Genomic DNA, 144,179 nt, shown 5'->3' on the forward strand with positions numbered 1-144,179 from the left:
AACTCTAAGACATTGGAACCATGATGATTCGGGCATACAATAGAGCTGTAATGCAAAATCCTGGAGTTTTAGCCAATATTTCTCTCTGATATGAGGTAATTTTGATTCTTACCTTATTTTTTCGTTTCTTAATGATTTTTTGCTATGAAAGTCGGTTTCACTATATTCTTATGGTTGCTGGTTGTTAGCCACATCATATGATATCGCATAGAGAACCTGCCGACCGGAACATTTGCAATATGGTGATGATTTGCGAGCTTCAGTTTTCAGGCGGTATATGGGTGTTCATAGAAAGTGGACTATCGAATGTGTGGCACTCGAAATACCAACGTCGGCACTCTCATCATAAGTGTTCCTTTAATGTATATGCTACAGGACGTAGGCCTCTTCGCTGTTTTTTAATCCTTCTTGTGCTGCATTTATTGTGAACATCCAGTAATTGAATGGCAATGCATGGGGCAACAACTTTATTTCCATCTCGAGAAACTGGGGCCCAAGGACAAAAGCCCCTTGTTTGATCCAACAAGCTTCCTAAGTTCATCACACCCACATGGTCCTCTGTGGTCTTCGAATTCACTTTCCTCTTTTTGACACCCGCTTTATAACTGGTAGTGACCGTCGGTTATTTGCCCTACACCTTATTAGCCGGCCCATGTAGTTTTTTTCTGCCTCTTAGTGCCAGCTAGAGTATTTTTTCTGATTGTGGTGTGATTATTAAGGTAACTATTCAATACTTTTGATATTCGCTAAGATGTTCACATATTTTTATTTATTTATTTTTTATTTGTACATACTGCAGGCCCTAATCGGGCCCATGCAGGAGTCGATACATAGAGGTAACATGAGACATAATAACGCTCCACAAAAAGAAAAGAAAGAAAGTATTGATACACATAGGATACTTCATGATTCACATGTATACATATTTAGAAAAATCAATCTCTTCTAGACAGTTGACAAAAGATTCCAGCGTAGAACAATTCACAGCATTGACTGTCAGCCTATTCCAAAAACTATATAATGGTCATTGGGAATAAAGAATACTTATGTGTATTGACACGGCTAGCAGGTTGAAAAATGACCTTATTATGGTTTGTCCTGAGTGAGTGTTTAAATGGGTCCTGTAAGTACAGATTGCGCGGTATCTTAAAATGACCGTGATAGAGTAAGTATAGGAACTTTAACCTAGAAATTATTCTTCGTTTGGAAAGTGGCTGAAGATTCGCTCTATTAATTAGGTCAGTGACGCTTGAATGCCGCGAATAATTAGAGTAGATGAACCGTGCAGCTAATTTCTGAATGCCTTCAATTTTGTCTCTTAGGTGATGTTGGTGGGGACTCCATATTATGTCGGCATATTCTAAGGCAGGGCGAATAAGACTCTTGTATGCATTTAATTTGACTTGGGCCAAAGCATTTTGCAACCTTCTTCTAAGAAAGGATAGCTTCCCTACCGCTTTTTCCCTACATATCCCCTAATGTTCAAGGAATTTTCCAGTTAATTTTCTGCCACTTTTCTATCTATTCAAATCTCCATACTCAGTTGCCAAACGTAGGATCAGTGATACCCTCCGCCGACTGGGTAGTCGGCGTACCACCCGAAGGCGCCGTAGCCGCTTGAGTATGCACCCATGTCGAGATAGCCTTCGGCCTGGTGGCCGTAGCCCGTGGCAGATCCTTGTAAATCTCCGTGCTGTTCCGATCCAGCCGGTTCGTACGATGCCTGCGCCGAGGCCGGCGGCTGCTGGTAGACCGTCGATTGTGGAACCACCGGGTCCTGGTACGCGTGCCTCTTCGCGGGCTGCCCTTCGGGCAATCCACTGTACTGCGGTCTGTGTCGTACGGCGGGCGCCCGCAGCTCTTGGCCTTCGTCAGAACTCCCCTGCTGTCCTTCGTTCCCTTGCTGCGTCGCTGGTGCTGTCACTACAAAAGGCTGCGCATAGAAGAGGGTACCAGCTTGGTTCGCTTTTGGCGATTTTATGCACGTAAAGTTAGCACATAGGGTACCACGCTCAGCCGGTATCAGGTACGCACACTCAAACCTAAGTAATCAGGATTAATTATGAAGGCTTAGGCATGAGTATAAAAAAAAAACGTTGCTGCTCCCCTCCCCCTTTCTAGGAATCAGTACAAGACGAAAGTGATACCTGTCTTCACAGAGGTAGTTGAGCGTTTATTGTGCAATAATTCACCACAAGGGAGAAGGAAATAATGCTAAAGCAACAAATTGCGAAGTCAGGAGAGACCAGGCTTCGTAAAGGCGGCACTTATCGAAACGGGGAGGGGGGGGGGGGCAATGATGACCTTGAGAGCGCGTGCAGCGCGAGACCTTTGAGCAAACTATAGCTACTGGGGACGAAAACGCGCCGCAGTTACGGAGCTCCGAGGATCTTTCAACGGTGTATGGCGTATATAAGGTCCGTTCGATTCGCTTGCACCACGTGAACCAGTCCACGAGGTGCTGCACCATACCATTCGTTTCAGTGGTGCAGCATTGACGACCGCCGAACCCTGCCATTCGTTTCGAAAGGTGCAGAAGAGGTGCAGCACCGGTTCACGATTTTCCTGCACCTCCTTCGCTGACGGTGCCGGCTTGGTGCAGGCGCGCGTGCAGCTGAGCAGATGACGCAGCACTTAGACGTTGGTGGCTTAGGTGCCGTACCCGCCTCTACAAATGCGGTGTGTTTTGCCAAGATGATTTGATATGTGGGGTTTAACGTCCCAAAACCACTATATGATTATGAGAGACGCCGTAGTGGAGGGCTCCGGAAATTTAGACCACCTGGGGTTCTTTAACGTGCACCCAAATCTGAGCACACGGGCCTACAACATTTCCGCCTTCATCGGAAATGCAGCCGCCGCAGCCGGGATTTGAACCCGCGCCCTGCGGGTCAGCTTTTCCAAGATGTTTGCGCCTCATAAATTGTCCGCATGTGCGTTTCGCCATAGGTCAGTGTTTGCTGAATGGTGTAAATTAACCGAAAAGAAATAAGGCCAACACCTTGTCGGCACATCGTCATTTGTTTCGGGTGTCGTGCTGTGCCTGCACCGCTGAACTCACGCTGCACAATTTCTGAACTTCGCGTGCACAGCCGTGAACCGGTTCCTACCGGTGCAGGTGAATCGAACGGACCTATAAATGGCTTGCCATCAACAGTTCGACAGCGTACGCTCCGTGGTGTGGTGGTTAGCGCTGCGCATTGAAAGGTCGCTGACTCATGCCCCGCGAAAGATCCCATCCTTCTCGTTTTTTTTTTCTTAGTAATGTGTTCGTATATGATTTACAGCGTCATATCCGTGACGGAATTACGTCAGCGGAACCGGGGTGGACTCCGGCGTCATACACTTTCGTGTTAAAAAGCAATTATGCTGGTAATTATCGGGTATGAAAGCTTGCTGCTTTAGTTGGTAACCGCATGCTTGTCACTGATAAAAAGTGCCAACATTACTTCTTTTAAATGCCTTAGTTACTTTTTTTATGAGTGCGGCGAGTTGGGCGGATTGGCAAAGATGCATAACTTCGAAACCTTGGCGCCAAAAAACGGAGACAAAAGGAAGAGACGTTGTCTTGCGACTCTTAATTTTGTTTCCGTTTTTCGGCGCCCCGCCGCGGTGGTCTAGTGGCTAAGGTACTCGGCTGCTGACCCGCAGGTCGCGGGTTCGAATCCCGGCTGCGGCGGCTGCATTTCCGATGGAGGTGGAAATGTTGTAGGCCCGTGTGCTCAGATTTGGGTGCACGTTAAAGAACCCCAGGTGGTCTAAATTTCCGGAGCCCTCCACTACGGCGTCTCTCATAATCATATAGTGGTTTTGGGACGTTAAACCCCACATATCAATCAATCAATCCGTTTTTCGGCGCTAAGGTTTCGAAGCTATGTACTTTTTTTTTGTGCCGATATCAATGCGCCCCCTTTCCTCTGAAGTGACACCACCTTTATTTGTTTTTTTCGGGTCCCCCAGTGCCATGCCAGTGATCAAAAACATAGCTTACCGCGATCGACGATTGCTGCCGTTGTTCCTGCGGCTGGCTTTCCTCTGCAATCAGCGGGTCGTAATGGAACATCATAGGCAGTGCCCTCCCACAATTCAGTGACACCACGGAGAGCAGAGTGGCTACCATGACAAGCTGTTTCTGCGTGTGCACAGGTACAAGATCACCATTATAGCGCACCTATCACTGCTGACGTCGTAACTCTTAACATAATTGTTGGTTTCACGTGCAGTAGCTGTTATTGGGGCATAAGAAAGACTAAAAGCCGAAATGTTAAATATTGCTTCTAGCGAAGTCTCCGAATGGCGTATATCCTGGTTCAGGCGTCCGAAGGCATATGTTTTGGGCGTTCTTGAATTGTGGTACATTGTGAAGTTTTCTAACAGTGGCGATTGAAGCAAGCAAGGAGGCGTTAGTAAATCCTCTGGCCACTCGGAGTTGACAAGGTAGTAAATTCGGCAACATTTAGCAGCTCCCGGTTGATGGAAGAGATAGATGCCCAAGCGGTATGGTTTATCTCGATAGGCTGTTCGCAAGCTGTTATAACTGTAAATGATATCGCGACATCATTGCTGTTTGAGACGAAACCAACGATCACCAAGAAAGCGAAGTCAGTCGAAGTAAAGTCTCTGAGAGCATCAACTCAAAGACAGGAAACTGCCAATCAATAAGGAACAAGAGAAGGTCCAATCTGAAATCAATACAAAGTAACACCGACTTGGAATGAAATGTGCCGAAACATCGTTGACGACTGATTGAAAAACACAAGAGCAAGGGCAAGAGAGAGATATGTATAATGAAAGGAAAGGTCAGAATGAGAAGCTTGCGCCTACAGCTTGCTACTCCACTATTTGGGTAGTAAAAGACTGGTCGGGAAATTCAACGTACAAATAATGGGCCTAAGACTGGGCTTTGTCGTCGACTCTTTATGTCACTTTATGTCACCTAATTTACTTATGTGGCACAACTCTCGGGTAACATGTACGAGACACAAAAGGAAAGGGTTGAACAGTGCGTTAGAATGAATCATAATTGTGACTGAGCGATGTAAAACTCTTACAAGCACGAACCCTTTACACTGTTTGGCGACTTCAACGTAGGCATTATACACCTTACGACCCATAGATTTTCCTAAAATTAACTACACGGGACTCTGGCGCTGAGATCGTTCAGCCATCGTGCGAATAATGGGTAGTACGTGGATTTGCTGAGTCTTCGGGCTTGCGGACGGCAAGCGCACTTGCGGCTTCGTTTAATGCCGTGCTTTCGTTTTGTTTCAAATGAAAGAACGAACCACAATTTGAACTTCGTGACCCCGGTCAAATTGGTGATCCTAAATGGGGGAAGTGAGGAAATGTATCTGCCGAACATTTGCTGATTGCTGTTGCGTGGCAAAACAGCGTCAAGCCACGCGAAGACTGAAGGAGCGTAAAGTACGAAAATTGGGCAAAACCATGTACTACCCATCGTTTCACGTGCTCGTTGAAGCGCCATGTGCTGCAGCTTCCATAAACACGATCGCCAGAGTTCCCTCCAGTGTATATATAGGAAACTATAGGCTATAGGACCTAGTTTCGCCGACTCTTCATCGTTCACTTCGTGGCGAGACGCCGGTGAATGTTTTTTTTTTTTTTTAATATCGAGCGTGACTCTTACATTGGGCTTGTTCAAGTTGATGTGTTTAGAAAAAGTGGTTAAAACGATTTAGAGTTCTTGGTACACTACCAAGGGGGAATCGAATGCCGTCCCGTGTGCCTCACACTTGACGAGGCTGCAACTACTGTTACTCACAGAAAAACTGTGAGATGGCGAATTTTGTTTCGATTGTGAAACACTTTGATATTGCTTCGGCATAAAAATTATCCCGCAACTTATAATCAGTATAAATACCTTTTCTGAATTGGAGACCTCTGTTTAATTCAAGTTGCAAACGTATACATGATTTCACAGAAAGGCGAAACATCGCTACCGCCATCCATCCTTTACACAACGTTTCGCCTATGGAACTGAAAACAGCAGGTTTTATTATAAAACAAAATCTTAGGTTGGAGTCCTTGCTTTAGTATATTATGCTAGAAGAACCAGCACGAACTTAAACAAAGGTTTATGAACTGGAAAATGCCAGACCAATAGTTTATTCCTGGATCATTTCCCGCTTTCTCATATTCATGACATTAATATATTTACTAATGTTTACTTTTAACGTACGTGCCCGCATTATCTAGCGCATCGTTCCAGCCTGCCTATCTACATCTGCGATTGTAGTAGTCATGACATCCACCCGTTTGCGATATGATGGCGATGTGCTTGTTTGTTTGTGTTGTGCCCAGAGTTACGTTAGCGACACACACACACACACGCACACACACACACACACACACACACGCACACACACACACACGCACACACACACACACGCACACACGCACGCGCACACACACACACACACACACACAGAGAGAGAGAGAGAGAGAACACCACGAAGTGACAAAAGACCGGAACACAATCGTATATATACACGTGTGCCCGAGGTGATGAATGAATGAAGGGCGGCTACGAAACCTCGGTACATCTCAACCCATGACGTCCCTTTTGAAATCAACGTCGAACGAGAAAGGCAGTGGTTGCGTAAGATCTTCCGAAACGGCCACCACGCCCGCTATTTAGCGCAAAAGGCTCTAGATTTAAAGAAAAAATAAACAAAAGCGAGTGGGAAAATGAAATGCAATACTGCCCGTGACGCAAACATTGAAAGGACAACACTGGGCACTACAACAATGCGACGCAACCTTTCGTCACTCTTCCAGAACATGCCGCAGATAGAGAACAGTTTCTGTGCAGAGGACTCCGGCTTGTCGAAATACCTGTATCCCCATGCTACCTGCAGTATTTTTCGACGGTCTCTCCTGGTAAGAGCCTTAGAGGCCTCATCGAACATGAAAGGTGACAGGCAGCGTCAACGCGATTGCTGCAAAAAAAAAAAAATGTCAAGTGAGGACGTCGCAGATCGCCAAGATATTAGACGTCATAGCCAACTCGCTGTGACGTAACGTGATTACGTGATCACATGACATCATCGCTTGTTCAGAGCCGATTCTCTGTGATCGGCCTGCCTTTGAATGCCCCTAGTTTTGGAGGCAGTGCCATACCACCTTAGGTGCAGAACGATCTTGAGGGCGGTGCGATCAATGAAACCGCCTGAAGAAAAAAAAAAAAAAAGGTACAGGCCTTCGAAATCGGAGGTGGTTTATCACAGAGGACCACCTTTGAATGCTTCTAGTTTCGAAGGCAGAGCAATCACCGCTAAACGAAGAAGGGCATTGAGGGCAGTGTGATCAATGCAGCCGACTTAAAAGAAAAAAAAGAAAGGAGGATGACTTCCTTCTTTGTGTTAACTTATATCGAAGCCAGTGTAGTTCCGTGTGTGTGTGTGTGTGTGTGTGTGTGTGTGTGTGTGTGTGTGTGTGTGTGTGTGTGTGTGTGTGTGTGTGTGTGTGTGTGTGTGTGTGTGTGTGTGTGTGTGTGTGTGTGTGTGTGTGTGTGTGTGTGTGTGTGTGTGTGTGTGTGTGTGTGTGTGTGTGTGTGTGTGTGTGTGTGTGTGTGTGTGTGTGTGTGTGTGTGTGTGTGTGTGTGTGTGTGTGTGTGTGTGTGTGTGTGTGTGTGTGTGTGTGTGTGTGTGTGTGTGTGTGTGTGTGTGTGTGTGTGTGTGTGTGTGTGTGTGTGTGTGTGTGTGTGTGTGTGTGTGTGTGTGTGTGTGTGTGTGTGTGTGTGTGTGTGTGTGTGTGTGTGTGTGTGTGTGTGTGTGTGTGTGTGTGTGTGTGTGTGTGTGTGTGTGTGTGTGTGTGTGTGTGTGTGTGTGTGTGTGTGTGTGTGTGTGTGATGCGGTTCATTGTAAGCACCGAGATACTTATTTCTTTGCGAGTCCGCCCAATGCGCTTCGTCTTTGTGACTGCTTTACCTTTAAGACACTGACGTGTTACTTGTAGTTACGACACATATATGTCAGGCTAAAATAGTTTTATCCTGTGGCCCCACAATCTTCAAAACGTCAAACAAAAATAATTTAAAATAGCCTCGCTCTGCGTTGCTGCTAAAGGTACAAAACCATACGAATAGATAATTGTTTATTGTGTCGAAGCAATTACGTCAGTGAAATTTGTTCCAATTGGATCTTCGAAGCACAATTGAAAAATTGTGAAACCGTTCTATTTTAAAAAAAGATACGCCTGGATGGTTTCCAAAAAACTCATTCGCTTAAACATTATTCTAACTCCCAAAGCTTCGAACGTAAGATTCCGCTTTCGTATCACCAAGTGCTGTCCTTGTTTATAGCTTACCTGCAAGAACGAGAACCTCCGCCTAGGTTGTCTATAATCGAATCATACTACCAAACCAAAACGGCGTTTTGTTTTTTCTAAGGCTCACATATTTCTTTTAGGAACGCGTGTTGTGGTTTTCCTCATAGCACTATAATTTACGATCTGGGGCTTGACAACTCTCCGTTGCCTAATCTGCACATTAACAGCACTAACCCACAATCTATAGCGAGATTACCATGAGAGATAAGTTGCTGCATAGCATGCAGAAGGAAACCTTAATATAAGTCCTTAGCGCATTCAAGGTAACCGCGAATGTCTAAGAGAAATGCTTGTTGCCACTTCAGAGCCGCTACTTGGCTGCAGACACTGATGGGTGGCGTATATTCCTGTTGTTGGGAGCGTATTCCGTGCGATTGTCACGTTTTATTTGTCACCACAGTATCAGGTCAGCTGTTCAAAACAGATCTAACTTGAAGATGATCACTGACACATCCGTTCATATGGCTTCATCCAAGCCGCTATACTACGACGGGTGTTGGAAGTGGAGCCAAGTATACAAACTTCGCGCTGATGTCTACGTGGAAGTATAATATTCGGTTGACTATTCGGTTCTGCCAAATTCGCTTCTTCTTTCTAATCACCGACCGGTTAACAGGACCTCTACAACCACAGTGATTATCATTAAGCACCAACATGGCGGAATTCGACAGTGTCGTAGAACATTATACCCGAGCTTCGCTGCAAGCACAGTGGACGCATCCTGTCACGGCGAGGTCGTGGGGGTTCCACAAAAATGTTTTGCGCGCGCCTTTCGAAAAAAATAAGAATGAAGATGAGAAGAGGACGTCGGTCACGCGAGGTTGTTTAACTTTCAAAGGGGTTTCTTCGGTGTTCTTTCCGTGCAGCGTCCCTCGGCGCATCGCGTCTTTTGTTTGAGTCAGCGCGAGCGCAGCAGTGCTTTCCGCCGTGTCTGTGAAGAGGACATTGCTCAAAAGTCGTGAACTTCGCCCATCCTCCACCCAATGTCCGTTGGGCCGAACCCCCATTCACCCCAGTCGCCATGCCGAACGGTTCGTGTCCCTCGAAGCGCCATTTTCTTTTTTTCCTGTCATGCTTCGTGTTCGAAGTATTCTACAGGCAACATCTGTGTCCTCGCGTACACGTCACCTTTCGTCAGTGACTTCTTGTGGGCCGCGCACACGCAGTCTTCTCGCTCTGTCTCTTTTCCCAAGTTTTCGATGTCGAAACCACCGTTTTTACCCACCCGTTGGCCTTTGAACTCTTTCTGTCCCCCTTTACGTGCGGTTTTAGTTGTTCGACAGCGTCCTCAATGAGCTGGATGCAAAAAAGGCGTGTCTTCACTTTTCGTCTAGTGCCATGACTCATGACTGGCAACTTTACGTGACCATTGCAAGACAGTGGCCGTATTTTATGTATAAGCACCTCAGCAGTTAGGCTATATGTACATCATTTCACTTTCTTCTGCTTTAGTGGTAAATAGTCCGGGATAATTGCATAAGTTGTTCAAGAGAGGACACAATCGGAACGTGCCTGTCTGTTACTGCAAGAATCGCAACTGTTACACAATCAGCTGTGGACACTGGACATCTGATGACAAATTCTACAAGACACTGCTTCACTTCGTAAAGAATACCGGTCTTGCAGCATGCATTCAATGTAGATTTCCCCAGAAAGTGTTGTGCTTTAAGGGGAAGTCTACAAGTCTATATTGCAATGAAGAGGAAGTATAACGCCTCCTGTGAAATTCACTGCGTTCTTCAGAGCTGCCCTGAGGAAGAGTCTTGTTTTCTAAGGTCCAGTGTACACGTGTATGTTGCAATGAAAAACAAGTGACGCTATCTCAGAAAGTGATCACCTTCTTTAGAATCGGCCATGGTGTGTTGTGCCAGGACTTTAAAGAACAACCAACCAACATTCTTCAGCGCTTCCATGATGAATACAAGTACACTTGCCGAAACGTTGGTTTTAGAGCCATTCTCTTCTCGGCGATTTTTTCATTACTTCAAGCATCTGCTCCTTGAGAAAGGCGCCTAACAACCTCGACAACTGCATCGCTAATGCCTAATGTACTGGCTTGGTAATAATTTGTATACACCGTCATCAAAACTTTTCTTGCCAGTGACACCGACCACGAATAGTGTATGTTAACAAGGTCGACGATAAGGGCAACGATAATAAGGACGACGAAACGACGATAAAAGAGGCAACGAGGATGGTAGCGACAGTGTCCAGTAACTACGATGACATGACTGCACCCACGTCGCGGAGTAGCCATAGGTCAGAGGATAATGGCAAAAAAAAGCTATTCTGGCAACTTGGCGCACGAAAAATAAGAGTGGCAAGCACAGCTATGATGCCTGCGCCGTACGCCTTGAAACTATTGCGACGTATACCATTAGCTTGCTATCACTGCATGAAGCATAGAAACAATACGTCTATAGGTATTGGATCCGTTTAAATGTTTGATTAGTAGGGTTCAATGTTTCTTGTGTCATTATACACTTAAACCTGGCGAACGAGAATACATATACAGCTGTGCAGCCAAGGCGCAAAATATGTTATATTGAACTCGTTTTATGCTTACGCACCCTGACCTGAATGTTTCTTTTTAGTTACTTCTGTTCAAGGCTGTCGTTCAACTCTCAGCTGAATGCGTTTTGATGCCGTGACCTTGTCATAATAATCGCTGGGGTTTAACGTGCTAACACCACCATGTACTAACCATGCATGGCGTTGTTAGCGACTATGAATAGAATTTTTCACCGCCTGCAGTTCTTTAACGCGCACCTATATATTATATATCTAAGTACACGGGTGCTCATTTCATATCGCCCTCCCCCGAAATGCGACCACCGAGGCCGTGAATCAGAGCCGCGCACCCGATCTTAACGGGACGTCTTACGCCTACGTGCTAGGCTACCATGAGCGTCAGGTGACCCACGTACGGTCTTCCTTTCATTCGCTAATCATCATTACTTGGCTCGAACAGAACAGACAAAGGAACAAAGATTCTCGTTTGAGCAACGTAACAAGGAGAGTAACAATTACTATTTTCGCCTTCGGCTGACAACGTATGAGTGGTGCTGCCCTGTGACCATTGTTAGCCAAGCGTTATCATTCTTATCAACACCATTGTTATCCATCGTTATCAACACGCACCACGAGTACAGGAAGTGCCGGTAAGTGCGTAGGTGAGGCAATGGTCAGTTTCTCACCACACTATCGCAAGTGTTTAAAGTCCGAGGGCAGTGACTCGTCGACTACCAGATGGCAGTGATATGGATAACCTGAAAGGCATATGAAAATGTTGGGTCCACTACCGAACTCCAAAGTAGCAGACGTGCTGCTGCGTTAAAGAAACAAAAGCCTGCTGCGTCGCGAAGAAGCAGTTTCCTTTTCTTGATGTAGGAATATTGTCTACTTTCTAAGGACTAACCGTGACAAGGAGAACGCACAGTTAAGGCCGACGGTCCGGTCCCCCGCTCAGCGCCTGACCATCTGGTGCACGCGTAGTGGCGCAATCACCGGCTGGCTGAGCGGAGTCGGAGGCGAAATACGGTCAGCTAAAAGAGCCTGTCATCACGCTGCATATTCTGAGACCGAAATATACTGACTGATGTGTGGGGTTTAACGTCCCAAAAGCACCATATGATTATGAGAGATGCCATAGTGTAGGGCTACGGAAATTCTGACCACCTGGGGTTCTTTAACGTGCACCCAAACCTGGGCGCATGGGCCTACAACAATTCCGCCTCCATCGGAAATGCAGCCGCCACAGCCGGGATTCGATCCCGCGACCTGTGGGTCAGCAGCCGAGTACCTCAGCCACTAGACCTCCGTGGCGGGGCTGATATAGTGGCTAGGGCACTCGGCTGCTGACCCGCAGGTCATGGGATCGAATTACAGCCGTGGCAGCTGCATTTTCGGTGGAGGCGGAAACGCTTGACCCGTGTGCCTAGATTTAGGCGCTCGTCAAAGAACACCAGGTGGTCGACATTTCCGGAGCCCTCTACTTTGGCGTCTCTCATAATTATATGGTGGTTTTGGGAAGTTAACCCCCAACGATGATATCATCAATGACACTCTAACGATGACCTTATCTTGTACTAACCAGGTGGTTCTTGGGTTTGTTGTCGCATCAGTTACAAAGCACAACCCATCATGCTTACAGGTTGCTGGTAGTTGCCCGTATACTATCGCAAGTCATGTCGTTGTATACGTACCCCACCACAGGCTGTCCTTGTTCGAACCATCTCTGTAATCCCGCAGCCGCCAACTCTCGTCAGCCGTCATCTGTTCGAGCTGCCCGCTGTACGGTACTCCCGCCTTATATACGAACCATGTCAGTGGTGACGTGGAAGAGGGGACACGCGTCTCGCTTATTTAAGTGTCTTGCTTCTATTGGAGCGCATGAGCCCGGGAAGTATTTGTGACTGGACACTTGCGTTCTGCTCTTTCTATGTTACGACGTTGCAGACAAGTATTTCTTTAAACTGGTCACTTTCCAGTAGTCACCAGTGTCTGATTTTTTTTCTCGCTTTCTTTTTCCTTACGAGAGCAACGTGTATGGACAGATGCTGAGGCATGCCGACGCCCTCAAAGATGAAGGCTCCCTCCAAGGAGCTTTTGGCGATGGTGCTGGTCTGTACCAGCGTTTTTCGCGTCGCTCCAGCGCATCGCTTTCACGCAAGGCGCTCGCGTTACGCGCCGTATGAACGCCCACTCACATTCGTACGCACCACCGCAGGCGCGAACCGTTGCGCTCGGCAAATCACCCCGTCTTCGAACGAGCTCTCCGTAGCTGTGCCCATATTTAGAAAGCGCGCCAGCTGGTACGAGAGGGACCCCTTTCCCTTCTTTTTTATCTTTGTTTCTTTTTGTTACTTAATTCGGAGCAGGACGACGAAAAACGAAGGAGAGCTTCTAGAAGAGGAAATGGGCATACGCGTCAGGGCGTGCAGCTTCAAGAGCTGCAAAGTCTTGTTGAACACCTGTTTATTGCGACGCGTATATCGATACAGGGGATAATGCTTACGCGTACAATGAACTTGGAGAACAGTAGAACCTCTAAGAGCCTCTTGGGAAAGTCAACCGTTTCTCTTTTAGTAAACTTCCTTTTCGAAAGAGTGTTGGAGTGCACTTGCAATGAGCACACATGCTAGCTTAAGATGAACGTGCTCCGAATTCGCATACCACAGATCTTGCTGACGGACGTATAAGAATGACATAGTTGTAGTTAATCCGGCAAAATATTGTAAGGAGAAGAAAAGACGCCGTAGAATATCAATATACATGCATATAGCAATATGTTTATTTATCTACATTATTTGAACAATGTGGCAGTATTCGGCTGACGGATAAGCAAGTACTTTGTCTAATTGGCCTTCCGCCCGTTTTATACCTTTCCTTGCTATTAGGACGAGGTAAAGGCTGTGGATGTGGCCGCCCGGGCGGCAAAGGGTCGTCCTGATGGCATGTAATTGCAGGCCCCACGCTCATTGTCCTATGTCGTTATGATATTACGCAAAACAAAAGTAAACTTTATTTATTTATTTATTTATTTATTTATTTATTTATTTATTTATTTATTTTACAAGATCTCCGCTTACCGTAACGAAACAGCTTTAGTCAAAAGTCTACTAGTTAGCCTAATAATGGCAACAGGTGTGGTCCGACTACAAAAAAGTTTATTCAACTGGGACAGGCGGGCACTTTGGTAAAGCTTATGCATAGGCTGGAATCTTAATTATGATACGGTATGGAGACGGAAATGTTGTAGGCCCGTATGCTCAGATTTGAGGGCACGTTAAAGAACCCCAGGTGGTCGAAATTTCCGGAGCCCTCCACCACGGCGTCTCTAATAATCATATGGAGGTTTTGGGACGTTAAACCCATATCAATTATGATACGAACTGTGCATTCAGTTGTACAAAAGTGAACACTAAAATGAATGCGCAGAAGTAAAACTGTATTTTGCAGAACGAAGGGCGAACACTTAACTCATGTGCCACCAAACCAGACTGTATATTTGAATTTCGGGAAGAAAGAAACACAATATGTTCATTAGAATTTTATAAGCGACTAGGACGCGACCTACACTAAGCCATGTCATATCGCTCCGCGACACTGTTGTCGAAAAGCGGAGTTAACTGTTAGTGTTAATGCTGGCTCATGACCAACACTCCTATACACATAAATGTGGAACCATGGGTTTCCACGCCACCGACCCAGCATCGAGCGAGTCGCCGCAGGGCATTCACTTCTCCCTTCTGGGCCCCACCCCATTTCACATGCCCGCTGTAGCTTAAAGGGCCCGTAAACTACCCCGAGTTCGAAAATGAGACCATAGTTTAGTTTATCGCCTTCACAACCCTTCGTACAAGCCCTCTCTTCTCCTCGCCACTTATTTTTCATAAAACATGTGGAATGTCAGTAGTAAGTAAGCGCTGAGCCTGTTAGGATTTCGGGATTTCGGACAACACCGTATAACTCCGCTCGCGCAGTCGCAAACGCGAAAGACGAAGTGAAATTATTTTTATCGATTTGAGAATGGCAGGCTGGGCTTGTTGGTTTAACATATTTGAGGTTTAAGGCGCGACACGGGCAAAGATAAGGCACACACACACACACAGACACGGAGCGTCAGTGTGTAGCGTACCTTATCTTCGTCCGTGTCTTATTTGGCCTTAAACATCAAAGATGTTGAGCGCTCATGATAGTTATGCACAATATTCATGCTGTAGTCAAACAAGGCAGAACGGGCATGCACTTCATGGTAAAGCAGGGTAGGAAACTATTCACAACAGATGTATTTCGTATATGGACCGATCGAGAACCTATTTCATCTTGGCGTCACGTGAAGGGACAGCTGACGTCATTATGCTGCGAGAACGGGAAATGTCTGGAGTATATTGTGCTCGTTTCTTTCCTTTTTTTAATTTTCACGGGCTGTTTAGGGGCTCTTAACTGTTTGAAGCACTTCCAGATTTACTTAGTAATTCATGACATCGTGGTAGCTTCACAGTCCAGGTCTAAGCTAACCCCCGTATTCACAAACGCTCCTCGACTCGACTTTCAACCTTCACTTGACAGAGTTGAGCATTGCGCCACCGCTCGGCTAAAAATGACGCTGCGCTACTCAAGAAATGCAGCAGACTATTGCTAATATGCAGTGACTTGCCATACCTAGAGATGGCGCTCCCATCGGCTTTCTCAAGTGAAGGCGAAGCGTTGAGTGAAGGGAGGTTCTACAATACGGGGGTAAGAATCCGAGTCACAGTCACTTGCCGCCGCGCAGGCTCATTCAAAACGAAATCGTATTCGTTCCGAACGGCGTACGCTCACCGGTATTCTTCACTTTCACTCATTCGGACGTCGCCCTTCCCGTTGAAGAGGAAGCACTCAGCAAGTGGAGGGCGCCGGGTCAGTCGCTTTTAAGGCTTTTTTCTTTGCGCTGCCACCTCGAAGAGGGCCGATTAGGCGCGAACTTTGACCCCAGGGCCAGTGGCGGGTCCCGACATCGAAAGCAGGAAGCAGCGCGCGCTTGGCGCAGAAAGCGCTTTCCTCTAAACCGCGTCATTGATCTCCGCAGAATTAATGACCACTCCACGGTGAATGCCACACGAGCGGCCACAGCACCGAGGCGCTTCCCTCGTTTAGGATAATCGTCCGGAAGAAGCGGCCTTCCGCTTCCGGCGAGCATTGGCTTGCAACTTAACCTTAAGTATAACGTTCGTATCACGCTCGCAAATAGCAGAATAGGAAGTATCATTAAATCTGGGACGCAACGATTTCTGTCGATACCAGCTGCGAGACATTGCACGAAATGACATGGGCTCTTAAAAAGCAATGATGCAAATATAGAACGACTCATGCTGGCTGTTTTTTTCATTAAAACTCGAGGCTGAACTCGCAAAGAAATTTTCGCCATAGGCTGGATGACGTGGCTTGTATCTCTATCACTGGAATCGGCTGAATTCTCTTTTTTCCCAATACAATCTCCTGTCGCAGAGGAAATAGGCAATCAGCCGTCTGTATCACAGCATGAAGTCACACGTAAATCCACGCGGACTTCTCAGAAAGAGAGCTTCCTGCAGTTGCCTCATGCTTTGTTTTGATCCGAGAATAGAAACCGGGACCAATGCCTTTCAGAGATTGCCGTACGAGTTTTTTTGGCTTCATGCTACAAACGACTGGTTGTCATTTCCTATTTCGCACTCTTCCGCCCCCTTGCGAGGTTCCGTAGAACTTATTGGCGATAAACTCGTCTGGCGTAAGGCTCCCAATTTTTGTGATGTCCTTGAGGAACAATCTCGGGAACGGCTTACTACGCAACATGCCGAAAACTGCATAAGGCCTTGATTAATTTTTGCTGCTGTCATGTCATATAATCAGTTTAACCCCAGAATTTCTAAGTGTAGTAACCGTTCAAGACAACGTGAAAGGTAAACGGTGTACAGGGCGGGTCAAACGTTCCCAGGCCATGATGCCATATGAATACAGGATAGTTGCCTTGGAACCTCTGACCTCCCCTGTACATTGTATTACAACTGAAAAAAGAATCTGATTTTATCATCATCGCACGAAAATTCCTGCTCTCCAAGTGTACGCGTGACTCATTCACTCACTCACTCACTCACTTTATAACTCTGATTTCTTAGCTAGAGCACGAAGGTATATGCTGTGGTGTTAATTAAAAGTCTGTGGAAATATAAAATAGAGGGAGATAGAATCTAGAGGCAACCTCAATCCCTGATTTAAGTGTTTGGAAGTATCATTCGCGTGGCGGCAGTCACGTGTCCAGGCGGGTCAACATTTCGCTTCGCACGCTTCAAAAGCGGGCTGTGCTCGGAGGCTACAGAGAAAGCAGCGCGTGGTTGAGACCTGCTCCACCAGGTGCCGCATTTATCCAAATTCTGCGCAAGATATTTTAGTGAACTCAATTTCCATTAATATTGTGACCTTTGATTGGGCCATATGCTCATATATCATACGCATTCAATGTAACCTTTTACTTCAACCAGAACGATCAGTTTTTATTTTTACAAGACTGTTTGTTAATTATTCGAAAACTGGAATTAAATGCCTGAACAGAGTTTCCTGCAAGAAAATAAAAAAAAAACGAGATAGTCATGCGGAGGGTGCTTGTGCCACTAAAGAAAAAAATTAAAAGAAACTGAATATAGATAAATAAATACAGGTTAGCAAGGCATAAGGAAGGCTTTAAACCAGACCAACAATGTCTATGGAAAAGCTGCAGGCTGAGGGATTGCTCAATAGGGCAGCACGAGACGTGTATTATGCAAGGATCATCATCATCATTTCATCATCATTTATTTTTCCCTTAAAGGCCCCTCTCGGGGTATTACATAAGGGGGGGGGGAGGTTACATAAAGAGTTACAAAACATATCAGATCACAATACTGAAACATAACACACAAAAAAAATGTTACAATTTGAATCAGGCATATAAAGGCGAAAAGAAAGAACAGTGTAAAAGAATTTTACAGCGTAAGATGATCAGTGAGCAACTGCTTAAACGCAATAGGGTTTCGCTCAACGACAACACAGTCTGGCAAAGTGTTCCATTCTGCAATGGCTGTTGGCAAAAAAAGATTGATTAAAAGAAGACGTAGAACCGTGCAAACGCTGGACGCTGCACGAGTTAAAAAGGCGACGAGATGTACGGCTTGGCGGGATAAAGAGTTTACCGTGAAGATGTGGGAAGTTATAGTAAAGCCTATGGAACAAGCACAACCCTGCAATCTTCCGACGGAACGACAATGACTCGAGTCCCAATGATGACTTTATGGCACTGATGCTTTCATCACGGCCGTACCTAGAAGAGATGAATCTGGCCGCACGGTGCTGTATAGATTCTAAAGTGTTAATGAGGTATGCTTGATGAGGGCTCCAAATAGCTGAGGCATATTCAAGCTTACTTCGTATAAATGTTTCGTAAGCCAGTTTTCGCGTGGATGAGGGACACAAGGAAAGGGAACGTCTGATGTAACCAAGTGATTTAGTGGTGTCGGCTGCTAATTTGGTGTTATGATCGGACCATGTCAATTTTTTGTTTATTGTGACACCAAGATAACGATAAGATTCGACGAGGGACAAAGCTATCGAGTTTAAGGAATACGTGTAATTACTGTTGGAGCGCTTACGGGATATCTGCATAACTTTACATATCGAAATATCGAGTTTCATTAATGAATTGGAACACCAGGATTCGATTTGATGTAAGTCGCTTTAAATGATTTCATGGTCAGTTCGGTGTGCGATGCGACGATAAAGAACGCAGTCATCTGCAAAAAGTCGAATAGAAGATGAAATGCCATTAGGAAGGTCGTTTATTTCAAGATGAGAAAGAGCAGAGGACCAAGAACGGATCCCTGTGGTACTCCAGAAATCACGTTAGTAGTGGCTGAACAGTGATTACCGACAACCGTGTATTGGAGACGATTGGTCAGGAAGCATCGGATCCATGACAACGCTAGGGGGTCCAGCTGTAGGCGTGAGAGCTTGGCCAGAAGTCGCTGGTGGGGGACACAGTCAAAAGCTTTCGCAAAATCGAGATAAATGACGTCAGTTTGAAAGGATGAGTCTAAGTTTAAGTGAAGCTCAGTAACAAATTCAAAGAGCTGAGTATCACATGATAGGTTAGGCCGAAAACCATGTTGATTGGGGAAAAAGAAGGAATGATTACATAGATGACATGCTATTTGTGAGTATATTATATGTTCTAGGAGTTTGCAGGCAATGCTTGTAAGCGAAATGGGACGATAGTTGGAGGGATCCGAGCGGCTGCCAGACTTGTATACAGGTACTACTTTGTTAATTTTCCAGTCCGTCGGAAGTGAACTGTCAGTGATTGACTGCGTGAAAATTATTTCTAATATAGAACTAGAGAACACTTTCGTGCCTTTTAGTATTTTGGCTGTAATACCATCATGTCCTGGGGCACTAGAAATCTTCATTTTTTCAATGAGCTTCAAGATTCCTTGAGAAGTAATGATTATAGGAGGCATATCGGAAAGAGAAAGGTTGGGCAGATCAAAGTCGTTTAGCGTGGGTTCATTAGTGAAAACAGATGAAAAGTACGAGTTGATTACATCTGATCGCTCATCAATTGGCACATTGGAACCATCAGGGTAACTCAAAGAAATTTTATTGGAGCTTTTACTAAATGTGAGGATTTTCCAGAATTTTTTAGGGTTGACACGCATAATGGTCTGCAAGTCGTGGTGGAAGAACTTCTTTTTGGATTGCCTCAAAGCAGAAGTATATTGACGCAGACTCGTAAAATACTTTTCCCACTTTGAGGAAATTACCGATTGCTTCGCATCGCGGAAAAGACGCTTTTTTTTTCTAACAGCCTCTTTAGTGTGTTCGAAAACCAGGGTTTTCCCAGGTCACCGCGAGTGCGTACAAGGGGTACATGTAACTCTACAAGCGATGTTAACTTATTCTTAAATAACAGCCAATTATCGTCTACTGAACGAAGTGAAGCAGACCGACGGAAGTAATCAAGGAACTCACTTAATTCTGAGTTTATTTTTGTGAAATTGGCTTTGTTGTAATCCCTGATGTGTTTTATTGAGCGCTGTCATACAGGACGTGGGATGCTTAGGTTAAATAGCACTAAATTGTGGTCACTTAGAGCTTCAACGGATGATACCGATTTAAATGTATCAGGGTTGGAAACAAGTACGAGGTCTAAGATATTTGCCCCACGGGTTGGTGTATTAACCATCTGAGTAAGGTGAAACGTCAGGGTCATTTCAAGAAAATCTTTGGACTGGTGGTTATCTGACTCAAAATTTGTCCAGTTAATATCTAGAAAATTAAAATCACCACAGAGCATGAAATAAGCAAAAGGAAAACAAGAGTAAAGATGTACTAGGACTGTATTTAGTTCATAAATGAAGGAGGCATCACAATTAGGAGCGCGGTAACAAGCAATAATCACAATCATTTTCGAAGCAAGTGAGATGTTCACACAGAAAATTTCGTGTTGACAGTTCATTTTGATTACATAAGAAGGAACACTTTCTTTAACAAAAATCAATATTCCGCCCCCCCCTCCGCCCCACCTGGTCAAGCCGGTGAACAGCGTACACTTGGCCGTCTTGTAATAGCTCGTGGTCAGCAATGTGCGGCTGAAGCCAAGATTCCGTAAATATTGCAACGTCAGTGTTGTTGTCATTCAGAAGGGATTCAACAGCGTCTTTTTTAGGCAGGTAACTGCGCACATTAGCGAATAAGACTGCCATACATTGACAAACGGGATCATTCATAGGGGCGAGGCAAGGTTGGGGGGGAAGTGGGCGACGCGCATGCCTGAGATATAGAAATGACTGCTACGACTGCAATTCAACAACGCTATCAGATTCTGCATGGTACGAAAATTGCTTGTTTTCAAGTAGTAACTTGATTGATTGATTGATTGATATGTGGGGTTTAACGTCCCAAAACCACTATACGATTATGAGAGACGCCGTAGTGGAGGGCTCCGGAAATTTAGACCACCCGGGGTTCTTTAACGTGCACCCAAATCTGAGCACACAGGCCTACAACATTTCCGCCTCCATCGGAAATGCAGCCGCCGCAGCCGGGATTCGAACCCGCGCCTTGCGGGTCAGCAGCCGAGTACCTTAGCCACTAGACCACCGCGGCGGGGCAAGTAGTAACTTGTCAAAGCGTAGCTTGAAGGGTTTGCCGCTCAGCATGCCATGGTCATATAGTTTCCTTCATGCCTGTCGAACTCTACCTGAGTAGTCTTCGCGAATTGAAAAAGTCGTGCCCTTGAGCTTGGACGCAACTGCAAGAATTTTTTATTTATCTTTAAATCTTGCATATTTTACTATGATAGGTCTACTTTTGTTTTGCTGGTATCGACCAAGCCGATGTGCACGCTCCAAGTCGTCTTCTGGTATGGAGATACCGAGATTTTCAGAGCAAAATTTTATCACTTTTGCCTGGGACTGAATCCAAGACTCGCCTTTTGTGTCTGGGATACCACAAAGAAGCAGGTTAGAACGACGTAGGCGATTTTCAGCATCATCACACTTATCTGTAAGAACCCTGATTTCCGCAGATAGTTTGGCAAAACTGTCCTTCACGTCTGCCTTTAGACCTGTTTCGTTAGACTGAGTCGACTGCACAATTTTTTCTAGGGTGTCAACACGAGTCGAGAGGGTGGTCACGAGCGCCTCAATGCTAGACTGGGATGTTCGGATTAGTGAAAGTTCTGTCAGGTTTGAGATGCTTCTATGCGGGATACTGCAAGTTTATACAGCACCACGTAAATATTAATATAATCGAAAAAATAGCAAAAATGAATACAAAAAGCAGCACTAGACTTGTATAAGCACAAGATTGTTAGTACAGTGCTACGTAAGCAGTGATAAAATCGAAAACTCGGCAACAATAAATACACGAAATAACAAGCGAACATGGTCGCAAGAAACTATAGAAAACGAACGCCCTGCCCTGTTCGCCTGTTCGCATAAGTCTCAGGGGAAGGGCGCCGACGCACAAGGATGATCCAAGGAGTGGCAGTATTGGGTGAGGTTGTTGGGCGGTTCGCCGTCCGAGCCGCAAACCTGGCTGCGGTAGTCGCAGTTTGTCTCGATGAGGCCGCCGATGTACGTGAGGCCCGTGACGAAGGAGTACTGGTCAAACATGCCCAGCTGCCCACTCTCCTTATGCAGGGTGTGGTTCTTCTGGCCTAGCTTCTGCATCAATTTCTGGAAAATGGGACAGATTTGAAGCTTTTAAGTCTACTGTAGAAGTGCGTTCAGGTAATGCAGCGCATATTAAAGGGTTGAAACCGTGTAGAGCTAAATGACTACAGAGCGCTTTCTTTTTCGCATGCATCGTGCTTTCCTACAGTCACTATATATCCACTCCTCGCCGCTTATAGTACTTCATAAATACGTAGAACACTCCAGTACTAAGCAGCGAGCCTATTCGTATATCGCGCTTTTCCACTGCGCGCTGTTACCTCCGCTTGCGCAGTCGAAAGTGCGCAAAATGGACTGAAACCAGTTGATCGCGCGTGATACCGAAGCGCGAAAAGGTAGAACAGGCATGCGATTGCTTGGCAAAGCAGCGTATGAGATAACAAATATCCCTTGCATGTGGTTCACTCGAAAACTTATTTCCTCATGACGTCACGCGAACACTTTCGTGTCCTTTTTGTCTCTCTGTCGTGGTTTTGTTCTCGCGCTATAACTATCGTCATGCCATACCAACTAGCCCAAGCTGCCACACTTCTGAGCGCTGACGTCGCGAACTGTGCCGGAAAGACGAGAAAGGCCAGGAGAAATGACACACTTGTTCACTCTATCTACAGAGGATGCGGAGCCCTTTGCAGGACAGTTTCGTGCACGCGCAGCAACTTTTCTTCTTTTTTTTTAGGGCCTAAGCTCCTTAGGAGGTAGGCTATTCCCGCGTCGTCCTAATAGCCACCGCTAGTACTCAGAGCGCTCACTAGGCGGCGCCGTTGCGCTCCTTCTAAGCTGTAGAAGGGATGCATCCCTTCTGATCAATGAAAAGATTAGAAGAAAGGGAGCTCAGTGGCTGGCAGAAGTACATAAAAAAGATAGAAAGGCAGCTGCGAAATTTCGGAGCCATCTAAACTCCCTAAGAAATGAGAAGAGCCTAGAGCAGAGTTTTATAACTACAGCACAAGGTGCTAGGCTAGAAGGGGGCGAAGCTATTGAATATATAAGAACAAGGGTAACAGAAAAATTTCAAAGAAGTACTTTATGCACCACAATAGACAAGGACGAATCCAGTGGTGCAATGGCTCCATTTTCACAACAAGAGTGGGAAAGGGCTGAGAAAAGGGTTCCTAGTAGTACATCAACAGGCCCAGATGGCATTCCAATTAGGCTGATAAAGACATTAGGTCCGAAGTCTAAGCAGGCTTTGAGAGAGGCAGTGAGCACAATAATAATCGATGGTGAAGTTCCCGATGGATGGAAACTTAGCAGGATGAGCATGATATATAAAGGAAAGGGGGACAAAGCTGACATAAACAACTACCGTCCTATAACAGTGACATCAGTGGTCTACAGGCTGGCGATGCAGATTATAAAGGAAAGACTGCAGGCGTGGATAGAGGATGAGGGGGTGCTGGGGGAACTGCAGAATGGGTTTCGGAAACACAGGAGGTTGAAAACAATCTGTTCGCACTGACGCAGTGCATCGAAATAGCAGAAAAGGAACACAGGCCCCTGTGGCTAGCATTTTTGGATATCAAGGGAGCGTACGATAGCGTGGTTCAAGAGGAATTGTGGGGAATACTGGACACACTAGGCGTGGAACATGTAGTCACTAATCTTTTAAAGGGTATCTATAAAGGTAACAAGGTAGTTATAAAGTGGGAAAAACAGGTATCCAAGCCTGCAGAGGTAAAACGGGGGCTTAGGCAGGGGTGCCCCCTGTCACCCTTATTATTCATGATGTACCTACAAGGATTAGAGGCAAAATTAGAGGGAAGTGGACTGGGCTTCAACCTCTCTTTAGTCAAACAAGGAAAACTTATTGATCAGGCACTACCAGCATTAATGTACGCAGATGATATAGTGCTAATGGCCAACAACAAGGAAGATTTGCAGAGATTGATGGACATCTGCGGTAATTAGGGAGATAGGTTAGATTTTAGATTGAGTAAGGAAAAATCAGCAGTCATGATTTTCAATGACAACGAAGGTAGTGAGCTTAGAATACAGGAGGTCACGCTAGAGATAACAGATAAATACAAATATCTGGGCGTATGGATAAGCAATGGGACCGAGTATCTGAGGGAACACGAAATATACGTGACGACTAAAGCTAACAGGAATGCAGCAGTCATGAAAAGTAGGGCACTGTGGAATTACAGTAGGTATGATGTTGTGAGAGGAATATGGAAAGGGGTCATGGTTCCTGGGCTTACGTTCGGCAATGCGGTGTCGTGCATGAGATCAGAAGTTCAAGCAAGATTAGAAATTAAGCAACGTGGAATAGGTAGGCTTGATTTAGGAGCTCACGGGAATACACCAAATCAGGGAGTACAAGGTGATATGGGATGGACATCATTTGAGGGCAGGGAAGCTAGCAGCAAGATAAAATTTGAGAAGCGATTGAGAGAAATGGGGAAGAGCGTTGGGCTAGGAAGGTTTTCAGCTACTTGTACATGAAGAATGTCGATACAAAATGGAGGAAGCGAACCAGGAAGTTGACTGGTAAGTACTTAGAAAACAGCAAGTGGCCAAACCAAAAAGAACTATCGGTTAAGAAGAAAGTGAAGGAAACGGAGACTGACATGTGGAGAATGGGCATGATTAAGAAGTCCGCACTAGAGATCTATCAAACTTTTAAGCAGGAAATTGCCAAGGAAAGGATGTATGATAATACTCGGGGTAGTTCTCTACTGTTTGAGGCCAGGACGGGAGTACTGCGAACCAAGACATATCGGGCCAAATACGAAGGGGTAGACACAGTATTCAATGCGTGTGGAGAGGAAGAAGAAACTGCCGAACACTTGATAATGTCCTGTAAAGGGCTTCACCCTATAGTTCAGGATGATGGCGCAGAGTTTTTCAAAGCACTGGGGTATAAGGACCGGGAGGGCAAAATAAACTTTAAGCGGGTAGACTTAACTTGAAGGAGGTTATATGATTGGTGGCTAAAGTCAAGGCACGAGTGAAAAGTAAACTCTTCACTGCAAAGTACGGATCCTCAAACTCACTTTTTAAGGGGAAAAAATAAATATAGTTTTTGGTTCATTAGGTATTACGGCTTAGTGGCGCTAGCCACCGCCTGATCTAAAGGGTACAGCCATATCCATCCATCCATCCATCCGCTCCGATGTGTGCTCTCGTGTAATAGCAGGCGGCGTTCGCTCTTACGCGAAAATGCGTTCGCTCTTGGTGCGCCTCCGATTTCGCCGGCTGTCTGTGTGCTTCGGCTATTAGCGCCGATGACATGGCGGTGGAACGGAGGGCTCGGCAAACGGCAGCAGCACGTGCTCGCCATTTTTACATGATGATCGATGTGGCAAGATTTACGGAGGATTCATGGTTTACCGATGTACCTCCGGAGCTTCAGCCACTCATCATCGTTGACTCCGTGAATATGCTGGGAAAAGTTTTTCACTGCATTGTGCAACAGAGATTGCGTGCTAAAAAAAAAAATCGGTGACCCTTACTTCCGGCATGCTTGGCTCGTAGAAGATGGTCCCGCTGAGCAAGTCCGTGTGTATGCGAGGGTAGTCAATAGCCTTCTTGATGCTCTTTTTTTCCCACAGGACTCGGATCGCCACCTGGTCAAGGTGTTTGATAAGATTGAGTATTTAGTGAATCGTGAGACAATAACAGTAACCTTTCAAAACAGGGGCTCTTATACGAAGAAATTGCCCGAGTTTGAACTTTTGTTAATTTTGTTTCGCTTATGAAATAAAAGTTTCGCTTGGTTTAGCCAAGAAATATGCGCTCAGTATTGGTAAGCTAAACTTCGCCCGTTTCTTCAACTACATATTGTGTTCCGTCACACACGCAGCTTTATTTCAGTTTCATTGCCGTGCCCGCGAACGCATATGCTTAAGGGGGCCATGACATGGTCACCCAACAATTTTTGATTTTCAGCGAAAACTAGAAGTGGGGGGTCTATTTTGTCTATGTAGATATGAAAAGTGGGCCGTCAAAGCAAGTTTCAGGGCAAAACAGGCCCTAGAAGTCACTGGCTGTGAATCCCACCCACCACCGGCGATCGCCATTTCGTCATGGCGCTGGTGACGTTAAGCGCAGCAAAGAGCGGCGCCGTCACCTTCTACCGCAGTTTCAGCCAGCACGAATCGTTTAAGTTTCAATCAGACGAACGCTCAAATATATTGATTTCAGGCGCACTTTACCACGGAGCTATATCGTTAACCGGAATGCAGATGCTCGCACAGTCATGCAGCTGTGCGAGCATTCTTGCCTGCTATGCCAGGGCTCGAGAATACGCCAGTGCTGCCGCGACACTCAGGTTAATCTCATGTCTGTACAAATATTCAATTGTAAATTAAGTGCTCGAACGAAGACGTTATACTTTTCCAGCTTATTTGTGAAAGCTCAAGAATTAACCCACATAACTCAGAATATGATCGAAAATTTGGTGCCATGGTTCCTTTAAGTTTAACAAGCTTCTTTGTAATTTGCGCATCTCGCTTCCCTTTGTTGCGGTGTTTTAGTAGGCAATTTCGCCTTTGCTCGACATTTTGCAGCCTGCCACCAAGCTATATCTGCTGAATGATTCAATTGATTTCGTCGCTTGCTCTGAAGTGCCCACACAGACTGCCCGGTCGATGCGCCATCCATGACGAGGCAGCGACCAAGCGCCGTTACAACTTCACCTTGTCACGCAAAACAGCAGCGGCGAGGCTCCGAGCGAATGCAGCTGCGATGATTCTCCACAGCGAATCACGTGGCGTGACGTCACACACACCACATTCGCGCTACTGAGGCTCAAACTCATTTCGATGCGATGATTTACCTTTTAAGACATCGTGCCGCATAGATTTCACTTGAAAAGTCATTTTGTTATTAGAACAATGGACGAATGAGAATAATATATTATGTCAAAAATGCAAATAAAAAGATCTTGCAAGTTTTTAAACTTTTTAGGGTGTTTAGGTACCCCTAGCTTTCTGTATAGCCGCTGTACTAGCAAGAGAGAGAAGTTCGCGCGGCGCACAAATTGCAGGCCGCATTCTTGCAGTATTCTCTTTTGGGCACGTCGACCGTAGCGTGCGTGTTCATTGCGTGTCTGGCAATCGAGGCATGTGTGGGAAAGGCGATGTGCCACTGTAATGAGTTTACTTGACATGACGATGCCTCAGTTGTCTCATGCCATGGAACAGAAAGGTTGCGAGAGGCCCGCTTTTCAGCCGGCCGCCTATAACCGTTTTTATATATGCTCACTGGCTAAAAACAAAACGAAGTTACAAGAACAGACCGTACCACTGATTTTCATGAGAAGTAATCGCGAGCATAATCGCGGAAGCAGCTTCCATGCATCGTTTTTTTTTCTGGTAGACTAAGTACACTGGTTGAGCGAAATGGCATCAGTAAGGTCATCAGAAAAAGAGAAAAAAAAAACTCGAGCGTTCAGAGCAGAAGGTATACTTCATGTCCATTTTCTTAGTCTATTTCGATGGCTTCCTATTCGCCTACGATACCACCGACACCGGAAAATGTCGCGAAGCAGTCATCACTCCTCGTGGGTGGCATTTATCTCAAAGCGCAACGGGGCACACGAGCTCGGAGTTCAAACAGTTGCTTTCTACCCGGAAAGAGAGTCGTCTACGTGAAGGTGGCCCTAAAGACCACTTCGCGAAGTCCCGGGTAGCGTACTTCTCTGTAGAAATTGAGACGCAGCAATCTGTATCTTTAGGAGAGTTTGTAGACACAAGTGAAGCTGTCCAACAAGGACGCGTACGCCCGCCCGAACAGAGGCGCGTACTTCCTTAACATTTGCAGCTCCCGCTGAGCCGCGAACTCGTATTTCCGCGCTCGGTAGATAGATTCATAAGAATATTCGCGGTGAAAATCCTTCTGCTGACGTCTGTTGTTCTCTTTCACTCGTTGGCGCAAACCGCAACTTTACAGGATGACTGATGACTGGTTTCCTTTGCTCGGTAGGGAATGTACCGACCCCCACGGCCTTCCCCTACGTGAAGTGGTGCCGTGTCGTGACATACATTTCACGGAATAGACCACCCCAGCGAGTGACCCATTGACGTTCAAATAGAAGCCGTGTCCGCAACTGGTGACCGCTTGAGTAAGCCACCCTGCCGTTTTTCTTTTTTTTTTGTCTGTCCGATGTTCGGCAGACGTCTATACTGTGCAGCGGCCTGGTTCTGCCGTTCGCTTAATTATACTTGTTGAGATTCTATGTTAACTAGATATTACCGCTTCTATAAATGCGTCAATTCAAACCGACTCTTATAGTTAAGTCCCTTAAGTCTTAGATAGAATACACGTGGCAATTAAATACCAAGTCCTACGAACTGAAACCCCGATGTGTTCTTGAGGCATGCCGCAAGCCCCGAAGTTCTTGTTCAATCGCCAGCGGCTCTCAATAATAGTATTAATAATATATGCGGTTCTATGGCCCAAACACCGCGATATGATCATGAGTGACGCCTTATTGGAGGGCTCAGGAAGTTTTGACCATGTGGTCTTCCTTAACGCACACTGACTTCGCACATTGCATGGTCCTCTACCATTTCGTCTCCAAGCAGTGGTAGGTTCTTTATCTTGCACCTATATAAAAGAATACTTCAGTGTTCTTGCATTTCAGCCCCAAGAATATGCGGTCGCCGTGGCCGAAAATCGAACATGCGCCCTTGAAGCCAGGAATGTAAAGCATCAATTACAAAAAGCTACAATTGCGTAGTATGCATGTGTGTCCTCCCCTCACTAATGCAATAATGTACTACATCACGACTCCTGGAAGAATAGGGCTGCTGGCGTTCGCAAAAATTACATGAACGTTAAAGAGTGATAACTTAAATGCAACAAAGGGGGCGGGTTCAAGCCATGGCGCCGAACATTAACAATGCATTCAGGCGTTTTACGTACCAGACTCCACCATATGATGAGGCACCTCGTTTTGCAGGGCTCCTGAAGTTTTAGTGTTCTTTGAAGTGCGCTGACATCGCACAGTACGTGAGCCTTTACGGTTTCGCCTCCAGCGAAGTGCAACCGCCGCGGCCGGCGTCGAATACACGACTTTCGGGGTCAGTAGCCGAGCAACGTAGTCACTGGTTCACCGCGGCAGACTGGCTTGGACAAGTTACTCGCACTTTGCAGGACGAAACCACATCCGTTTCATTAGATGCAAAGCGTGTAATGGTCGAGCTCAGTCCGGTGTGCGACGTAACCACCCTTACTTCGCATGCGCGCCACCTACCCTTTCTCTCCTATGCTCGCCACCTCTCTCGCCTCGCAACGCCGACGCTTGCAGCGTCTGCTAGCCTCCTCTCGCTCTTCCCTCTCTCTCCTCTAGGTATGCCTCCCCATGGTATTTAAACCCCCATTGCGCATGCGCGCCACCTCCCCTTTCTCCCCTACGCCCCCTCCCCTCTCTCGCTTCACAACGCCGGCACTGACAGCATCTGCTAGCGAGTTTCTTGGTTAACAAAGACGACTGCTCGCGCTGCACAACCTTTGACTGGCCACCCCGTATACACAGGCACTGAGTCTTGACCTCCAAGGTCGTTCCGGTGAGAATTTATCTTGTGCGTTGTTGAACAATATAATTTCGCAGTGTGCGCGTTAACTAAAGGCGGACTGCGTGTCTTGTCTCTCTGTCACTGTTCATTAACAGCGATTGGAATGTTCCAGTAGGGAGCACCGGTTTGGCACCGCGTGCTTTGCGCCTCCTCATGTTTCTCTCCTGCGCAACGCCGCGATTAGCCGGAGCGTCAACGCCGCCGCCAGTGTAAACCTAAGTGCCCGATGCTTCGCATCTACTCATGGTTACCTTTAGCGGGAGAGGGTGTAATTTTCACAGGTACTGTACCTACGAAAGGTGCATATGTCAGAAACGGTCATCCAAAATTACAAGAGCAGACTCAGGATTTGGTTAGGGCGAGGGGACAGGGAGGGAGGGAGATAGGGCAGCAGAGGTGGTGGCCACGCCTAATCATATAGGGAACAAGGCATGTCTGCCGCAAACCATTATGCCATCGGACATGCACCCTCGTAAGGGTTATGACCATATAAATGCCCCGGACAATTATCACGGCCTAAATCATATGACGTAGCAATACAAAGACTGCTTACTTCTCAGTTATACCCCCGAAAAGTCAGGGACCAAAGGCAGCTCGTAATGAGAAGTGCGTCATCGCTTGTACTTCCGCGCTTGAATCCATCGAGAAGCTTGTTTTTTTTTTTCGGCATTGATGAACTAGAGCAAAGAGGGAGGCACTGCCTTGAAACATTGCCTCCCCTAATGTAGAATCCTGTGCACGCCAATGTCAGTGTATGCGTTATAATAATAATAAACGCTCATAATAATAAGCTGCGTGCGTGGATTCACGAGAAAGGCATCAATGCGATTGAACGATAACCTGGGACAGGCTTGTGGGGATGCGCAGATCCCCGGCTGCGGCGAGTGCCAGGAGCGAGTCCTTCGGTCCCAGCACCAGTATGGGCGACAAGGAAGTCAGGGGCCGCTTGAAGGGCGCCATGCTGTTGGCGTGCCGCGCGTCGCTCTCGGACACTTCGCTCTTGTCGCTACCGCTGAGATCCACCACCCGGGTAGCCACGTCCAGGTCGCTGAAGTCGCTCAGCGCGTTGTTAAGCAGCACGCCCGTCTGGCGGGACATCCGCATGCAGCCGAACCTGCGAAGTGTGTCCCGGTCAAGTATACATCTCAGTCACTTATGCATTCGTCTAAGACGACTTGAAGCATCAATAGATTCTTTTTACAGCGAGAGCTGTTATGAAATCATAAGCGGAGCCGTAGTTGTGCGCCACATCCAGTCTCCATAACCCTGATCACCCCCTCCTAAAAAAAAAACGAAATAAAAAACGTCCTGGAGTGAACGGTGTTCGAACCTTATCACCCTTCGTGACAGCCCAATAATCCAGTGCCAGTGCTCAAAACTGATATACACGAAAATGCTTAAGGAGTTGGCTATAGTTTTCAATTTAGGACACACGGCAATTATCGACCGAATGAGTCCTGCTTTAAATATCACCTCCACTTGATGGAGGCACAGATTGTCAAAAGTTGTGACGCCACCATGAAGTCACATCACCTTACGTCACACGATGAGGTCACAACACGACATCGTTTCTCGGTCGAAAAGTGGCCGACCACAGAGGACGTGCAAAACAATGAAAAGCAAACAATGCCTCCGATCTTGGAAGTAGTGCGAAACCCCGTTAAGTGCATGAAGCTTTCGGAGTGGTTCGAAGGAGGATTAGTACACATAACATTAAAAAGAAAAAGAAGACGGCTTGCGCCTTCCGAGTCGAATCAGGGGAAATGCATGAGTGAACATGGGAGTTCTTCATTTTGAAAGCTCACAAAAGAGGTGTAGTATGCACATGTCGGCCGCAACGTACGTGTTGTGCAGCGTGCTAGAGATGACCAGTGTGTCTCCGGAGGGCGAATAGAGGATGATGTTGCTGGTGCCCTTGTCAGACTGCGGCACGACGCCGCGCATGTAGTCCACGGGCTTTTTCGCTCGTTCCGGGTCGATGTTGCTGAAGGTGTCCGAGGCGAAGTGCAAGGACAACATGTCCTGCACTTGCTGCATCGTCAGTGCCACAAGAACCAAATGTCGAGGTTTAGCTATACGCACAAAATATATCCGATCGCGATCATGAAGCATGCCACGTAGTTTGCGACTGCGTTATGATTTTCCATCACCCGGGATTCATTAACGTGCCTCTAAGGTGTACGAATGTACTTTCGCATAATGTTTTCCGCATAGTCGATGACGCGTAGCAGTGGACGGTCCCGTGACTTAGTGATTGCAGTGCCACACCTCGGCTGCTAAGCTAGCACTGCTCGCGCGCGGCAGTATACCAGCATCTGTAAACGTCTATGCCTCACACACTTACAAAAAAGGTCGGCATACTCACTAAATACTAACCATATGCACTTATCGCAAAATGCACTAGCCTCTCAGTAAGCGAAGGCAGTAAAATGCAGGTTAGCGAAATTTGTTACGTAATTAGTAAGTGAATAGTGACGACCCCACCAATAGAGGTTTACGCCTATTTTGTCACATGTGCGTTTGCGTTGCCATGTCAATATGATTCTACTATTAGAAAACTATAGAACAAAAAGAACGAAGCGACATTGTCCTCGTACGTTAATTAGTCGCGCTGCTAACTACTTATTTTAACTATACCTTGGTAAGCGTGCATCACAGCAACGTACACATAGAAAACTGGACACATTCATGATCACATCATACGCATTATACCATACATATGACGATGCTCATATGACGATATGAGTATGAGTACTCATATGAGAACTCATATGAACGTATCACAGGGGTAACAAACACGCAAACGCAAACACAAATCTTCAGGACTTCAACAAAGCAGATTTCTCCTGTAGCAGCCGCTTGAAGGCTATTTCTATCCCTTCATTAGGATTGCGCGCCATGTACTGGTTATCAGCCATAGAATTTAGAAGATAAATAACGTTTTCATCTTGTGCCATTCTATTTCCTTATATGTGTGCCATCACGCACAGCAGGAAACTTCTATTCCAAGGTAGTCAATAAAATTAAAGCTTGCCTAAATTTTGCTTATGAGTGTCACCATTCCGACAAAATATACTGCGGCATCTATAAAAGATCTGGCAATGTAGGTGGCTTAGCAGTATACTTAGTTACAAAATTCAAGAAAGCTTCCCTGGTTAGTAACAGCAGAAGTTACGAGCTGTTCTAGCTGCTGGCTAGTAAAGGTATCCGCGAAGGTAGTAAAATAATTTGGAAACAAGTAATTAACCTATTTACTAATTGCTAACTTTTTTTAATAGTGCATGTTCATTAACGTAACAGGAGTAAACGCTTTATTTACAATCAGGAGTGACCCTACAGGAGCTCTAATTGCAATGGTGATACGTAAATTGATTCATTTAACGCGCTGAAGCAACGCTGCTTTCGTCGCTGACATACTAAACTTCAGGAAGATTTCCAAATAAATTCGGCCACACGGGTATCCTAAAAGGCTCAAGAACAATTACCGTATCATTTGCCCAAGTGACAACCCTGCCAACACAATAAGGTGAGGCAGACGTCTATTTATTTATTTATTTTTTCATTTTGTCTTCCTCCGCCTTTAGCTCTTATCTCCACTTCTCCACTCACTTATTTGAAGAAGATGCGGGTCACGGGACAGTACTAGTCACGGTTACCGGGACGTCGCGTTTTCCGATACACACTCCCCTCCGCATCATATCGCAACAGTAGGCAAATGAAATTGCGTTGTTGCGTACGACAACGACGCGGACGATTAAGATAGAGCGAGCGTGCTACTGCGTGGCAAAGCGCCCTATAACAGACGAATCCCAACTGATATGCCTTGCATGTGGACCAATGGACAACTTGTGGCCTAGTGACGTAGCATGTCATGTGAATCGCGCTGTTCGCGACACGAAGTGCCGCCGCGGCGATAAGACAAAGAGCCAGGAGTGAAGAGACATTTCTTTCAACTCTCAGACGTATATAGTTCAAAAGCATTCTTTAAGGACCCCTAAAACACTCCCGAAAATAAGAAGAACAAGCGGGTTATTCTATCCCGGCCTTTCCCGTCTTTGTGGCACACTTCTTGGCGCCACTTGTTTGTTCACGTGACCTCAGGATGAAATAAGCTCTCGATTGGTCGATATACGACAGGTATGTGTTTTGAATTGTCGCCTACCCTTCGTTCTCACGAAGTCGCATGACCGGGCTGACTTGTCTCGCACGATTAACTGAATTCAATTGGTTTTCGCGTTCGCGACTGCGCAAGCGGAGACCGCAGCGCGTATAGTCGAAAAGCGTGCAATCCTCACTGGTTCAGCGCTTAAGTAGTTCCGACGTTCGACGTGTTCTGTGAGCAAGTGGCGAGGACGAGATAGAGCTTGAAGAAAGGGTAGGGAAGGCGAGAAATAAACTACTGTCTCCTTTTCAAAGTCGCCGTGGTTTGGGCTGTATTCACACGATGGAAAAGATCGCACACGAACCAGTCACGTGGCCTGCAACGCGATTCGGATCCATCCGCAACCAGCATTCACACGACAGGAGAAAATTCGCTCTACTAGTGAGAATGTAGGCATTGCTCCCAGAGGATTCCAACCATCATTCGGGCTTCCGTCGTCTTAAGGCCGTTTCACATGACACAAAAAGTATAGCGATTTTCAGGCTGCGAATTCGCTCGCTACGAAGAAAAGGGCAGATCGCTCCCGCCGCAGTGGTCCGCGGCGGGCTTTCAACATGAGGGAAATTTTCGCTCTGATCGCAGCGGCGGGAGCGATTTTTGGCCGGGACCCGTCGAAACAGGGCTGGTCCAGCCAAGCCGTCGAAATAGAGTCGACGTGCTTCTTTTGGTAATGGCACAGAAGTAATGGCCGATGCTGTGCATATTAAAACGAATTTAGACTGAAAAGTGTTCTTAAATGACGAAACAAGCGGGTCATTCGTTACTGTTCACGGAAACTTCATGATATCGTAATGCACATATCATTATATTACATTCGTGTCTTTCACTAAGAGCGGTGGCAAGAACTCACCACTCTAGTCGCAGAGCGAGAATCGCAGACCGTTCGTGGTCCATGCGATACGAAACCGCGACGGTTGCGAACAGAGCGATTGGAGCGAACGAAATGATTTTTTTCGCTGCAATCGCGGCATGTGAAACAGCCTTTCGAATCGTTCCGCGCGTGCCGGAGCGGAGACGCGAGAACGGCAGACGTATGGTGACGTATAGTACGCAATCCGCAGACTTGCACCGCGACTCCGTCCGTCGCAGAAATACAACTTTAGGGGCCCTTTATAGAGTTCACCTAAAGAAAGTGTTGTGGCTAAACTGTAGCAATGAGCCAAAATCAAGAATCTTCAGGTTCTAGACGTTTTTAGAACGCACCGATACACAAACGGATGATGCTCGTATACCTTCCGTATGTCGACATAGTCGTCGTCCCCGAGGTGGGTGCGCTTCTGGAGGGCGTACTTGAACGTCTCGGCCAGGTAGTGCATGTTGGCGAGAGTGAGCGCGTACTGCTGCTCGCGCGACGGGTCTTCCCGGCCGCGCCTGACGCTCATGACGTTCATGATGTAGGAGACCACGGCGCCGGCCGTCGGTGGCGGCGCGGTGAACAGCGTCAAGTCGCCCAGAGGTCCTCCGCGTATCGTTGTTCGCAGCGCGTCTTTCCAAACGGGCTGGTAGGTACGCAGGTCCTCACCCGTCACAAGGGAGCTGGTGCCGTGCGAAGTGTCTGCAGCGATGGCCAAGAAAGCAAATGTATACCATAGGCGTAACTATAGATATGGGAGGGAAGTTCTCTAGGCCGGCACCGGGTCACGGAGCGGGCAGATGCAGCCGCCATGGACCAATGTCTCCCGGCTGCCAGGCCAGCAGTGGACTCTCGCACGCTGACCATCAGCTTCATGTATACGGCGCCAAATACGTGTTCCCACTCCTCCTCCGCCATCCAAGCTCCCTGCCGCGTCACCACTCCCCATAGATGCTTGCTCTCCGGGGTAGACGTGACGGCCGACTCAAGAAGTAGTGGCGCTGCAGTTCAATTTTGCATCATGCCTCACAAGTTTACGAATCACGCACGGAGTACGAAGGGAGTGAGCAAGAAGAAACGCGCAACACGTCGTAAGCGGCTATACTCCTCGCGCGTCTTGGGTCACTGCGGTTGCTTCCGCGTTCACGCGTCAGCCGCGTGTGCCGGCCATGGCGAGCGGAGCTGCGAAACTGTGCTGGTTGTGAAGACGTTGCCCCACCCTACCGCTTTCATGAAATCCAACAGCGAGATCAGGCACATAGTTGTTTGCGTCCCATTTCCAAGGAGCTTCTACCTCTTACGGGAAGAGGGAAGTTTTCATCCCTTTGAGTGTCTTCTTGTCTGTGTTACTATGTGTGCGAAATACTTAGGGAGCTGCAGGGGAGGGAAGGGTTAACAGCCCCAAACTACTATCTGGTTACACCAATCCAGTGCGTCTGATAGTCAACTTAGGAACGAATTGTATGCCACCCAACCAAAACCTCTGCTCCTCCTCCTGTAAGGTGCATTAGAGACACGTTTTAGGGGCGAAGCTGCTTATAGCCGTCGTTCATCGATCGGCGTCGCTCAATCCGGCGTGCCACCCCAGTAGCGTCTCCCTAATCATTCAATAGATGGTGCTGTCCCATACAAATGGACTTCGTTCGGGCTGTCAAGGTGGATGGACGTGTTTTTTGAGCGCTCCGGATCGACTGCGCAGATAAGTGTTTTTGCATGTTTTGAGCTTGTCTTTATAATTATAAGGCAGCGGTTGAAATCTTCGTAACACTTATTTTATGGTACGGCTTTTTCTGGGGCCAGTCACCAGGTATTTATTAGTTAGTGCGGGTGTGTGTGTTTGAATTTTTTGTTGTTTTTTTTTCTTTTGCCACCCCGTGGGGGAAGTGCGCGTACATTGAACACGCAAATTTTTGTAGTAGAGCTTAGATTTTTTTTGCTCGTAGCACAGGGCTCGAGTTTAGTAATTATCGAGTATAGGGACAATTGGTGTCAGAAAGGCATGGTTAAAAAGACTGTAAAGTGTTCAGGATGTGGAGTTGGTTTGAAAGTGGACCCAAGCGTAGAAGCGGATGGAAAAGAGGCTGACGCGAAGTGTAGGCAATGTGAGGTCGAGGAAAAAATGGAGAAAATGATGGTTTCCCAGAGTGAACTGCTGATGAGAATCGCCAAGCTCGAGACTGAGTGGGCGACAGAGCAAGAGAATACGAGGGCAATGGGAGAAAGACTGAATTCCGCCGAGGAAGCGCTAGCGAAGCTGAACAAAGAAGCGACCTACCGAGAGAACAGTAGGGAACCGGCAACCAGAACGGTGGAAAAGGAAAAGCAAGCAAGTTTGGAAAAAACAGGTTTAGCCGGTTCAACTGTCGCAAGGCCCAGCTTCAGCGAGGTAGTGGTGGGGCAGGGAGGAAACAAAGCAGCCGGCGTCACAGGTGCAAGTAGCCCCCAGGTGCAGAACGCTCCAGCTGAAAAGTCGCAGCATGTGATAATCGCCGGGGACTCAAATTTAAATCGATGCACAGAAGCCATCAAAGAGAGGGTAAGAGGTGACAAGAGGGTGGCAGTAGGGGCGTTCCCAGGACGCAAGCTGGATGCAGTCATGAGGCAAGCGAGTGCAAAGCTCAAAACGACAGCTGATAGACGAAACCTAGTGATAATTTCAGGCGGTTTAAACGATGTCCTAAATGGAGATGCAGCAGGACTAGCAGCCACACTGGCGAAAGGCGTCGATGACATGCGCGCCAGTTCTCCTAAGGTACAGGTAGTGATATGCACGATACCGGAGGTACCGGTGCGTGATTGCAACCTGCAAAGAGCGGTGGTCAACGCAAACCAAGAGATATGGCGGATGAGTCGAGAGAAAGGCTTTGAGGTGGTGGAAATAAACAGAGAGGTGCATAGGTGGGGGGCTTTTCAACGAGACAGAATTCACTTCGATGGGCGGCTAGGTCATGAGGTGGGTTGGCGACTTGCAGGACGCGCAGTAGCTTTTTTGGGGGGCAAGCGAGCCCTTCGGGGTGCAGGATAGCTAGTAACGAGGAAAACAACCGGGGAGACTCTTCGACAGGTGGTATGGACAGATACGATTTCAAAGTGGCACCAATATCTAAGATAGGTAGAGTCCGGGGCATAAATAGACGTAGCCACGAGCGCCGAGCCAATTCAGACATAGGGTATATTAACATGCAGGGTGGTAGGAACAGGCTGAAGTGGGAAGAGATAGAAGAACAGCTAAGGGAAGAGAGGCCGATGGTATACGGTTTTGTAGAAACACATCTCAGGGACATGGAACAACCTCCGAACAATCCGGACTACGCGTGGGAATATTGTAATAGAACAGAAGGCAGCAGAAAGGGGGGTGGTATTGGGGCATTCATTCATAAAAGTACAGACTGGCAAAGGGTCAAGCAAGAGTGCAAGGAACATTTATGGCTAAAAGGGAAAGTGGCAGGCCAAATGACACTCCTTGGTTTCGTGTACTTGTGGACGGGAGCAAAGGCCAGAGAGGAAAACCAGACAATGGTAGAGTGTATATCAAAGGACATTCATGAGTTAGGAAGAGAGTGCGAGATAATTATACTAGGAGACATGAATGCGCACATAGAAGATATAGATGGGTATACCGACCCGACAGGCAAAGTGATCATGGATATGTGTGAAAGGCTTGATTTGATCATTTGCAACAGTACCGAGAAGTGTGAAGGGCAAATAACATGGGAGGTAGGAAGGCTTCAGTCGACGATAGATTATGCACTGATGTCACATAGGATGTATGATAAGCTCAGGGGAATGCACATAGATGAAGGTGGCTCCAGAAGTCTGGGTAGCGATCACAAACGTATCAAGCTAAGTTTTGGAAGAGGAGTGAAAGTGGGAAGGAGACAAGATGAGCAACTACAGGAAAATTTTTATCCAGAAAGGCAAATTAAAATAGCCACTAAGCAAATTGAGAAAGTAATCACGGAGGATAATAAGACAGTGTGGGCATACACGAATCTAATTAGACTCTTTGAGCTAGAGCTTGCTAAGACGCGTGACAAGTCACCCCGGAAAAGAAGACACAAACCCAAAAGTTGGTGGGATGAGGAAGTTAAGAGAGCCATAGCAAAACGTCAGGAAGCCTCTAGGGAACACAGACATGCTAAGCAGCGGGGTGAACCGACAGATGATGTTGAAAGAAAATGGGTAACCTTTCTAAGCTGTAGAAGGGATGCATCCCTTCTGATCAATGAAAAGATTAGAAGGAAGGGAGCTCAGTGGCTGGCAGAAGTACATAAAAAAGATAGAAAGGCAGCTGTGAAATTTTGGAACCATCTAAACTCCCTAAGAAATGAAACGAGCCTAGAGCAGAGATTTATAACTACAGCCCAAGGTGCTAGGCTAGAAGGGGACGAAGCTATTGAATATATAAGAACAAAAGTGACAGAAAAATTTCAACAAAGAAGTTCTTTATGCACCACAATAGACGAGGACGAATCAAGTGGTGCAATGGCTCCATTTTCACAACAAGAGTGGGAAAGGGCTGAGAAAAGGGTTCCTAGTAGTACATCAACAGGCCCAGATGGCATTCCAATTAGGCTGATAAAGACATTAGGTCCGAAGTCTAAGCAGGCTTTGAGAGAGGCAGTGAGCACAATAATAATCGATGGTGAAGTTCCCGATGGCTGGAAACTTAGCAGAATGAGCATGATCTATAAAGGAAAGGGGGCATAGCTGACATAAACAACTACCGTCCTATAACAGTGACATCAGTGGTCTACAGGCTGGCGATGCAGATTATAAAGGAAAGACTGCAGGCGTGGATAGAGGATGAGGGGGTGCTGGGGGAACTGCAGAATGGGTTTCGGAAACACAGGAGGTTGGAAGACAATCTGTTCTCACTGACGCAGTGCATCGAAGTAGCAGAAAAGGAACACAGGCCCCTGTGGCTAGCATTTTTGGATATCAAGGGAGCATACGATAGCGTGGTTCAAGAGGAATTGTGGGGAATACTGGACACACTAGGCGTGGAACATGTAGTCACTAATCTTTTAAAGGGTATCTATAAAGGTAACAAGGTAGTTATAAAGTGGGAAAAACAGGTATCCAAGCCTGCAGAGGTAAAACGGGGGCTTAGGCAGGGGTGCCTCCTGTCACCCTTATTATTCATGATGTACCTACAAGGATTAGAGGCAAAATTAGAGCGAAGTGGACTGGGCTTCAACCTCTCTTTAGTCAAACAAGGAAAACTTATTGATCAGGCACTACCAGCATTAATGTACGCAGATGATATAGTGCTTATGGCCAACAACAAGGAAGATTTGCAGAGATTGATGGACATCTGCGGTAATGAGGGAGATAGGTTAGATTTTAGATTCAGTAAGGAAAAATCAGCAGTCATGATTTTCAATGACAACGAAGGTAGTGAGCTTAAAATACAGGAGGTCACGCTAGAGATAACAGATAAATACAAATATCTGGGCGTATGGATAAGCAATGGGACCGAGTATCTGAGGGAACACGAAATATACGTGACGACTAAAGGAAACAGGAATGCAGCAGTCATGAAAAATAGGGCACTGTGGAATTACAATAGGTATGATGTTGTGAGAGGAATATGGAAAGGGGTCATGGTTCCTGGGCTGACGTTCGGCAATGCGGTTTTGTGCATGAGATCAGAAGTTCAAGCAAGACTAGAAATTAAGCAACGTGGAATAGGTAGGCTTGCTTTAGGAGCTCACGGGAATACACCAAATCAGGGAGTATAAGGTGATATGGGATGGACATCATTTGAGGGCAGGGAAGCTAGCAGCAAGATAAAATTTGAGAAGCGATTGAGAGAAAGGGGGGAAGAGCGTTGGGCTAGGAAGGTTTTCAGCTACTTGTACATGAAGAATGTCGATACGAAATGGAGGAAGCGAACCAGGAAGTTGACTGGTAAATACTTAGAAAACAGCAGGTGGCCAAACCAAAAAGAACTATCGGTCAAGAAGAAAGTGAAGGAAACGGAGACTGACATGTGGAGAATGGGCATGATTAAGAAGTCCGCACTAGAGATCTATAGAACGTTTAAGCAGGAAATTGCCAAGGAAAGGATCTATGATAATACTCGGGGTAGTTCTCTACTGTTTGAGGCCAGAACGGGAGTACTGCGAACCAAGACATATCGGGCCAAATACGAAGGGGTAGACACAGTATGCAGTGCGTGTGGAGAGGAAGAAGAAACTGCCGAACACTTGATAATGTTCTGTAAAGGGCTTCACCCTATAGTTCAGGATGATGGCGCAGAGTTTTTCAAGCACTTGGGTTTAGGGACCGGGAGGGCAAAATAAACTTTAAGTGGGTAGACTTAACCAGAAGGAGGTTATCTGATTGGTGGCTAAAGTCAAGGCACGAGTGAAAATTAAACTCTTCACTGCAAAGTACGAATCCTCAAACTCTTTCCTTTTTTTTCTTTTTTTCCCTTTTTTTCTTTTTCTTTTTTTCTTTTTTTAAGGAAAAAAATATAGTTTTTGGTTCATTGGGTATTACGGCTTGGTGGCGCTAGCCACCGCCCGATCTAAAGGGTACAGCCATATCCATCCATCCATCGGATGCAAAGTGCAGTTGCGTGACAATATACTAGATTAAGGTGCACGCACTCTATGTCGTCATCGCCTTTTCTCGTATAGTCTCCTAGATAGCGCTGTTCTATAGTGATACATGCAATATGACGGTTGGTTGAATGTACACTAGATGGCGTTGGAGGTGCAGTTGCTCTTCGATTGGCTGCTGCGAGGGGTGCGAGCGTCATAAAACGGCGCTCGCTCACGTTATCTCTGATCCTCCAGGATCGTTCCCGTACGTGGAGGACTGCGCTTGCCGGATCGTGATTGGTTGAATAGACGGATGGACGCTTCGCCTCACTCATCATAATTCACTTCGTGGATACGCCGTGATTTTTTTTTTTTTTTTTTGCATTTGCAAGAGTTCACGTGCTGTCATGAGATACTTTCACTGGGAACGCGCAGGGATTCTATCTATTGTTCTATAGAGATAAAGGTTCATTGACGGACTAGTTGGCTCCTTTAAAATTCGCTTTGCATGGTGTAATCCGATTCCGCCTCTCAGAATCTACATTGCAAAACTAAAGTTAACACTGTTGTTATGCGAGAAATAACTATTTATACGTTTCAGAGATTTCCTTTATTTCTTAAACATAGAGTAATCTGCTTGTTTATGTTGATTTTCCATATAAACATGCACTATTTTCTGGTCATCAATAACGACACAGATGCTATGCAGTAGCCACCAAATTGACGATGCTTACCTCCTGAGGCATCCCTGGCGTCACCAGTGACCAGGTCCTGTACGAGGGCGTCCGCTAGCGTGGTGCTCTTATTTTTGCTCACGCGGTAGAAATCGTGAAAGCCGTTCAACGACAACTGTCTCAGCGTCCGAGACAGGGGCGGATTTCGCAGTACCTGGCCTTCGGCGTACAGGTCCTTCGTATATTGATTCCAGTATATAGGCCTGCATGTTCGCGTGCGGGTGTCACGAGACGATGCTTTGTCATCAACGTGATTCCAAGTATTCGTTGTTTTTTTTTTTGTAATCAGCGGTAGGTGCCGTCGGCATACTGATACGCTTGTAGCGACGTTGGCCACCTAGCCCAAAGCTCGCTACCGCCCTCTATGACCACGTGAAAACTAGCACACGTGTCGGAAAGCCTCCTGTGTCAACAAGGAGCTTTCCGCGTGAACGCGGGAGGCTCTCGAACATGCTGTGCTAGGAGGCCGCTTTGCAGCTGCTGTGTCAGTGCCACGTCATCATAGGGGGCGCTGGGCTCAGTATGTTAACGGCGCCTACCGTTCTTTACAAACATTGATTGATATGTGGGATTTAACGTCCCAAAACGACCATATGATTATGAGAGACGCCGTAGTGGAGGGCTCAGGAAATTTCGACCACCTGGGGTTTTTTAACGTGCACCCAAATCTGAGCACACGGGCCTACAACATTTCCGCCTCCATCGGAAATGCAGCCGCCGCAGCCGGGATTCTAACCCGCGACCTGCGGGTCAGCAGCCGAGTACCTTAGCCACTAGACGACCGCGGCGGGGCGTTCCTTACAAACAGGCAAGCCGTGGGAAACGTACAGTGCTGAGAAAACCGACACCAGAAAAAACGATAGCGGCGAAGTTCCCTGGAAAAACAAAGGGGCCGCGAATGCGAAGCATTCACGGCAGTACACCTTAGGGAAAATGGTGGCTAATTATCCACAACGAATGTTTCGAAAAAAACAAATAAACTGGCGGGAATGTTTAATGTACCACATACAGTATTACGGGAAGGCTTTATCCAACTTTTACACAATAATTGGGAGTGTAAACGTGTGAACAGGTGCATCAATACGCTGTTTGAGCTTGTGTGCTCTTTGACACTAGTCAGAATAACCTTAGCGGTAGAGTCTTACAGATATTGTTAACTTTTTCTTCTTGCTCTCTTCTTTTTCGCTTCAACGTCTCGTCATATCCATAACGGCACAGCTTTCATCCAGCCTCGGCTGCTAATAAATGCACTGACATGTGACTCACTGCTTTACTTTATATTTCCAAAACTTTCTTCCAAAGTACCGGCCAAGGCCATTAAAAAGCAGCCTCGAAAGTCCTGTGGCACAATTTGGACACGATTATTGCGAATCTCACAAATGCAGTTTGAGTTGAAAGGTGTGTTGCCCCCGAAATTTATTCTAGCGACACGTGGACGTTGCTCAATCTCGGAGGTTACGCCGGAAAGTTCGCCGGAATCTCGGAGGTTACGCCGAATTAAGCGAAAACCCAGCAAACGATTAATGGCAATGGTTACTTTTTTTTTCATATTTCAGTTTCGTTAACGAGTATGTATATATAATTTACGAGCATATCGTGACGCACACACATGCAACTTAAGTGCGATGTATTGTTGCTGGGAGGCACTATTTGTCTTTATAAGATCTGAAAGGGGAGTTATTTACGTTACCAAAGGTCTAGTAATATCAGTTGGGGTTTCACGTCCGAAAACCGAGAAATTCTTACCCGGCTCCGTATATTTTGACATTCAGCGTTTCTTTGACGAGCATCTCAAGCTAAGCACATGGGCTTGTCGCATTCCGCCTCAATTGAATGCGATCGCCACCGCTCCCGGCATTCATTTGTGCTACCTTCGGATCAGCAGTCGAGAACCACAGTCACTAGACCACCACACGGTGATCTGGCGACTGACGAAAACTTATGTCTAGTGACGAAAACCTAGAACAGTGGCTCTCAAGCGTCGATGTGTAGGGACTCCTTTTGAACTAGCCCAGTGGCGTAGCCAAGAAGTGGCACACCGACCACGTGCCCCCCCCCCCCCCCCACGAAGTTTTTTCACATTGACATACAGAGTAAAAAATGGCCATATTAAGGAGATGCCCCGCCCGAAATCGAAAATATGACCCCCCTCCCCTCCGAACCTTAAAAAAAAATTCTGCCTACGCTTCTCGACTGGCCAAAGCTATAGACAACAAGGAGGACGAAAGAAATCGCTACTGCATCAAAAAAAAAAAAAACAGAACCATGGCGAAGCAAATGCAGCTCTATTGTGGCTAATGAATCAGGCTTAGTTTTTTATTCAGCGTTAGGGGCAATCAGGAAATGAAAGTCAAAGTTGCTCAGAACTCACCCCCCCCCCCCCCCGATAAAAAGAAAAGACAGATTTTCGCAGATAATGCGTCACAACGATGAGTTCGTTGGGCAATTGCCAACCTTTTTTCACTGATCAGCTGTGTATTCTTTCCGGATGTTCTGTTCATTCATTGCGTACATCGTGTTTTTTATTCTATTTTATCCTTTGTTTGTATTCACTCCTGCAATATATTGCTGTGCGAGATGGCATTATTTGTAAATAAATAAATAAATAAATAAATAAATAAATAAATAAATAAATAAATAAAAACATCTTAGACAGCTTCACGCAGAACCCCATTTGAGAATCGCTGACGTGGAGACGTGTGCCAAGACTGGTTGACTTACTTCATCGTGTCTTCGCGCTTGATCTGTTCGCCCATGTACTTGATAGCGTTCGCCAGACCCTTGTCAACCTCGACTCCCTCGGAAGACTTGAAGTGGGCTTCGTAGAAGAGCCTCTCCCACGGGTACGTCGAGCCGAGCTCGGACAGCAGAGCGTAGTAACCGTAGAGAGCCGCGGGCACACCTACAGACTTCCAACCTGGCAGTCGACAGAAGAATATACAAGTCGATTACAGGTGCTTTAAGGGACACTGAAGTTAAACAATAAATCAATAAGTAGGAATAAATTATTCTCTCACAGCTCTATTGCCAACAATTTCGCCATCATAAAGCCTGACTCTCGCAAGAGGAAATAAAGGTTAATATCGTTGGAATGTATGTACATGTCACGTTATTTGTGTTTTTTTTTTTGCATGGCCTCATAGGATTGTCTGATTTGTGATGGAATTCCCTGTGTAAAGATTGCACTCGCTAATTGAACACCAACATGCCTTGTCTATGACGGATCACTAAGTAGCCATATCGCCTTCGGATGCGGATGTTTTCGCGGAAATGTTTTGTAAATATTTTAATTGAAAAATAAAGCGTTTCTCATTCTTCTTCTTCAAAAAAAAAAAAGATCAATGTTTCACTCTTGAATTTCACGTCGATGCTTCGAGGCGTTATCATCAGTCTGACGCCATGAATTTTAATATTGCCTTTTCCGGTCGCGTTGGTTCAACGAGATTTGGTGAAATTTAATTGCTATATCATTACTCTCGGTCCACCCGAACGCATGTAGTGTAAGCAATTTTTACCGAACAACGACCAAGTAGTTCCTAGCAAACGCAGTCGAAATTTCTAACGTCACGGTGAGTTGGAGCGGGAACTTCGATGTGGCGTCGCCATGTGTACTTTTTTTATTGAGCCATTCCGCGCTCACCAATGCCTTCCCGCTCTAAGCATGTAACTTACTAAAACGGGGAACTTTTTTTTAACTTAGTGTTCTTTCAAGGCAATGCAGAGTTTAAGGAGCCATGTCTGCATAATCTAAATAAGGCAGAAGCTCAAGAAAATATGGCAGCTTCAAGAGATGGAATATCCTTTAATAATATGCTTTAAGCACGGGCGGATGGACTGACGCTTGGTTTCACTCATCATCATTCCCTCCGTGGATATGTTGGATATTTTTTTTTCCTTTCCGAGCGTGCCTAAAAGCAATCTCACTCACCGCTGCGCAATGCCTTGCTGTCGGTGAAGTTCTCACGGCGTGCTGACTTAGGAGCGCTCTCGGTGGCGATCAGCACGCGGGCTCGTTTAGTGATCCTGTATATTTATTTATTTATTTTATTTACAAGTACCGTACAGGCCTCGCAGAGGCATTGTGTAAGGTGGTCGATACAAGGTATACTAACAAATTGGGTTAACAGTCAGTAAGAACTATGTAGTTCGTCAACAACAGCAAAAATATGTGCAAGTACAGAAATAGTTGTATGTATTCCACGTGAATAGGTAAGTTTAAAACATGTAAAAGAAACGCCATAGCGTTCCATGAAAGCGTGCAATGAAGGGAATGCCAGTCTCGCTTGACTTTCCCCGCTGGTTGTGACCGCATTTGCACGTTTCTCTATACGTAATCGTTAATCACATTGCAAATGTACAATGAGTAAGGACGGTATACCGTCCATTCTCGCACGGCGCCCGTTAATGCGTACAAGGTTATGTGCAGTGCATGGAACTGAGCAATGCACCGGAACACAAAACCACACAAAAAAGGTTATGAATGAACCAAGAACAGCAGTCACGCTTCAGACTTGATATGTGGGCCGGTTTTCTATTGCTATTGAGAAAAGAATTTCAGTATCTACGAGTTGGGGGTTAGTTCGCCATCGCTACGCGATTCGGCGGTCTTCCTGGGTGAGCTCACAAGGTATACAGAGAGCTTGTTACTGGGTTCGATCATCTGCGTCAACGTTTTTCGGAGACAACACAGTGCGATGACACTGAATGGAAAGGAAACAAATCAAGGTCTCGCTCTTGAATTTCACGTTCATACTCCAACATGTTAACGTCAGTGTGACGTCATGAATTTCAGTATCATTGCCGTTTCCCCCAGCTACAGAATAACCTCCATTTAAGTGAATCTCTCATTGGAAGGAGAGAAAAATAGGAGCTTCATTGCTATCGCAAGATGCGTAGCGATCATTTCTTCCTGAACTTGACTCTAATGCTAATTAGTGGGGCGAAATCATTTACCAGGAAATGTCTCTGCTCATATGGTAGTTTTGGGAAGTTAAACCCCACATATCAGGAAATGTCTCCGTAGCGGTATTCACTGTTTAAGCTTTCAAACATGCGTGGCCTGAGTGTATGTCTTTTTTGCAATGCTAATAAGGGGCGACAAATACACGACCGTCGGTGTATAAGGCTTTCTTAAGAAAGCGAAATTCCTGACGTGAATGACTTGATATCGATGCCAAGGCATGGCACAAAAAATTGCGTGGTTGAAGTTTCAAGTAAAAAGGATAAGGAGCTAAACAACATTCCTGACCCACCTCTCCTTATCTTGAAGTGAAGGGCTGTAGAAGGCATAATAGCATATTATCTAGTTAGACGGCGTGTGTGGTCTTTTGGATTAGCATTCGAAAGGAGGACGCCGTCAAACGATTCTTGCAGTTTTCCATATCGAATTCGCCCTTGGAAAGTGTTGAAAAGGAACCATGCATTTCGCCGTTGAACTGCACGATAAGAAATAAATAAAAATAAGACTGGGTATAGACTGTTGATTCTATTCAAATCTGTTGGGTAGCCTGCAGTAACTGGTCAAGGCGTGCATTTTCTTTTTTCATGCCGAAAAATGCCGTTCTTAGCTTTCCAGGTACTCGATTATGGGCGCTAACTACCTCACAAATCATCGAGCCAAACAATGAATCGATTTCATCCTCCAAAAAACTAAGCCGGCATAGCACCAGATCGAAACGATTACGCGCGCCAACTGTAGCTATAACATACACGCTCGCCGCCAGTACAAGAAAAGCAACAGCACCGTGAAAATTCGAGAAAGCGTGGCCTCTCAGCGAAAATCGATCAACGAGAAAAAATTGCGCCCATACATTAAACGCGTGCAACCACTTTCACGGCTGTGTACCGTGCACCTGCTACGAAAAGAAAATGAAGGTAATGGATGACCCCCCACGAAGAAATACGGAGGTTCTTGTGGAATGCGATCGGTACAGAAGCATTAATTCTGTGGGTGGCGCCGCATTTCGACAGCGATGTTGTTCTAGCTCGAGGCTTGCATGTCCGGAGACTGTCGTAGACCTATAGTGGGATTAGCCCAGAGAAAGTGGGTAAATCCCACTGCACAGCGGATATGCGCCACTCGGGCTCCCACCACCCATTACTCACTATTCCCACAGCTTATGCAGTCTACGTACACTACTGTTCCCGCCACTCCTCCAACTTCAGGTTTCCTCATCGTGCCACTTCATTCCCACTACATCCCAGTTCATTCAACGCACTTCGTTCAACTGTACTTCATGCCGCAATCGGGGTGGAGTGCCACTGAATCAACACATATAGAGGAGGTGCTGTCTGAGGCAAAGCAAAACATGAATGAATCATCTTTTTTATTTTATGTTTTTATGTATATATGTACACATATCATTATGTGGGTACATATACATATAGCATTCTCCAATCAAGAATGATAGGTTGCCACTATCCCTCAAGAGGAAGGTATACAACAGCTGGATCCTACCGGTACTTACCTACGGAGCAGAAACCTGAAGGCTTAAGAGGGTTCAACTTACGTCGACAACGAAGCAGCGACTAATGGAAAGGAAAATGGTAGGTGTAACCCTAAGGAACAAGAAGGGAGCAAAAGTGTATCAGGGAACAAACGGGTGCACGTTAAGGACATCATAGTCGACAGCAAGAAGAAGAAATGGTTAGGGGCAGGGCACATAGCGCAAAGGCATGCAGGATAACCGCTGGTCATTGAGGATCACTGACTGGATTCCGAGAGAAGGAAAGCGAGTGAAAGGGACACAGAAAGTTAGGGGGGCAGGTGAGATTAGGAAGTTTGCGGATATAAAGTAGCAGCAGCAGCAAGCACAGGACCGAGTTGACTGGTGGAACATGGGACAGGCCTTTGTCCTGCAGTGGGCGTAGTCAGGTTGATGAGGATGACGAGGATGTTGATGACATATACGGGTCATGACGTTGACGGCAATAATATGCTGATAGGGTAGACATAATTGCCCAGCAATAAATGGAGTGTTCAAAGTTATGATGCACGCGTTACGTATTTTCATTCCCACGCGCCAACCCTCCCAGATTATCCTAGCTTGGATATAAGCGCACGCCGGGACAAGAGAGACGAAAAGAGTTTCAGCGTGCGACAAAGTTCTGGCACTCCACTCGAAACTGATTGACATAAAAATAATTTCAATTTTTTACGGTAGTCGATTTGTGAAGCGATAAACTTCCTTAATGAAGCAATTCTACGTTTACACGGGAAAATGTTCTAGAGGTACCCCCAACATACAAACTTCTGGTGGTTCTTGTTAGGCTTACGCCGTCCAGGACAGGTGAGCCACCATACTGCACGAAGTTGAAAAGCAGCGCACATTACCTGTGATAATGTAGTGCCACGAAACCACCGCCGAGGCCAGACGAGTGTGGGTGCACAACGCCGAGGCACAGCATGGTAGCCACGGCGGCGTCGGCCATCGTGCCGTTCTTCGTGTACACCTCCCTGCCAACGTGGCAGATTACGGAGTTATTTTCTGGCGTTTTACGTCCCGAAACTATACAATATGATTATGAGAGACAACTCGGTGCAGAGCAGAAGAAATTTTGACCACCTGGTGTTCTTTAACAGACATAACACAGCGCACGGGCCTGTAGCATTTTGCCTCCACGAAAATGCCACCATGACGGCGGGCTCGAACCCTAGACCTTTGGGTCAGCAGCCGAGCCCCATAACCACTATACACCACTGCGGTGGTCTAGTACTACGGTGAGCAGCAAGTCTCGTTGTAACGAGCGCAGATGATAGCTAATGCATTTACTTAATAACAACGATTTATTGAGAGACTTTTTGAGAGATTCATTGAGTTGAAGGACACAAAAGTCCAAAGTTGTTCGATGAAAGCCTGTGGGGCCATTATATTCACTATGCCATCTTTTATTTCTTGTTTATTTCCTTCTTTACCCAGCGATCACCTGATTGATGAAATAACTTTACACTCTATGTAAAATAGGAATAAAAATACGATTGTGACACACTACTGCTCTTCGGGTACTCACTTGACCCTTTGTGGAAGGTAGACTCAGAAAATCTAAGAGAGTTGCCATTTAAAAAACGGAGTCATAGAACTCTCACGAAGTGCGTTTTCATTTCCTTCCATGTTGGAGGTGCAAATCGCGCGTTTGCTTTTGGGCGCCGTCTTGGCGTGTTCCCCGCTCACCCCGGCTAGGGTTGCCCCGGCAACTGCCGGGGTAGCCGGGGGGGGGGGGGGGGGGCTGTCGTGCGTCGCGACCAATGCGGCGGTGCGTCTGCCGTGCCACCGCCAGTGCCTCTCTCGTCTCTCTCATCTGTCTTTTGAATTTGGGGCTTAGGTTGGGCTGGTGACTGTGCGCATGTCGTAGCAGCTCACGTGTTCGTGCGAACATGCACGTCTTCGGTGGTGGTCACACATACTCCGTGCTCAAACTGACGCTTGGATTAACGAACATTCATGGAGCTGCGGTCACGGATAACGTGCGGCTGTTACCAGTGAGTGTACTGTTTTCGTAATTACTCAGCGCTAGCTGGGCGTCACTGTACCAGTAACTTCGCGACCATTTTGATTGCGTAAGCGTCTCGCATTGAGCTGGTTGGTACCTAATGATTATTATTGAAGAAACAGCGCTCTAGTTGGACGAAGTCAGCGTCGTCCTCGCGTCCTCTTGTTCTGTTCTAATGCTGCCTTTTCGTTCAAAACTTTTGAATCTGTCCGTAGTGCTTCATTCCTTTGCCGCAGTGCTTCCATCTTTACAGCCCGATGGGGTGGCAGCCAGGGTCGCAGTCGCAAGTGGTTCATAGCTGAAGAGCCTGAAGATGAAAGCGTCACGGATAACGTGCTGCTGTTAACAGTGAGTGTACTGTCTTCGTAGTTAATCAGCGCTAGCTGGGCGTCTGCAGCTGCTCTAAGGAAGTAGACTGCAGCTGCTCTAGGGAAGTAGGCAATATCCCAACAGACGCATGCGTCCACGGGGATGTTGCAGATGCCCACTTAAAACTGTTGCTTAGCGTACGGTAGTTCGAGGCGCAGATATATAGTGTGGTGTTGACAGCTCGTACACGGTAGTCTTTTAAAATGTTTAGGACAAGCCTCGGCAGCAACGGAAAATCTCTAAGACTTTCGATGGTGCGCGTTAGTGCGTCTGCCGCCATGCTCTGTTTTTCCTTGTTTCTGTTTGCTGTTTTTGTACTTTGCTTATATCTGCAATGACGATGTAAAAAGCCGTAGAGTCGCCTGACCCACGTAGGAGCGTCACCGGCAAGAGTCGCCTGACTCCCTAAAAAAGGGGTACTGTCCTTTGTGAAAGAGTCCTGTCACCCTTCTTTTAAGAAGGTCAGGGGACTCTCCTCAGCGCGCCGACTCTGACCCATCAAGAGAATCACCCTGTATCTCTAAAGAGAATGACTAGAGTGGTATACGTGACAAGTCAGAACCCTCCGAAAAGAGTCAGGTATATTATCCTTTATTGGCGAAGCTCCTTATAGCGGCAATTGTTCGTCCCTCGTAGCCGTTGTAGTAGTGTGTTACAAGTATAACATTTTGACCTCCAAGGTGGTACAGGTGGGATATTTATTCTGTGCGTTGTTGAACAATAAAAAATTCGCTACGTGCGCATTAACTAAAAGCCGAATTCTCCTGTCTCTCATTCCCCCTTAGCAGCCATTGGCATGTACATTGAGCACTACCTGACAAGAAAGGGTTGGTACGTTATACTCGCTGGGTGTAACCTCCTTGGTTTTAGAAAGGTTTAGCGAGCATTGGGCCGCAGTGCCATGAATACAGTGAACTAGTATATACCATGGTGGTTGAAGGTTGGAAGTAGACCCGAAGCGCAAGCCGTAAGAAAGTGTGCGTGTGCCACCTCTCGTTTAGTCCTTGGAATGTCCACTGAATGGCGGTGCTTCTATATGGGGAATATATGATGAAAAGATGCGAGATGGTGGTACTTGGAGTGTTAGATGGACGAACGGACACACAGACAGATGCATGGATGGACGCATGAACGGACGCAGGAGCGGATGCATGGGCGAACGCAGGGACGGACGCACGAACAGACACACGCACGGACGGGCGGATGGATGCATGGACGGTCACACAGACGGACGCAAGAACGAGTGGATGGACGAATGCTTCGCCCCACTCTCCATCATTCACTCCGCGGATATGCTGCCAATTTTTTTTCTCTTCTTTTTTGGGTGATGGGGAGAAGTCACATCCGTGGCAGCGCAGCTGTTGCTACGGGTCACTGTGCTATCACGTGATTGCTGAGAGTGTGAGAAGGAGAGGCCAGAGCTGGCATCGTTCCAGAGCACGGGTGGGTGGACGAGAGTATGAAACAATAAAGAGTTCCACCTTAGAAGCTGAAAAATCCACACGAGTGAGTACCGACTGAAACCAAGAACCTTCGCGCGTGTTGGTTGTATCTTAACCACTGAAAACTATGCGCCTGTTACAATTTAAAATTGTAATCCGCCATGTTTAGGTCGTCTTACAAAATAGCGAGAACCGATGAAACAATTTACGTTTGCGGAGGTAGTATGAGGAGTAGTTCCGTAATATTTCCTACACCTTGGACACAACGAACGTGGCCAACACTTCGTACACAGGGGTATACTAACGACGTTGGCAATTTCCGACGAGAATTAAAACAGATATTGCCATTTGATTGATATTTGAGTCGATAACTGAACTTTCATTTTTTTTTTCAATCTCATCTAGTTCTATACGTATTGACAGGCTGCCAGATATTGATAGGAAGAACATTCGGCCCGTCTGATGGATCAAACACGCGCACTCTGGCCCGTGCTGTACCTTTTTCAGGAGCGCCTCTCGAAGAACTGTGTGTGAGTGTACAGTCTGAAGGCACTCGTTATTCTAATGCAACAAAAATGGTCTTTTAATACTTGGATTTATACATCCTATAGTAATTGGTCTAATTTAATCGCATCAAAATATATCTTACTGACTCATTTTCTCTAGTCGCATAAGCAGGAAGCAGCTCTAGAAGGGTTGTACTATTTAGTTTTGGTTATATACATTGTAGGCAAAGAAAAATAAAACCTTTGACATGGCCCGCTGAAAGCGGAACATTAAACTAGTAGTGGTCTATTTAGAAAAGTAATCCTTTTCAAAGATACAACACAAAGGGAAGTTAAACGAAGGTGCACTTCTTACTCTGAAGTTTCAATTCACTAACGCTCGAAGTATTTTGATAATCGTTAGTATAAACTGCGTGTGTGCCAGTCCGCCTTCGCACTGTTCCCAAAGGTCGCGGATTCGATCATGGCGATCGCATGTCGACGGCGACAAAATGGTAGAGAGGCCCGTGTAGTGTGTGATGTTGGTGCACGTTGAAAAAAACCAGACGATCGAAATTTCCGGGGCCATCCAACATAGGGAGTCTCTTGTAATTATATGATGGCAGTGGCTCGTAAAACCCAAATATTATTGTTCGCACTGTCAGACGTGTGGGTTTAGACCCCTTTTTTTAGTGATGCGATGGTGCTCATCGCACGTAAGGATCAGACGTGGTCAGGGGATAAGAGAAGCAGCGGAAGCATTTGATTAAAAAAAAAGAGGGACAATCATGCGCCAGCAAAACCTCGATGCCTTTACAAAGAAAAAAAAATTAAACCTAATGTTTGCGTTGTTCGTTGCCATGCCATTTTGTATAGCGTGTATCCAGTGTTCTTGTGCTAAAGTTTTCGTTCGCATTGTTTCCTTCCCTGCCAGCTTTTCTGCGTACGTCCAATGTATACATTGGGCTTTTAAGTAACCTGATTGTTCCAATTATTTCCCAGTTGAGAATAGCGCTTCCGTTGTGTCATCTTTCTTCGTGATGGTTCCGCGTGTGTGATGTGTTTCTCTCATTATCTTTTTGAGCCGCCAGTCGGCACACCTGGTGAAAACAAGTTGTGTACAATAATTATTTCATCATCATTGAGAGTTAATAATTATATAAATAATTAATCACTGTTTTAAAGCAAATATATTGTATATATATACTACAGAAAAAGTTTTTACGAATAGTTTTCAATGTGCCATTTAACTCCTGCACTTACGATTTATTTTTGAAAGCAAATATAATTCGCGTGTTTAACCTTTTTAATTATCAGTCAAGTCTAGCGTTCAAAGGCGATATAAAAGAAAACAAAGTTCTTTCACGAGCTATCTAATCAAGCAAAAAACAAACATTCATATAGCGCTCGACGCAGAGAACAGTGGAAGGTGGTGACTGAGCGGACAAATTACTCTGTGCAGCTAATATCTTACACATTACCAACCCTTTTAAACTCATGTCCTAAATCAAACATTAAAATACCGTTTACTTCTCTACAAACACTGCGTGACCATTTCAATTTAGGCTCGCATAGTAAACAAGAGGAGCGATGCTGATGTAACTAGTTATATGTGAATTAACAGTGTTTTTTTTTTTTCAGTGTCATCATGTGTGCTGTCGCTGCTGTATTGTAGACATGGCTGCGGGCATTCTGTCCTGTTGCTTGTGCCTCAAGCAACTTTTACCAGCAGTGTCCTCCATCAATGATATTATTATTATTATTATTATTATTATTATTATTATTATTATTATTATTATTATTATTATTATTATTATTATTATTATACAGAAGCCATAGGCTAGTTCGGGTCCCCTTAGATATATACGTAGAACAAGCTGCAATAGTTCCACTAAACGACGTATAGGATGCGTGTACGAAGGGCCTCGAAGGGGTAAACAATACCTGGGTATGTGCTGGCACGCATGTGCGTCAGTGACCACGGCCCAGCGGCTGTACTGGCCCAGGGAGGAAGGAGACGGGTCCGGCTCCCTGGGGCCGCCGGCGGCAAAGTAGAAGACGAACAACACGAGAGACGCCAGGCCGAGCATGGTGGCAATCACCGAACCCGTGCCGTACAGGAACTGTCGTCGGGCGCGGATGGCACTGCGTTGCGACGGTATCAAATGACGTTATTACAAAAGGCATATGTGTAATGTTTGTTTGTTTGTTACTGTTAACCTTAGAAGGGTCATTACAGAAATAGATGAATTCAATCAGATAGAGTTCAAGATTCACGCGACGTAAACATGAACATGATTTCAAAGGCACTGCTTACTTCGGAGATATGCTAAGAGTAAAAATAGAAAGGGGAAGAAAAAAAGCACAAATGCACTCGTCGCGTCCACAGCGTGGCGCAAATGATTAGGGTTCAAGAACGCCGAAAGACCTGTATAGGCAGGTGCATATATGGAGCTCGTTTAAGAATGCAGTGGGAAGCAGAGGAAACCAGTGAATCAGGTAGCATGTTCCATTCGTTAATTACTCGAGGAAGATAGCTATTGACCTCGGGTATGTACATGTCGTGGCGCCACCTATGCGGTGACGTCACTCATATATGATGCCGGATTGTGTTGTCTGCTATAGAACACCACATTTCTGGCAATTTCGCCTTGTGAGCTTCTCTTTATTTTGAAGCTCAGTGCTTAAACAAGCGGTAAGGCCTAATAATACGGGCAAGCAAACCGTGAATTTGTGCCCCCGGTGGCACTCTCGTGTCTAATTTGCATCGTAAAATTAGGACTAACAACCAGTGCAGCCATGGGGGATGATGCAAGTGGTGTCGCGAAAGCAAAGCTGCCGCATTCGACAACTGCGCATCCTATCTGTGACGTCAAAACGATCGCAGCGCTGGCCTCTCTGGTGAAGACTCTCGCGGCCAAAACCCAAAGGAGTCCATTCGCGCCAGTGGAGCCTCAATAAACATTCTCTGCCTGCGCCATAAACGTGGATTCGGAGATAATTTGAAAAAGTCGTGCTTTTTAATCTAAACTTGTTGTGGACAATCAACAAAAGGACTTTTAATCCTTCCACATGTTGGAATAAGCATAAACGCTACACACACACACACACACACACACACACACACACACACACACACACACACACACACACACATATATATATATATATATATATATATATATATATATATATATATATATATATATATATATATATGTGTGTGTGTGTGTGTGTGTGTGTGTGTGTGTGTGTGTGTGTGTGTGTGTGTGTGTGCGTGTGTGTGTGTGTGTGTGTGTGTGTGTGTGTGTGTGTGTGTGTGTGTTTGTAATGTGCTGGTTCGGTTCCTGCTAAGGGCAAGTTATCTTTTCACCCACTTTTTTTCTTCATATTCACATTTTTGCTTTTCTAATATCTTCTCCTATACTTTCCTTGGTATTATTGTCTGCTTGATCTCATTATTATTGTGTAAAACACGGAAAAACTGGCTTTGAAGTATAACCTTCTTTTCTTATATATATATAATCAGACACGAACCTTATTTCGATGAATATCTATTAAGAGAAGGTGATTCTTAAGAGATAAAGGAAGAGAAAAGTGAGCCCCGTAACTGTCTGCTTCAGTGAGCGACACCTCAACAGTAGCTCACAAGGGATGGGGGTGAGGAGGGATAAAAGGGGTAGGAGTAAAGGTGTAGTAAAGAGGAAGAGACGTGAGGTGGTAAGCCAGAAGGAGCGACAACAAACCGAGGGGATAGGAGAGATAGGAAAGATGGAAACACGGTAACAGGAGTCCGAGCACGGGGCACCACTTGCGAGAGCTCTTGTCGGCGTCAGTAGATGGCGTAGAGCAAGTCCAGTCGGTCAGAGCTACACTGTCGTCGAAGGTCGTCGGCGTCAGGAGGTGACGTAGGGCGAGCCCAGTCGGCCAGAGCTACGCTGACGCCGGATCGCGAGGACACAACCGGTCGGCAGGGAATCCAGCAAGCGAGTCCCAATTATCTAATAAAATACATACATACATACATACATACATACATACATACATACATACATACATACATACATACATACATACATACATACATACATACATACATACATACATACATACATACATACATACATACATACATACATACATACATACATACATACATACATACATACATACATACATACATACATACATACATACATACCAATTCAGCCGTGCGAGAAATGTGCCTTATGATAAGCTTTAGTGGCGCCTATTTACCTTTTCTTATAAGATAGCGTAGTCCTCATTAGCCCACTGTAGGCGACATCAGACGACACTGGTCAATAATAACGAAGAATATTAACCTGCAACTCCGGTATTATGATATTCAAGGTACGTCTGCTTTTTACACTGGCGCACGTCTTTGTCAGTAAGGTAAATGCGAACGCATGAAAAAAAAAAAGACTGTGTGTGATCAGCCTAGCCACATAATGAATAAAATGCTACGTACTCTGCTATGATCCGGGACGAATCATCTGCGTCTTCTGCTGATTCCGGTTCCTCGTCACTGCGCATGGCGATGAGTTGACGCTAGCGGATGCCACTCCTCTTTAGATGTTGTCCCTTCCTCGGGTGGCTACAACCTGCCGATCGGTGCCGAATGCTTTCTGTGGCAACCGGCGAACGAAGAAGCTGGCCCGTCCTCGGCTAAATGCCCGTGTCGATTCTTGTTAGCGAGAGACTTAGCTGAAACGCGTCCGGCTCCCTCGTCTCCTACTTCTTCATTCTCTCTCACGCGCTGCCTTCGCAGTGCGTGCCCACGCGATAGGCCCCTGACGAAGGTGGTCGTTGATGGTGACTATAGTTAAATCAATATGTAACTAATTTAGATAATAAGTCATTGGAGCCGTTGTGAACCCCGGCGTAAAACACTTTCGTGTTAAACGAACGAATTCTACCGAGGGCTGCTCATTTACACAATCGTAAACCGAGGCCTCCGTTGATCAGGTAATCGCTGTGTTCCATTTCGAAGCGCAGGGCCAGGACTGCCCATCAATGGCTCCCATGCACTGTTACGTAGTGCTCAAATTACCGTGCGGTAGTAATAGTTTCTCTTATTTCTAAATGGGACGGGCGAATTTCCGTAGCTTAGTACAGAACGTGGAAATTTTCGTCACGTCTACCTGCATGTATATACAGGGCGCAAAGCTTCTTGACGTAATTCGCTATTCATTGCTTGCTTGCTCTTTATATTCGATGGTGCTTACCCACCATGGGGGAGAAGTCATGAAGTAGGCCACTCCCCTGCAGTGTACCGAAGGAAGTAAGGCCGGTTAAAGGCCTGACCACACGTACCGTGGCAGCGCGTGGCTTTGTGACGCGATGCCGCACCCTCTCCTAATGAAGAGACAGAGAGAGAGAGAGAGGGCATGGTGCCGTGTTACAAAGCAACGCGCTGACGCTCTGCAGCGGGTAAGTGCGGTTGGGTCTTGAAATAGACGTTCATAACGTTGTTTGGAAGCACAGCAGTTCCCATAAGACAAGTTTTTTTTTAATAATACTGTACAAGTATGGTGTTCCCGGCGCACAGAGAGTGACACCTCCAATCCGAACGACATGGAGCTGTCTCTCAAATAACCCCGCGTGGCAACCCGAATGGACCCCTCAGTGAATATCTCCGGCTCAGCCACATTAGCAATCAAGGCCAAGTTTACAAGCTACACAGAATACATACAACACTACAGAATGGCATGACGCGTTTTTTCCACACCCCACTAGAGTCTAGAAAGCTAACAAGTTGCAGAATAACGACATTTATTAACAGACTTATACATAAACCCTGTGAACCCCCACAGCAGTTACCGAAACCTATATCCGTACAACAAATGCAAACTATGCGAAACGGAAAAGTGCTCGTATAAATAGGTAGGTAGGTAATAAACTTTATTAAGGATCCAACGAGGAATCACTGGCCCGGGCTAGGCCTTCAGGATCCGTCGGTCACGGATCATCGTGCGATGTCCTCGGCGATAGCCCTGGCTCACTATACAGTCCAGATTTTGTCCACTGCATGTGGGCTGAGACGGGCGGCTCGCCATCGCTCAGCCAGTCGTCCTGGGGTACACTGACTCTCATCCTAGTAGTGGCGGCGAATGTCCCAATCCATGAAGTTCTCCATGAGACCCACCGGGAGTGGTGGCGGCTTGCGCTACTCAGCTCAGACGTCGAAGACCAAAGATGGGCGATCCAGCCAGCCAGGGTGGTATTAGAGAGCAAAATCTCCGATAGTCACCTTTGGTGTCTAACTCGAACTACAAACATGCCGTATCTCCCACTAAGACTTATTCACTCACTCATATAGAAGGCTCCCGAAAGGGACTAGGTCATACGCACAGTTGCAACGTGAAGCTATACGGAAAAAACCATACAGACTTTTCAGGAAGACAATTTTCCAATTGACGAGGTATTTGTAAACTGGGAATATTTATGATTAGACTCACATAAAAGGTTTAGGGGCTTTGAAGTAGATGTATGTATTTACATAATCGTTGATTAGTTGGTCAACAGGTAATTTGACTATATGGGTTAGATCACAACAGGAGACACGAAGTGGGCTACAGTGAGAAAATAACAGTAAAATGGAAGTTTTCACATCAAAGCAAAGATGGTAGCGGTAGGATGTCAGCTTGCAGTTCTGAATTGTTCGAGGATATGAAAGAAGTTTTTCGGATTTTCGTTATTGATAGTAATACACTGTACGACAAGCACAATCTTCAATATATTTCTGATGATGAGTTAGTTGGGCGGAAATAAATACGCTGTTATAAATGTATTTCTTCTTTATGTTCACTTTCTAATCAGCAGTCATTGATTTCTCCTGCTGCTATAGATTTCATAGTAACATTTCATTATGGATTTAAACGTTGCTTATTGTCAGCACTTATGGATAGTTGTTCTTGCTAATACAACCCGAAATCGTACATCCGTTTCCATTGCAGTGGTTATGAGTCGCTCGTTCGAGGGACAGTAACGACATCAATGCATACAAGACTTCGAAGATCTTAGTTAATTAGAGTTATCATAATTATCCCCAGCCCCCGGAGCATTTCAAGACCATCTTGCTTGTTTCCTTTGTGTTCAAAAGACAACATTAGTTCCGTTACCTACCGTTGAGAGCATATTCATAGGTAACCTCAAAAATAGCATTCTGCGAGTTCAGGGCGCTGCATCATATATTCTGAAAAGTTTGATTCCCAAGAAAAGATGTATCCGAGTGACCACTAACGTAGCGCAATGTAAGTAGCGGAAACATCAGAACATATTAAGTTGACTGTCCCTCCCATACGAAGTATCTTGTCATGAGCATCGACATCGATGGACTCAATGGAGGATAAGATTTCGCAAGAGACAGGAATACGCGTTATTCTTACGCTATTGTATAATCTGCGTGATGTATGTGCACGGGTGTTCATGCCTGCGCATTCATAGCTTTGTGATGCGTTTAATGAGCATGCAAAAACTCACAGGTGGTCGATGTAATCTCGATCCTGCATCTCGTACCGAGTTCTTCGTAGCCTGCTTTGCGCCTTCACCACAGTAAGCCATCAGTGATGCTCGTGTTATCGAATATGACAAGTATGCATATAATGTGCGAAGAGAGCCTGCGAATGACGTCTCGTACTGATGAATGAATAAAACATTTATTGATTGAAAATTGTACCTCGGAGCTCGCTCACGCTCACCCACCGTGGGAGGTCTTAAGTAACCGCAATAAAATATATACGTAGTGCTTGGTGCCCCGCCGCGGTGGTCTAGTGGCTAAGGTACTCGGCTGATGACCCGCACGTCGTGGGATCGAATCCCGGCTGCGGCGGCTGCAATTTCGATGGAGGCGAAAATGATGTAGGCCCGTGTGCTAAGATTTGGGTGCACGGTAAAGAATCCCAGGCGGTCGAAATTTTTGGAGTCCCCCACTACGGCGGCGTCTCTCATAATCAAGTGGTGGTATTGGGACGTTAAACACCACATACCAATCAATGTTTTCGGCATTTCTGTACGTGGAAGGTAGAGTGCTTACTGAAACCTCGCCAAGAAAAGAGATAAGTCAATACACACACACACACACACACACACACACACACACACACACACACACACACACACACACACACACACACGCACAATGCTCGCACACGATCGTGCTCTGGTTCCATTTGGGCCTGCGTTCGCAGCCACACCGAGCTCCCAACTCGGCGCTCGCTTCTCTCGCCCCCTGGCGGAGATCGCCGTCATTTGCGAGGCGTGTGTGGCGGGTGTGCGATCCCGCGCGCCGCTCTCAAAATTGAATCGTGCGCGAGCCGACCTCGTGATCTCACGCCTCCCCGGCACGACCTGCGTGGAAGTTCGTGTCGCGTTCAGGTTCCGGCCGCCCTATTGGCCTCTGGCAGTCGGCAATACACTGCGCACAGCGTTGGCGATGAGGTTTACTTGGAGCACGTTAAAGAAACCAGGTGGTCGAAATTTCCGGAGGCCTCCTTTACGGCTTCTCTTATAATCATGTGGTGGTTTTGGGACGTTAAACCTCACGAATCAATCAATCGAGGTTTACTCGGAGTGTGTATAGTTATTACAGTAAATGTGCGCAAACCTTCTTGATGTGAACAAAAGAGGTTTAAAAAAAGTGCTGAAGTGGAAATTATTGTCCAGTAGTGAAGCCGTACCCATTGTAAGATGGTGGCTGCGGCAGCCATTTTACTAGGGGCATGATGAGCTGTTGGCGTTCGGTGACTGAGAAGGAGCGTTTTTCTTGCACGTCCGACAAGTTCAACGTGGCAACCTTTTTGGGTCAGATAGTGCTCAAGGAGCATCCTTGTGCTACTAGTTTTCAATAGTAAGCCTCGAATTCAAGGTAAAACCTCGAATTCAAATAGACACGCTGCACTTGAACGGAAAGCACCGCATTATCACCAAGGAGTAGCAGAGTTCACAAAGTCAAAATGACAAGATGGTTTTTACATTTGATTAGGAGGACCGGAAAATTGTACTGATAACAAGGACTGACGTCATGCGAGGTGTGGCATCGTCGTGCGGACGGGAAATTTGACAGGATATTGTACTCGCCAGTCCAGTGACTTTTGCCAACAGTCGAATTGATCTCTGTATCATTGACGCCAAGCCGCTTGTATACAGTGCCGAGCGATGCGGGAGTTCGCAAATTCATTCTTCCGTTTCTTCGAAATCGTGCAAAGAAATACACCGCGGGAAATCCTTCCTGTCGCCCTCGGGACTTCCCGTGCAGCAGCGAATCCGAGGAACGCCGCGACGCTTGGCTTGAAGGTTTGCTAAATTTTTATTTTTATTTTACGTCGCCGAAAGCGGAAGAAGTAAGAAGTATTCTCTGACGCCTAGAGCTGACGCTTTCGCGTCATCTGGAAGGATTCAGGAAATGCGCTCGCGAGCCGAGCTGCCGTACCGTTTGTAGTGCGTGAGAATGACGGTGAAGTCCCACGCGTCTGGGAAAGCCTTCTTTCACTCGAGACTTGAGTTGCGCAGAAAGAAATAATGCTAAACTCTGAGCCAGTTTAACGACATGACAACCATCTGACAGGAAGCTGTATGCGCACAAGTAATGCATGATGATGATGTTCAATCATCATCACCATGTAGTATATATATATATATATATATATATATATATATATATATATATATATATATATATATATATATATATATATATATATATATATATATATATATATATATATATATATATATATATATATTTATATGTGTGTGTGTGTGTGAGTGTGTGTGTGTGTGTGTGTTTGTGCACTTCCGCCATATATAATTTATAAACAACCTCTAGAAATTGAAATTTTATACGCCAGTGTGTGCCATTTGAACGACATGGTAAATAAGCAAAATGAGCAGCAAAAAGATCCACAGGAATCTATAAGTGTACTTGGAATAATTTTGAGAAGAACTTGCCACACTATAATTTCCACTTCAATCTATTTTGGTTAGATGAAGTGAAATGGTATGCCACACACTTTATTCTTGCCCGTTTCTTTTTCCCGCAATGCATTACTGATTGAAAGGAACTGTTATATGTCATAGGCAAACACCATCGGAGCTCACGTTGATATGAAGTATTTATTCATAACAGGCTCTGTAATTGTATTGAGTTTTGTGGCCGTTCGTATCTATTCGAAAAGTTGTGATCGATGGGAGTACACAAATCGGGAACCGCGAGTTATTTGAGAACGAGCAAGAGTGGTGCAATGGCCGACGCCAGCCGGAATTCGTGTTAGCGTGTCGGAAATTGGTTAGGCGCTACTGTGAAGAAACGTGCGCCCGAAACGTGCTCAAGGTGGAACGTGCGTCGTGGAACCCGGCTAAGCTGGAGTAGGGCTGCTGTATTCCTTTCGCTGTCGTGCACAGGCAGGAATGGATGGGAGAAAAATATCGTCGTGGTGACAGCGAACGTGTGCACATATTGGAGATACGTCAATATGTGTGAGGACGTTGTTGAATGATTGCAATAGCCGTGGACATGTCTTCTTTGTTTTTTATTGACGTGTGATAAACATTCTAACACTAGCAAGGTACACTATGTGTGTGTGGGGGGGGGGGGGGGATAATCACGTTACCACATCCGCGATGTGTCCCTCTGCTCTGAGCGGGTTATGTAGGCCGTATGAGTGGCATGCATCAGTGAAAGGAATTCGCTCGTTCGTTCATATTTATTATTTTTTATTACCGTGCAGTAAAAAATTATATAAAGCCTGCTTCTCAAAATCAAGAGTACAGTTCGTGTGAGTCCGGTCATATTTGAGATTAGCTGTTTTGGTTTATCCGCTTGATTTTCTAAAGAGTAAGAGGCAGGGGCGGCGCAAAGATTTTTCAGTCGGAAGGGGCCGTCACGAAAGGTGAGTCGTTTCAAGGCGGCAGGCGAGAACTTTAGTGTATATAGTTCCAGCGCCCCCCCCCCCCCCCCCTCCCATACCTCCGTTCCCACTGCTCAGGCATTGTCCCTGGTGAGGGGGCGATGAGAAAGCTGTGCAGTCTATAGTATACAGTGCTCTATCGCGTAAAAATACCCCCTTCCTCTTCTTTTTTTTTTTAAGGCGAAGTTTGCATTTCGTGGCAGTGACCATATCTCAAATCACAAGGCACCGGTACAAAACTTGCAGTGAAAATAATATAAGTTGTTTCAAACGATAACTAAAACATTCACGCTGTCAATTATCTTTAAAATGTAAAGAATGCTGTGCCGGTGCATTTAAGTTCGCTTATGTATGCTTGATTTAGAAGAAAATAGTGCAACTTTTGGTGGATGAAGGGCGAGAAGATTCCTTACAAATGGCTTCAAGAAATGGATCAAGCGTCCCTGGGCGAGCTTTCTGTGAAACAACCACCTCAGAGCTCCCAGTGCCTTAAGCACTGCAATCAATCACCTCTGAATGCTTTCCACCTGCAAGCCCTGTAAATGAGACAGAAAAAGAGAGGGAGAATAAAATGAGGGAAAGGCAGAGAGGTTAACCAGAAATTGGAGCATCCAGTTTCCTACCGTGCACTAAGGGGAAGGGTTACGTATTGGAGTGATAAATTACAGCTCTCTGCGAATGGTTCACACCCAGATTCTCGCGTACTTTTCTCCGTATTTCAGTATTCTTCGCTGCTGCCTGACTTCACAGGTTTGCCAAGGTTTGGCGGCATTCCCTGAAATATAGCGCTATTTTTCCCTCGCATCGCGTAGCATCAGAGTGAAGGCTCGGCCTTGAATTCTTCTACGCATTGAGGCGCAATCCAAATACACACGTGGGCCAACAGCGTAGCGAGCGTTTAATAACCCTCAAATTCTAAAAAAAAAAAGGAAGCGTACCGAAGCCACTAACGACCTTTTTTTTCCCAAACAATCCATCTTCGGAACGTTAAATGCAATCAATCTTCATTTTCTCTGCCCTGAAAAAAAAAAAAAGGAAAGCTCGACTGCACTGTGAAGCAGCTGCAGTCTCGGAAGGCTCCTCCATCTTCAACTGTTCACTGCGAAAGCGAAGCGCACTGCGGGACTGCCGTGTATCACTCCGGTGCGTAATGTAGAGCGCGCTTCGTCCTTGAAGCGCGACGCTCAGTTTGCGCTTTCCAACAACCCGCGTACGCGAAAATGATGGTCACTGCGCCCCTTTCGTTTTACCACCTCCTGGCGCATCGCGGGCGCTCGGCCTGTTTACATCTCTGTGCGAATACCATTCGTACGGCGCAGCTTTCGCGTCCCGTCCACGCAAATAAAGCATGCATGCCAACGTGCCGACTTTGAAACCAGGAATGATTAGGCTTGTGGCCTACTTGGCGACGGCACACACGAGCCGACAATTACACAGGCGGCTGCCCAAAAACGCACTCCCCACTTGATCGACGTGGGTCCTTTTAATGAATGTCCTAGCAGTGGTCGTATACACGCTCACAGATGACTCGCGGCGTCTCCAAGGTGCACCTGTGCGCGCTTGTGTTGCGGAGTTGTCGAGGAACGTCGACCAAGACCATTCTATGGGCAGAAGCGAAAGCCACGGTACACGAATGCCTCTGATGGTCTCTCTTCACAATGTGTTTATTTTTGTGGTTTAGTTTCATTTTTTATTCGTGGCTTGGCCCGGGTGCGTCGGTTTCGCTCAAGCATGTAATTACCATACACTTGACTGTGACGCGTGCTCCACACACACACACACACCTATATATATATGTATATATATAGGGAAAGTTTGCTTTGGTGCTTTTATCTGTTGTTTCCCTGTGAGACGTCCAACAACACACTCTCTCGTGGCACGAGCTTGGCGCTAGTTTTAGACAGTTGAAAATTCGAGGAGGAAAAATGGAGGGAAAGACCTTGAAGGCAGCGTTCGACGAAGCCCGAGCACATGTTCTATCCTGACAGATAACGAATGAACTTTTGCTATCAAGCTTTTGCTTAATCTGCTGAATTAGTTACAAGTACCTAATCATTCACTGCATGTGTTACAATCTTTGGTTGCTTAGTTTGGTTACGTAGTCCGTGCTGCAAAAAGCCAGAGGCGTGCGACCAGCCTCTGCACTCAGCTCCACTCAAGTATAATGCCTCCTACCATCGACTCAAGTAAGCATCTCTCTTCGACCCCTATATAGTGACGTAGCTGCTCAGTGTTAGGAGGCGATGATGCGCGTTGGGCCAGATGACGCAAAAATATGTGGTTTCGTTTTGTATGCAAAACACAGAAAGTTACTTCGGCTCGTAAACCAAGCAAGCATAGTTTTTTTATGCTGCTGATATATGCAAAATCACTCACTTCCGCAGAGCTATAATAAGATAAATGATAAGGTGCGGCTATAAATGATAAGGTGCGTCTGAGGTGCCGGAAGAACGAACTATAGCATTTAATAAAAAGAAAGAAAAAAGATGACGCATTGTGGCTGCCTTACCAATTTGCACATATGTGCCTTCGCTCTATTCGTTGTCTGTAGCTGCATTTATATTCACAAATACTTTTTATGCTACAACAGAGATGCCTCGCAAATTGTAATGTGGAAGACGTATCAGTGCGATCAGCCAGCTAATGGTCTCTGCACTTAAATATAACCCTTTTTTATTTTTACCTGCTTGTCTCCACTTTGAACCCATTCCATACGGTACCAAATCAGACACATTCTAGATAACCTCCCTGCTTGTCATTCTGTGCGGCTAATAGAACACCTGTCCCACACAGGAGGCCTGTATTCCACTCTCATTCGAATAAAAAAGAAAATTATCAATTTTCTTGCATCTACTCCGATTTTTCGCTCAACGGCAACATCGATTTTTCGCTTCCAACCTATACGACGCTGACAGACACCAGAATTCCTGTGAAACGAGCTCTTCAAGGCTATCGCATTAAAGGTAGTCCTTTCTCTGTAGGTTCATAGGGGGTACATCAAAGAACAGAAAAGATGTATCATTTTCATACCGCACTGACGCTTTCCCGTTCTGTAGATTAATCGTGGATTTGGTGCGAAAGGCAACAACAAAAGAATCGCATTTCGCGTTGCGCATTTGGTGCCTGAACATCACGCTTCAATAACGATAAGCCCATCGAGCGAGGCAGGGCTCCGACGGCGCCTGTTACTAGATTGTTAGTTGGCGCCCGAAAGCAATCAAGAATGAGATCACAGACAAAACAAAGGAATCGATCATATATGCTGTTGATCCTAATCTTGAATACCAATCAGACCATGACCTCCCGAGACGTATCGACACACTTATATATATCGCCTACTACTCGGAACTGCTTACACAAAGCACTTCCTACGTCGTATTCAGCGTGCAACATCGTCAGCATGTTCATGCGGCCACGACGACGAGGATATCTGTCACCTCTTGCTCGACTGCACAAAACACGACTCACACCGAAGGCGACTAGAACAGGAACTCCATAAGTTAGATCCCGAGTGGCCATTTGCATTGAATAAAATACTAGGTCCATGGTCATCTAAAACAAATGGCAAAGCAAGAAAGGTGCTGCAACACTTCTTCGAAGAAACGAAAATTTGTGAGGACTACTGAACGAAGTAAACTTGAAAGTGAGCGTGGCGTCTACGTGTTTGTTTTTTTTTTTGCCCATAGGATAACTTGCTCTCACCCATGTAGGACTGTATATATGTATATATGCTATTGTTTTTTTCTTTTTTTATTTGTACCAGTGAAGTGGAAAGGGGTAACCGTCGCCAAGTAATGGTGACAAAACCTCCTTTGTTTATTTTCTACTTCAATAAAAAAAAAAGAGACGTGGCATGGTGTCGTCGTCCTTAAACGAAAACAAAGATGCCGTTGGTCGTTAACCTCCGCCGACGTAACCGAAAACCGCGCGCAAATTAGAAGCACGTAGGCGCACGAGGCAGGAAAGGATGTTTGTGCGACAGGTGGATGCTGCGTGTGCATCAGTTTAAGATGGCCGGAAGGTGTGAGCTATGGATAAACACGTTCGCGATGGATGCATCTTTGTCATAATGAACTGGAGTTGAAGGACACACAAAAACGAATAGGCGTACAGTTTGCCAAATCTTCAGCTATCGTGCATGAGCGGTAGTGTTTTCTGTATATCTTTGCTATTCGACTCATCCGAAAAAGGTGATCACAAATGTATGCCCACGAACCACATGTACACGATGCCATTTTTTCGGTTAGTTTTATAATATGGCACTTAGAGACAAAAAAGTTTTCGTTGCGCACAATAGTAAAATTTTTGCCCACGGTAGATATGGTCGAGTGTCATCTTGAACTGCGTATACCACCCCCCACCCCCCCACCCCACCCCCCAAAAAAGCAAATGGGAGGAGGGGGTTGCAGGGGCCTGGTGTGCCGCCACCTGGCTATATACGCCACTGCTACTTTCCTCTAGTTTTTAAGCATAGCACACCGATTCTGAAGGTTTCCGTGCGACAATGATTAGAACTTAATCATGAAACTTGTCTACGTCGTACTGGAGATCTTTTATAATAAGCTCGTTAGCGTTCCGTTAACCGCATAGCTCGTTCACAAGGCTTGCATAGGTCTAAAAAAAAACGTGGAACTTGCTGACACTTATTCAAGAAACATATTTCGCGCTTAGGGTTCACTCAGGTTCAGATTAACTCACCAAACTTCTTCGACCGGACTCAATTGGACTGAAGCTCACACAAAAAAAAATTCTCTACCGGACTGGCTCGGTCTCAATCTCACTAAAATATATTCGAATTCAACTTACTTGAACTCAAGCTGGCTAAATCTTTACTCGGCCTAACTCACACGAACTCAGTATCACTAAAGTTTTCTCAACCATACTCTCTGATATTCAGTCTCGCTAAAACTTTTTCCTCTTTTGTACTTTCTCGGACTCAGTCTCACTAAAAGTCGTTCCGAAACCGGACTCACTTGGATTCAAACTCACCAATATATTACTCACAATAGCTCACTAAGTTCTGGCCCAATGCTGCTGTGCCTTGGCGAGTCAACTGTGAGCGTATTTGCCGCTCTACGTACAAGGGTATCTACAAAAGGGGTTTGGTGGGACGGTATAAAGCATGCGTTCCTTATATTTAGTGGCCTCATATGACAGCCACCGAAACTAAGTATGATTGACAACAAGTCACTGGCAGCCAGAAACGACAGTATGCAGGGAAACGTATACTTAAGTTTCGGTTGCTACCAGCAAGTATACCAGCAAAACAGCTGAACAACACTATTGAGTATAACAAAAAACAACCACTAGGTGTTCTATTTGGTTTTTAACATCTGAAGTCTGAAGACGAATAAATTTTCAATAGTCAGAGTTCGCTTATTCAGTACATTTAACAGGACGAAACGTGATGTTTGAGTTCCCAGAATCGCATGAAGACATGATACATGCATCGGTATCCATCGTTTCTCTTTATTTGGAAGGTGACGACCGACATGTGTGGCTTATAAATCGGCTGAAGTATGCTGGGAACTATAAAAATGTTCAGTTAAATTGTATCATTTTTACCTTGTGAGAGTCCTGGGAACATGCGAAGTTGAGCGGACTGTTTTAAGCTAATATACCAGTGTGACACGGGCATTATTAAACGCGATTAGTGCCGATCACATGTTAACCACGATCTGGAGTAGGTGCTGCCGCACGGTCACTATTAATCGAGATCAGGCCTGATTGGAATCAAGACAATCGCGATTCGCGCATCGCGATCTGGCTGAGAGATCGCGATGATGCTGTCATATGCACCTCCTGGCCGGGCTTGTTGAAAGCAAAAGAAACAAGAAAATGAAGCATAGTTTTGTAAAAACAGGTTTAAAAGATAGATATCTATTTATAAAAGAAATTTCAAACTGTTACAATTGGGAAAATATGGTTAATATCGCGTATTTCAATATTCGTATTGACCGCATGTAGTTATGGAAGAAGCACACGACAAGCAGGCGACAAGTTCAACTCTCGCAATGCCAGAGCAGTTGGAGCACCTCGAAGTTTATCGATTATGAGCGTCGCCAGCTTTTCGACTACGTCGCAGCATACGCGCACTTCGTGGTCGAATGAAGAGACCTTAACAGTATAATCGTCCGCTGGGAGGAGCAGCAGGGAGACTTGAGACGCCAGAAGTGCAACTCTAGCGTGTACAACAAGATTGCCGTTTAGCGGCGACTGGACGGTTACGAGCAGGTGCAATCAGAAATAAAAGCGAAGATTATAGGATTCTCGCACAGCTATACAGGTAAGTGCAAAGAAAACTCTACCGAATGACGGATTTGTGAAACTACTTTTGCAGTGGCATGCAAAGTTTTAGACGTTCGAGTGGTTCTTGTACGAATAACGTATTGGTGATAAATGGCTCTATTGGTGACGAATGGTCGTACGCCGAGTTGTGTCAGTGTCATGTTTTACAACACGCAAGTACTAGCCGGTGCACTTAATCTGACCCAAGCTCGAAGCGGATTAGCTTCGGCCGTGTAACAGCGGCCATAAGTTCGTCGCGATCAAGATCAACCTGATCGCGACTAAATGTTCCCGTGTGACTTGGTGTAGTGATTTCAAAACGGAGAAACTGCAGCATCGTGACATTTACGAAGATGCACGATATTGGTCGTAGATCAAAACGTACGGGGGCCCGCCGCTCCACTACGCGCCATTCAGTGTCGATTTTAAATGACAGAATGCGTGTAGAAAATATTTATGACTATTTCATACACCTTAACTTTCCGATGGAGGCGGAAATGTTGTAGGCCCGTGTGCTCAGATTTGGGCGCACGTTAAAGAACCCCAGGTGGTCGAAATTTCCGGATCCCTCCACTACGGCGTCTCTCATAATCAAATAGTGGTTTTGGGACGTTAAACCCCACAAATCAATCAATCAATCATTCATACACCTTAACTTACTGACCACCTTTGGCAATATTTCAGATTTCTATAATTTTTATTAGGTCGAGCGATTCTTCGATTTCTCAGAATTTTATTATGAACTCATGAAATGCAGATATAAAGATATCCGGAACTGGAGCTTTATAAATAAAAAGTGGTAAATGGAAGAGCGGCAAAAGGGCAAAAATTTGAAGTGGGAAGTCGAAATATTATCTTGAAGGTTGACTTGATAACAACGTGACGACTCTCACATGACTCCAGTCGTATGACATTAATCAGCTCGCGTGACGGAGCTTATCTTTCATGATAGGCAACTTGTAGATCGTCGATCTCCTATACACACAACTATTACTTAGTAAAATGCATGTTTTGACCTAATGAAATCACTCACAATTAGTTTTCAAGCTCTCCTTCGCGAAATGAGGGATGCAGGTAAGCTCGCGTCTTCAAGGATAGTCGGCGCTGAAATGCAGATGCGATAAGGCAGGTGTCATCACGTGCGTTTCACGATCGCTTCTGTTATGCTTCGTACTTTTTTTTTCCCTTTAATAATGACCGCATGTGCAGATAGTTCGAACGAATTATATTTCCTGGACTCCCGCTACTCTCGTAAAAAGAGACCAACGTCCCGCGCTAACATGCCAATAGCAACGTTGCTGCTGGTCACTTGTATTGTATACGGTTCGATTGATTTGTGGGGTTTAACGTCCCAAAACCACCATATGATTATGAGAGACGCCGTAGTGGAGGGCTCCGGAAATTTCGACCACCTGGGGTTCTTTAACGTGCACCCAAATCTGAGCACACGGGCATACAACATTTCCGCCTCTATGGGAAATGCAGCCGCCGCAGCCGGGATTTGAACCCGCGACCTGCGGGTCAGCAGCCGAGTACCTTAGCCACTAGACCACTCTGGTGGGGCTATAGTATACGGTTGGTCCGTGAAGTTGTGCTTCGCAATACGGGAGAGAAAGTGCGAATTTAAAGGCTTGTTTTTCTTTGTTAGAAAGAATGTTGTGAGAAGTAGCAGACGATAATATAATGGGAAGTGTAGAAATTGTTATTAGAAGTAATTGTAACGTAAATGTGAAGAAAAAAAAGTGAACGAAAAGATAACTTGCCATCGTCAGGGGCCAAACGTGTGACCTTCGAATAAACGCACTTACGATAAGACGACTGTAGTATAGTACAACATAATGATACATGCTCGAAACGAGTTTTGTCAATATTGTATGACGAAAATAAGGGCTTAAAAGAACGTAAAGCCGTGGCAGCGCGTGCGGGCGTGCGCGCACTCCATATGGAGACGCAGCAGGGGCCCATAAAATTCGCCCGGCTGGCTCACTCCACTGAACGGAGTGGCATAATCAAAGAGGGGCGAACAAGGAGCCCGGGTAACTGAGAGGGGCCTCAGACAACGAGATTTCCCTTCCCAGCAGATCGGTTAGAAAACGAGAGTGGAATGCCTGCCTCCTCTTCCCCGGGCGATCCTCCTGTACGTGGTGCGGCCGACTGGTCCTCCTACGTACGTTAACAGCGACATCAGTCTCGTACGCCGGCTTCTCTCGAGGGAGCGTCCGAAGAGTGCGGCTGCAACGGGACACTCGTGTGATTGCTCTTGTGCGAGGCAGAAGGGAGAGCGGGAGTGGTGCGGCGAGGCCTCGCGGTTGCAACGGAAGACATACAAGAACCCCAGGTGGTCGATATTTCCGGACACCTTCAGTACGGCGTCCTTCATAAACGTATCATGGTTCTGCGACGTAAAAGCCCAACAATTAATATAACTGCGGCATTGTGAAGGGTCATGCTCCGCAGTACTCAGACGGCTCGATCGGATTCGGGGTTACGAAGAAAGAGAGAGAGAGAGATTTATGTACAGAAAGGCAGAGAGATAGTCCTGCAGTTTGTTCTGACCTGCTACCCAACACGAAAGGGTGATGAATGACGATGGTAAGGTAGGGGAATGTGGATATGGTCCCGCTACAGTGGGGCCAATCTAGAGACGTGCATCCTGTGCAGTGGCATTTAGGAACGCTGTGATGGCTTCTATACCCATATTTACACTGCTGGCGTTAGGCCAAGGACCTAACACAACCTAATCGATCATTGGTGTACTATGATATTGCCCGATCGAAGAGATCAGCTTCTGGCGTTCTCTTGCGTACGCTGGACAGGCGCGAAATATATATTTTTTTCAAGTGTTTTTAGTGGCGATAATCGGGACCTGCGACGCTGCAGGCAGTCAAGTGGCCAAGACGAATCCCGGGAATGATCCACGTGATGCTTCGCTTCAGCTTTTGAGGCATACGGAAATTCAATTCTGGGCCTCATTTGTGCAGCCCCTGTTTGTGTCGGCGTTCTGGTTTGTTCCAGTGCTCCAAGACGGAGCTGCGCATTACGCGTTTGCATTCAGGCGTTGGTGTGTTGTTCGCGGAAGCGAAATACACAGTTCCGGGGCCCTGTGTAAAGCCATTTCAGCATCAGCGTAAGCCTTCAAATCCCGGCTGCGGCGGCTGCATTTCCGATGGAGGCGGAAATGTTGTAGGCCCGTGTGCTCAGATTTGGGCGCACGTTAAAGAACCCCAGGTGGTCGAAATTTCCGGAGCCCTCCACTACGGCGTCTCCCATACTCATATGGTGGTTTTGGGACGTTAAACCCCACATATCAATCAAGCATCAGCGTAAGCCTCTTAATACCCGATTGTGCCAAAGTGAGCAGTATCCACTGAACTGGCTTTCTCTATGTGTTCACACTATGAGTGGTCCTTCCGTACGCAAAACAAAATTTGCGAGCAAACAAACTTAGAGTAATCGTACACCACTCCTATGCAGTTTATTTTCGCCACGTATACCGTGTTTACTAGAACGTAACGCGAGTTGTCTTGCCAACTTTTTTTTTTTTGTTATCTACAGTCGACCCTCGCGTTATTGTCTAATACTAAAAAAAAAAAAACTTTTTTTTTGTTCCTGGACGCAGTCAAAAGTCACTCCTCGCGTCACAATTGTGGTCGTATTACAATCGAGTGAACTGAAATGTCAGAGATCTTGGTTCTCCCCACATTTCAGGCCATGGAACTCAGACTTCCGATTCGTCTTGCAGGCGCGTAGCCAGAAATGTTTTCGGGAAGGGGGGAGGAAGACACCTCCTTAATTTTGGCTGGGATACCCAATTTAGATGGTCATTTTTCACTCTCTATGTCATGATGCAAAAAGATTCTGAGGGGGAGGGGGAGAGAGGAGGACGGGCCTGGTATGCCACCCCCTGGCTACATACATCGCTGTCGTCTTGGCGACGTTTTTTAACTTAATTATTTTATGCCATAAGGGGAATGGAGGTGCTATATTTAGTCAAAAGTAGTTTGGAAGTATTAATCTGTATAGTTTTCTCGATATTACTGTCTTGAGGGAATTCATCGCGATGCTGACTTACTAGCCCGCAAATGTGATTCGTTGCATGACTCATTATAGCAAAAGTCAATGTAAATACAATAATGCCAATAATGTATTTTCATTACTGCCAAATTTGGTACACAGCACGCCGACATGAATAAGTCGGGCTACCCATCAATGACTTTTTTTTGTTCTTTTATTGCGTTTCGTGAACATCTTGAGGCATTGGTGGAAGTTTCCTTATGAAACGATGCGCGTGTGCAAACACTAGAAATTACATAATAACTGTTGCCTGCATAGACATTTAAAGCGCGTTCAGCCGCGCTACTCGTTGCCCCAGTACACTAATACAGAATAAAAGAAAAACTACGATACTACTGTAAGCGTTCCTGGTCTTTCTTCCGCTTATTTTTCGTTCATTTGGCTCGCGAATCGTTGCACTCGCAAATCGTGATTGTGATTTGCTTTCGCCTTCCTGTTTTCATTTTCGAAAGACCCCGCAGACGCTTTATACAGTGTTCATTTGTATTTGTGCCACAGCAGACGAATAAATGAAAGCAATACGCCGGTGAGCCGTAAGCAACCTCCCTGTTCGATGCTTAAAAATTAAGTCCCGGAGGCAGGAACTCTCTGCACGGTCTCTCGCGTACTTCTTTTTTATTAATACATTCCGGTGGACATAATAAGCGAGCCGTGATTACACGAGCGGCACAACCCGTCCAGCTGGCCTGCTCCCCTCTCCCTCTCTCGGAGGTTTCTGCATAGGTGGCAAAGTCCGGATCGAATGTACAAACTAAGTAAAACCCAAGCAGTCGCACCGTCACACGCCAAGAAAAGAAGCACCAGGTTTGGGATGGGGGGGTAGCGCGAATTCTCTCGAGGTTAGACACGTTCCGGCCTCATCTGCTGAGGAAGTTGAGCAGTGTGTTGGGTCCAGTTTGGGGCAGCAGCGAGAGAGCGTGGCGGCCGCCTTTTTTTGCCTTAGAGCGATCATCACAGCGGCTTGCTCTTGCAGGGGATGCCGGCTGTGCCCAAAACGCGCCAGCCTGCTGCTAGCCCAGGCCGGAACGTAGATCAGTGACTGGTGGCACGAAGTTTGGTTCGAGGAGGGTCGGGGGGAGGCAGCGTAAGGAGTGCATGTTACGTCATTGCGACCCCCCCCCTCTCGCACGCGTTCCCCCACCCCGTCTCGCCGCGGCTGGGACCTTCGCTCTCTCGTCATTTCTGACTTCGGTGTGGTGTGTCGGCGGGCGCCGGCGGCTAAGAGAAAGGGGACACCGCAGTGGTGAGAGGGGAAGGCTCTGCCCTGCTCCCCCCCCCCCTTTTTTTTTTTTGCCTCCTACCTGGCTGCTGCTGCCTGCTTGTGTGCCGTGAGTCGGTTTCTTTCGTCCGCTCGGCCGCCGCGATCACGGCAGCACGACGGGCGAGTTAGTTCTCCTTCCTTGGCCGTTCTTCTACGTGGTCTCGTGGTGCTTTGCGACTGTGAATTGCGCCGCTGCTAAAGTGCGCTCTTGTGAAGTGGTCGCTCAGCTGTTCGCTTAGGTGTTCTGTGTGTGTCCGTTTGCCAGCAGGTCCTGCACCTGGGGAATCTGACATCTGCTGGCCGACGGTTGTGTGTGAGCACCAGCGAACCCAGACGACCCTGTTGAAAACCGTGTCTGTGTGTTTTGGATTCCATCAGTTCGGCGAGCGTCCCACACCACTTTCGCGAGCCTGCACGAGTGTTATTTCTGGCCCTACTACGGTCCTTGTGTGAGTGACTATCGCGTCGTGCTGGTTAAGTCCGAGTGGATTACGTTAGTGATTCGGGTGATTCCGTGGTTGAAAGTCTTCGGCGGCGCGTTGCTTCGGGCGCTTACTTGAGCTGCCGTGTGTACACGTGTTGCGAACGAAGACCTACAGTCTGTGCGCTTAGCGAGTTTCTCGCCAAGCTTTCTTCCGACAGAGGCTTCACTCCGTAGCTCGTCATCGCCCGACCGACGCGCGAGGCCAGAAAACATTTCACGTACGCATGCCCTTGCCTCCGCCGTGTCGTAAGATTAAAGTGAACTGCCGGTCAAACAAGCAAATGGGACCCGCTCGTCAAACCACCGCCGAGAGCGGTGTGCAGTGAGTGAGCGATACGAGGGGAGGGGGCGGCACGGGCCCGTTGATAAAAAGGACGAGCGAATAGCAAGTAGCGCCGGCGGTCCTCTCGTAAACGACGCCGCCGCGAACGACCCCAAGTTTTTGGCCGCAGTTACCGTCACTCTCTTGATTGCAGCGACAACTAAAACGACGGCGCCTTCCAGCTGAGTGCGGCTGACCCGGACCACATGAAACGGCGATAAGCAGTGGCCGTTCATGAAAACGCTTGGGAACTCGCTGGATCACTCTTCGTCGTGACGCATCACTCTTCGTCGGCTTTCGGTGTCTGTCTGTGAACGAAGAGTAGGCATCTTATTTGCGCAAAGCTCTCGCCGCTTTCACAGACACGGGCTATAAAGGTGCCCCGTCAGTCGCATCTGTCGAGCGGCCCTCGGCGAAAGTGAAATTCGCACTCAGCAATAGATGCCGACGGAGTGAAGTGTCTTGAACGAACATGCAGCTTCGCCGGAGAATAGTCAGTTCCACCGCGGCCATCGTGGATCGTCGCGACTGAAGTGTTCCTCCCTCGCGGATTAATCTTTGCGGCGCGACGATGTCCAGCGTGGCCGAGGCTACCGGGCGCTCGTACCACGTGCACGCCAAGGCGTGCGCCTGCCGCAGTGCCGAGAAGCCGGTGCAGTACGGCGGCTGCCGCAGGAAGCGCCGCACCAGCCTGCTCCTGGCAGGGTGCAGTAGGATGCACCATCCCAGGACGCGGAGGCACACCACCACCGTGGAACAGGTGTACCGGCCGGTGCCTTGGAAAGCGGTGCAGGTCGGCGTCAGGGGACCACGAGGACTCTACGAAACGGTCAGTGCATCTCCGCATGGTTCCCCACGCTGTCTTTTTCGCGCGGTCTTCGTATATGCGTTATGCTGCAATCTTCAACGCCTCGACTCTTGGGCGAGTTGGTAATTCAACTTGACTGAGGTGCGCGAAAAAGTGAAGAACAAGAAGGAAGGCACCTGTGCGCTGTGTCTGGGTGTCTTCTTTTTGTACTATCTGCATCAAATGAAACCTGAACGGCGGCAAGCCTTCGCGATGGTACTGTGCACACCGTCAATGCACCCTGTTCGGCAGCTCTGCGCATCTACGCGTGCCTGCCCATGGTGACAAGTGGATGGCGCGAACTGTACCATCACATAGGCTTGCCGCAGTTCGGGTTTCATAGTACCTCAATGTTTCGTACACATCAGTTAAAAGAAAAGACTGCAGGGCCGCATAGCCTACAACGTATTCTTTCGATTTCAAACACCGGCATAATCGCGCTTGTTTCGTGATTTGAAACGGTGACTCGGTGTTCGCGTCCGAAATAGCTTACGACCTCATCTCTGATGAAAATGCAGCGCATTTTTGGCAAGAGCAACAAAAAGGCGAATGAACGGGAAATGCTGGGTTACATTGCATCGAGTATATATCGTGATGTTCGGATTTCATGCGAATAGTGCGCCTAAATAAAACTGTTACGTGGATTCGTCGTCTGATGTGTGCAGCATTGTTATGTGGACATCGTTTGCAAAAACGTTCTGGGCTCTAAATGATCGCCTTGAAAGCGCACCATCAACATATCAAATCAAACTAAATTCATTTCCTGTTTTGAAGATAAAAGGAAATATAGGAGCTGTCACAAAAAGCTACTACAATGAGTAGCTTGACGAGGCGAATTGTCCTACTCTTAGTTGGACAGCAGCAGTCAATGAGTAGGAAAAATGACAACGTTGAACACATTGTAAGGTACACAAGTGTTTGACACATATTAGCTGAAGACTGTAAATACATTGATAAGAACTATAGAAAGAGAACCCAAGCGAGAAATGGATTTGGCTAGGTGAGAAAAAAGTATTAAGAAAAACAACATAATAAGGTAACCCATCGCGAACGTTCAAAGGATGTGCAAAATAGGGGTTTTAATATTATGAATAACATTTCGACTTATTCATATACATATATCATGTAGCTCTTTCATTGATGACATTTCAATATCGACGCCATTTGTTCTCTGCAACTGGGTTAACAGTGATGGTAGCTGGTAACGGACCATCTGCTTCCCACAACTTGTGCGACATCGTGCCACTTGCCGCTTCTCTATGAAAAATGTGAAAAATATTATCGTTGACAACGTTTGATAGCCGCTCGTACAAGTGTTTCCACATCAGTTTGCGACGCATTGCCCCTGTTTGGCTCGTGACTACAATCAGAATCCTTCCGTAATTAACCTAGCCAATGTATAATGGAAGTACACAAGTAACTAAACTATTTGCAAACTCTCATAGAGGGTATACGTCCAGTAGGTGTAATTGTTCTCTACAAAGCAGTTCACTTTAAAACTCGTTCTCCTGCCTCTCAACTTGGTGTTGACCGAAACCAGTTTGAATCGGCTGATTAGCGATTTGTGGGTAGCCTGAAGAGTATGGGAAATGGTGGTGCATATATGCTGGGGCGCTTCAATGCGTCAAGTGGCGAATGTTGCACTTTGGAGTGGTTGATGTATACATAAAAAAAAAGAAAAGAACCACACATTCAGGTTATTCAAATTAGGTACACGTCAAAGACAACCTGAAATCCACGATTAAATTATTATTGCCTTCCACCGTCGTGTGTCTCAAGACCACCTCACACTCTTGTGCAGGGACACTGAGTGTGACATCGAATCGGTTTAGAAGAAGTCTTCGCCAAGAACTTTAACTATATTTACTGTACCATGATAAGTTTATGAGAAGAGAAGGCCAAGGTAAAAATTCTAGTCTGAAATTTCTCGCCGAAATATTTATACGTGACGTGACGTATCTTAAAATGTGTTTGTCGTATTTCCACGAAATTAGCTGTACGAGATTAGCTGAAACTTGGCATGTTATGTTTGTGGCCCCCTCAGAGTCCAACCTATATACCGCATTTTCACCGATTACAAACCACGCTGGCTCTAGTATACGCTGTCGAAATCAATAACGTCCCGGCGTTGGTGCGGAAATTTTAAGGTGGCGTCGCCACCTACATATTCTTTTTTTGTGTGTGTTTTCTCTCTTACCAAAAGTTACCAAGCGTGATGATCTTGGTATTGGGTAAAACTATTTTCATGCTAGTTAACAATACAAAAATCATTCCCTAGTAGCACCAAATCATGACACACTTTTTCCGCAACATTGAGAGAGTCGCGTCAGCGTTGTGGCAACATTGGTTGCTAGCTGCGTTGTTCTCTTTTGGATCCTTTTAAAACATTGCCATTTTTTCGTTAATCTAATTCGTTTCTAAACAGCAACAATGAATTAAATATACTGAAAATCGTATCGTTTCTTGGACCCAGCTGACGGAAGAATGACAGGCCATTCCGTTGAACGCTCAAAACTTCCGTTATTTTTCTCGCGAAAAGACCTGTACACAATCCGCACAGGCTCTGACCTTTCCTCGAACGCGCCGAATTGCGAGAGTCGACCTAAATACTCGGGGAAGTCGGCGTATATCGGCGGGAGCCAGTGTCAGCGCCGAGCTGCATTATATGCTTTCCTTTTCGTATTCTCCGGTGACCACTCTGCGTTGTATTCGCTTTTAGCGAAAGAAGCGGCGGCAACGTGCGTCCCCAAGTACATTTCACGCCGATCACGTGGTCAGCCGCTGTTTTGTTTCTCGCTGCTTAGCATAAAAGCGAAAAGATTGCTGTAGTCTTTACTTGAAGGGGACTCATACGCTCAAAAGGCAGGAAGGCAAGAGGGAACACAGATAAAACAGTAAAGCGCTAACTAACAGCGCCGTGATGTGACCTTATTTGAAACACCGGCTAACACTCGCTGCATATCTGAAGCAAAGCAAAAAAAAAAAAAAAACTGACGTGCACATGTCGTGCCAGTGACATATGCTATTTCTTTGGCAGACCGAGAGATAGATGGCAGCTGATGCATTTGCCTTTGAGACATGAGATATAAGAACTTCAAAGATTAGGCGTGTTGGTTGACTTTTGTTCTTTGTTATTACAGCGCAACCTTGACTGCTGGACGTTGATATATATAGGGTCACATTTCTCGCCAGTAAATTGTTAATTTGCGTTACGTCTACATCTGTGTTCCACCTTATGTCCCTGTCTTTAGTGCGCGTCAGTCCCCGTGCATGAAGATAAGCCTCCAACAAATCCAAGCTTGAAACCCTCTGGTAATCTCAAAAAGGACCGCACAGTATTTCCGACCAAGATCTTCATCTTGTCTACAAAATCAGTTCCTCCCGTCACCGCACTGAAGAAAGAGTAAACACGGCGCACTTGCCGAGAATTTTCTTTTTCGCCTCTATAGATAACCACCTGTCTCTGTGCATTCTGACAAGGAGGAGGGAGGAAGCAACAAAAGGGAAGAAAGGCATGGAGGTTAACCAGAAAGACATCCGGTTGGCTACCCTACACTGGGGGAATAGGGAAGGGGACAAGAAAGACGAGAAAGAGGGAAGAGTGGGAAAAGAAAAATAAACGTTGTCATTCTGACAACGTTACATTATAAATCTCCTTAGGGGGCTTTGGAATAGGGCTCGCAAAGCTTGGCGTTAGCGTTTGGCGCCACTGCGCATGCATCGTACGCCAACCACTTGCGGTACCTCCGTCAAGTGACGGAAGTGGCGTGCGTATACGCAAATAACGCCATCTCTGCGCACCCTTTTCTAGCTGTCTTCTGATGACGTAGGCAACACCAAAACGATGTTGACTACACGTGCCTCATTTCTTTTTAATTTGTTGTAATTATCGAATCATAAGCTGCACTAAGACAGGGAATTCATCAGTGCGTGTCAAGCTTTCCGCACAAAGTGATGAATAGTCGTCTGCATATTTGTATATTCGGCGAAGTAACTCAAATCTAGGTAGAGCGGGCTGTAGGAAAGTATAGCGGTTTGTCTGAAGACATGCCTGAATTGAGTGGAAGATCTGACCCGAATAACCTTAACAACAAGAACAACAACAACAACAAAAACGTGTAGTCGTGTCGTTCTCTGAAGCTTCGTGAAAAGGTAAAACAGGCAAGCATTACTATCAGTGTGTGTATAGATAACTGCGTCATAGTCCTCGCGTCCCGCTGGTGTTGGCGCGAACTGCGTTTGAACGCGTGTTCGGAGGAGTAAGAAAAAAGAAAAAAAAAGCCGCCCCAACAATGTTTCACACTTTAAGGGCTCGTTTTTGATGGTTGGACACAATATTGCTGTTGTTATTGTTAGACAAAATCAGGCTAATGAGTGACCGAGTGGAGGCAGCCCTTCGTCCTCTGCGTCTGGCACAAACGCGCATGATCGCAGAGAACGTCGATCTTCATGTAGCAATATCAATGAGAACTAACTGACAATGGGGGGGGGGGGGGAGAGATTAACAACAAGAGAGAAAGCAGGGAGGTTAACCAGGCACATGCCCGGTTTGCTACCCTACGCTGGGGAATGGGAAGGGGCATAAAGTTGAGAGAGGGGAAGAATACCTGGAAAAGTATAGACAACGTTATTTGTAGTTATTATGATAAAAATGTGAAGAAAGTGAATTAGTCGAAAAGATGACGCCGGCAGGCTCCGAAACCGCGACCTTCGAAGGTTACGAGTGTTTTACTTAGCTCATTTCAACCGCGCAGTTGCTTGAAAGACCTAAATGACGCATTCCGCGACGCCCAATGAAGTGTCAGTGTTTCGCGTCACGTGGTTGACGAGTGTGGACAGTCACGGTGCGCATTTCTTCAGGCGTCATCATGGCGTCGCGCGCTTATTCCGCACCCCCGCTGTGGGTCAGTGTGCTGGCTTTTGGGAGACCAGTAACGATTTTCATCTTAGCCGACGACGTGCACACTGTGTTGGTGATATCGGAATACGATTGCAAGGAGCACACGCCAACCAGCCCGTAGAAGCAATAAGGCGGGCTCAAATTTCGTTCTCGCAATTATAGACGATGTATCACAGTGTTACGCGTATTAGGGCCGTCTACCTGTATAGTGAAGAAAACAAAAGTGTCAACATCAATATCTCGCGGACATTCGCTCATCAATACTGTGATGTAAACATCGCTGGGGCATACAGGCAGAAATCATTCTATCAATGACCCAGAAAACATGCTTGGTCGTTACTAGGTCACCAGAGTAAAGGGAGACATAGAGACAAAGAAAGGTAAGAAACCACACAATCACGGCTGCTTCGGTACAGGCACATTTCTTTGATGCAAAGTTATCTGTGCTTAGTTTCGACACAGAACCAAACGATGTCGCGAATAGCTCTCCATTATGCACTCCTTACCTACGGTCTTTCATCTACTTCCGATCGCAGTATGCATTGATTGGCACGAAAAAAGCAGTCCCACTTTAGATCTCAACAGTGGCAATGTCAGCCCTAGTGTCAACGATCATTTCTCTTGCCAGCAAAAGGAAGAATTATATTTGGTATTGAATGAAGGAATAAATGACAGAAGAGAATTCTAACGGCTCAATTTTTTGTTGACGCGACTTTAATGAAAACCAACGCATAATAAAGCTGATGAGCTATAGGGAACGTAAATTGTACTGCTTTAAGGGTGTTGTAAGAACTTTGACATAAATGAGAAGATGAGCGAACAGACAGACAACTAGCCGCCGGCTCTGACCAAACCTGCTATATGAAGTGTTACGAACGGGTGAAACAAAAAAGTAAAGCTGCCACGGGGGCTAGTTGGTATGGATGCATGTCTTATACACGCTGCCAGGAATTAGATGAAGTGTCTACAGTAACGGAATTGCACGTCTTTTTGGTGCCTACTTCGTGTACTTCCTGGCAGCGTGAATAAGCTATGAAACCGAAAGCCTGGAAACTCTTGCGTTTGGCAATATAGCGCAACTGTGAAATGTATATCGCTGCGGAATTTCGTGACGAGCACGGATATTTCTGCGGGCCACCGGATACCTCTTCTCTTGTGTCATCGGTGACGACAGGGAAGGCGATACTCTCCTTGGCGAAGAAGAATGCAGGAACTAAATGCGGTGTTACGGAGACCACGTGTCGGCACTTGGAGACAGGCGTCCAGCAAGTTGGAATTTGGTTTGAAAGTTAAAACGTTTCAGGCTCATGGTGCTGTCGATTGCCATTGTTCTTTCTCGGTGAAAACAAGCCAAGAGCTAGAGAAAGATTCCTGTATTCATCTTCTTCGAGCTTTGGAAGTTACCGAGGGCGCTTTCAAAAAAAAAAAAAATAGCGTGAACTCGGCTTTCAGGTCATGTGACCAGTGGCAGGCATATGACACGTATCCTGCGATATGGTCTTTCATGATTGGGAATTATCAGCGTTAACCAGTAAATGCCGATACAATTCAACCTTCCTTGTGAACCATCCCAATTCGCATCCAGTTCTCAAATGCTGCTCGGAACGTTTCGCACTCGCTTGGTTAAAAAACATTACCGGAAATAGTTAGATTCTGTGTTCGTTGAATGTGAAAGGAAAGAAGGATTTGGCATGACAAATATTACAAAGTGGTTGACATGGGCTAGGTGGTTGTGCTTACTAAAGGTTAATAGCGCACGCGGCGGACAGGAAAAAGACGGGACAAGCGCTACGTCATCGGCGCTCGTCCAAGCTTTCATGCACAACAAGACTACGCTGTTAACCAAGTGGTGAAAAACATTTAAAATGTATTTAGGCAGTGTCCGATGTCCGGACTGTAATGCAACTGCTACTTTAATATGTGGGAACTTTTATAATTGCTTTTGTAGATAGCTGATCTGTACGATTGGGTCACTGCCCTCATCGCCCTTAAAAAAGTCATACAGCCCGTACAGGATGCCTTTGCTTAAACTGGAAGACGAAAGCCAACTTTTTTTTCTGCTCTGTTAACTGTATTCAATGATGAGAAATCCCACCCTCTCCGTAAAGCTTTCAGCAGCTAACGCGATTTTCAATGGCCTCCGTGATTTCAGGCATCGGACTCTTTTGCACTCCAATAGTTCTGCAGGGCCTCCGGGATCTGCCCAGCTATGAATGACCAAGTGAGAACGTGACATAACATTATCATATGACGTCACGCTTTTTGGCATGACGATGACGCCATAATGGCATCCCAGATTTTGGCAAAATATGTGAACAGACAATTGATTGATTAATTTGTGGTGTTTAACGTCCCAAAACCACCATATGGTTATGAGAGACGCCATAGTGGAGGGCCTCGGAAATTTCGACCACCTGGGGTTCTTTAACGTGCACCCAAATCTGAGCACCCGGGCCAACAACATTTCCGCCTCTATCGGAAATGCAGCCGCCGCAGCCGGGATTCGATTCCACGATCTGCGGGTCAGCAGCCGAGTACCTTAGCCACTAGACCACCGCGCTGGGGCTGACTAACAGACAATGATGTCAACGAAAGTACATGGGATGTTCTTTGCATTGAATTGTAATGTAAATGCGAAGGAAAATAAATAAATGAAAGGATAACTTGCTTCTGGCAGGGATCGAGCCTGCGACCTTTGATTAACGTTGCTGATGCTATATCAATTAATTTTGGCGATGTGTGACGTCATGAGGACGTCATCTGTTTTTTTTTTTTTTGTATCACTCGTTTCGTGTTCACGCCACCGCCGCTGGTCACTTTTCATTTTCACATTTGATGATCGAGACATGTAAGGCTTTTTTTTACTAACAAACTATTTTTCATAACGATCGCTCATACTCTGGCGTCACCAATTTTGACGCTATCAGTCGGCTCCGGCGTGTATTGCGGGATCCGGGTGATCAGTATAAGGTTATGGAAAGGGTGTGAGTCGGCGTATAGCAGCGGATGTGACAGTACATTTGTACGGGAGTCACAACTGTCTTCGGCCGCATGACGGACGTCCGAGCCCTTGAACTTCGGTTCTCGGAATCGATCGCTTTGACGAAAGCACAACCCTTTTAGCCGGATCTTTCTGTTGCAGAAAAAAATAATAAGAAAGAGCAGATAATAAGTATACTGAGAAAACCCCGAGCCTCTAAACCTGTCATTTTCAGTGAATGCTCTCGGGGACACAACAGATACGTAAGGAGAGAAAAAAAAAAACAATGAAACAATGTGAAATAAGGCCGCAACTTAGTGAGACACGAAGACGAGACCCCCGGAGGGAGATCTTCGCAAAGAGTTGGGGGGGGGGGGGGGAATCCTGGGCATTGAAACTTAGCTGGCGCGTGCGTGGCTTGAGTGACCCCGACTTGGCGTATATGGATGAGACCAAGAAATGCACCAGAGCCCGGCAGAGACAGCTATGGAGGTTTGCTGCCTGCGTTTCTATGTGTGTCTGTCTGTCTGCGTACCTCTCTGCCACGCAATATGTCGAGAGAGAGAGAGTATAAAGGGGAGGGGTGACGAGAGAGGGCATGACCTGTAGGCGCTGGTGGCAGTCTCGGCCCGACCTCGTGCTCCGCTTTTTTTTTTCTCACCCCCCCCCCCCCTCCTTCCCTAATCGACCCCTACGGCGGGTGTACATATGCGTGGACGTTCTCGAAGTCGCTCTCTTTCCTGCGAACCGCTTTGGGGCAAAAAATAAAGCAAAATACGCAATGGTATGCGCTGCGCTGAAGCCGCCGTGGCCATACATCCGCTGTGGCGGAGACAGCAGCACGCGATCACAACTGGAGCGCCTGTGACGCCGTTGACGGCGAAATATGAAGACGGAAAAGAGCGGCATCGACGCGCCGAGTAACCTTGTGGGATGGAGTTCTCCGCCTAATTGAATAGCCGCGCAACGAGCTGAAAGTGTCACACCCCGCTTGTTTTTTTGTGAACACTTCGATACTTAGCTGCAGCGATTAGTTCCGCCTAAAACCACATCTAATTCGTTTGAATTTGTGGAGAGGCTAGCAACGTATTGCATATTTAGCCATCATTCCAAACGAATGAATGGATACATGAATGAATGAATGAATGAATGAATGAATGAATGAATGAATGAATGAATGAATGACGAGTCATTAGACAGTTTTGGGGGTTTTGATGTGCGTTTGTCTTGTTGTTGTTATTCTTGTGGCAGATGTTGAAGTATTTTAGGGGCTAAGCTCCTCATGGCGTGGCTTGTGCGTCCCTCGTGGTACGGAACCACCAGTGGCACATACTCGAAATAGCGGTACTTACGATTTTGACCTCCAAGGTGGTTCTGGTGAGAGATTTCTTCTGTGCGTTGTTGAACAATAAAAGATAGTGCTCAATGCACATGTTAATGGCTGCTAAGGGGGAATGAGAGACAGGAGCATTCGGCCTTTAGGTAACGCGCACGCTGCGATCCCCATTAGCTGCTATTGGCATGTACATTGAGCACGATCTGACAAGAAAGGGTTGGTACGTTATACTCGCTGGGTGTAACCTCCTTGGTTTTAGAAAGGTTTAGTGAGCGTTGGGCCGCAGTGCCATGAATGCATTGAACTAGTAATACCATGAACTCGAGGTGGTTAAAGGTGGGAAGTAAACCCGAAGCGCAAGCCGTAAGAAAGTGGGCATGTGCCACCTCTCGTTCAGTCCTTGGAATGTCCGCTGGGTGGCGGTGCTCTCATATGACGAATATATCATGAAAAGATGCGAGATGGTGGTACTTGGAGTGTTGAATAGGTGGACGAACGGAGACACAGACAGATGCATGGATGGACGCATGAACGGACGCAGGCGCGGATGCATGGACGAACGCAGGGACGGACGCACGAACAGACGCACGCACGGACGGGTGGATGGACGCATGGACGGTTACACAGACGTTCGCAGGAACGGACGGAAGCAAGAACGAATGAACGGACGAATGCTTCGCCCCACTCCCCATCATTCACTCCGTGGATATGCTGCCATTTTTTTTTTTGTTCGGAAAACGCGTTTGTGTGAAAAAAAAAAAAATGCTGCTGATCCTTCTCACGTAGGCAGTGTTTATTTTCACGTGGCATTCGTCAGTCTGCAAAGTGACGTTTTTGTAGCGCGCTAGTACATAACATCTGCCTGATAGCGATAATTTAGCGGAGATAACGCGAAAGAAAAGGAAGACTGCAGCTCTTTGAGGAATCGCACAAGTTATAAAAGTACGTCAGCTGTGGTAAATGAAGCTGGTCTTAATTACGGAGAAGCATAGAGGAACGGAATCATTGTCACCATCGTTATATATATGAAATATCGAACCCTCTATCGCCTGCTGTTGCACGCGCCGGTAGACTCCGGGATATTATTCAATATTTCCTTATTTCCTAATATATATTAATATTATTAATGCGATAGCGATATAAAGAGAGCTCGTTTCGCCCATCAGTTCTCGTTCCATCACTTGTTGCGTAGATTTATTGATTCTTCTAATGAAATTCGTTGCTTCATCGCCATTGTTCGGGCTATGATGTGGATTTAGACATTTATGCAGTTAATGCGTGAAACGCGCTAGCTGCAGAATTTTTTTTTTTTCAAGATGAATTTCTCTGCAACGCGTGTATGCATCTCTTCGTGTTGATTGAATACTTTCAGGCGCAAGCTACTTACATACTTAACGCGGTGTAGATCATCAACTAAGGAATTTCGCTGCTGAAAACCAGTTCGTGGGTTCGATTTTCTGTCAAGTCGGCTCGATTTGCACAGGGGGAGGGGTGATGCAGAAAAGCAAGCGTACGTACATACATCTAAATAGCGCCTAAGAGCTCTCTCTGTAGTCGGCAATAATTAGAAGGCCTCTGCTCTAAGCTTCACCTTATTATACATGTGGACGGCGCTATTTTAGGCTGTTATGTCGACGTTTTCTTGTTTTGTATTGCGATGCAAATAAGTAAGGCCATGCACATCGTACATCGTATGTACCAACTTAATCGTTTTCATGCGTATGCTTGCACCGTAACACTGTTCATCTAGTTGCAAACCGCTAAGGTTAACAGCCCAGCACGGAAACACCTTTACGGTGTTCCTAATAGCCCACCAAACAGTTTCGGTGCGTTGAACCCCACATTATGCATCTCAGTCCCCACGTGGGAGCTGCCTGCAACACAGTGATCTGTGTTTTGGAGTACCAAATAAAAGTTTATCCAATCCAATTCAATATGCTTGCAGGTCTGACGGGCATTTTGCGCACCTTTTTTTTCTTTAAGGAGTGTTCTTTATCTGTCTAACAACTTCGGAGTTGTTGTTTTTTCGCCGACACCTAATCGGTCGGGTGATTTCAGCTTAATGCTGGATAAAAGGACGGAGTGGAGATGTGAAGAATAGATATCTTTTTACCACCATTACAGGTTTAACAAGTTCAGAGCGTAGTCTCGGCATAATCAAAAGCAAGAAACTGGGCCTGCCGAGATGGCTACTCCAAAATACAATTTTGCAATTTTTCATTACATCTGGGCGTCTTTATAATCTGCTTCATCACTGTCTTTGAACGAAAAGCGTCTTCATCAAGTGTGAGGCCCACGGGACGGCTTTAAGCTCTCCAATAGTAAAGTACCAAATACTCAAAGTCGTTAAACACTTTTTCTAAACCCAAATCGTTTGAATGGACAGCGTTCTGCTATTCTATAGTAGAGTAGCATGTATACTAAAAATCGTTAAACAATTTTACTAAACACAAGAAGCGGTTTCCGTCTTTTGAAATCATCGTTAGCATGAAACACATTACCCTGGTTAACAGGACAGCTTAATGCTCTCACATAGTGAAGTACATTATACTCTGAATCATCTTTTTTTTTTTTTTTTCTAAGCAAGTTGAGCAGCTTACCTCGCCGTGGGGGTCTAGTCTCTAGGGTACTCGGCTGCTGACCCGCAGGTTGCGGGATCGAATCCCGGCTGCAGCGGCTGCATTTCCGATGGAGGCGGAAATGTTGTAGGCCCGTGTGCTCAGATTCGGGTGCACGTTAAAGAACCCCAGGTGGTCAAAATTTCCGGAGACCTCCACTACGGCGTCTCTCATAATCAAATAGTGGTTTTGGGACGTTATACCCCACAAATCAATCAATCAATCACAAAACATTTGTTTGAAACATAAATTATTGCAAATTATCAAAAGTATACAAGCGTAGTCTTTAATATACTGATCAAGAAAAACGTGGTAATTAGTTAGTGTAACATATACTCTTGATTGATTACCAGAGAACGCAAACGAGTTAGGTGGAGACAGAAGGTTCGGTTAATTGGCAGATGAGATTAAGAAGTTTACGGGTATAAATTGGCAGAATCAAGCACAGGACCGACTTAACTGGCGGAGCATGAAAGAGGCCTTTGTCCTGCAGTGTACGCAGTCAGACTGATGATGATAATTACGATGATGATGATACTCTTGACTCGAGTAAACGATGTGAAGTTCTGAATGGCACGTATAACGTTCATTACATTTACGTGCAAGTAGCCGTTTATATCGCGTAGATTCAATGACAGCATACGGCGAGGAACAAAGCGGGGTCGATTTGCATAATGTCTTAATCAAGGAGGAAATCATTTCGCGCTGCAATTTAGAGCACGAGCACTTCTGCATTCCCCTCTCTAAGGAATGCGGCGCAACAATTAGTTGTGTAACTAAGCGAGAAATAGGTCATGGTATTTACGCTTCTTTCTTTACTTTCTTGCCCGGGCGAGAGATATCATTCATTACCACTGCAGTGCTGCATAATGCACCTTCTATCGTTCGCGACTGTTTGTTTCCACCTCGCTGCAAACAATGCGAAGTGCGCACTGTAATTGCAGAGTCGCTATTTCACGTCGTCGCAGAGTCGCCATTTCACTTACAGAATTAATGCACGCCGTCCAGTCATTTGGCTCTGGGGTCCTATTTGGTTGTTTACGAAAGGGTCGATTACAGCCGCATGCAAATCAACGTGTTGTCCCGCATAACGAGACTTTGGCCCGAAACTCACAAAGATAAAAGGCATGCCTGCTGAATGCGCAAACGTACACAAGTGGCCAGCGTCCATTACAAATGTGCAGAAATTGCCACGTCATTTTAGCTGCTATACGAGGGAACCACCGTGTTTTACTTCATACTTATCAGAGAGAAATAGTTTTATGTATACCCGAGGCAGGCACCGGGCCATTTCTACTTCATACTTTGCAATTTGGGGTACATTTAAGCCTTGGACACGCGCGAAACAATTAGTAGTGCGTATATGTGGCGCACATAACGGCATTCCACGCGTTGCCTACGTACTTAAAGGCGTTGCGTACGCACCGGATTGCAGACGTTTGGAATAGTGCGCATCAATACAAGTTCTGCGCATGCACTCTGGACGATTGATATGTGGGGTTTAACGTCCCAAAACCACCATATGATTATAAGATACGCCGCAGTGGAGGGCTCCGGAAATTTCGACCACCTGGGGTTTTTTAACGTGCACCCGAATCTGAGCGCACGGGCCTACAACAGTTCCGCCTCTATCGGAAATGCAACCGCTTCAGCCGGAACTTGATCCCTCTACCTGCGGGTCAGCAGCCGAGTACCCTGACTCTGGACGAAGCGTCGCGTCCTTTAGGTGCGAGGCTGTTACGGATGCCAACTATACGCAATACTAAAACTCGCTACTGGGCATGTTTTGAATGTAGGGTACGAAATACTTTGGTTAGCGTTAGCCGCCATTGCGCAGGCGGATTACGCTGTCCTCTTGGGCACCCACGTTAAGTTACGGAAAAGGCGTATCGCGCTCAACGGTCGCTATCTCTGCGTACCCTATTGTAAATGTACCTTTAGATGTGCGCCCGCAGCAGCTCTGTGCACGCAAGCTGACTTTGGAAATTGCTGGCAACCTGCATCTGCAAAGCTGCTGAGTACGCCTGACTAAAGATGTATATTGTTGCGGATACAAAAAGAAAAAAAACGGTATGAAGGGGAAGATGGAACCTTTCGAGGAAAAAACCGTAAACAGAGGTTGTGTAGAGCCGACGTTTTCACAAGCGGACTTTTCTTCCTCAAGGCTAGAACAGAACAAAATTGCCGATAGATACAAATTCAGTTTCATTAAGTTCGCGTTCACTTTTGTCACTGACTTCCGTTCCGTGAATTACCGGTTGTTTTTCTCGTTCCTTACCATTTTTGTGAATTTGCTGTCTAATTCGTTCTTTGAGAGTGAATTCGCTTTCCATACACGTTCACTCGGTGCCGTTAACTCAGTACTGATTGCTCATATAACAAGTGCATTTCTTTTGTTTAAGCAAGTTGCGTTGAGTAGTTAAGAGATATATTTTCGACTTCTGGAGCTTTTATACGCGCTTTAATTGACTGCTTGGGTGTTAGTTTCGTGTCTCAGCCCCATCTCCACGTAAGAATGTGGTTTTTTTTTTTTTTGGCATGAAATTTAACCCATGACCTCGTTCGTAGCATAGCAAAGCAACTAATGTGGAGTTTTCGTTGTGGTGGTCAACCCCTTTAATCAGTCGGGATCGATAAATCACCTGCAGTAAAAAAAAATCACATAAATCCTTTTGACGCATCCTCGCTCTTCCCTGTACGGCAGGCGATTACTGCTCGCGAACAAAAACGAAAAAAAAAAACAAAGCAAAAAAAGAACGTCCTCAGCATTGCAATCACGAAGTCGGCAGCATTTGTAACAATCATGCCTTTTGACACATCGGTTCGACCTCTACCGGCAGCGTACGAGTCACCGTTGAACCGACAACCGTTGCACCAAGTGCGGCAGCCGTCGATACTCGCTACATTGTAAATGACGTTGACATATGCTCGCGCTCCTTCGAAATGCACGCACGACACTGCTTCGTGCGGCAAGGCCCAAGTGATACGGTGCGACGCGTGAGTGCCGCAACGGACAAGGTTCTGCGCTGTCGCAGAGTTGTCCAAGGCGTCGAACACGCACGCGCGACACGCTCTTGGAAGTAAATGGGCTCGGGTGTTTCCGACACGAGAGAATTACACGCTGGGGTGTTCTACGTAGCGACTTAAGTCGGGACAGCTGCGCAGTGCGCTTGCAGCTCTTAGGCAGGACCATGGTGTAAGGTACAAACACTTTTTATCTTACACCGTGGCCAGGACAGAACACGCTGGTGGTGACGATGCGGACGGTGTCTCAGGTGTCACGGACACTGTCGTGCTTCGCGCGTGAGCGCCGGTATTTTTGCGGTTGCTATTGGCTGCAGCACGGATTCGCGTTCCCATTCGTATGCAATATATACGCTTACTTGCTTACAATTGCTTCAACCAATGTTGTGTCCTAAATGACAATGGGACGAGCTGCATGGTATACGTGGATTCAATATACGTCTGTCGCTTTTCTTGTCGTATTCATTGACGCCATTTTAGACTTATCAGGTCCTCTCAAGTGGCAGAACGTTGAGTGCGTATTCATGGCAGGAGACACAGACAGAGAGAAAAAAAGAAATTCATGGCAAAAGAAACACAAGTTGGCACGCGGTCACACACACGACGGACAAGATTCTGTCGACAGGCCAACTTAGGCTATCATAAATTACGCGCTCTATTTTTCTTTCGAACGTCTACTACCTACCCCCGCGCTAGTATTCATCTTCCCCCCTCTGGCCTCCCTCTTGTAGGGTAGCAAACCAACAGTGTTTCGTTAGATTAACCTTCATGCCATTTCCTTACTTTCTTTCTTCCTTTCTCAAGCACACAAACACACATGTTCGCGCATTCACATCCACACAATTGTAAAGTTGAATATTGCTGTGACAGGTACAGATACATCTAAGGGCAGCATATACAATCGTAAGCAGCGGTTTTTTTGTTTTATTTGTTTGGCCCCAGCGATACCGATCGAGTGCACATAATTATAGAGCTATGCTACAGTATGGCAACAAATTACACCAGATATTGATTCCGTATGCATAACACGACAGAGCTCAACTAGCTTGCAAGTGCCTTATCATATCATTGCAAGACCGCAGGTATAAACAGCATCTCCAGAACGATATCAAGCTATAGACCGTGCTACACATGCGAGAGAAAGAGGAAGGAGGAAGTAAAGAAAAATGAAATGACTCTTAACATTTTATATATTGTTATATTTATTTATTTCTTGCGAGTGAGCGTACAAATTTTTCTCCGCGAACTAACATCCTGCATTCCGTGGTGGGTGGGACAAAGTATTTCTGGGGATTACTTTTTTTTTATCCCCTAGCGCACACGTATTGTACGTGACCGGCGTGTGGAAAGGAATCAAGGGATCCCCGTCGAAGAGTCAAGCCTTACATATCGAGAGCACGTTTGCGGACAGGTATAATACTAAGGATCGTCGCTGTGGACGAAAGACAGAGTACAGCAGTCACCGTACTTGCGCGTGCCATATCGCACGCAACAAGCCTCCCGCTAAGCCAACAGCAGGACCGTTCATACATGGCTTCCGGCAGGTGAGGTGGGGGGGGGGGGGGGGGAGTGAGTACATGGCGGTGAGGCGATAAATGTTCGCTTATGACCGATGGGAACACGACGGCGCCTTCATTTTATTTTGCGACTTTTTTTTTACACCTCGGTAACTGCTAGCGTTCGTATATACTACGCCCCGCTGAAGAAGAAAGATCTTGGAAACCGATAAAGCGCGTATAAATACGAGAAGTGACGGAAGACGCGCTTTATCGATTTCCAAGATCTGTATACGCGTTCGGGTATTTCTGAGCAAAGGCGTCTACGAATCTTACAGGACTAGCCGAAGAAGCCGAGTCTTAATTTGTAGTTCAGACGCGCCAGTCGGGTTGGCGAGTGCACCAAAATGTATGCGATGTTTGGGGACTGTAGTCCTCAGTTCATAGTTCGTGCCTGAGAATCGCACGATGAAAAAAGAGAAAAAGAGAAAACCCAGTATGAGTCTAAAGATAGTAATTAAATTAGGAATTCATCGTGCATACCCTTTACAGAAGAATGGTGAAAAGGGCCCCTAAAACCACAGCCTTCCACGTGGCCCCTCACACAGATGTCTACGACGACTCGAAGGGGCGAGCCGCCCGCTTTTACTTGTCGATTATAGTGATCTTAACTTTTCCGTAGAGCATTTTTTTTCCTTTCTCACTGCCTAACGTAATTTTGTACAGCTTCCGAGATTGGAGGCTTCGGAAGCTTTCTGCCCCTAGCGTAATGTTGCAGTGCCTCCGAGACCCGTCCATTTCCTCAACAAACGACGGCTTCGTGAGATAACGTGGTCGTGTTACGTCGTATGAACTTCATGTTGATGTCACAACCATATCGAAATTACCGTATGATGCATATGCCTCGTATCCAATAATATCGTATTAACACACACTAATCGAACGTGTATTCGTATGATCGTACAACATTATTGGAAGCGTGTCAGTACGTGTCATGTGACTGATATAGAAAAATGCTGGCGACCGTCACGACGATGTATCTCACGCGGCGATGATTTCTTGCACCGTTGCATTTCCGATGGAGGCGGAAATGTTGTAGGCCCGTGTGCTCAGATTTGGGTGCACGTTAAAGAACCCCAGGTGGTCGAAATTTCCGGACCCTCCACTACGGCGTCTCTCATAATTATATATGGTGGTTTTGGGACGTTAAACCCAACAAATCAAATCAAAGAACCCCAGGTGGTCGAAATTTCCGGAGCCCTCCATTACGGCGTCTCTCATATTCATATGGTGGTTTTGGGACGTTAAACCCCACATATCATATATTTCTTGCACCGTTTTTGTTGACGCCGACACGTGCAGTAACTTCCGGTTTGATGATGAATCTAAGGCTTAATTTTGCCTTAAAACAAGAATGCTGTTGGGATAACAGTTGACGGGGAGTGAGTAAAAACTTCATTGTAAATATTCGGTGACAGGCCTGTAGCCAGTAATTTTTTTTTTTTTGGCGAGGGAGGCGGGGGGGAACTTGCTGAAAGCCTTGACTCTTAAAAAAACAACAACAATTATTTGCATTATTGTCATTCACAATGGCAGTATATAAGTTATGTTTCTTTTCTTAAAAGCTGTTTCATGAATAGTTTATGTTTTTAGTTCTGGGTTGTATAATATTAGTTGTATAATATTTTATGCGGACAATTTGTCTTAGTACTTTCACGAATAAAAAGTAAGGTAAAGTTACTCAGAACCAACCATAAAATGGACGGGAAAAGGATTTTCCGTTCTATTGAGGCACACTCAGGAATGACTTGTTAAAAAAACCTGTTGTTCCTCGGCGCCTCAACAGTGCAAGCAACGAGCGCGTTATTCATGTGCCGTGCTGCGCCTAGATTTTCCTAATATACACCAGAGGGAACTCTGGCGCTAGTGCCTATGGGAGCTGCAACGCACGGCGCTTCAGCGAGCATGGGAATGATAGGTGGTACACATATTTGCCTAGTCTTCGTACTACTGGCCTGCTTCTGGCTCCGTGTGTATTCGTGTGGCTTGGAGCTGTTTTCTCACGAAACAAAAATCTTGAAATGTTCAGCGGTTGCGTTTCCCCAGCTTATTTTTTAGGCTTACGATTTCGGATCGCAGGTCACAAAGTTCAAAAGGGCTCGTTCTTTCCTTCAAAACGAAACCGAAACCAGCAATAAACAAAGCCCGAAGTGCGACTCGCCGCCCGCAAGTACCAAGACTAGGCAAATCCGTGTACTGCCCATCATTCCCGTTGTTGCTGAACGATCGCAGCGCCAGAGTCCCTTCTAGTTAATTTGAGGAGACTTTATGGTGCTGCGGATGAAGTAAGTGAAGTGCTCAGTGAAATTGCGTTCGGGCGCCATGACAAAACGGACGCACGACGAACGCCTTGCAGGTCAGTGAAGGTTGGTGCAGCGTTCCTGCTCGTGACAACGGAAGAAACATTTGTGCGGAGGACGTCATGTACACATATGTAGTTTCGCGTTCGAAATGTGTACAGTAACAGCTTGCATGTTTGTTTGAAATGTTTGCATGTTTGATATACCGGGAGGGACAAGCGCTCTATCTTGTCCGCGTCCACGTATAGTGCGCTCTCATTTCAAACAATCATGCATCACGAACATCGCCCCGATCAACCATATTGACAAGCTTGCATGTGTGTATTAAAACACCCTTTCTGCTTCGCTTGCTACGCTTTCCCATTCGGCATTAGAGTAACCATGATCGAATGTCACTTTTCCGTGCACACGGTCACAGCGGTTGCACAATGCTGACGGCGGTGAGCTTTTACCTGGAACACGGGCACGGTGACCGGGCGCCGCGTCGGCCGCGTGAGTGACGGAATGCAACCACAGAAGGCGGTGCACGGGCGATAGTGTTGTCTGTGTACAGTTCGTGCATATTAATGTCGTGAAAACATTGGCACTGCACTCGCCGTCGTCAGTGCATCTAGCACGCGTTCTCTTGCGCTTGCTTCTTTGTTGGTGAGCTGTTACTAGCTGTTTAATACTCGGATGAATATGATTTCGCCAACGGTATCCCGCTGGTCGAGCGTGTTAAGCGCTGTTTCGTTAGTTTCGGGTCGTCACGACACGCGCGCCGCGCAGCCCACGTGCTTCTCAAGCCGGTGGGAGAGTCGCGCTTTCTGCTTCACATTCGGATGCAAACAAGAGAGGAGAAATTTCCCAGTCAATATGGCCGACTTCCGGCTTCACCATGCACGGATTCACAACGAGTGACTTAAGGGCCTTTCCTCTGTTTGTTTCCTTCCTCCATGCTTTTTCCTTAGTCCCTGCGGTATACCTCCAATCAGCAACGGCAACGTGCCCTGATCAATGGTGCGTTGATGGAACTGATCTCGGAGGCCTATAGGTCTGTGCCATGCCGGCCCGCGGCTTGCGTGTAGGGAATCCAACCTTAACGTTAAACCTAAAGTTTGCGGTGACCCTTTCGCTAGCTCAGTGGAGAGAGGTCAAACTATAGAGGTCACTCGATCGCTCCTGCCCGCATGTGTTTTGTATTTGTGCGGTAAAAACATGTTCCTTGCTTAAACACACCTGCCCTCCCCCCCAATCGATAAAAGCCCCCCCCCCCCTCTCCCCTGGCTATGGGCCTGTCGGGTGGTACATCGCGGGGTGGGACTTCAAGCGCCTCAGTCTATGTTACGGCCTCGTGTCTTTGGATACGGGCAATCAAAAATAATTTTGAACTTCAAGACACAAAATTGAAAAAAATAAGGACGGGCTATTCTGTTTGCTCTCGTTGGCGTGGTGGGCTAGAACATTGTTTTTTTTTTTTTTACTCACGCTATGCAAACACTGCGGTTCCATTGTGCTGCATGGCGCCGTGAGAAGCGCAGTTTCAAGGTTTTGAATGGGGCGGCGTGTGAGAAGATTCGAGGCCACCACTGCTTGAGTACACGCGAAACAATGGCACGTGTTTGACTTGCTTCCGAGCGTGAACGTCGGCCGCGCTTTGTAGATGAAGACCTCAAAGGAGCAGAATTGTTTCGTTTTAGACGTTCTGTCAGCGATCTAGAGAAGAAGAAAAGAATTGACAGAAAACAAGGAAAGCAAAAACAAGGCCGATCGAAGGGTTGATAATGGAGGGCATCTGGGTATATAAAGACGTTGCTCGAAGAGAATAAACGATGCCACGTCTTGACGTTAATGCGCCGAGGCAAACGCAGTTAACGCGCATTGTTCGGAGCGACTTCCTTTTTTCTCAGACGTTACTTTGTTTTCCGTCAATGCGTCAGGACGCGCTTACAGCATATCTGTTGACTTACGTTTATACATTGCTTCTTTCCACAATATGATAATCATCATCAACATGGCCTGCAGTCACAATCAAAAGTTTATAGACCACGAGATGCAAGTGAAAAAATAATATAAAAAAACACTGCTTCGGGAAACAGCCTTGAATTCGGAGTGGCGGCTTGTTCTAATATGTGCGCTAACGTGAACTGGGCTGTTCCAGCGAATTAAGTCCTAGTAGCTGAGAAATTTTGCTTTTGACGCAAGCTTAATACGTTTATTCCTCAGAGCATCTGTGCATTAGGAACCCTTGGGTTCCTAATACTGGGATACTGGGATGGTCATAGATAGAATACTGGCATAGTCATAGTTTACACATCTAGACTAAAGAAACGAAACCACCTAACTCTTCGAAATCGGGTTGCAAAACAGCAACATACTGGAAATTAATTGCTTGATGCGAGTAATATATGCGATAAAAAATTAGTCAATAAATCTTGCTCAACATGCTTCGTATCCTCACAACAGTGGCGTTGAATAAAATTACTTCGCATATATGTTAAATAATGTGCGGCATGCGCCTCGATTACGGAGAAATAAGTCACCACTTCTCATGCTTTATGTAAGTGGTGACTATGTAATTTAACGTTTATTATACAGCGTGGGCAGGGTGATGGATAAGCAGGTAGCAACGCTGGTGCCACCTACCTACTATTAATGCTGCTACTGTTAGAAATAATAATAGTAGCGTAAACATATATATGAGTACACACGCAGAGACGCGATTTCACCTATGTTGTTGGGCACTTTACAGCTGTGCATGGGCCGAATTTTAGAGTCTGAAACTGGCACGGACCCGCTGATTACGTCGAAGGTCTCCCTAGTTCGACGCCAGAGGGCTGTGAGCCCGTTAGGCGCGGCCCGACGTGCAAAAACAAAAGCACGGGCCCGGCCGGGTCCGGCCTGGCATTATGAAGGTTTGCTGCAGACAAGATGTCATGTACTTATAGTGTGACATTTTATACAGCGTATCAAAGTGAACAATAAGCTATCGGCACATCACAGTCACTATATGCAATGATTACAAGTTGTCGTGCATAAATAAGCTGTCCAATAATTCGGACTTCAGTATACAGTGCACATGTGGCGCTTCTGCGTCACACGTTCCGCCCAAATGAAGGTGCACTTGCCTGCTCGCACTGATAGCTGGATTTGCCACTATCTTATTTCGGAAGTATAGCAAGGTTCGAATATTTACACCTTGTTCTTCTAGAAGTTTATTTCCTTGGTTGTTGGAGAGGCGATGATTGTGTGCATAAACAAACACAAAACTTACCTTGCGTGACTCACCCTGTCCCCTTGCGTTTAATGTCGCTGAGTACTTGTGAGAGGACGCTACTCGGTAGAAGACATTTGCGGCGCAACGTCTATATTTTAGGCTTGATACGAGCTTGACATCTGGTACGGTTTGACCGACTAGCAAAAAAACAATGTCGCTCGAGCCCGGCCCCGAAGTGAAAGGACGTCGGCCCGCCCAGCCCGCGGGCCGGGCGCGGGTTTTCGGGATATACCCGAAGCCCGTGCACACATCTACTTGGCGTGTCGAGAACGAATCAAATAGGCAAGATTTCAATTTCAAGTGTGCGTCAAACTCGGGAGTACTTGAGTTGCTGCACCATAGCAATAACCTTTTTACAACACGAAGCAAGCTTACTACACAAATAAAGCGTGTGTCACATAATTCAACGCTTCAAGTATGCACGTTTCGTGTCCGAGGTAAAAGCAGCCGATGTCATCTGACAAACTGACACATTTTATATACCTAACGCATACGCATGCGAGGTGCTGGAGGTAATTTTACATGTGTGCCCTTCATGATTTCGGTAACTCTACAAGGACAGTAGCGTGAGTTATATAACATTTACGGTATAGCTGGACCTTGTGTTTCACTTACGCGGTCACAGTGTCACAGCCGTGGTCACGCTTAGCGCTCCGCTTGGCCATTTTGAAACAAGGGGCCACGCGCTCCGCATCGTTGGACCGAGCACACGTTAACAACGTTGCGAGGTCCACAAACAGATCTCGGAAAGTGGCGCGTGACCACTGCCTCATTCATTTAAAAAGGCTGTTGTTTCGACGAGGTGCGCTTAATGTTTGCCATAGCTTCACGCTCTTGTGGTCACTGTTATGACGGCGCCCAGCGAGGAGGTCTTGCTCGGAGGACGTTGTTTACGAATTCGTGGAAAGGGCGTCGAAGTGTAGGACGAGTGTCGGCGCCTATTTGGTCGACCGTTGATTCAATATTGGCTCGACGTTTACTCCACCGCGAAGCGCCGGTCATCGTGTCATGAATGGCGGAGCTCGTCATTCCTTATTAGCTTGCGGTCCCGATTACTTATGCCGCGGTATGGGATAATTATGGTGCTCTGGTGCCATCCTCGAATAACAATTGGGCATGTGCTTCCGTAGCGGGATAGCACTTTCAATACTACTAATAATAATGATATCCCAAGACCACGATATGATTATGAGAGGTGCCTTAGTGCAGGGCTCCGGAAATTTCAATCACCTGGGGTTCTTTGACGTGCACCCAAATATAACTGCACGGGCCTCAAAAATTTTCCGTCTTCATCGAAACTGCAGCCGCCGAAGCTGGGATTTGATCCCATGACCTTCGGTTTAGCAGTCCAGCGCCATAATCACTATAGACCACTGCGGCGGGGCAATAACACTTCCGCTAGTTTCTGTTTTGTGTTATTCTCTGAAGAGACACTGACAGTCATTAGTGACGATTCCTACTTGCGATTTCGTATAATTCCGCGTGCGAACTGTTTGCTCCATGCGCAATGTCTGCATTGTAGGAGCTACACTGCAATACACACAGTGCGGTTCAGGAGAAAATGGAGGCTTGAAGGTATAAATCCTTGAACGACTGTCGCTAGCCATTGTTTCGACAAGCGGTGTTACCGCTTCAAGGAAAGGCCGCTGTGGAAACGTAGGCTCTATAGTGACACTCTCTCTTAAACAGCTTTTCACTATACTACACATCGTGATATGCGCATGACGTTGACGTTCAGAAGCGTACACATATCACTTCGTAATTTTCTGCTGAGTTATAAGAGGTACCGCACTTGTTATTTTCCGTGGAGCACGTGCATAGGATGCATTTATACAGTCTGGAGACAATTGCTGCGAAGGATGTATACTGTTAGAAGAGTCTAGGTAATGTACCCCTTCGATACCAGTTTCAGGACATACATACATACATACATACATACATACATACATACATACATACATACATACATACATACATACATACATACATACATACATACATACATACATACATACATACATACATACATACATACATACATACATACATACATACATACATACATATCGGCGTCAAATGAACCGTGTTGTAACTAGTCCATAACATACGTGAGTTCACTTAGCGAGAAATATTTTTTTGCCTGTGTGGGTTCAACCATAAGTTACGTTCGTGCTCCTGTTTTCATATGTGCATGTTTATGCACATGCGAATTGCAGGAATTTCGTGGAGAAGTGGTATGTATTCGCCAACCATCATTGCAGTAGCCGGTAGGATTGCGGAATACACACACACACACACACACACACACACACACACACACACACACACACACACACACACACACACACACACACACACACACACACACACACACATACACACACACACACACACACTTTGCTCGCACCGGATGCATTGTGCAACCATATAAGTTTGGCTTGCGATGCGAAGTACAGTGCGCAGCGTTTATAATCGCGAAAAACACCGCGCGTGCTCAGGCGTCGTTACTAACTGTACAACTTACGATGCAGCGGCATTTCACCAAGTTGCTTTCCTACACGAGCTGTACTGAAACATTGCCTTAACGGCCTTCGCGTAACGTCGGAATATCCTCTCCCCTCATAACATCGTAGCGCGCTAAAAGCGAGCTTCAGTGCGCTCAAGCACCACGCTATAGGGTGCTCTTTTATTTTGTTTTCATTCTTCACGTAACTGTACTTACGACCGAATCGTGCTCGCTTATTTTTGGCGGCCGGAGTTGAGGTGCGCTTATTTATCCTCATAACGTCCAGGAATAGTTGGCCACCTTAAGTCGCACGCCGCCATATCTTGGTGGCTCGACTTAACCGAGTGCATCCTTTTTAAATTTCCTTATCGAACCGACAATGCGTGCGAGTTTTCTTTGTTCTGTCTTCTTTAGCTATTCGTGAAACAAGTAAAACGAGAATCTGACGCGATTCTTCCGTGTGCACGCTGGGTCTCAATTCTATTGTTCGCTTGCCTCGGAGCCATAAGGGGTGGCCAAGCTGGAGTTATTAAAGACATTCCTGCTATCTTGGGTGGCGTGCTAAGCCGGAACACTTTTTTTTGTGCTTCCATTTAGAAAGACCTCCCATCGTGGCGCCTCGCTCTTTTTCTTCCTAAAAAAAAAAAAAAAACCTCTGCCTCGCGTGAGCTTCATTTCTACGATTATAGAATACGAGCAAACTAAAGCCAGGTGCATGCGATTTACTTGGGCATTTACAGACTCTTATAACCGCCTACGAAGGGGCGCATGCCACGCTAATGCAGCCTGTATGCTAATACATGTTGTATTAGTGTGTATGCCTGTATGCTAAAACAGGCTGTATTAGTCTATATTAGCCTGTATGCCTGTATGCTAATACAGGCGCATGAATACGCACAGACGCAACACATGAACACGCATCTACGGGGGGCATCAGGAAGGGACGCCCTTCCCCCTGGTAACATAAGAGGGGGCGCGGATTCTGCCCCACACTTTTTACTTAGGTGGACCTGTCAAATAAGTTTTTTTTAGGAGAGAATTGTTGTGTACACGTAGGTTTTAAGTGCGAAGCACCTTAGACGGTAGGCTTATTGGCGTCTCCTGTAGTGCACGTTGTGTCGTGTGGTCACAGTCAGTCATAAAAAAGGGGTATGCGCCGTAATGGGTAAATCCCACTGCCCGCCACCGGTCCTCTAAATATGAGGGCCGCACTTAGCCCAACGGATAACCGACGATGCTGGTGTAGCAAAAACACCCTTCCCTATACGTGCCGTAGGGAATTGAAGCCACGAAGAAGAAGAATAACCTTAAGATTGAGCTGCATTCTGACGCAGTTTTCTGACGACGTTAGTGGAGGGCGAGAAGCCTTCCCTACACACTTGGTTTCGGGCTTGGTACCATAAATGCCTCATCAAGGAAATCTCTCTAACACTGCGTCTTTCGCCTCTCCCGATGCTTCGCGTTAGTGGAGCTTAAAAGTCCTTCTCTCTTTCCTATCTGGTCCACTTGTGCGCTACCCAACGATGGATAGGTTCCGACTCATCCATCATTCAGGCCTGCTACACTTCCTTACATGCTTCGTTCCTTTCCCGCTACTTCTTCTTTTATTTTTATTTTTGCGACTATGGTGGCCGTAGGTGCTGCGTTCCAAGAACTGTTTACTTCCAATGTTTATAGTCACTGAAAGCCAGGGACCAAAGGCAGACAGCTGCGAAGAGCTTATGATCGCTTAATTGTCGTTTCTTGAATGGAGCATGCTGTGATTTGTAGTCGTTCAAAAAGGAGGGGGACGAGTTTTGTGACGAACTTTCGACCCCCCCTCCCTCTCCTCTGACGGGGAATCCGACGCACGCTTGCGCCTGCACGAATGCATACACGTATACACACAATAATGCGTGCGTACGCGTGTGTGTGGAAACCAAAGCACGCACACAAACACTTAAAGCTCATTCCTACCCGCGACTAAATAGCACCGTTCGTGCGACCATTTGCGACCGGCTATCGAAAAGCGACTTTGTACGCGACCGGTGTTCATACTTGCGTGTGAACCTGCACCCGCCGACAGACACAATTCAGGTCTGCTCCCATTGCGATGGCCCCGTAAAATAGGCTGACGTCCCATTCCTGCATGCCTGATTAGTACAGAGGTTTATGACTGCAGTAGCGTGACTGAAAATTCGAACAGCGAGTGACTGAGCCAACGCAGTCACTCTGTGACGAAACTGGTCGTTTGCGACCGTATCGCGCGACTGCAGTCGAAGACCTCTGAACCAACCAGACGTGCAGGAATGGGACGTCAGCCTATTTTACGGGGCAATCGGAATGCGAGCAGACGCGCATTCTGTCTGTTAGCAAGTATAGGTCGCACACGAATGTTAACATCGGTCGCGTAGAATCACTTTTTTTGATCGCTGGTCAGTAATTATCGCGAGACCGGTGCTGAATGAGCCTCGACAGAGCACACGCATGTTGCATATACGCATGCGTGTGCAAACACACGCAGATAACGCTGGCTACATATTAGCGGAATCACGTATCGTGCACAAACTTTGAGAATTCTTCTCCGGCTATTTACCAATACTTTACTCTGCCCGGCAGTGCTTAAACACTTTGACTCTTCCTTTTCCGGCCTCTGCCAGTACTGTGCGGAGGTGGCTGACACTTGTCACATGTTATGGGCATGCCAGCTCCATCCTTCTTTACCCCCGAACCCAAATCCAACAAGAGAGTACTGGGAGGCGGCCCTGCTCGGTTGCCAGGACCTTGCGGCCCAACGAGCCATGCATCAGCGTTCCAGGACAGCGGCCATGACCAATGGGGTCCCTGGCTAGGAACTCCTCCTAGTACTGCAGGGAGGCTGACCCACTAGAGGCCGGTCTCCCTAGCAACCTCTGTTTTTTTTTTCTAAATAAATGTTTACTACTACTATACTGCACAAACTTGTAAGCATATGCGCATCCACACAGAGCTGCAGTGCGCGTTCACGCACAATGTCCGTCGAGTGGTACGCAGTCTCTGCGAACGGAGTTCGTCGGAGTGTGTACAGTTAACGCGAAACGCACTATTGTTTTTTTCCTACCGCGAAGCTGAACGGAGCAGACAGGGAAAGAGCAGAAACAATGCCCGAAAATACGACGAAAAGGTCGCGCATGTGCTGGCGCGCTTGTCCGGCGCGGCTTCTTTCCCGGCTCGAGATGCAGTGTGTATTTTTGTATACGCACACGCATATAGCGGGTCTCGTTTCGTGACGTAACGCTTCTCCGAGTTCCTGGCTTCATCTCGTACAGTCGACTTCGTGCGTGCATTGCGGCCTTTTTTCTTTCTTTCTTTCTTACTTCTTGCTCGTTCTTGGTTCCGAGCTCACGCGCCCTGAGCAATTGTTCGCGTCTTCTTTTTCTTTCTATCTCTTTCCGTTGCTCTTATTTATATCATAACACTGTTTCCATTTTGGTGGAAACGGGAAGGACCGAAGATGGGAGAGTCCGGTCTTTCTTTCTTTCTTTCTTTCTTTCTTTCTTTCTTTCTTTCTTTCTTTCTTTCTTTCTTTCTTTCTTTCTTTCTTTCTTTCTTTCTTTCTTTCTTCCTTTCTTTCTTTCTTTCTTTCTTTCTTATTACATCGTCGGGCGCGCTCACCTGGGTGCCATCTTCGTTGTTGCCGTGACACAGAAACCTCCGAAGTGCTCAGTGCCGGGCATCTTCTTTTTCTACCTTTATTTCACTTTTTTTATAGTTTTGCTTCTCCTCTCATTCTTTCGCCGTCTCAGTCTCGTGTTCTCTCATTGACAACCTTCTACGTATCTTTATTTCTGCGACAAAGCGAAAAAAATTATAATAGCAATACAAAAACAATACAGGAAAGCGGTATTTTTTTTACTCACCGCCGGTTTTCCTCGATTTTATAGCGGTCTCATCGGTGAATAGCGTCATTGTCGTAGACTTTTGGGGGCGTGCTCTGTCGCTGTAGACCGAATTCGGAGTCATTCGTGCCAGACGTCGTGTTTCCTTGCTGCGCGCGGTCATACAAGGGCAAGGAATAATTGAAGCATCTTCAGTGGTCTTGAAGGAAGTGCGTACAGCGACAGATATAGGTCTGTCCTGCAGTTTTCTATTTGCGCACGTCGTCGAAGCGCGGGTATAAGTGAAGATATGTCAAGGAAACGGTCGGAGACGAAACGAATCGGCTCGTATCAGTGGCTGTCGACGATGTTGGTCGATAACGTCGGGCGAGATTTTGTACGCGGACTGTTTTTTTCAGTTGATACTATGATGCGTTGTTTGAACAGATCTCTATCGATGAAAAATGAATTTATGGTTTCTCTACCTGCATTTCAGACTAATCTCTGCACGGCTTATGTTGAACGCCGGTACAGGTGGCTTGTGGCAAACACCGCGACTTCTGAACGATCCTCTTCTCGATGCAGCGAAGTGCGTGAGGCCCGTATACTTTGCGTTGTCAGTGCACCGTTAAAAAAAAAAAAACATCAGGTGGTGTTGGGACCTGAGTCCTGTGGGTCTCGTCGTTGGTAGCTGGCTCCCATCGGACTCGTCCCTTATAGCGAGAAGCAATGCTTATATGGGAAAACAGAGAACAGACGTTTATTTACATTAGAGAGAGGTCAATAAGAAAGTTTAGATATATAGTGGCGTTCTTCGTACATGGCGAGCTCTCCACTCGAAAAAGCACACCGAATGAGCCGTGGGGGCTCATTATAAAGGGTCTGTCCTCCCCAGATCCCTAGATCGGGGACCGCGTACAGAGGGCACCGTCCAATCACGGACCACACATTACCCGCGAGGGTGACGAGCACGCACGGTCCACGCGAACGTTCAAAACTGAAGCGTGGTCACCGCACGGCCATGTGGCACGAACGCGGCTCCCCCCCCCCGTCAAGGTGTGTCGCTGGGCGAGGGGTCTGAAGTTGATGACTGCATCCATCGAAAGGGCCGCCGTAAACAAGCTTCAAATGGTGCCGAACGATTCGTTCAATTAGCGGGACGATTCCCGGCCGCCGCCGCCGCCGTCATCTTCCAAAGAAGAAGCTGCACCGGTGGTCTCCCGAACTGCTCACGGCGCCGCGGCGGCAGGACGCCGCACCCTCCGGCCAGGTGGGAACAATACATGGCGGACACAGGCCGCCAACCCGTTTGGCGATTCAAAAGGAACATCAAAAGGAACGCCGATCCATTGTCAGACCTGGCGCCGGTCCTAACAGCCTCTCCGCCGGGGAAAGAAGATCCCGAGGTGCAGTGGCCAGCAGGTACTGTGCAGCGGGATCTGTATTGCAGCTTGTCGGCTCTTCCTCTATTACTTTTGTCCCGAACACTGGATCCGATGATCATCGACCAAGAGGGCGTTGCTCGCAGGGATGAGGTGAACCCCTCCACCATATTCTCCGCCCACCACAAACGAGGAACTGCGGAAACTGCGCCGAAAGCACACCCACACACAAGCAAGCACACGGCAATTCTCTACTCAGAATCACCAGACTCAGATTCACCTGTGGAAGTCATTTCCTTCTACCTCAACTTTATTCCTGTGGCCCCCGCCGAGTCGCAACACCACATCAGCCACTTTTGAAGACATTAAACAAAACACTTGACACATGATTGGATAAATACAGAAAACTAGTGGGCCTCAAATCGAGGATAGAAAGCAGAAAATCGTTTTGAAGCCCTCGGGGTACTAGGGACAACGACTCAGACCATCTGCGTTGCCGTTGAGTTTACCCTTCTTGTAATGGATATCAAAGGTGTATTGTTGAAGAGCTAAGCTCCAGCGCAAAAGACGGCCGTTTTTCGATGACATGGACTGTAGCCATGTGAGGGGACAGTGGTCAGTCTCTATTGTGAACCTAGAACCGGCGATGTAACAAGCTAGCTTCTGCACAGCCCAAACAACGCAGGCACATTCCTTTTCTGAGGCACTGTATGCTTCCTCACGAACAGAAAGCTTTCTACTGGCATACAGTACAGGGTGTTCCTGGTCGTTCTCTCCCCTCTGACAAAGCACGACACCCATACCCCGGTCGCTGGCGTCACACTGAAGAATGAACGGCTTAGAGTAGTCAGGCGCGCTCAACACTGGCTGACTTTTTAGTGCCTTCTTTAGCGTAGAAAATGCATGTTCCTTGGCCCCATCCCATTTTACGGTCTGGGGTTCAGTCTTTCTAAGAGCGTCTGTCAAGGAACTTGCAATGTCAGAGTAACGCGGGATATACCTTTGATAATAACCGGCCAATCCAAGAAACGACCGAATGTCTTTCTTGGTTCGTGGTTGGGGAAAGTTGTCTATTGCGGCCAGCTTTACTTCTGACGGCCGGCGGTAGCCTTGGCCTATTACATGCCCTAGATAAGCTACCTCAGCGCGCCCCAATTGGCATTTCGCAACCTTCACTGTTAAGCCGGCCTCACGCAGACGACATAGCACAGCTCGCAAGTGTTTCATGTGGTCTATCCAGGAAGAAGAAAAAATAGCAATATCATCTAGGTACGGGAGGGCAAAGTCCTCCATACCCTGTAACACTTTGTCCATTAGGCCAGAAAAGCAATAAGGGGCATTCTTTAATCCAAAACTAAGGACCTTCGGCCGAAATGTTCCCATCGGGGAAATAAACGCCGCAAGCCTACTAGCCCTTTCAGTTAGAGGCACCTGCCAGTATCCCCTGACTAAATCCAAAGTCGAGATGAAATTGGCACTGCTGACTTGCTCAAGTCTTTCCTCAATATGCGGAATTGGATAAGTTTGGTCCTTTGTAATCGAGTTGAGCCTCCGATAGTCAATACACGGTCGCGGCTCTTTCCCTGGGACCTCAACCAAGATCAGAGGCGAGGTGTAATCACTCTCTCCTGGCTCGATCACTCCTAGCTCGAGCATTCGGTTTATCTCCGCGGCCATTATTTCCCGTTGCCTCGGGGAAACGCGGTAAGCTTTAGAACGAATTGGTTCCGAAGATGTCAGCTCAATATCATGAACTAGGGCTTTGGTTCTGCCAGGTGTGTCTGAAAATGTTTCTTTAAAGTCAAACAATAGTTCCTTCAGTTCCGCTTTCTGATCTGGCTCCAACTCCGCCTGTTCTACCAGGTTACTAATAGTCTCGCCAATGTCTTTGTTTTCTGTTGTTAACTCCGGGAAATCAATAGGCATTTCTTCCGGTTGATTGAGCGACATGTTTACAACGGCATGCCTCTGCTGGTACGGTTTGAGCAGATTAGTGTGGTACACCTGTTGCGTTTTACGCCTTCCCAGTCCAGTAACCAAGTAATTTGTGTCTGACAATTTCTGAACTACCTCAACAGGTCCCTCCCACTGGACCTGAAGTTTATTCTTCAGTGAGGGTTTCAGTATCATCACTTTTTCCCCCACTCGAAAGCTTCGCGTCCGGGCTGTCTTGTCATAATAGCGCTTAGCGTTGTTTTGAGCTCTGCGCATTTCCTGCTCCGCTAGTTCTTGAGCTGCGTGAAGTCGGTCCAACAGCTCAAGTACGTATGCTACTACCGAAGGGTCGTCCGCCCGGCCCTCCCAAGATTCTCGAACAATGCGAAGTGGGGAGCGAAGAGCACGTCCGTAAACTAGCTCCGCAGGCGAAAACCCTGTTGATTCGTGAGGAGCGACCCGAAGCGCGAACATAGCTGCGGGCAAGCAAGCCTCCCAATCCTCTTTTTGCTCATAACAAAGGGCGCGTAGCAGCCGTTTCATGACTGAATGTACCTTTTCTACAGCATTTGACTGAGGGTGGTACACTGAACTGTGGATGATTTTAACACCACACTTTTCTAGAAATGTCGAGGTTAGTGCACTTGTAAAAACAGATCCCTGGTCGGACTGAATTTCTGCAGGGAAGCCTACACGTGCAAAGATAGATAAAAGCGCTTTAACTACCTCTTCCGAGCTGAGCTCCTTTAACGGTACTGCTTCCGGGAATTTCGTGGCCGGGCAGAGCACTGTGAGTATGTGCCGGTACCCGGACTGCGTTACAGGAAGTGGACCCACTGTGTCTATAACTAGCCTGCGAAACGGTTCTGTGATAATGGGGACCAGCTTCATAGGTGCTTTAGCCTTATCCCCTGGCTTGCCAACGCGTTGGCACGTGTCGCAGCTTCTTACAAATGCCTCCACCTCCCGAAAGCAGCCGGGCCAGTAAAACTCCCGTAACAAACATTCTTTTGTTTTTTTGATGCCGAGATGCCCTGACCACAAACCTCCGTGGACCAGGTGCAGCAGCTCCTTGCGGAAAGGATACGGTACGACTAGCTGATTAAACCGAACTCCTTTTCGACTCGTGTACTTTCTGTACAAGACGCCCCCCTTCTTGGTGAACTGAATGTTTTGCTTAGCCACCCCTTCCTTCGCGTCTGGCGTTAGGTTACGGAGAGTGGAGTCATTTTCCTGTTCCACTATCAGTTCTGTAGGACTTACATTTAACAGCTTTATAGTGCATTCTACTTCTCGAGATGCCTCGGATTCATCCGGTTTCTTACATCTTTCTTTAGATATTGTGTTTTGAGGCTCCATTATAGGGTGGTCCAGTTTCGTGCCAGGTAAAGAAGGCTCTGCCGCTGAAGCTGTTTCGTCTGCCACCGGATCTTTATAAACTGTCTGAGCGGCGAGCTCCCTTGCTTTGGATCGAGTTAAGGCCTGTACGATACCCTCACTGAACCCAATTCCTTTTTGTCGCAGCAAGTACTCTGATTTATTTGAGAACAAATACGGGTATTGCACTGGGAGATGTGCCGAAACGGCAGCTTCAGTGTCTAGAACACCGAAAGGGCCTTCGATGCGGACTCTTGCTACTGGGAGACATGCACTGTTTGTCTCTACTGCTTGTCTTATCCATGCGCATTCTCCTGTAAACTGACTCTCCTCGACATAGGACGGGTGCACTACATCCATAGTGGCGGCCGAATCGCGGAGCACGCGGCACGGTTGGCCGTTCACGACTAGGTCTCGGATGTAGGGCTCTAGCAATTTCATGTTTTCGTCATTACTACAGAGTGACATTAACACAACTTTCGGGTTCTTACAACCCAAAGAAATATGCCCCGTCTGTTGGCAGTTATAGCAAACTATCGGCTTCTTGGCCTCGAACGCCTTTTTCTGTTGCCCTTCCGCCCTTTTCTCGGGTGCTTCTTCCTTTCTCTTGTTTTTCTCATCACCGCTTCCTTTGGAGTCTAAACCCTCCTTTGGCATATACCGACCCGACTTTGTCCATCGCGGAGGCTTGTCGGCCCGATATTTACTAATCTCCCTCCTAGGGACATCCTCGCCTTCGAGGGCACGGCGATTTACGTACTCCTCTGCGAGCTCTGCCGCTCTCGTGATAGTATCTACTCCTTGTCTATCCTGAACCCAGTACCTAATGTTTTCAGGTAGACGCCGAAAGAATTGTTCCAACGCAAAACACTGCAGAGTCTTTTCCGCGTCGCCAAGCGCACCCTCCTCTCTAAGCCATTCCTCCAGATTTACCTTTAAGGTGTACGCAAACTCTGGGTATGACTCGTCTTTGGCTTTCTCGATCTCACGAAATTTTCGCCTGAACGCCTCCGCTGATAGTCTGTACTTTTTGAGCAGACTCGCTTTGACTCTGTCATAGTCGTCTGCGTCTTCTTTACCCATACGGGCTATAATGTCAGCTACTTCACACGGCAGCAGCGTAAGCAAGCGCTGGGGCCACGTGTTTTTAGCAAAATTTTCCCTCTCGCACGTGCGCTCAAAGTGCACCAGAAAAAGACCCATGTCCCCTCCTACCGCGTAGGATGGCATCAAATCTGTCATTCGGCGCTCTCTTTCTCGTGCCACTGCGCTAGCTCCGTTCATTGATTGAGCCTTTGCTAGTTCAATTTCTAGGCGTTTCATTTCCATACGATCGATACGTTCTCTTTCCCTTTCCTCTTTTTCCTCATGACGTCTCTGTTCCTCTTTTTCCTCACGACGTCTCTGTTCCTCTTTTTCCTCACGGAGCCTCTGCTCCTCTTTTTCCTCACGGAGCCTCTGCTCCTCTTTCCTTTGCGTAATAGCCTCCAAGCATTCGCTCAGCTCCTCGTCATCTGCCCCGATCTTCTCGATGGCGTCAATGATCTCCTGCTTTCTTTTCGTCTCGGCAATTACCTGGCCCAGCTCTCGGGCCAACTCTAACAACTCTGGCTTTTTTAGTCCCTTCAAATTCATGGCGGTCCTTGGTGCTGCTAACTCTTTTAACTAAACAACTTTGACGTACTATCAATACTTCCGTCCACCGTTACCAAATCACTGCTTTGTTTACAATCCTACGCAAAGCCTGGTGATATCTCAGCAAAGAAAAGCAGTGCACTCACCCTATGCAGTCATGAATTCGGACGCGTTCCTTCCAGTGTTGTCAGTGATGCCACGAAGCAGTTTTGTCCGACTCTAGGTCCTCCAGACAGCAGGTCTCAGCATTGCCTCCTGGTCGATGAGCTCGATCCCACCTCTGCCATCCAGTTGTTGGGACCTGAGTCCTGTGGGTCTCGTCGTTGGTAGCTGGCTCCCATCGGACTCGTCCCTTATAGCGAGAAGCAATGCTTATATGGGAAAACAGAGAACAGACGTTTATTTACATTAGAGAGAGGTCAATAAGAAAGTTTAGATATATAGTGGCGTTCTTCGTACATGGCGAGCTCTCCACTCGAAAAAGCACACCGAATGAGCCGTGGGGGCTCATTATAAAGGGTCTGTCCTCCCCAGATCCCTAGATCGGGGACCGCGTACAGAGGGCACCGTCCAATCACGGACCACACATTACCCGCGAGGGTGACGAGCACGCACGGTCCACGCGAACGTTCAAAACTGAAGCGTGGTCACCGCACGGCCATGTGGCACGAACGCGGCTCCCCCCCCGTCAAGGTGTGTCGCTGGCCGAGGGGTCTGAAGTTGATGACTGCATCCATCGAAAGGGCCGCCGTAAACAAGCTTCAAATGGTGCCGAACGATTCGTTCAATTAGCGGGACGATTCCCGGCCGCCGCCGCCGCCGTCATCTTCCAAAGAAGAAGCTGCACCGGTGGTCTCCCGAACTGCTCACGGCGCCGCGGCGGCAGGACGCCGCACCCTCCGGCCAGGTGGGAACAATACATGGCGGACACAGGCCGCCAACCCGTTTGGCGATTCAAAAGGAACATCAAAAGGAACGCCGATCCATTGTCAGACCTGGCGCCGGTCCTAACAGTGGTCGAAACTTCCGTGCCCCCCCCCCCCCCTCTAAGGCGTTCCTTGTAATCGTATCGCGATTTTGGAACGTAGAATCATCACAATTTTGGACTCACTTATACGCCATTAACTCTACGTATCGAAGGCTTGTCACTATCTCCTAGAGCAATGACGTCAGTTTTACTTAAGCATGCGCACAAGCGCCGCTAGTCAACCCTCGTACTCAAAAACTCTGTAGATAGCATTCAGCGCTCTCTAATCTTTTCTCGCTCGTTTTCTTTTTTATTTATGTTCACTTTACTGAGAGGCACTGCTTCTACGAAAAGATGCAAAGGCTCCTTCGTTCTCGCGCTTCAGTTATTTGTAACTACTCAAGAGGTGGGAAAAAACACGGACAATGCGGAATTCGAAACACCGAAAACGGTACACTTCCTCCGTACGGTCCAGCACGGCGCGGACACCTAAATAAAGTGGAGTAGACGTCCGCGTATTCGAGTGGCAACATGTTAGCGTAGCGTCAAGTAAACGCGTATCGACGCGCAAATTTTTTATGCTGTATCTGAGCATGGTACGCGTGTCTCTCAACTTGTTAGGACGCGCTTAAGCATACAAATAACGTCGTTCACCGTTCAGAGTCACATCCAGGAAGAGAAAAACCGACAGCGGCATAGGTTGCTTCAGTTTACGTTTCTCCCCCCGCTATGCTTGCAGTACAGCCTGTCAGCCAGATGGCCGGAGTTATCAGCTTGTATATTGTTGATCGATGAGAGTCTAGCGCAGTGAAGCACTTGCGACACAAGATCATTTGTTTGGAGAAGCTTCATAATGTATTTAATAGCGCATACAGCGAAAGGAAGACAGGCAAGTATGAGTGAAAACATTCATTTTTTGTTCTGATGCGCTGCTCCATACACCGAAAGAAATAGTAGAGAGATGATTATATAGTGTATCATTCTGATGTACTTCTCATGGTCTCTTGTTCTCATTCTCTTTCTTCTTGCTGGGCTGCATCTGAATAGTGTATTTAGCAGTGCCGGTTTACCGTACTGTAAGTACAAAGACACGTACTGTGCCGTCGTGGTCGACACGTTGGTATATTAATCTGCGTGACCCGCATAAACCACTACAACAGCCTCGCAATTTTACCTCACGCATCAAGCAACTCGCGCAGATCTTTTTTTTTTTTCGAATCACTCAACAGCCCCATGGCTGCTCCAGCTGTTAGGCAACGTACACCTTCTTACCGAACTGTTTCCTTCATTTCCCGTATACCCCCCACGGGCTCGCTTTTCTTCCAAAGCGCGTTGCCATTGTCGCCGTATTTAGGCGAGTACCGGTCGCCCGATTTGTTCGCCTGGCGCGTTCTCTGCGCGTCGTTAGGAGGGCGGAGGAACTTCAGAGCGGAACGACGTTGGTCGCTTTATTTTCTTGCATTTTTTCGGCACGCCTCGTTGTAGGCGACGACGACAACTCGTCGTCCCACTCTCGAGGCGACGCTGTCTTTTTCCGCCCTATATTGCACGCCGTGAAGGAAGAGGCGTGCAGAGAGCCACGCGCCAGCGACACCTCCTTCGTCAGCTATTTTCGAGGCCGGCTAATGCTTCTTTCTTGCTTTTCTTTTCTTTTTTTTATTTCTTTATATCTTTCTTTTCTTCAGCCTTCTTTCTTTCTTTCTTTTGACAAGAAGGGGGTTGTAAGGAGGTTCTATGAGGCGGAAACGATGTCCGTTGCACAGCCGTGTAATGGATCCACGTTCCGTCACATACAGCGCAGTGGTCCCGTGCGCAGTGTCCAATTGAGAAAGCGCTGCTCCCATAACATGAATTCTAGGCAATCTGAACACCTCAGGCCATTCGTAGACCCGTTTGTGCTCGTATTGATTAGTAATCTTGACTGTGTATAGGGGATTGTTAAGGCTCACGCTACGTCTACACTGTAAAGTAATTAAACTACACAAGGGACGGGAACGTCTTGCACTCAACGTCATCTGTTCCTCTGCGCCTCCTAATTACTTGCAGCGCGGGCTTAGCGCAACCTTCAGAATGAATGCACAAAAAAAAAAAAAAAACGCCAGGCCTGCGCGAAAGGCGCAGCACAGTCACAGCGAAAGCTAGAACATCGGCCTTTCAGAGCCTTTTTCAAAACACTCATTGGGTAACTACTGAGAACACATACAATGATGCAAGAGAAGTATAGGGGGTGTTATAGGAAGTAAGTGTAATGTGAATGTGAAGGAAGAAAAACGGATGAACAGATTATTTGCCACCGGCAGGCAGTATTCGAGCCTATGACCTTCGAATAGCTTGTTCGATGCTCGGCCACTGAGCTACGATGGCGGCCATCCCTTCGTCCACTTCATAAGGCACAATGTGCATTTAAACGTGAGAGCGTGATCAAACGTGGTCTTTATCAAGCACTTGTTGTCAAGGTTTGAGAATAACCTATAAGCACTACCTTTTCTGGCGACACGTTATCATGTTAGGGTAATGTTACTGTGGTAACGCACATGCTTCGTACCCCCTAGGGCGTTAATAATAAACTTTCGGGTATAGTAGCTGGCATTCACTATTATATTTTTCGTCATTCTGCTGAGAAGCGTGATATTCGCTAAAACTTGCTGGGAATTTCGTGCCAATTGTTCATGCTCTGGCTGACGACGATGAGGAATTATGGCTGAAGTAGGTATTTGTCACAGTTAATTGGGGAGCGCAAGAACAAATTCGTGATTTCATTTGACCAAGGAACCTAAATTCACAATCATTGATATTGACAATCACGATATTTTTTCCAAGCACACGAAACTATTTGCCTCACGGAATTTTAAATGGACTATTACAAGAGCACCTAAATAACCTGCCAACGAATGTGGTTGTTGCAACAGGTGCATCGCAAACTGAGGAAAAAGCTGGCATAGGAATATTCCTCAACTTGACTGGTCGTTTTCGCTACAACTGCCGGATTTTATCCCAGTTTTTATAGCTCAATTTATGGCCATAATATTAGCTCTCCAAAAGTTACCCAGTTTTAATACGATAGTAGCAATCATCACTGACTCATTATCTGTGTGTTATTCTCTTTCTGCATCTGGTGAAACGCTTCTTCTAAAGCTTTTCAGAATGCTATTTCCCGCGCACCTACAATGTCTCCACTTAATTTGGGTACTAGGACACAAGGGTTTGTTTTTAAACGAAAGCGCTGATTCTTTAGCAAAGGTGGCGCTTTTGATGCCAATCGTTCCGGTTTTCCCGCTGACAACATACATTGCACGATTCCGCACCTTAATTTTCAAAAAAATATTTATCATACCCTGTCTTGACAGCTTCTCCAGAATATAAGCACCAAATATTTCTCTGGAGAGTGCAAGTTTGCCAACAAGTCGCAAGCACAAGCGTAGCTCTGTGGTAGAATTCAGGGCTGGCACCAAGGGGACCCGGGTTTGAGCCCCACTGTGTCTTTGGCGCTAGTTTTTTTTTTTCTAGTTTCGCGCGATATTGTTACGGACACCGGCGGCGGTGGTGGACAACTGCACATGACCTAAGTTGTGATCTCATAACAGCTTTTGCTGTAAAAGCATACCTTGCAGTCTTACTCGATGACAAAGTAGTGTATACGTGGTGACCTTTGTGCAGTGGTCTTCTGAAGAAATGAATGAACATTTATCCACTAGTCAGGCCCAAACATGTACGTGCAAACTACAACATTTTGCTTGAAACATTGGCGCATCGGGCTGCGAGTAGCGTCGCCTACAGTAGCGGCTGCTAGAATGTCCCTCGTGGACACCCTGGTGGCTTAAACTTCTCAGGACCATTTAATAAAGTTCTTGACTGACTGACTGACTTCTTCGCGCCATGATATAAATTAGACCGGCAAACGTCAAATCAAGACATGTTGTTGGGCCAGTTGGTTCATATTGTGCGAAATGGTAACAACTTAACACGAAAGGAAGAAACGGGAACAACCTTTCTTGATCTTCTTTCCTACCTTTGTTCTTCCGCCTTGCGTTGCGTTGTTGCAAATCTGTGAAAATATTAAAATTGGGGCACCAAATCCGCTTATCTACTCAGTACTGCGAAGCATAACATTTCTATGTGACTGGCTGCTTCATACTATTCATCTATATACTATTATGCTACTCATCTACGGCTTCAAAACGAAGTTCCAAGTTTCTCCCTGGTGACTAATGAATGCAAAACTTTATTACAAATATTTTTTTCCGGTGAAGGTGGAGCCCTCAGTCCAGGGCCCCTGTGGTCTTTGCCATCTTGCAAGCTCTGTCGATCAGCTTGAGCTGTTCTTCGGGCTTAGAGTGGGACAGCGCAGCCTCCCACTGCTCCGGTGTTGGTGTGCAGTTTCTTGGCACTACCTGTGTGTGTTGGCAGGCCCATGTCACGTGGTAAAGTGTGGGGTGTTTTCTGCATAGCGGGCATTTGTTGGCGTGTATTCCCGGATAGATATTACTCAGAAGACTGAGATTGGGGTACGTCTGCAGCTGTCTCCAGGCAACCGACTTCTCTCTGCTGAGGTCTTTGTGGGGAGGGGGGTATATCCTCCTCGGGGCTCTCTACCCTGGTGACTAAAGAAGTGCCTGTCCCAGCACGCACGCATGACTCTTCTCGTGGTGTACACTGATCGAAGAGACCGCGGGCGAAGGCCACCGGTACCGCGCGACACCCACGGCTCAGTTGCACATCTGGTCGTTACAGATTCTTCGCCCTTCAAAGACGAATGCCTGCGCCGCTCTCCGGACGTCTGGGCTCCCACTTCTGTTCTTTCGAAACGTCGCGCCGTAGGCGTTGCCAGGTTGCTTGAGTATTCCACGTGCGCTGTGTGCATGTGCTCCTGGCCGCTTATATGTTGTTGTTTCGGGATCGAAAACTGTCTCGAGAAGTCGAGGAGTTCTCTTGGGAGTCAAGGTTGCCGCTTTTAGTCCCACCGCAGTGAATACGTGCACGAAAGCAAAAATGAAACGCCACTATGATCTCTTATATGCATCTTGCCCAAAACAATTTGAAAGCGCAAGGCCATCATTTTCTTCTCAGTGAACGTTATTGAAATTTATCCCCACTCTCGCCTTTTAAATTAGTGCACCCAACTTCATTTTACACAGCCTCCGTTATCGGCATAGCTCACCTAGCGATGATGTCACCGGATGCCGTCATCATCTGACGTCAAGTTATTCGACGTCATGATGACGGCTGTAGTTTTGGGCGCCTGCAACTTTACGATGACGCGATCAGGTGTCGTCATCACGTGATGACTGTGTTAGCTTCAATCGAGTTGACGCCTACCGTCACTTTTAACGTTTGGTGATGCACCGTTGGCTTTAGCCTTAGGAACAATTCAAATTGAGAACATTTTGAACGCCTGTTTAGAGGCTATAGGCTGCCCCGCCGCGGTGGTCCAGTGGCTAAGGTACTCGGCTGCTGATCCGCAGGGCGCGGGTTCAAATCCCGGCTGCGGCGGCTGCATTTCCGATGGAGGCGGAAATGTTGTAGGCGCGTGTGCTCAGATTTGGGTGCACGTTAAAGAACCCCAGGTGGTCTAAATTTCCGGAGCCCTCCACTACGGCGTCTCTCATAATCATATAGTGGTTTTGGGACGTTAAACCCCACATATCAATCAATCAAGAGGCTATAGGCTTCCTGCAATGACTAGAGAGCACTGGCTGACATGCTTTCGATTACGTTACTGACAGCTGCAGCTTCTACAATCGCTATTTCGATCTTGCCCAGTATATACAACCTGCTAGCTACGATGTGTCGTGTTTCTACCGATTTATTTGCTGTATTTAGCACAATGTGTACTCGAGCTTGGGAACCAGGTAGCGTGATTGATAGCGGATTAATGCAGCGCTTTCTGTTCTAATCATTTATTTCATTTTTCATTTTATTTTATTCGGACATTTCCGCAGAAATGCCCACGAAGGGGGCAAAAGGAGAGTGTGTCTCCTGACTTGGCCCCTCTTCGTGAGGCACCTCGGGCAGGTAGAGCAGGACAGTACAAAACACCATAACATATTTTGAAATACAATACAAGTTGAAAAACAGTGAATACTATAAATATTACATACATTACATATTTCCTTTACATACACTGTAGACTTGTGTTCTGTTTATTACATTGTAAATTCGCTTCTTAAATTGTGTTATGTTTTTAGCCTCCTTAGCGTATTCAATTATTTCAGGAATCCTGTTGCACAGTAGAATGATTTGGTTATTAATTGACTGTACACCATAGTTAGTCCGGCACATTGGCCCGACCAACGCAACAGTACGCAGATTATACGTAAGATCTCTGCTTAAGTACACATCAGAAAAAATCTGGAAATTATCTTTAATTTTTTTAAAGATTAACATGGCTAGTTGCATCCTATAGCACTCTGGGAACGGGAGTACATTATACATATAAAAAAGAGACATATTAGTGGGGACCGAGGTACTTATCAAACCTAGTGCGCGTTTTTGAAGAAGAATTATACTTTCTGTATTTGTTTTGTTACACGTACCCCAGACTAAAATGCAATAAATGATTTGCGAGTAGATAAAAGAAAAGTAAAGCTGCCGTTTAACTCTCCCTGGAAGGAGATGCTGTAAGCGTCGAATTAGACCGATCGATCTTGATATTTTTATTCGCAGGTTGTCCACATGGTGGGACCAACTAAGGTCACTTTGAAAACACACACCCAGAAACTGAATTTTATTTACCTGCGCAATATTTTCTCCATTAAAAATCAGAGAGATAGCATAATCTACAGGCCTATTTTTTTGTTTGAAGAGCATAAATTTAGTTTTTTTATGTTTAGTTCTAGCTGATTGACTGTAAGCCATGATTTTAGTTTATCCAACCAAGAATTTGCAGTTATTTCAATATCGCGAAGATCTAAACCAGAAAAGAAGGCATTGGTATCGTCGGCGTACATGACTATGTTTGGTGTGAACTGAATGTTAACTATGTCATTGATATAAAGTATAAAAAGTAGAGGACCAAGTATCGATCCTTGGGGAACCCCATACTTAATTACGCCCAAATCAGATTTATAATTGTGGAGCTGTACATATTGTTTCTTGGCCCAAAGATAGCTTTTCATTAGATCAAGCGCAATCCCGCGTATTCCATACAGTTGAAGTTTCCTAATTAATATATCGTGCTTTATCGAGTCAAAAGCCTTACGGAAATCGAGAAATATTCCCACCGTGTAAAATTTTTTTTCAAAGTTATGAAGTAGGCTGTCCTTAATACGGAGTAAAGCAGACTGAGTTGATCTACCTGGTTGGAATCCACACTCGTATCCATCTAACGCACTGAAAATCGTCATGTAATCGAAAGAATACTTTCGCTGTCAATCTCAAGCGCGAAATAGAACACGTGATTTTTTCAATATTTCACGTCTTTGAGACATCGAAACTCTTTCGTAAAGTGTGTTTTGATGATCACGGCTTATGTTCATCGTGTCATTGCTAGTTGGCTTCCTCGCGTCGATCATTTGCATGTTGTTTTTCGGTCTAGTCTTGAATGTAGATATGACGCAGGGCTCATCTTGAATGTAGATGTGACGCAGGGCTTTCATGTGGCACTTGGCAGAGGTGGGGCTTGGAATGACGCATGCGCAGAGCTCTCGCTTATCGCATATACTCGCATAACCTTGCACAGTCCCGTAAAACTCGGTATCAGAGAATTGATTCATATCAGCCGATAACAAATCACTTCCGTAAAGTAGACTATTTTATGAATAGTCAAAATAGGTGAATTTAAAAGAGGATTCAACCCGTTTGAATAGAATCGACATGAGTCTCTGTAATCGATCGAATACCGTAAATATTTCTTGGAGTCTCTACACGGCACGACTAAGTTATGTCATTGTCGTAAGTGAATCTATTTGAAGGATGACAGCTGCACTATTGGAAAACCAAGACTTTTTTATTGCATTGCCGCAGTGGCTGTGCTCAGGACCTCGTGTATCTCGAGCGCGTACAGTGTTGTCCGCTTTTAAAGGGAGCTACGGCTGTAGAGCACAAGCTACGAAGTAGCTTTTCATTTTTTCTTCGCAAATGTGTATTCATATGAATTTGTTGCCAGCACCACTTGTACTGTTCCACAGGCATGTGTTTTTTTCTCGTTCATGAAAATAGCTTCATCCTGCACCTGCACGTAGAGTGTGAGCCACAAGTGGGAGTGTTCCCTTTATCAACGGGTCGTACTGTATGCGTATGCAGATCAAAGCAAGTGAAACTGTGTGCGCTGTGTACCAAGAGCATAATCTGTGTCACGTTTGTCTAAAATCACGCTCATATTGCACCCTTCCGCTAACTTGGCCCCAAAAAGGGTGGAGAAGGAAGATTGAGCCACCGTCAGTCTGAAATTGTAAACAATTCTCGCTAAATTTCATTCTCGCGCCGTGAACGCGTAATTGCGCCGTAGCCTAATTGCGTTCAGGGCAATTTTAATGCGGAAGTGAGTTTAACCGTACGTACCCTCTGCAGTTCCGGCTCGCTCTCTGTCGATCTCACGACACCGGCCTCCGCCTCACTACTCTGTGCTTCTGAAAAGCCTTTTTCGGCTGCAAAATGAATGAAGGGGGGAGGGGTGAAACAGTGAGGAGAAAAAAAAAATGAATCAGGCCTGACTCTGCGAGCAGCAACATCAGCAGTAACAGAAGTTCTTGCGTAAATACGATGCCGTCACCGTCGAAACAAAAAATTAAAATAAATAAAAAACGAAGTCGGAAAGGAATAGATGCTTACGTTTTATCGCACGAAACCACCCTTCCCTTCGTACGTTGTTTTCTTTCGTTATTTCTTTTTTCTCACCGCCTACTCCCGCACGCAAGAATCGCGCGCGTACACAACGCTATTCCGAAAAGAACGCATGAGACAAAGGCAGCGCGAAAAATAATGGCATGAAAAACGGCGCGCATAAGGAAAATCTATGCAAAACAAAAACAAAAAAAAAACAGATCCCAGCACGATGCCTAAGCGCGGCGTCGTGGGCAGCCGCCAACGAGGCACCAGGATAGTTCCCACGCTTAGCGTGTCTCGCGTATATTGTGCCTATTCGGCAGCCGTGCAAGACACGCTCGCCGGCCTCGACTCGCTACGTGCCCGGGACACTATAGCGCTCGTGATGCTGCAGCGTCAACTTCGCTCGGCCGATTTGATTGTGAGCGTGCGACTGCGGCGCCGCTTGCGTTGACGCCCGCATATTCGCCTTTTCGGTCGGTTTCAACACAGTAATAGCAGCCGTGCCTGTTGTTACCCAAGAAACTTCCGGTCACTTCATTTACTATACTCTTCAACAGCGAAGCAGAAACCTTGTGTTTTAAGGGGTGCTAGAGTAAGGGAAGACTCTTTTTTTTTCCACTTTCAGGTAAAATGGAGGTGCTTAAAGGACTAACTCTTATATTGTTATATCTAGAGCTTAAATATGCATTCGAAATGTTTGACCAGACACAGAAAGCTCTTAAAAATAAACTGGCTACTCGTAAGGGTTCTGTTCCTCACCAATAATTCTAGGCCGTGCTGGCACACAGAAACCGGAAGCCACCCAGCACCTGTGTTTGAAAACAGCGATAGGGTCTATAGAAAAGTTTATTGAGAGAGAGAAAATTCAACCAGCCCCGGTTCGTGGACACCGATGAAACAGCGAAGGCGTTGCCTTGGCCAGGTGAATACATTTCTGTGTTCTGCGAGTCTTTCAGATGTGTTGTATCACTGCTCCTTAATGTTGAACGAAACAAGCATAATTCAAGGGCTCGCTTTTGTTGTTACACAAAACATAAGTCAGAACAAACATACAATGATGCAAGAGAAGTATAGGGGGTGTTATAGGATGTAAGTGTAATGTGAATGTGAAGGAAGAAAAACGGATGAACAGATTACTTCCCACCGGCAGGCAGTATTCGAGCCTATGACCTTCGAATAACCTGTTCGATGCTCGGCCACTGAGCTACGATGGCGGCCATCCCTCCGTCCACTTCATAAGGTACAACGTGCATTTAAACGTGAGAGCGTGATCAAACGTGGTCTTTATTAAGCACTTGTTGTCAAGGTTTGAGAATAACCTATAAGCACTACCTTTTCTGGCGACATGTTATCATGTTAGGGTAATGTTATACCATGGTAACGCACATGCTATTTTGTTGGGCTAACCCTTTTCCTTCTTTCGTGGAAATCGTGCGTAGCGGGATTTACCCATGTTCCGTGGCAGGTTACCACGGATCCTGGACGTGAAAGCCTCGACTGAGCACAGCTCCGCTGTTAAAAAAAACTTCCATTCCACCACGTTTTAGTTATTGCGCTGTTGTTCAACATGGTAAGGGCGCGCTGGTCAGTCTGGGTAGTGGGGGCGATGAAACTAGAGAGAACACAAGCCCGCATTATTGCTTTTATTATATATTAGCAGTAGCAGTGATAGTGGTATTGGTAGTAAGCGTGGTTGGTGGTAATAATAGTGGGACCAGCACACTGTCATTTTTTTATTATTTAGTACAAGGGGACGTCGCCCTCAATTCAGGGCCCCACTTTACTTGTAATAAACTAATAACCAAAGTGAGATTACTTGTCTTCTGTTTTGTCTCCGTAAAAAAAAAATGTTATTGTCAACAACGAGCTCCATACAATTTTTTTTTTTACTACGGAATCGAATTCTGCGCCCATATATAACCAACTATCGCTGTGTTCATTGCCGTCATTTTTTTTTTTCTCGGCACATGACGCGCATAGCGAGATTTACTGAGACCTCGTAAATTACCGGTTCTGTTCGTCAGCTGGCACGCGCCCAGTTTATGTAACGTCGCACGAGAAAACAAAAAAAAAAACAAAGCGATCGTGGCGCTCCAGACATCGCAACATCACGAGTACCTCGCGTTCTTGTACACTTTCGTATTTGTATGTATACTGCCCTCTCCTCAGCGTGGACGTGTCCACTTGCACATGCCTTTTGCTTTCAACCAACCGAAGGGCAGCGTCTCTTGCACGTGACGCAACCTGCTGTTGCTGGCATGCCGGGTGTGAGAAAAAAAAAAGAACGTGCCCTTACCTTGTTTTGGCGGCAGCTTCGTGCACGATGTGCTTGCTCCTTGTCTTACAGAATGTCTCCGCTTGCTCAGCAGGTGGAACGTCGTGAAGCAAGCAACGGCGGTCGAATCGCGCGTGACGGCGCTGACAGCGTAAACACGTTCACTGCGCAGCACGGAATGGAATGAATGCCCGCAGGAGTCGTGAATAGAACAACAGGAGGCGTGGGAAAGTGGAACGACTGTTTTATTAACAATACTGTTTTTTCTTTTCTCAATTGCCATAATAACAGTCATGAGCATCGTGTTGCCATAGTGTTTTAGCAACGCTGCAGACCGTGACAAACGCTCGGGGTGACTTCATAGAAACGTGCACCATGTGGCAGTCGAGTAGTGTAATGAAGGCACAGCACTGTGATAGCCTTCTCTCCACCCTCCAAGGTTGCCCTTGTTTTTCTGAATGCAACGCAAGATGCTTAAAGGGTGGCACGCGTGGCCACGGCTTCGACAGAAGGCACGCTTGCGTTACTTCAGTAAGAACGCAAGTTACCGCGGTGGTTTTAACGCGTAAAACCTGTATATATAATCTACTCCAAGGGCAGGTAAGTGGTCAATAACATCACCAATAAGAGCCTTACGTTATCAATACTTCATATTTCGCCAAAGATACAAGGCGCACACAGGATAGTTTCCATTTCTCGAAATATCAGGTCTTGCTTCTACAACTCACTCACTCACTAACTCACTCACTCTGCAGTTTCTCTTCCATCGTGTACGCATCCACTGCTTATATACCTAATCCCCAGTGATTGCTCTGAAATAAAGAAAGCAGTTTTCAAAACAACTGTCACTATAGGTGAAATAGGCCGCCGCTGAGGACAGCAGTGATCAGCAGTGATGCTAAATGAAAAAGTGAAAAGCGAACGCCTGCGTGCTCAAACGATAAACCTTTCTCATAAATCAGGCTGCCTGATGAATCGTACCATACACACTGATACCTTGGCAGCATTTTTTTCCTTTCTGCATTTGAATGCACTTTACCGACGGACGCCGCTCCTTTTATTATTTTGTTCCTCACAAGACGGGCTCAGGTGCTCGCGTCTGAATGTTGTCCACTTTTCAAACAAGGGCGGTGGCCCTGCATTCACCATATCTCACGGCGAGGTTGGCATGAATTTGTAAAGACCACTCCATTCATGACCCCTTTCGTAACTGTGTCTGCATTTATATACATATATATGCCCACCACTTGTGAGTGAGTGAGCTCGATAGAAACGAGCAGGCAGGCGGCCTAATCGACTCGGAGTTGGGCTTCCCGTACGCTTTCCTTAAAGGCGATCATTGACAGAACGACGTGGAAGCAGATATCTGCCCTTAAAGCTCGCCTACTTTTCCTTCTTGCATCGGCACAGTGCACTTAAGTGCGTGCTCCTGGTAATTTCAGTCATCGAATGTAAATTTCTCGTGCATTCGATTCGCGTATACAGATCTTGACAGCAGCGGGACCTTCGATTTAGTTCCGGTGTTTTTAAACGGCGGCGCGTGCGTTTACAAAGGGTGCTTTGTTTAAAGGTTCTCACCTATTGGCAAGGTGCCGTTCGGTCGAGCTAAAGGGTACCCAAACGAATTCCGAAAATACAAAGAACGCGGGGCGTTATTCCCTCCTGGCACACTGTAAACCAAATTACACCCATATAGGTGTTTTATAGTGTCTATAACTCACACCCCAACACCCCACGAAATGGGTGTATCAAGCAGGGCTACACCTATATCGTGGGGCGGATTTCCGAATTTACACCCTATGGCACAAACATTTCTTCGGGTGTAAAGACAAATGTACACCCAAGTGGCCTTAAGGGAGTGAGGGTGTAAAAGCGAATGTACCCAAGTAATCTTAAGGGCGTAAGGGTGTAATATTGCTATGACACCCTAACACCCTTAAAAAACAAAAGTAGTGTAGGGGTGTAATTGCTCAAACAGCAAAAAGGGTGTGGGGGTGTTCATGCTGAATAATGCCCCAACACCCATGCAAAAATACCATAATTCGAAAGTTACCCCTGTCCAGTAAGCCCCTGTGGAAGCACGTGAAAGCTTACCCTTTAGCTAGACCTTTCATGTGCAGATGTCCTATTGTAGTGGCTCCTGCCACAGTGTGGTAATCCTGGCCTTAGCACAGCTTTTATGGTGCATATATGAAGCACAGCATACAACACGTAATCCTAGCTTAATGCAAAGGCATCACTCAAAATGAGCTGCCACACATAACACAACGTTCACAAAGTCATGCCATTGTGCAAAACGAAATCAAGCTTTATTTTATTAGGCACAGAGAACATACAGGATTCAGAGACAAATTGTACCTTAATCAAAAGCCTTTTTCAATTGTGCAATGCAGAATGCCATTTGCTACAAAAGAAGACCGGAAATCAGACGTCAATGGTACGGCACGGAGCTCTAACGACCAATGCATGCATATCAAAGTACAACAAAAGAGCCTTTATTTGCACTTAAAAATGAAGAACTAATTTTAACACGCTTCAATGCAGCACAAAAGCACAGTGCAGTGAAGCATACAAACAGCAGGAAGAGTAGTGTAATGCAGCATGCCTTATTTCTCTAATATACTGAAATAATATATCAATGCACACTACAATTGCCACATTGGTACGCCACAGTTTGCATGTGTTGTGGCATGCCTTATGCATATTATGCAAAGCTAGTGGTATTCTAATGAATGTAATGACAAAACCGTCTTAAAATGGCATTTTCATTTCACAATAACCCTTGTGTGTTCAGACATTCAGAATACTGGGGAAATAATAATACAGGAGTGAAAACAATAGGCAAAATTACAATAGCTTAACAGTGTCACTAGATACTAACCACGCAGAATTGATTTAAAGATGTAAAATATCAAGCGCATCACATAATATGTCCTCCTGAAACAATGCAACATCAAAGAACATAAAATAGGCACACAAAAGCAGGGTGAAAGAGTAACCACTTACAGCTAGCAGAGGTGGAGCAGCCAAGCTATCATCTGGAGCAATATTTTGGAGCATCATATCTTGCTTTTCTAGGGAGAAAATCTAAATTTGGAGCAGGTTTCAGGAAAAACAAACACAGCATTTTTGAGCTTGAAATTTTAAATTTACAGCATTGATTGATATGTGCAGTTTTACGTCCCCAAACCACCATATGGTTATGAGAAACGTCGTAGTGGAGGGCTCCGGAAATTTTAAACACCTGGGGTTCTTTAACGTGCACCCAAATCTGAGCACACGGGCCTACAGCGTTTCTGCCTCCATCGGAAGTGCAGACACCGCAGCCATGATTCGATCCCACGACCTGGGGGTCAGCAGCCGAGTACTATAGCCCCTAGACCACCGCGGTGGGGCTCCAAATTTACAGTAGTACAACAAATTATACTGAATCACACACACAAAAAAGTGTATGTAGAAATTATTTGACATACGCTAATTCATTCAAAATACATGAGAGTGCAGCTATTTCAACAAAAGCACTCTTGAACTGTCCCACAGTGCAAACAATGCTATCCTCCCTATATACGAATGCTCCTCGACTCGAATCTCATCCTTCACTTGTACTAGCTGAGCACAGCGCCACCGCTTGTCTAAAAATGACGCTGCCTTTCTTGAGAATCGCAGCAGATTATCCCTGATATTGAGTGACTTGCTCTGCCTAGAGACTGCGCTGGAATCAATTTTCTCAAGTCAAGGTGAAGCATTTAGTGAAGGGACGTTCTAAAATACGGGTGTAAAACTCGCAGTAGCATTTGATGAGCTTGTCCAACTGTTTGACAGGCGACCCAGAAATTCCAGATATTCGTAAAGGAGGAGCTCAAGGGGGTGGCGAAAATAAAAAAAGTGGAATACGATTTTCTTTATCGTCGCTTAAGGCTGGGAAAACCTCATAAATCACTCTGAAAGACGGCCAGCACTTATACTAGTACTCGTTATTGAATGGCATCTGCATGGCAGAGTAATATAGGGACAAAAATATTTTGTGTCCTGTAAATCAAAAAGCACTTTTCCGCAGAGCGAAAGCGTATTCTGGCGAAAGCGACTTAAAAAGCGTTATGGACGTCATAGAAAGGGGGGAGGGTAGAACTTTCTTTTAAACCGTTCTACTCTTTTCTTTTGCTGTGAGGTTAGAATATAGTCAAAAAAAGTTATAATTACGGTTGGCACATCTGTATTAGATTGGATGACGATGACCCCACCTCGATGGTTTAGTCGCCAAAGTACTCAGCTGCATTTTTCATGCAGGCGAAAATGCTGTAGGTTCATTTCCTTAAATTTGGGTGCACAAGAACCCCAGGCGGCCGAAATTTCTGGAGCCCTCCCCTAAAGCGTCTCATAATCAAATGGTGGCTTTAGGACATTAAACTGCACACATCAATCAATTGGATGGTGATGCGCAAACTTAAGTTGAATAATGGATTTTATGTTTCTTGATAAAATTAACAATACTGAGAAATAATTGAGGCTGGTTGGGCATTTCATAATGGTTTTGTGCAAAATTAGGAAATTGTATCCAATTGACACAATTGGCACGGCTGCTGTTCTCTTGAACATGCAAATATGAATACGAAAATATCATGTAATATTTTGCTACAGACATTAAACATGTGCTGTGAATAAACATGAATGCCTGAATTGAATAGTCAATTTCACGTCAAAACCACGACCGCACAAAGAAAACACATGAACAGGACGGGTGCTCACTAGCAGCTGTTTGTACCTTATATTCATAATATACTATATATTCATACGTACAACCTTAAAAAGGTGGCGAGCCGGCATGAAGTACTGATCGTGTTTGTGCCCCTAACAAACTAGCAAAATTGCGCCGGTGCATCGCTGAAAATCATGCTGAGCAGCTGAAAGGCTGTAAAAAGAAGCATGCGTGGCCATTCACGAAGTCTGCTACTGAAGTGGTTTACAAAATACCCTTATCGTGCAGAAAGAGACATGTTAGCCAGACGACGAGGCGCTGCGTCAATGATCTAGCGAGGGAGCACGCCATTACGGCAAAGAATAACGACGGTGCCCGTTCAAGAGCACATGTCACTTCATGTGGATTCACACCAAGAGCCATTTTGATGGGCTTTCACAAAAGAAAAGGGGTATCAATCGCGTTAGCAAAACTTCACTCATCATGTATGAGCTGGAAGCACGGTATCTAGCGATCATGTATCCTATAGCGTGTTTAGGTAAGGGACGGCCCGAGTAGGTTGCACAAGCGTTGACAAAAAGTGGGCTTATATCAGCCTATTTCCTCAAGAAATCAACAATTGCAAATGAGTGCCCATTCCGTTTATGTGTTTTCTTCGTTTGTGTGGTCGTCGTTTTGGCGCAAAACTGACTAATATTTAATGCAAACATGCACCAACTATCCCAACAGCAAGTTCTACTACATATTAATGCTACTGCTGTACATGTAAACAACAATAGCACGTGCAGTTAGTTCCCTTAGAACTCTGAAAAAAGCGGCACTATACAGTGCCTCAGAGGAGGCACTTTCAGTATATTTTTTGGTAAATAAAGGGCTTAATAAGCATAGGACCTTTTTCTGTGTTCATGACACACTGTAAGGGTGATTTCATGCTAAACGCCCAGCCGTTTTCGCGACCATCTCAAATGCATTCGAAAAATATTGTGCTGAATAACTGTATTGAAAGCAGTGAAACGGTAGGATATTTCGGAGAGAAAAAATGTTTGGTCGCAAGGTTGCCGTCGGAACTTTCCAGGATGTCGTTTGGGTGTGTGTGATAAAATTTATTTTAAAAGTACGTTCTATGCCAAACTTGGTCTACATGTTGAGTAAAGGTTCTTGTGTAAGGTGTTTGAAGCTCAGTAATACTATTGCAACTATACTGGCACATATGCTTCTAAGAATTTATCCAAAATGTGCTATGTTTGCAATTTCTTTATTGCAATACTGCAGTTTGTATGAATATCTGTGTAGTGAATACCTACTCCACGCAAGGTATATTTTGAGAAAATAATATTTGAGACTTATCAAGCTGGTAAACTTTATGAGAAAAAATCATAAATTCTACAAAATCGTAATTTTTGATCATATTCAGATGCGATTTACGCCATGTGGTGGCTTAACTAAAAATTACCTTTATACATAAATTGAAAGCAAATGAACACTTCTTTTCATATACTACCATTGAATTTTTTTGTTTTAAGGAAGAAAATATTTTTTAGTATTCCCATTGGTGCCTATCTTCCCATTTCGTCATACAACAGCTGCCACCTTGAAATTTCCTATTTTCATCAATGCGAAAGTTCAAAACTTTTCTTCCTTAAAACAAAAAAATGTAATGATAACAATTGGCACATGAAAATACCTTTTTTTCCCTTTCGATGTAGGTTTGAAGGTCATATTTATTTGGACCACTCCACAGTGCAAATCGGGTCTCAATATAAACGAAAATGACGATTCTGCGAAACTCGTAATTTTTTCTCGTAATGTTTAGCAGCTTAAGAAGTCTCATAATATTATTTCCTCAAAATATACCTTTTGTGTAGTTAGTATTCAGTAGTCAGACATTCATAACACATGTTGGCTAAGTTCTTGTAGGCATAGTAGACGAAGAAAGTGCTTAACAGCGCAAATGACAAGAAAGAAAAGATGAGACGAGAACAGAGCCCTGAACAAACAACCAAAGTTTATTGCAAACCAACTGCAATATACAGAAAGCAGAATCTGCGCATAACCACGCATTATAAGCAGAATTGCACACACATGCATCATACGGCCTACCTTATCGACAACCGGTCATATAAGTGGATCCCAGATAACTAACTTCACAGCAGTTAAAAAAATCGAGGGTGCGCTAAGACAGGAAGCGCCAAGTTCTTGAATATAGAAAGCTTCACTAATCTCGTGCTCGCGCCGATTTTTATATCCCCCGTAATCAAACACTTGCCAAGAATTGGCTGTCAAGAAGACTTATTACAATGGTCTACCAAGTGGCTGGGAAGGAAACCTTTTAGAGAGTTAGCGTGCTCCCTCAACCGATCATTCATGCATCGCCCTGTTTGGCCGATGTCCACAAGTAAATAATATCTTGTAGAGAATAGCTAAAACACATTCAACATGGTGCATAGCGTATTTCTTAGTGCATGCTTCTTTCTCAGGTCCTTCGCTGTTGACCCTGTGACATAGGCCAGCGAGCTTGTCGCGTGCGCACAACGCAACTCTTACACCTATTTTTCCAGCGACCTTCTTTAGCCTATGGGAAACTTCGTGTACGTAGGGAATAACAGCCTTGCTAGAATGAAGCTTGTTGAGTTAGCTCTTGCTTTGTGTCTCATCAGGCAATCTTAGTGACGTTAGGAGAGTCTCGGCAATAGAAGTTAGCAGGGGATTAGAAAAGCCTGCTTGTTGAAGGCAGTGAACTTAGAACGAGAAACTGCACTCTATCTGGCGGTGACAAGAGTCAGTTAGAATTGCCTTTAGGCAGGAAAAAGAGATGCTTCACTTGACTAGCTTAGAATTAGTGGACGTAAAAAGAAGGCTTTTCCTTGAGAAAGGTTCGTACCGCCAATATACATGGTCAACCAAAAAAGCATTTCCAAGTCAAGGCATCGTAACTTGTCGTCATGAATCGAACTCCGATTTTAATTCCATTTGCACCATTTCACGCCAAAAAATGTCAAATATCTCACCGGTGCAGATGTGTGCAATGTCTCAAGTTTAGCACCGGTTCTTTGTGACTTTTTACTCGCACGGTATGAAAGAAGTCTTATGGCTAACTTTGATCACACGAGTAGAGTTAAAGTGTTCGACTACGTTGACGACTTTTTAGTGCTTTACCGCATCGATCAATTTGACCTTCGGCGAACCACCGATGAGATATTTGACGTTTTCGGGTGTGAAATGAAGAAACTAGAAATAACGTCGGAGTTTATGCTTTTATTTTGTTCATCATGTATGTTGGCGGTACCAGTCATGCTCAAAAAAGAACCTCCTTTTTACGTCCGCCCATTCTAAGCTGGTCAAGTGAAGCATCGCTTTTTCCTGCCTAAAGGCAATTTTAACTGGCTCTTGTTACCGCCAGATAGAGTGCAGTTTCTCGCTCCAAGTTCACTGCCTTCAACAAGGAGGCTTTTCTAATCCCGAGCTAACTTCCATTGCCGAGACTCTCCTAACGTCACTAAGAGTGGTTGATAAGAGACAAAGCAACAGCTAACTCAACAAGCCTCATTCCAGCAAGGCTGTTATTCCCTACATAAACGAAGTTTCCGAAAGGCTAAAGAAGGTCACTGGCAAAATAGGTGTAAGAGTTGTGTTCTGCGCACGCGATAACCTCGCTGGGCTATGTCACAGGGTCAACAGCTAAGGACCTAAGAAAGAAGAATGCACTAAGAAACACGCTACGTGCCATCTTGAATGTGTTTTAGCGATTCTCTACAAGATATTTTTTTACTTTTGGGCATGGTTACATTGGCCAAACAGGGCGATGAATGATCGGTTGAGGGGGTATGCTAACTCTCTAAAAGGTTTCCTTCCCAGCCATTTGGCAGACCATTGTAATAAGTCTTGTTGTCAGCCAATTCTCGACAAGTGTTTGATCACGGGGGATATAAAAATCGGCGCGAGCACGAGATTAGTGAAGCTTTCTATATTCAACAACTTGGTGCTTCCTGTGTTAGCGTACCCTCGATTTTTCTTAACTGCTGTGAAGTTAGTTATCTTGGGTCCATTTACATGACCGGTTGTTGCTAAGATAGGCTGTATGGTGCGTGTATGTGCGATTCTGCTTATGGTGCGTGGTTATGCGCAGATTCTGTTTTCTACATATTGCAGTTGGTTTGCAATAAACTTTGATTGTTTGTTCAGGGCTCTGTTCTCGTTTCTTCTTTCCCTTCTTGTCCTTCGCGCTGTTAAGCACTTTCTTTGTCTACCATACAGCACCAACCAGTCGTATCAAGCACATTGTTAGTCTTGGAGGCGTATGTGCCAGTGAAATTGCACTAATATTACTGCGCTTCAAACACTTTACACATGAACTTGTACTTAACATGTAGACAAATTTTGGTATCGAAGAAATGAGCAGTACTTTTAAACTACTTTCCCACAAACCACACTGAAACGACATTCCAGTAAGTTCAGAAGGCAACTACGTGACCGAAAAATTTTTTTCTTTTGAAATTATTTTACTATTTCACTGTTTTCAATGCAGTAAATCATCACAATTTTTTTTAATACATTTGAGATGGTCGCTAAAATAGCTGGGGTGTTTGGCGTGGATTGACCCATTAGTGGATCAACCTTTTAAGCTGGCGACATCTAGGCCATCTCTAGTTTTTCATACAACTGTAACATTATGCATTGTACACAGTTTTCTACACGCACTGCTGTTGATCTGATGGCAAACTGATACTTATATTGAAAATATAAATAGGTATATAGGACACATAGCTTGAGATGAAGCCTTTCCCATCAGAGGAATGTTCCTAAAATGTACAAGATATTTGGTGCACCCTATGAGTAGCGTCCACGACTGCTGCGACCCTTTGAGTGAGGTCGTGAGCCCGGAACAGCTGCTTTCAGGTTGTGATGAAGAGTGCACTGCATTGTCAGCACCCAGTCCATCGTAGAAGACGTAGTGTGCTTTCCTTTCAACATTCTGCATGTAAGAGATGCACAACATTCAACTAAACATTTAAAAAATACTGGGAACAATCTGAACCTCATTATGATGTGTCTTATAATAAAAAGCTCCAGCTTCTCCACTTTCGGCTTTACCACTATTCACTTTTACGTTTACAAGCATCTGTGCATATTAGTGTACGAATGCAAGCGCCATGCTTAAGTATGCTTTTTTCACCACCGTGGTGGTGGTGAAAAAGTGCTTCTCTCTTGAATCATGCACCTACCAAGAAGCTTGAAATATACTGGGAAGCTCAAATTTCAGCGTTTATACCAAATTTTCTTGCTAAGCTAGAATACCCTAACCAATAGGCCACTACAATGGTTGATACAAAAAATTATATAAACCCATTCAGACAGAAAAGTAGCAATATTTATCATTTACTTTGAAGGATCGTTGTGTAGACATGTATGCATCACAGATGTACAATTTACTGTGTGAAAATAGTGTAAAACATCGAGCAAGCCCCGATATGGAAGGATCAACAGCACTTAAAATATGACAACTGCTGCTGGAAAAACAGCACTGTGTATTTTCGGAAGCTCACCTCTAAATTTCTTCTCCAGTTACATAAATTTGGTGTACTCGATAATTTTATGTCTTTCACAGGTTGCTTATTGGTCAACAAAATGATTACTTTAGGCCACGAGTAAAACTGACTACTCTCAAGAATAAATAAGACGTGCTAACCCTATTCTTCGAGTGCATGCATAAGGAGCTCATTCGCAGTTGAATTTTTTTAATTCATAAAAACAGCCATGCAACAGATAATCTATCACAAGTAAGTTAAATATATGCTCAATAAGCTCTGGACTGTTGGACCATAAATATGTGTAATTTAAAAAATGCACGACATATTGGAGAAGTAGCTAACAGGAATATATGCATGGAGGGCTTATTAGTTGGATCAGTGTCCTTACATTCGTAAGGATGAAACCTGCACAGACAAAATGCATGAAACAGACAAGAGCTATTAGGTCTGCCTGCTTTCATTTACAGCCACCTGTGTCGCCATCCTCATTTTGTTTTTCGCGAGCGTGTTCTTTAGTGGCTAACTATGCCTACACCATTATCATCTGTGCTGTATCAGTCTAACTGAAAGTTTTGTGTGCGTGTTTGTTGGTACACTTTGGCTAAGCTTTCATGTGTAACCACATCGCAAAACCCTACACCAAAATATACAGAAATATTCTGTTCTACAATATTCTATGTGCCGCAGTACAATGGTGCAAAAATGCAAAAAGATGTGTGCAATTGAGTGTGGCTGTTCAATCCCTTATTAAAGCAGATCAATATTACTATATCCTGATTATTTACGATATACTAGTATAAATATAAACAAACCAAGCAAGGCATAAAAAGCGCGAATCACTAAATTAACAAGGTACATATAAATTCTTTGGTTAGCTGCACGATTTTTAACAAAACACGTCACGCCGCTGCAAAGCGCAGGCATCAAAGGGGTACTGATACAAAGTTTAGTATTTTTCAATTGTTGCTTTAAATAGCGTATTTACTCGCATTAACAACACACCCCTATCTTCAGTCATTGAAATCTGGATTTTTTTTTCTCCCGCATAAGAAACGCGCCCCATTTGTCAACTGCAGTCCCGCTAACTGACAACTGGCGCCTCTTTTACCGTTGATCTGCTTCGTTTTTATTATTATTATTATGCCATTTCTTTCGCCCACCTCGGCTCGCTCAGCCCCCCCCCCCCCCCCCCCTTGTTTTCTCACCCGCTGCCGAATGCCGTAAGGTTTATCTGCGCGGGGCACATCCCCCCGTTTTCTTTAACCATGCCCCAAAGCGAGGTTCCCGAACACTGCGACTGTTGAGACATCGCAGCTGATAAGCACACAGCGAGCGAAGGTCACGAAGCTACCGACGCCATGAGACGGTCGCTTCCTGCAATTACGAGTATCGCGGGCAAATCGGGAGTTGGCAGGCAGGCACGCACTTCTGCACTTCGTTGTTCGCATACACGAAAGCTTACCTTTTCAGCAATAGCACGAAATCCAAAAGCGTTCTCCATGTAGCTCCCAGCGTACAGTCCGTTGATTGCTTGATCGTAAACACTCTGCTTGCGGCGGGCACAAGCTTCAACGAAAGCCGTTGACAGAGGACACACACTCCGCCGCACCGAAGTTGTTCTGTACTAGCCGACACGCCACAGATTGCAGTGACACGTACTGTATCCACTGTAAGCACAAGTTAAACTGTGCAAGCCGTATAAGTACGCGTCCCTGACAAAGCAAGTGAATAGTAAAATAATAAACCACCGTCAGCCTGCAGCAAACACGCACACGACATGTTACCACCCAATTCAAAGTCTGCCTGTTGACGATGGCGATGCGCAGTTGCCCCGAGACCTCGAAACCGAAACCGAAACCGAAACACATAGCAGTACCGTTTATGATATAATTTCCAAGCTATGTCAAGCCTCCAAGATATAGTGTAATATTTCATGCTTGACAACATATTTATTTGCTAGCAGAGCTTCAAAGTCTTTTTTTTGCCACTGACGTGTGCGGGTGGCAAATGCGTAGCCTTCGTAATGTACATTTTTTTTCCCGGGTGAGGCGTTATTGCGGCGTTGTTTCGACATTTCCGAGTCAAAATTTGTTACTTGCGGAACATAGATATAAATAAAAAGTTAGGGAAGGGTGGCAAGGAGGTTGTTCCATCTTTGACACATCTCCCACCCGTTTTTATGTTCGTTTGAGGAGATATTTTTTAATTCAAAATGGGGCAAATCTAGAACCGAAACAAGCTCAACTAACGCTGCCTTGACATATACATGCTATCAACGTTCTTCTAGAACAGTAATATTTATAAATATTTTTTTAATATTACTGTTTTAGAGGAAACGTGAACGTATGTATGAGCCAATTGAGTGTCATTTGAGATACTTTCGGGTCAGGATTTGGCCCATTTCGCAAAAAAAAAAGAAAAGAAAGCTTGCGATTCGGATCCGCACGTATGCAATTACAGGCAAAAATTTACATACAAATTGCGCCAGGCCCCCTTTTTTTCCTCTTTCTGTTCCTTTGCACGCATAAATCCTAGCAACACCCCTGCTGTGCTATTAGCGTCTTTCAAATAACACTCTGCCAATCAGCAAGAACCGGGGGCTTTGCTTTTTTTACCGACAAAGTATGAAGGACGCTTGCTTTTATTTCAAGTCTTAAATTTTGTGTGAGCATACCAATGTGCGATTATCAGTGCATTGTAACGCGACAGTAACAACTGTCAATTTTAATGCTGCAGTTAGTAAACTACTCTCCTTCTTTGTGGCACGGGTACATTGCGCTAGTGTTGTCTGCGATCGTTCACGTGTATATTATACGACGCGCAAGCGTGCATTTCAAGTAAATATAAAAAGAGCACTAAGTGCCCACAGAGTGGTGCAACCCATTGGAAGAGTTCACCCCTGCTTAGCGTATGTGCGCCAAGCTTGTCCTGCGGCGCAGCATGCGTGCACAGCAGCTGCATCCGAGTAAGCTTAGCCTGTTAATTGCAAACATGCCTAGTTCCGTGGCAATGCGAATACTACAAACATTCAATTTGAACTGACCCATGTTCATAGATCTAAATATAACTCACTGAATAAATCAGGGACCCGTGTATTGATGCGAAATACTTCAGTGTGAGAAAATATATGGACCCCCATTGTAAAAAATTGGCCCCGTATCTCCATGTTTTACGGCCCTTAATATTACTAATGTATGCTTTTTCTAGTAAAAGACGCACATGCAGAATATATACGTGTTGTTATGGTGGCACAGACATGCGCAATCATGGCTTTTTAATTGACGATTGCACAAGCATGAACGCTCAATCTTGAGCAACACTGGTGAGCGCTGCGGATGAGGTCGGCCATTTCAAGTACCAGATATGCTGTATAGAGTGGACAAACCGACAAATGTACAGACAGACAGACAGGCAGGCAGGCAGACCAAAATTTTTGCTTTGAAGGTCCCCAAAAAAGACTATCGTCTTTAATAAATCAGGACCTCTGGTACAAAAAACTTAGTGTGATTTCAAATGAGAAAGTGCGCACGATAGCCTGTCGAAAACCGTGTGTAATCGTTTAATGTTATGTTTAAGTGCAACATAATCTCTTTTACTGATGTCTCTGTGAGAATTAGGGAAGAATGGACATAAGCGGCAGCAAAATATTTTTAGTAGGAATCCCAAAAAGTTAACCCATGAATTAAGTCAATGAACATGTGAGGAATCTTCTGAATATAATAAATATGGGGTGGTTTAATAAATATAATACATCGCACGATATATTTTGGCGAATGAATTATGGGAAATGAAAACGAATGCCGCAACATCGATCTTTTCACCAGACTTTTGGCATGCGGTTTGATTGCATCCGTTGAGATGTGATATGTATTGATGCTCTAAACTATATACATATATGATAGGTGTAACGTTCAAGGAAACACCCTTGGGTGTAATTTGCTAACATATACCTACAATACACCTAAAAATGAGAAATGGGCGTACAAAAGGTGGAATTGCAGAACTTACACCCATGCGGATAAGTTTGGCAGAAATAATAGGTGTAAGATGGGTGATTTATTCAAAAATCCACCCTTAAGGGTGTGAAATGATTTGCAGTGCAGCCTCTCCTCTTTCCCGACAGTGTGCCATGGTGCTTGGTTGCTGACCGCAGTCGCGGGTTCGATTCCGACCGTGATGGTGGTAGTAGTAAACATTTATGAAGTTTATATTTGCAAAGGTTGCTAGGGAAAGCTGCCTCCAATATGTCAGCTCTCTTACACATACCAGGTGGAGTCTCTATATAGCCAGGAACTTCATTGGCCGTGGCCGCTGTCCTGGCACGTCGGACCATTGCTTGTTGGGCCGGAACGTCCTGGCAGCCGAGCAGGGCTGCCTCCTCGGTTTTTTTCGGGTCAGGTTGTGGTTCGGGGCTAAAGAAGGATTGAGCTAGCATGCCCGTACTATGTGGTAGGTTTCGGTCACCTCCGCACAGTACTGGTAGGGGCCGGAAAAGTCCAAATATTGAAGCAGCGGCGTTCGCATTTTGATGGAGGGGAAACGCTATAGAGGTTCGTGCACTGGCCGATGTCAGCGTACGTTAGAGGGCCCGTAAACAATCTCTGCAAATACGAAGAAAGATTGCGCTCTTCTCTCCCGGCGTTTCCCATCACATTTGCGGCACCATTCGCGACCTCACCAGCTGTTTGTTCACGTGACGTCAGAATGAAGTATAGGCTTTCGATTGGCCGATATGCGAGAGGTATTTGTTGTTTATTGTCGCCTATGCCGTGCTTTGCCATAAACGGAGATATCAGTGCGTAGTAGAGCGCGAAATATTGACATTCGCAAAGCTTAGTGCTGAAATTCCACGTGTTCTATGAAGAAGTAAGTGGGGAGGAGGATAAGCGCTTGTATAGGAAAGGGAGAGACTGCGAGAATGAAACTGCCGTCTCGCCTTCGAACTTGGTGTTGTTTAGGGTTTTTTTTTTTTTGAAGAATACGAAATAGTAAAAAAAAAAGTCACCAGATCCCGCGAACCTTGGGAATCAACGTTACGCGAAGCATGCGGAGGGAAGGTGATCGTGTCGCATTTCTTTTTTATTGAGCGACACGTCATGAAGTGACGCTAAATATATGTACAAATGTCGCACGCACAGACATATCTTGAAGAGTTGCAGACGTTTATATAACCAGTTGTTCGCATTTGCGCAACGATGCCAACAGGAGCATGCGTATTAGCGACAGCAGAAGCTGATATGAAGCGCTGATGCTCGCGAGGATGCTGGCCCTGGACACTGCTACATGAATCAACTTCAACGCATGACCACTACTCGTCGTCCCGCATAATGGTTTTGGGACGTGAATCCCCAGGTCCTATTTTGCTCACAAGAGTGGAAGCTTGGGCTAGTTGGTGCGTAGTCATATTTGCAAGATTGTTTCAGCGCGCGAGCAAAGGAAAGAGCAAAGAACAGTGCTCTTTCTGTCTACCTTGTCCTTTTCCTTTGCTCGCGCGCTGGAACAATCTTGCAGATATGCCTATTTTGCTATCTTCTTTTCCGCACAATTCGTGGCGCCAGCAGTCTGTTTACGTGTCGCACGAGAAAACGGGCTCTCGATGGGTCCGTACACGAGACATGTCAGTTTTTTTGTGGGTTGTGACCGCGTGGCAACTGGGATAATGGGAACTAAAACGTGGATACTGGGCGCGATCAGCCGATTTTGCTCTGCGTTTTCTACTGCGCAAGCGGGACCCGGCTGCCGCGGTGGTCTAAGGTTATGACTCTCGACTGTTGAACCGAAGGTCGCGGTATGCAATCCCGGCTGCGGAGCGCCTGCATTTTCGATGGAGGCGAAAATGCTGTAGGCCGCCCGCGTGCTCAGATTTGGGTGAACGCTAAAGAACCCCAGGTGGTCGAAATTTCCGGAGCCCTTCACTATACGGCGTCACTCATAACCATATAGTGGTTTTGCAACGTTAAACCTCCCATATTATTATTATTATTATTATTATTATTATTATTATTATTATTATTATTATTATTATTATTATTATTATTATTATTATTATTATTACGCAAGTGGAGGCAACAGCGTGTAGCCGAAAAGTGCAAAATCCTGATAGGCTCAAGGCTTTCTGCGGACTTTGCCTGCGTGTTTCATGAAGAAATAAGAGGCGAGGTGGAGGTCGTAGAAAGGGCAGAAAGAAAGAAACCACCTTCTCAAGTTTGAACTCAGGGTGGCTTATTAGTTCTTTAATCCGAGGCTCGCAAACTTCCTTAAAGCCAGAATGTGATGGTATACATTGAGAAAGTACAACCAAAGAAACTGTGTTCGTTGTTGGATGTCGTTATTCCGAAAATACCCTGGCTAAAAAGCACATGGGAGTATGTTGGCCATTGATCGGGGCAAAAGTGGTAGCGCTCTAGAAGACAGAAGAATCTGTGACACTACGCACAAGAAATCCAATCCCTCGTTCTCTGTCGTAAAGGAGTTGCATTTTTTCCCGCTGCCTTCATCAAAAGAATGTTCATGGCAAGCCAACTGGTGCCTGAAGAATCGTGTTCGTGAACATCCTAACTGTTCTCAAAGCGTCGCCGCTGTTCATGCGAGTCAGCATTGGAGGGGCTGTAGGTGTAAGCCGTCTCTTTGCAAGCGTATTATCAGTGGCACTAGCAGCAAGAAAGCCACGCGTCTACTAGATTAGTCTTCAGCAATGGCCCCAATATTACCTCTAAGGGGCATCTTCTTAATTCTATAATTCTCTCCGTAATCGCACACGAACACAGCCTGTCTATTTCCTCCACAGCTCGTTGCTGGCTGATTCTTGTATTATCCCCCTCTCTCTCTTTCTCTCAACTATATATATATATATATATATATATATATATATACTTTTTACTTTTTTTGTCCGTCCAATAGCTTCTACTACTTTGTCAATTGTATCACTATTTGAACGAGGTCACGTACAAAAATGTAATACACAAAAGGAGGAAAGCTGTCCATGAAAAAGAAAGGCGTAAAAATTACGAGCGATTCGAAAAGAACATGGCGTAAGCTCATTTTATTCCTTGTGCGGCGGCAAACGCCAACAGGCGTTTTTATATATACCCCTTTCGTTCCGTAGTTTGTTTATTCCTTTGTTTATTGCTGCCCAGCATCGGCGTGTGCCCTTTCAATGAATTTTTTTTTGTTATTATTGACCGCGAAAAGAGAACTCCACTTTATCAATCTAGTATGAAAACTGCGGCGGTGGGGCCGATTGCCTTGTTTTTACCGCGCATTTTTTTTTTTTTCCTTTTTGCATTCGGGCACAACAGCTTGCTGCCAGTCGTCATTTACGTTCGCGCGTCGAACCTGTCCGCCCTAATCTCGCGAAGCGGGAGTTTGGCTCGGTTGTCTCCGTAGTCGACGCGGTAAATAGGAATTTGGAGACTCTGGGAGTGCCCACTGGTCAGCGTGGCCCCTGCGAGTTAGCCCAAGCAGCCTAGGGCGGCTAATCGCGTGCCAGAAGGTCTATAGACACTTCGATTCCGTGTATGTCCTTCCGTTTAGTGCGGCTGCTCCGCGTGGCATGCATATAAATGAGGTATACTATCTTCGTGTACGTTGAGCTTGAACGTAAATGCTGCTGGCATATTCCTTTATATCTTCGGTCGAAGGTAGAAAGAAAACAAAAACGAGAGTTTATTTCTGTGAGTGAGTGAGAGAGGGAGGGAGGGAGGGAGGGAGGGAAGGAGGGAGTGAGCGACGCTTTCTTATATGGCTCGTGGAGAAGTGTGCCTGTCCACCTGGTGTTACAGTGGTTGCGTTGCGCGGCTGCTGCCGAACCGAAAGTGACGGATTCAATCCCTGACGCAGCGCTCTCATTTTGATGGGGGTGAAAATGCTAAAGGCTCCTGTACTGTGCGGGGTCAGCGCACGCAGATTGCCGAAATAAGCGGAGCCCAGCACTACCGCCTGACTACTAAGCACATCGTTGTTCTGGCACGTGAAAGAACATATTATTAAGGAAGTTTGCATTGCAGGCATACTGGAAATGTTGAGATGATGAAGCACACAAACATCCAGTTTGCTACCCTACGCAGGGAAGGGCAAGAAGCCTAGGCGTAACGATGTGTGTGATATACGTAAAACAAGCGTGTTTTTCTTGGTTTGACGAGGATTCCTGGCTGTTTACGAATCATCGTAAAGGATATACCATTCGGACGATATTATTTTGCGTGTAGCGGTACACGCCAATAAGTCTTGCATGGATGAACTTGGCGGATTTCGTGAACTGTATCATTGCACTTTAAATGAATGAAATCACTGTTACAGCCTCACCTGTGACGTTATCCAAGACTAGGCTAAAGCCAACACGCGTCACCACTGCAGCGACCACTCGACTGCCGTTAACTCTCATTACCCGTCATTTGCCCAGCCACAAGCATCAGCATCGGAGATTAGTAATTATTTACGACAGTTAGTTATCATTAACCTTTGCTAACTTGTACAAGTCAGTGTATACCGACGGAACCATACTTGTCTAGAGCACCCGGCGAGCCGCTGTAGATGCTGTTTTGAGGTGGAAGTATGCGAAGAACGATGCCTTAATGATGTCCAACGTAGTCGTAACGCATGCTGAGTCCTTGTGCTAAGATTCAAGCATGAGCAGAAAACCTGTAAGAGAAAACTTGCAACTGCTGATAACAACAGTGTCCACAGCCACGCGTTCCACCTATATATACAAGTGTCATTCCGTCTGAAGGCGATGAATACCGTAGCTAAGTTCTGTCAAATATTCAACGTCACCGTCTTCGAGAAGCAGCAGCGACTTTTTGCTGCTTACGCCTTCACCAGCTTAGCAGCTTTCGATGCGGCGTGGTGTGCGAGATTCACTTGACAGCGTTTCGCGAGGTCTGTAGTGAAACTGCACACGCTCGCACTCAGGTGCATTGTTGAATGACGGGAAGAGATAATCGTTAGCGCTAACGGAGAAACCAAAAAGCGACAATCACAGTAAAGTCGTAGGGGCGACCCCCTCAAGGCGATACCCTTCCGTTATCCGGGCTGCATTTCCGCATTCGAGAAGCTCGTCTCTAAAGAGCCAGCTCGGCGTCGACTTCACCGGTTGATGGGATTCCTGCGGTTCACAAAAAGGTATTGAGAGAGGAGAAGTCTCGGGACCGGCGATTTAGATTAGTTGTAAAGGACCCCGCTGAGAGCACCGCGGTAAAGCGTATATGCTCGTCCCTTTGTTACGATTGAAGGCGCACTTCGACTGTTGCCGCTGACCTAAGAGATGGGCTCATCTGCAGGTACTCGAACACTTCCGCTCTGGTGTCACGTAACGCCGAGAAAATGCGGAAGTTGACGGACGTGGCGTTGAATGCCACGATCGACGGCCATGCTTCGTCACACTTACGGGCGTCACTGTCCAATCAAACAGTGGAAAGAGGTACCATCGTGACTCGGCCTTTTGCACTTGTTACTGGTCGCTCGAGAAAAAAAAAGAAGTGAATGATGACGAGTGGGCGAAGCTGTGGATATCGTATGAATGAGTAACCCTGCGTTACCCGTACGTTGGCCCCGTCGTGGTGGTCTAGTGGCTAAGGTATTCGGCTGCTAACTCGCAGGTCGTGGAATCGAATACCGGCTGCAGCGGCCAAATTTTCGATGGAGGCGGAAATGCTGTAGGCCCGTGTGCTCAGATTTGGGTGCATGTTAAAAACCCCAGGTGGCCGAAATATACAGAGCCCACCACGGTGTCTTTCATAACCAGGTGGTTTTGGGACGTTAGACCCCACATATCAATCTTACCCGTGCGTCGCCCCACATTATGTAAATTGAGTGAAAGATAGTGACATATTCAAATAGTCGACGACAAAGTTAGATCCTAAGGTCCGCAATGTCCATGTCGAAGCCGCCAACTAGTATAAAGGGTTTGCACTTGTACAGGTTTTATATTCTTCAGTCCCAATTATGATTGATATTAGTCTATTGCAAAACTTGTTTCGTTTGTCTCGCATTACCGTACGTGACCCGTATAACTTAACCATGACATACTGGCACTAAAATATGTTCATATGCATCTACGCCTACGTCTAGAGCACTCCCTCTGTTACCTAATCGCTATAAACTGATATGATTTTTCGAAGCAAGTACCTTTAGATGCCTCATCAAACCTTAAAAGTAATTGTCGGCGGTGTCGGCATATAATAATTTTTCAAACACATCACGATGACCCCACAGATTGTTGAAATTCGCAACGTCATCTCCATCATGACGTCATTATGACGTTACGTTGAGTCTAGAAAAGTATTTTTCGGAATTTCAGAAGATGAAGCGTGCACTGAACAACACCGCAAGAACAATGGAGTCCATGAAGCCCGACTGCGAGCGTTGCATTCGTTGCTAGTAAATATATTTCATCGAGGACACTTGACGCTTGTAG

The 144,179-nt window shown here is 46.0% G+C and overlaps 2 protein-coding genes across 4 annotated transcripts in view; one reads left to right on the forward strand and one right to left on the reverse strand.

Moving 5' to 3' along the window:
- Positions 1 to 747: 747 nt before the first annotated feature.
- Positions 748 to 57,252, reverse strand: LOC142817800 (scoloptoxin SSD14-like). 3 transcript variants are annotated; one of them, XM_075895548.1, is made up of 11 exons: positions 57,178 to 57,252; positions 54,633 to 54,833; positions 49,236 to 49,358; positions 45,831 to 45,925; positions 44,624 to 44,819; positions 41,903 to 42,105; positions 34,997 to 35,319; positions 31,446 to 31,633; positions 30,443 to 30,716; positions 3,992 to 4,132; positions 748 to 1,933 (listed from the first exon to the last, which is right to left on the reverse strand). In XM_075895548.1, exons 1-11 carry the CDS (start codon positions 57,240 to 57,242, stop codon positions 1,559 to 1,561), a joined length of 2,184 nt encoding a protein of 727 aa, XP_075751663.1. In that variant the 5' UTR covers positions 57,243 to 57,252; the 3' UTR covers positions 748 to 1,558. The 3 variants fall into 3 exon arrangements, with proteins under 3 accessions (XP_075751663.1, XP_075751664.1, XP_075751665.1); XM_075895549.1 differs by lacking the exons at positions 748 to 1,933; positions 3,992 to 4,132 and adding exons at positions 21,605 to 22,082; positions 25,535 to 25,648; XM_075895550.1 differs by lacking the exons at positions 748 to 1,933; positions 3,992 to 4,132 and adding an exon at positions 21,605 to 22,082.
- Positions 57,253 to 76,428: 19,176 nt separating this feature from the next.
- LOC119174491 (uncharacterized) overlaps positions 76,429 to 144,179 on the forward strand; it is a 791,579-nt gene continuing 723,828 nt past the window's right edge. The window contains exon 1 of the mRNA XM_075895551.1: positions 76,429 to 76,874. Within this exon, the coding sequence (XP_075751666.1) occupies positions 76,617 to 76,874 (258 nt within the window). The 5' untranslated portion in view covers positions 76,429 to 76,616. The remainder of the gene's footprint in view (positions 76,875 to 144,179) is intronic.

The sequence above is a fragment of the Rhipicephalus microplus genome, chromosome 5, assembly GCF_043290135.1.
Source record: "Rhipicephalus microplus isolate Deutch F79 chromosome 5, USDA_Rmic, whole genome shotgun sequence".
Classification (NCBI taxonomy): domain Eukaryota; kingdom Metazoa; phylum Arthropoda; class Arachnida; order Ixodida; family Ixodidae; genus Rhipicephalus; species Rhipicephalus microplus.

What these genes read in the sequence shown, in the direction of transcription:
- LOC142817800 (XM_075895548.1), bottom strand. Translation starts at nt 57,242, where the DNA reads ATGCGCAGTGACGAGGAACCGGAATCAGCAGAAGACGCAGATGATTCG. An exon ending in GCGTGCCAGCACATACCCAG is followed by an intron (nt 49,359 to 54,632) that starts GTATTGTTTACC and finishes CCACGTTGGCAG; the next exon opens with GGAGGTGTACACGAAGAACG. An exon ending in TCTAGCACGCTGCACAACAC is followed by an intron (nt 30,717 to 31,445) that starts GTACGTTGCGGC and finishes CACACTTCGCAG; the next exon opens with GTTCGGCTGCATGCGGATGT.